We start from the raw sequence: 144,179 nt of genomic DNA, 5'->3' as shown, positions 1-144,179 counted from the left end.
TGGCATTTAAATCATATCATACATAAGCATATTATCCTACACATCATATCATCGCCACAAAGAATATTGTACTTTATAAATTGAACCTCGAAGCATGCGTAAACAAAACATGAGTTTTATGCATGCATACGTGAATATGCGCATTTCATAATACAAAGAAACTAAACCTCAATATACATAACTCTTACGTAGTTCGAGATTTGCACACACGATAAAAGTCATATGCATTTTTTACCACATGAATCGATATATCACCTTAGATATAATTATGTAAGGGTTGGTCAAAATCTCATTGACCATCCTACCGTACATCATACACATATATTTCTCAAGCAAACAAGACATATAAGTTCAAAACAATTTATAACATTCGCATGCATTCTTCCATACAAGAATAAATGAGTCCATCATATGACAAGACAATATATATAACATTCACATTATGCATCGAACACGACTTATACATATTCATATTAGTTATATATGCAACATGTATCAAATTCATATAAACACACAAAGCAACATAGTATGCGCAAACCAAAGTATGATGGCACACATTGCGTATATATTATATATTCATAAGTGCACGAGCATTCAAACTTACACACAGATGTACCTACAACAAATACACTCCATATTCTGCTAACTACAATCATGACAAGCATGATCTTCGAATTACAATCACAAGAGTCCTAGATATTCATAACTAAGTGAAGTGTGTAAGCATAACTTGTATTTGCAATTCATTTAAATATTCAGTGCAACAACATCATGCTTACACAATTAGTGCCTAAACATGCTCTCTACAAGTTCAGTTAAGGTATCTTACCTTAATAATGTGAAGAACAATGAATTGTAACTCAAAAAATCGAAGAGTTTTAAAGTTCGCAAAGACCGCTACCCAAGCAATACAACGAACCCTTCGTGTGTAATCGCAAATGTCAAAAATTCAAAAAATGTCAATTATAACAAGATTAGCCAAAATAGCAAATTACCCTATAAATCATTACGAAGAGCAAAATAACACACAAATACACTCTAATAATTTACAAACTCTATCAAAAATATATTTAAATATAATATATATAGTGATTTATAACCCAAAATAGTTCTATAAATGCAAATTATACCCTAATTGGCTTGAATGAACAAATGAATATGTAATAAATAAATAAATAAAATTCAAAAGGTAGAAATACATTTCTAATTTAAAGATAAAAAAATGAGTTCTTTATTTATTAATAATCCTTAAAAATTATGGGTTTTACAAAATGTTATATAATATTAGCTTCATAAAATTAAATTTTTGAAAAGGGTGTTTGACTTTTCAATTTTTCTTAAGTTCAAATGACCAATAATGCCCCAAAAAATAACCTTGTATATAAAATGTCATTATTTTAAAGGTATTTTATAAAATTAATTCCATCTAATTTTTTTGAGGAATTAAATCTATTTAATGTTAAATAAAACTAGTTTAATGTTAAATTAACATATATATATATATATATATATATATATATATATATATATATATATATATATATATATATATAAGAAGGGGATAGTCCACTTGCTAAATGGTTCACCTCTTATCCTCTCCTCCAAAAAGTGTATGTTAGATATGTTTTTGGTAAAACATATAAATAAACTCTTGAATCAAACTTCTTTTTATGTAGGCAAGATTTTACAACGATTCAAAGATAAATGGTTTTTAAAAAAATTTAAATTTTCTATGTTATAAAATCTTGTCTATACATCAAAAACTTTGATTCAAGAGTCTATCTATATAGAGAGGGAGAGAGAGAGAAAAAAGGGGGAAGGAGACTCTCCAACCAAAGGTACAAATCTTCTAAACCACTTTTGAAATTATATTTTAAAAGTGTTTTGGCAAAATATGACCATACATTTTATAATGGGCAATTTTAAAAATCATCCGTCTAAATTTTTTAAAGTTTTCTAGATCATAAAAATTCAATTTGTGCATCAAAAAAGTTTCAATAAGAGTTCGTTCTTAGTTTTTTTATTATATGATGATCACATCAATGGTGGAATTTACCAAAAAATGCTTTTAAATATGATTTTTAAAAGTGATTTGAATTCTTTGTACCTTCCTTTGGTTGGATGGTACCTTGTGTGTGTGCATGCACGTGCATGCGTGTGCAACACTTGCAGTACCATACATTTAATCTTTTAAAACTCTATAGAAAACACACTTTTTTAATATGAATCTGAAGCCTCAATGATGTTAGAAATGCACTTTTCATGTTAAAATAAATGTTTTTTAATTATTTTTGTTATAAAACACGCATAAGCAATTTTGGACAAAAAGCTTAAAAGTGCACTCAAATAAAGAAACCATTTTTTTTTTATGATCACCCCCACTTTCCCCACACACACACTACCACCACTTTCCAATCATCGACATAAAACCCTTGAGGTCCCCCCAACCCATCAAAAGGAGTACACCTAACTTGGACCTTAAGGCAAGAGTACGCCACTCATGGGTTTTGAACTTGTGACGTCCCATTCTATTTGCTTCAATTATTGCTTCTTTCTCCCTTACTCTTAAGCTTCTTAAATGTTTCATGCTTCATGTACTAAGTCATTCTGAAACATATGGTTCCTGCTTCTTCATGTATCGCTTCTCGCACTCATTTCTTACTCTAGTAACTATGCACATGACTTTAATGTCTCTTAAAAGACCAGCACAATATAAGTTGAGTGAATCATGATCGCATTAGTGCATAGCATGAAGAGTTTTGCAATGAAGGCAGCTTGGCCTTTGCTCACTAAAGGTCGCATGTCCAACCAAACCTAGTGCCTTTCATGAGGGTGAGTTGACACCCACTTGATCTGATTTAGTGGGATATTATGAGGGCTTTTCTGATGTCCAAATCAGATAAGAATCTGATAATAGTACCATTTGACATGTACCACAGGAAAATTAAGGATACAGTTGGTTAGTTTGGCTGTGATTTCCCTCCAAAGAGTCAAATTGAGATCCAAATCACATTACTTAAAGAGTATGGAGTTTGGGTCCTACTTTGGTCGTCATAAAAAAAAAACTCTTAATTCTATCAATTTACTGTGGCATGTGATGCGCGATGCGAATGGACCAGTTCTATTTACGGAGAAAGCGAAAAGCGAGCAAATCTACAAACTAGCCAGCTTGATTCTGCATCACCATGGTTATGATCATACCGGTCACCTTTGATTAGGGCTACTAAAGACGCAGAATGAGTTAAGCTTGGCCCGTTGAAGCTTTAGATGATTAAGGTTGAAATCAAGTCGGAGCTCATTATTATGAGCTGACGCGAGCTCCAGCCTGTAATTGTTGGATTTGGGTCCCCTCCATATGGAGGATCCGATCCAAGGAAGGTGAAGATACGCACTTCACCTTGCATTTTTTTTAGGCTTGAAAAGGAGCAAAATAACAAAAAGTGAGGGGCTAAAATTGAAAAAGTGAAAAAGAAAGAAAAAAAGAGAAAAGAGGGCACGATGGTATGATTGGAGAGTCCTTTTTTTGGGCTTTGCTCTTTGAAGAAAAGAGAGAAAAAAAAGAGAGGGAAGAGGGTTTCTTCCCCTTTTTTTGTGTAGGGCTTCCACAAGATTGTGAGAAAGATAGTGAGAGAGAAAGAAGAAAAGCTTTGGTTGGTGTTCTTCATCTTCTTTTTATCTCATTCTTGTTTTGTAAAGATTAGGGCAAGAGAAATAGGATTTTTGTTGTGGGAAGGTCATCACTATTGATTAGGTGATATTCTTTCACTTCCACCTCTTTTTTTGCTTTGATGTTTCACAATATTGTTTTAATTTCTCTTAAGTGAGCTCAGGTCATGATCGTCTGCTGATGACTTGTCCAGGCGCTGGACTCATTAAGATGCTTGCCTCTTGGCCGGTGTTAGTCCTTAGTCTTTAGTAAGGGTGTTAACGGCCAGGTTAAACCGGACTCGACCCATACCAAACCCTGTAGGGTCCAGGTATGGTGATAAATAGGGGTGGCAATCGGGTTGGGTTGGCGGGTCAGCATACCTCAACCCGAACCCGACCCGTTTATTAAACGGGTAACTCGACACGACCCGCCAACTCGTTTAATAAACGAGTTGGGTCGGGTAAACGGGTTGGCGGGTTGACCCGCCCGCCTAACCCATTTATTAAACAGGTCAGCCAAGTTGGCGGGTTGGCATACCCTTAACATGAACCCGACCCGTTTAATAAACGGGTTAGGCAAGTCAACCCGAACCCGCCTAAGAGGCGGGTTGGCGGGTCATGTCAGGTTTTGCCACCCCTAGTGATAAATAAGAAGACCCGGGTTCGGACCTGAAGGTCCGATTAATATATGGAGTCGGGTATAGTTTGTGAAATTTTGTACCAGGCCCGACCCGAGTTCCGATTAAGACGAACAATTTTTTAATGTAAAAATGATAAAAAATATTCATGTAGTTTTTTTCAGTCCCGGGTATGGTTTCTCTTATGCTGATCAGTTTGATTAGACCTGAGTCTTGACCCAATATACCATACTAGAAAATCAAGACTAGGTCTGGTTAACCAAACCCGATTTGACACCCTTAGTCTTTAGTGTCATTTAAGTGTTAGGTAGAGAGACCAAAAAATCCTTTGTAGCAGTTTGTGCCATTTCAGTTTTTTAGGTAGAGAGAAACTAAGAGGAGCTTAGAGCTGGCCTTATATATATTTGAACCACTCAAAGGCCTACCTAATAATAGCAATATCTGCAAATGAAAACCGTGATGATGATACCTTTTAAGCATGTATTATCGTCATCCTCAAGCCTTATCTCAACTGCATAAGGTCGTCCTTTCTTTTCTTTATTTTTATCTTGATAGGCAAGCTGGGGTTAGACAGACCTCTACCAGTTATACAACTATACCATTGGGTTTTGACCTCTCAACACAAGGTGACGTGCACTAGCTGCTCTTATCAGACAAGTGGTGTCATCTTTCCTTCCTTCTTCCCAACTCTTTAATCCAAACATAATGAGATTTTTTAAACATTATAAAAACAGCACATTTTGTTAAGTGGACCAGTTTAATTAGACCTTCAAGTTGAAGGATGTGTCTTTTGTTGCAAAGTTAAAAAGTAAACCACAGTGAGCAAATGGGGGCAAACTACACCCGTGGTTTTCCCTTGTTATTAAACAAATTGAGAATATCACGATATTTTGTTTTCTCAAAATCACAACTTCTTCACAATAGTTATTTTCTTATTATTATATTTAAAATAAAGATTTTTTTTCTTTTATATTTCAACGGACAAATAAAACTTTTGTCATTATTTTTAAGCTTCTCAACTAGGGATGGCAGTGGGGCGGGGCGGGGCGGGGGACAAGGTTTCCACCCCCGCCCCGCCTCAAAATTTTATCCTCCACCCCCGCCCCGCCTCCGCGGCGGGGATGGATTTTATCCTCCACCCCCGCCTTCATCCCCGTTTCATGTCCTCCACCCCCGCCCCGTCCCCGTCCCCGTCCCCGCCCCGTCCCCGCCCCGTCCCCGTCCCCGTCCCCGTCCCCGTCCCCGTCCCTGTCCCCGTCCCCGTCAAATTGCATCCCTACTTACAAATCATTCACGTTAATATTCCAGTTGATGATAAATGAATTCATCCACATGGAAAACAGTCAAGATAACGCATAACCTATAAACTTGCTACAGCTCTTTCCACGAAATTCATGGTATCAAACCAACACCAACAGAGAAATCAGGCCTTAGCTCTACAATAGCAGAAACTCAACAATACCGCCAAGGGTGACAAACCCAACTTGACTAGAAAAAAACATGTTGTTAGAGTTTTTTTGGGTATCTCAGTGAAATCAGGCCATTTTGTTCACAACAAATCTAAGAAAGTTTCAACCTTCATTTACTATTTTTTAGCTTTTAATTTTTGCAATGTGCCAAAACTCCACGCAGTCATGAAAAACAAGGCAATAAATGCACCCTTTCCCCCCACCCCCAGACCAAAGCATAAGTCTCACAAATATTCATTCAAGCAAGGGAAGGTGTTTGTAAACATAATGGATCATATGTTAAAAACCAATATAACCTGTAATACCACTATTAGTTCATAGCTACCTTATTTTAGCTCAATTATTCCATATAGCAACAGAGAAAACCCAACTTTTGATCAACATATCCATTTTTCTTCTGTAATTTGCAGATGCTCACAGTCACAGGTAACACTGCACTAAGTAGATTCAAATTATTTTTGAAGCTATTGTGACAAAAAAGGCGGAAAAACTTTGGGATTGAAGAGCTACAAACAGCATAGTGACGTGCCTGAGACTTTGTCAGACCTGCTAAAACCTACACATATAATTTGTAAAAACATTGAAATTTTGATGAAAAACTTCTAAGATCTTGTGAAAAATAAAGCTCAAAAGGCTATTTTCTGCTAGAGGTCATCACTATTCACCATATGACATGCCATATCTAGCATACCAATAGTATTGGGCACTTTAAAGTTAGAAAATAATCATGCCAACCCATGTCAAGAAGTGTTGGTGTCGGTGTCAGTATCAAACATGACTGAACACAAAAGTGTCGGACTTCTAGGCGTCTCCAAATAACATTTTGGTTCAGGATCCAAGAAATGGAACTTGGCCACAATATCTAGATAGCATTGGATTTACATTAACTTGGTTAATGTAGCAACATGCCCTTATCTCAATGGTACATAAATAATCAGCAGTCTTTCTTTAGCAACTGTTATAAGTAGTCAGCATATGTGAACCAAACACTTACATATCAAAGCTATTTTAGATTGGACAGAATAATCCTTGAAGATAAGTTCTAACAAGTGACCTACTTGGATTTTGTGAACTTTATCAACTATCATGGGCTATAGTAGCCAAAATTCTCTTTAATCAAGCATACAGCAGATAACCATTGAACGTCCAGCTTGGCCTACTAACGAGACTATATATCAAACTAAGGGCATCTCCTTACAAATTACATGCATGAACAGCTTAAGCATCAGCAAATCCACAGCTAGACCTATTAAGATGTTTCACTGAGATACCGCATAGGTCTGAGCACTCACCCTGGCAGAAGTAAAATTGTGTCATCTACAGGAACTTTCATGAATAAAGGCAACTCGTGTAAGTTTGTAACTCATTGAGCAGCAATCTTCCCTTTCCCCATCTTCAAGTCATTTCTTACAACCAAGACCTGTGGAATAGTCAAATGCACTATATCATTAGCTGCAATACAACATTAAGTGATTTTGTTGAACATCAAAGAATTACCATTAGCTCATTAAACTCTAAATATCATCAGCATTGATAGCATTTGTATCTTCTACTTCACTTTCCTATGAACCAAACAAAATAGATTTTGTTAACAAGTAATAGTAGCAGATAAAAGAAGTGAGTAAAAGAATAAAATTTACCACATCCATATCTTCTAAGAATGTGTAACATTGTGGATCCTTCGATGATGATGAACCTATAAATTAAAAATAATGCATTAGTTATACATTATAACATAAGCATTCACTAATTATAAAAAAATGAAATTTCATTACCTCGTGCTTCAGCCCACAACCAATTTTGAGAGCACATCAAAGCCTCTACTGTAGTTGGAAGGAGTTTACTACGATGTGGACTGATCACCCTTCCGCCTGTACTAAAAGCAGACTCTGAAGCAACTGAGGAGACAGGAATGGCAAATATATCCTTTGCAATCATTTGTAGAAGAGGATACTTGGGACCACTTGACTTCCAAAATGATAGTATATCAAAATCTGGAGTTCTTGGCATCATCCCATCTTCTAAGTAATGTTCAAATTCTGATCTCCCACATGCTTTTTCAATATCTTTAGATTGTATAAACTTATCAAAGTCAGAAAGATCATCAATTAGTGAACATTTGGATCCAATACTTGATTGAGGAGGAGGAGGAAAAAGTTCAGGTTCATTGGAGTTGTTTTCTTGTTTTTCATATTCACTAATCAACTCCACACAAAGATTCTTAATCCTCATAATTTCATTTAAAGCCTCATTGTCTCCATAAATCTTCTTGTAATAATATTCCAACATGCTCAACTTGTATCTTGGATCTAAAACAGTGGCCACTCCCATAATACCATGGATCACACTCCAATACTTATTAAATTTTTCTAGCATTCTAAGCGCCATGTTTTTCACAACATCTTTTGGATCATTTAGCCACTTAGTCATCTCAACTCTAATCCCACAAATAGTTGGAAAGTAGGCATTTGCTGTAGGATACTTTGTACCTGAAAATAATTCTGTTGCACGATGAAATAACTCTAATTTCTCACAATTGTCTTGTGCCACCTCCCAATCCTCTTCCGTCGGACAACGCTTGTAGTGGAGATCTCGATATGTCAAACGAGTAAAAACATCTTTATAAAGCAAAGCAGTTTGAAGCATGATAAAAGTTGAGTTCCATCGAGTTTTAACATCAAGAGCAAGTTTTTTGGTAATTGAAATATGCATTTGATGAGCAGACTCTTCAAATCTTTGTATTCTCATGGGAGATGATGTCCAATAAGCAACACTATCACGAATTCTTTCAATTCTTTCTCCAATCACATTCAAACCATCTTGGACAATCAAGTTGAGAATATGGGCACAACAACGCATATGAAACAACCGTCCATGTAATATTAATGAACCAAATGGAAGTTTATCCAATAAAATATCTACAACTGCATCATTAGTGGTGCAATTATCCATCGTCAAACTTATCAACTTTCTATCAAGGTTCCACTCAAACAAACAATCCATCAAACACTCAGCAAGAACTTCTTTGGTATGTCGATAAGGTACATATAAAAACCTGAACATAATTTAATAAGGCGATTAAATATTGATATTGCAAAAACATGTTAGTAAGAATTAAAAAAAAATGATTGACATTTGACAAGTACCTTATGATTCGACTTTGCAATCTCCAAGAATTATCAATGAAGTGTGCAGTGATAGCCATGTATCCCTTCTTTTGATTGGAAGATGTCCACATGTCTGTAGTGATGGCAATTCTACTCTTAGTTTTTTCCAACAATTTTATTGTCTTGTCTCGTTCCACATTATAAATTTTGTGAATATCTTTCTTTACAGTGTTTCGAGTAATCATTTTGAACAAGGGTTGAAGAGTATTAGAATATTTTGTAAACCCATAATGATCAACCATACTAAGAGGATATTCATGTAGAATAATCATCATAGCAAGATCCCTTCTTCCAGCATCTTGAACAAATTGCCAATTCTCTATTGTTTTTTCGGCATTCACTGTAGCATTGTTTGTAGCCAAAATATATTGCTTCATATTATTATGCTTAAGCCTAGGACAAATCTTAATATGATCATGCAAATGAGTAGTTCCAGCCTTGGCACCACCAGCAAGACATTTATGACAATGATTGCACTCTGACTTATCCTTTCCACCAATCTTTTTCCTAGTGAAATGTTTCCATACAACTGATTTATGCCTACTTGTCTGTTCAAGTGCAAATCTACCTGAATCAGTTGATTGATCTTCATTATCTTCCATTGAAACATGGTTGCTATCAACTGGTGTAACCAGAGCTTGAGACATACTATGTGAACTGGAAGGTTGAGAACTTAATTTATTGGTTAATGGTTCTTCCTCTTCCATATCAAATTACTGGCCACCAACTTATAGATCTACAAAACATTCACAAAAAAGAGACTATCAACAAATATTCAGACTGCTTATCAGATATGAACTTTAATTGATTTCTCCATAATTAAATTTTATACAGAAACAACTTGAACCAACCGAAACCAACCAAAATTGAAAATGGCTTGGATGTTAGCAGGTGCAATAAGCTTGAAACTTCGATGAAAAATATTTAATAAAGAGAAAGGCACGCTATCAAGTAGTAGAGTGACACATAATTATCATACAGTCCAAGCTGAATATTTAGTATATCCAAATATTTTCACTGTACTCCAAATAAAAGGAAAATATCATTATAAACTTACCACGATTTATAGCAATGTACAGATCCAGACAACCAGACTAGAAAATAAAAAACATGACCTTTAAGGACAAGCTATTACCAACCATGGATTAATCCTTACAACTTTAAATTAATCCCCAAGAAATGCAGTTGAAAAATGCAAAAGCATTCCAGTCAGGCTTGCATGATTATCATAGTACATTCAAGGTACAGGTCAACTTGAGCACATTTGATATCAAAGATGCATCTGGACTGGCCTAAGGGTTATGACCATGTCAAGGTGGACGATTTTGCATGTGGCAACAAAAAATAAAACAACCAAGTTTTAAGAACAAGGGAATCTTAGGGCTCGGACATTCTAGAAATAGCATTGAACCAGGTGTTTCGCAAACCAAATTATAGTTGCACTAGTAAGCATAATTGTAAGCTGCCCAGAAAATATTTCTAGCTGATTACTTTATATAATTTATCGTAATTTAATCAGGAAATATTGACAGAATGAATTTCTTGAAAAATTAGCTTGGATTCAATTGCTTTCATACATCTTCATTTAATCGAGTTAGATTTTTGTGGTCACTTGCATAAATCAGAAAATCGCCTCACATGGTGACTTATAGACTAACAAGAAGAATGGTATCCAAGCCATGAAGTAAAAGCATTAAGAAAAGGAAGCATCCTTCACGAAACCTAGGATTTTAAACTTAGGGTACATTTGGATGATAAAAAAAAAGTAAAAAAGTCACATTGTCACGGTTTTTGTCATTCCAACTATTTATGTACTACCAAATACCAACAAAAAGTTCCAGATTTTCATCAAATCTAGGGAGTGGTTACATGAAACCAAGTGTGCAAAATTTCCAAGATTCTTAACATTTCTACTAATAGAAGATTCAAAATTCCACATTTCTCAAATATCAGCTTTGGAAAATTCCTGTTTTTCTTTTTCTCGACAAGCTACCTTGCTTGCTCTCTACCATATTTTAACCCCTTTCAATTTGCAAAGTAACAAAGGCTAACGCTTGATCACCTATCCCACCCAGGCCAAGCAAGTAGTTACTCTTATCACCTGACCTACTCATGATCAAGCGGGCGCTATGCTCTAAACTATTCAAGCTAAAAGAGAACTTACGCTGCTCCGACGATGCAAGGCTACAGACGGGGAAAGGAAAAAGAAAAGAGGGAGGAGATGGTCGGCGACGGCCAACGGTGGTCGGCGACGGCCAATGGTGGTCGGCGACAGCCCGGCTCCAATGACAGTGCGGATGGGGATTGGGGAAGGGGAAGAGACGATGGCCCTGCTCGGCGGCTCCAGGGTTAGGATTAGGAAGTTAGGGTTAGTAAATAAAACAACTAAGAGTATAAGGGTTGGGGGCGGGGATGGGGCGGGGCCGGGACGGGGATGGGGCGGGGCGGGGCCGGGACGGGGATGGGCCGGGGCCGGGGCGGGGATGGGCCGGGGCGGGGATGGGGCGGGGATGGGGCGGGGCGGGGCGGGGCGGGGGAACGTGCACGTCCATCCCCGCCTCCACCCCCGGACGGGGATGGATTTTAACCTTCGTCCCCGCCTCCATCCCCGTTTCATACCCTCCATCCCCGGTCCAAACGGGGCGAGGCGGGGCGGGGCCCCGCTTTCCCCCGGTCCACTGCCATCCCTATTCTCAACCAACAAAAAACATTACATGTTATAACTATAATGGGACAAATGGTAAGCCCCACGAAATTTTAGGCTGTCAGGATAGTTGATCCTAAATACGACAAGCAAAAGCTACCCGACCATAGGAATGGCAGTGGACCTAGGGAAAACGGGGCCTCGCCCCGCCTGGCTCCGCCTCGCTCCGCCTCGCTCCGCCTCGCTCGGTTTAGACCAGGAATGGAGGACATGAGACGGGGATGGAGGTTAAAATCAAAACCCATGCAGGGATGAAAGTAGGGATGGACTTAGGCTTCCCTGTTTTGATCCCCACCTTACCCCACCCCGTCTCCAATCCTTCTTTAGGGATAACAATGGACCAAGGGAAAACTGGACCCCACCTCACCTCGCCCCGTTTAAACCAGAGATGAAAGACATGAAACAAGAATGAAGGCGGGGATGGAGGTTAAAACCAAAATCCATGGAGGATGGAAGGCAGGATTTTGCGACGGGAAGGGAATAGAGACCTTGTCCCCCTCCCCGGTCCACTGTCATCCCTACCTGACGAGGTATTTGATAATGAGGCAGTTTCTTATTTTAAAAAAAAACATGACATGTGACTGCACTCCTAAAACCGATACTACGGGTCAATATGTAAAAAAAAAAAAGATAAGGGCATAATTGTCATTTTCTTCGTACTCGAAAAAGCCGATAAAAGCATCGTATGTGACGAGAATATCGATAGGACAAGCAAAGACGTAAGGGTATTTTCGTTATAAAGAAAAATCGAGGGGTCTCAAGCGTCAGTGCGGGAGCATTTTACCCTAAAAACAAAATCTTCGTATCGACCTCGAAACTACAAAGGCATCATTAAGGCCTGCACCGATAAGTAGGGGTATTTCAGTCATTTGATGGAACCACGTGCGTCCACGTGGGTCCTCAAGTTACTGGGTCAACTCGCCTCGAGCGTCTTGGTCCTTCGCACTTGTAGTGCTGTCATTTACCAATCGATTTTTGACGCGTGGCGCACTATGGGTCAACAAAAAGACGGACGGAAGTAGGCATCACGTAAAGGGGTCGGGTTCGGTTCTGACGTGAGAGAATTACTGAATCAGAACTAACCGGATCTTGCTGAATCGGGGTCGAGTTGAATTCTGATCCGGATGGGGAAGAGCTAATACCGAATCCAAAGTCGAGTTCAAATTGAATTTGGAATTGGATGTAAATTTAAACCCGGTGAATATATAGTCCGGTCTTATTTTAAGCTTGTATTATAGACTAATGTGTTGAATTTGGATCATGGGGTCCAACCAGATCCAATCCATTTGCACCTTTATTATCGACATTGTCATCTAGCAATATTAGTGACTGGTTAAGACGCAGAGATGACCAAGTGCTGGTAGGCTTGTGTGGTTTGACTGAAACCAAATACATTTAATCAGATCCACTAGAGCAGAGAGCATCCTATTAACAATCTGATTCGGATTCGATATAAAGTTTTACATCCGAATCAGATTCTTACAAATAGTCCAAACCAATTGAATATAAAACATTTTAGTGATATCGGACGTCCAAATAAACTGATACATTCGAACGGAATCTGACCCATTCACATCCATAGAACCAAAAAAGTATATGGACCCTGTCTCTGGTTCAACATTTTATTGACATCGGACAAAAAACTTAAAAATTTGTCCATCAAGGACATCTAATCGAGATTTTTACCAGGTCTGCTTCTTGATATCCAAACCCAGACCCAGAACACCAGTCCTGGATAAGCCAGCTCTATTGAGGCCCCAATATCTGCTCATTAAAGTTGGAAGTGAGCCTGGACACAACAGGTTCAGCTCAGGTCCAGCCAGTCGATAGGACTACATACAAGGCCCACTAAACATAATAGGCTGGCAGCTTGGTCGGATGCCAACTCAAACCTGGACGGTGTGTGTTCGATCCAGACCCAAGTACCACCTCTGAAGACTGGACCAGGGCCCACCAAGTGGGTTGGATCCCAAAACAATTACAACTAGTTGAAACCAGATCCGGTCCCACAAAGTAGGCCAGACATGCTAATCAGGTTAGGTTTTGGTTTCAGTTAGTCCTAGACCAATAATGGGTACTTCTCACAGGTACCCGTTCCAAAACCCATTCACAAGCTAATTAGAAAAGAAAAACACCAAAAGACAGTTTGCTTAATCAGGACTAGCTGCGCTCGACCATGCTCCATTACAGAATTGGTAACGGTTGCCGACTCACCTGGATGTCAACGGGTCGGGTTTGGTTCAGACCCAGGTGGAACCAAACTTGGACCAGATTTTCAGGTATGGTATCAGGTCTGGACCAAGGTCTAATCGGGTTCCACTATAAGAAAAATCATACCTGGACCCGATAAGAACTACATGAACCAAACCCGGTAAAACCATATTTTTTATCATTTTTACATTGAACAATTGCGGGTCTTAATAAGAACTCGTGTCGGTCCGGGTCTGGTATAAAATTTCACAAACTATACCCAGGTCCATGTATTAATCGGACCTTCGGGTCTGGAACCAGGTCTTCTTATTTATCACCATACCCAGATCCTATAGAGTTTGGTTCGGGTCAGGTCTGGGTTAACCAAGCCCATTGACACCCCTACCAGTGGATAGCGAGCGGTTCAGATTTGGACCCACCTGAATGTGACCCGTGTGTGCCCCCGTTATTGTGGGACATTTTGTGTATAAGGCTGCTGGTAGGGCTGTCAACAGGTCAGGTATGATTGAATTCCATCTCGGATCGGATCAGATCAGATAGGATACAGGTTCAATCCCGATGAAACCGGTCGGAACAGATAATTGGGTCAGGCCAGCAGGATTTGAATAGTAGATGGACCCGTGTCTGGTCTGCAGAATTTCAAAACCAGATCATGACATGATCCAGGTTATGTTTAAGATCCAGAATAAGATCAGCCATTTCTAGAGCTTACATGGGGCTTGGACTTTACATTTTTACAGCTTATATATGGTTTCTTCTCCCAGTGGTACCCAAGTTTTAATTTTGGACTTTTCGTACTTTATTTATTTTTACATTATCAAAAAAAAATTAAAAGAAAAACCAATTCTAAATTCAATGTGAATCGTCCGATAATCAACGCGCCATTCAGGCTGAGTCGATTACATCTTTCACAATGGTGCCCGAGTCACCATTCATCCCGACCGGTTCATGCTCTTGACTTGGACCGAGACAAATTGAGTCCAACCACGATCTGGTCTTCTTCGATTCCGAGTCGGATTTTAGCGTGGGCCAAGGTCTTGCTTGTCCAGGCACCTGCACGGACATGTCTATTTCAGTAATTTCATTTCGCGCACCGTTGGAATTGTGGAGCATAATAAGGAATTACTCTCGGTCAAACAGTCAATTCGCCGTTCAAATAACGATGCTCTTAAACTAATCGCCCGTTAAGATATAATAATCGGAAAAAATAACGGAAAATCCATCGGGACTCGCGCGCTGCACGTGACGCCTGAAGGTCGGCGAACAATTGGGCCGAGGAATTCAATTCCTCTCCTCTCCTAATGACGATTGCCTCGTGAACCCCCCAGCGTCACACTGTCGTCCACGTGGAGCCAGCCAAGAGGAGGAAACCGCGTGTCCACACCACCTTTCGAAGAGGCAAAAAGGTCCCTTTCTTCTAGTGCACCACGTCAGTCGTCCACGTAAGCCCCGCTGATGAACCTAAGCAGATTTTTTTATATAATTATTCCATAAGAACTAAAATGCCCTCACCATTGAGACTATTTCCGAGATTCTCTAAGAATCGGATCCGACCAGTCCCGAGACGATTTACTAGTTCACCCAACTTGGTTCAGGCCAACTTTGGTTCAATTAATAAAATAAATTAAATTAAAAGACTGCAAGAAACATGGTATATTGGCGATTAAAATGTCGGGCAATATTTGTGACTATGGCTAGGGAAAGACCCGGCTTGGGCCGGCAGAGCCCTATGGGAGAAGGAAACGAGACGAGGGTCGGGACTCGTCCATGAATCCAAACGAATCGGTTGAAATCCGATTCGGTACGCTTGTTGTCTTTCGGTATTCTGCAGAATCTGCACACCAACAGGAGGGGAGGAGAACAATAGACAAAGAGAGGTGGGCCCTCCCTCATGGATAAGCTCGCCCGTGTCAAAAAGTTATTGGTAGACACTGCGGGACATGGGCCCAGTTGGCAACTACACACGCTAACTTAACGGAAGTGGGTCCCACTAACCTTTCATTCAATGCGGAGCGTCACGCTTCAAAACAAACTGGATTTGACAGACAATTTGTTGGGATCCGGACGTCCTTTCTTCGGCGTGTTTTTGGCCTTTTTGCTATTTCTTTTTTATGACCAAAATTGCCCCATGACTATAATGAAATGACAACAAAGAGGGGTTGACTCGCGCCAAAAACATATGATATACAAAAGGGTTGGGGGGCACAGAAGGGGCCCACATGCACTGATTGCAATGGTTGGGACTTTGGATGCGAAAAAGGCCGGATCTAGGTGGTACGAGAAGTGGATCCGGAATTGGTCCCATTATTTGCCGGATCAAGCCCCAAATACTAGATTTCTTAACAACTTCATGTGTGAATCAGATGGGTCTTGGATCAAAATGTGCTAATTGGACCTTATTCAGTAGTCACTGGTTACCACAAAAGTCCATCTGTGCAATAAGTCATTATTTAGTTTATTTCTGCATTTTCACAATGATTCGGGGAATCGGCCGATTCCGATTCTGAACCGAATCAGCTAATTTTTAACCATAACATTTTATTTTTTACTTTAAAATTTGGCTTTTTTCTTTATTTCCTTCCGTAACCGATGTGCAATCAAACAAAATCATGTAAATTTCATTGTAAAGGGGGTGTTTGGATTTCATTGAACTGGGGGGGGGGGGGGGAATTGAAATCCACTTTTACCAAAAAAGCTTTGTTTTTTTTTGTTGGGACAATTTCAATGGAATTTTATTATAAAATTTCCCAATTCCAAAAATCCAACCTCGCCATAGAGGCAAACAAGGGAAAGGCTTCTTTTGTGAAATGAAACCCATGGAAAAGCTGAATTCACAGCTCATCTTTCAATAACAGCAAGCACATAAGAAAATAGACCTTGACTGTGACTGGACCGAAGGTTGCTTTATAATTGGTGTGCACATGATTAGGCACTAGGCACAACCCAAAAGGGTCTCTCTTGGGTTGATGGCTTTACTATAAACTAGTGTTTTTTGACATTGTAGACCCAAAAAGGCAGTCATTACTATAATTCCATAGGCCTTTTACTTGACTGTAAATACTTTTTTAACCACATGTTTTGTTTACTTTATAAAGAAAAAGACCAAGGGTCTGCTTGACCTACACCAAGATCCAACGCTATTCAAACAAGTGGTTAGGGGTGTCAATGGGTCTGGCTTGACCTAGACCCGACCTGTTGACACCCTTAGTCATGATGAACAAAAATTTAAAATGGAAAAATAATGACAGCCAAATTCTCATGACAATTTGAAATCTTTTGTGTGTTTTTTTTTTTCGTGTTTTATCAAAAAAAGTATCAACAAAACTAAATTAGGTAAACAGGAACTAAAGATCTTTAGAAAACAAAATTAACCTTTTTTTTTTTCCTCGAGATATAGTTTATCTAAATGTATATATTGTGAATTTTCATTTAAATATAATGATATTATGATTACTTTGTCTGGTTAAAACAGTAATTAAAATGTATTTTTTGTGATATTTTTAAAAGAAAAACGCACATATTTGTCATTATGGCCATAGTATGCAACAATGTGATTTTTTAAAAATGACCATGACATGCCATGCAGATATTTGTTTCGATACTGCATTGAGCCCAACTGGTTCTTGAAATGGCCCACACACTAGCCTTATTGGGAGAGCACTCAGGTGAGTTCGGTTCTCAGGGTCCTTGGGTGTTATATCCAGACCAAATTCTATATAAAGTGCCAAAAGCACAAGTCAGACCCAGATCCATATCAGCATTAATTGGATCCAATTTGTCACATAAGAGGATCCACCTGATTATTTTATTTTATTTTTTATTTAGATTTAATTGTTATAGACTGGTTTGAGCAGTAAGTATTTTTTTAAGTTTCCCTTCCACCTTTTTATACTACTCCAATGAACTGATTGTTTGTATGTGTTGGTCTATGTTGTTGTTGTTATTATTATTTCAATAATATTTCAATAAACATGCATCTTTAAGCATTAAGATGTCAAGAAAATAGTTTTTATTGGTTAAAAACTAAAAAAAACTGTTGTCGTGCCCTATTATCAAAAAAACAAAAATTGAACTTTCGTGTCGCATGTCGGATTGCATCCAGATCTTTGTGATATAGGTGCCTCCACAAATACATAAAGCATAGGACCATAAACTATTGGCTAAACAAGTATGGTCCAATGTCCTATCCAAGATCCATTACAAAAGGGACATCAATTTTATTCCCCCTCCCTTCATCTTAACCCTTGGAGAACAAGATGAATGGTCTCACTAGAGGATCTATGCAAGATCCTGGGACAATTCCCCCTGCCGACACTTCCGAAGGTGTCGTATTCATGTAAATGGACCGCGTACACCGCCAAGGTACAGCTAGACCTGTACCCGATGAAGTTGATCTTTGAGATAGACGGCTCCAAAAATTAGTGAATTTCATGAAAATTTTCAAAAACTTCCCTACCGTGAAACAAACAGGAAATTCTAGATTTGTAGAAAGCAATTGACACTTTATCTAGCTTTAGTTACTAACCAAAATAAGGTTAGGCCTATAAAGATAGTACCTGGTTAGGATCCATATCTTCACTTGAGATATGGAACTAGGAAGTTGTCCTGTGAAAATTTATAGACGTTTTGTAACTCTTCTTGTGAATCTCTTCTGAATTCCACCAACTTCTCTTGAGTTGGTACGAGTGTCAGATTTGTTGTATCAGCTTATAATAGTTGGGGGACAAAACAAACAATAATGTCATGTTTTATTCCAAATTTCTTGCAAAGATTAAATACACTCTTGGTCTTGAATGGCTTAATATCCCACATTTCAATAGGGTGTTTTTTCATATGTTGACGTCTGCCCTTCTGCTTTGGTAAAAGAGATGACTTCCTTCTTAGACTTTGAAGCTAAATCCAAACTTCTAGTTTCTATGATGACTTTGCCTTGCACCTCAGGTTGCTGCAAAATCCTTGGCCACACGCTCCGTTCTGTGTTTTAGGCTACCCTTGTGAGAAAGGCACCCTGCCTTCAGGATACAACCACTGTGACTACTGCCCCATGTGCCACCCGTTGTTAAAAATGATTTGAATGTAAATCTTCTTTCATCCCCGACTGGGGGGAGGGTCACAATTCTGTAAATTTCTCCACCTCTCACCTACTGGATGCTCCATGTTGTGTAACAAACTCATAACGTGTTCCGTCATCACTGTGGTGAGTTCCTTAATCATTTGGTGATTGGTCTTGCACACTTCATCAAGCAGACTTTATATATATATATATATATATATATATATATATATATATATATATATATATATATATATATATATTAAGACACACACAGAGAAACCACCCTCAAGATTAGAGACCTAGTCGTGCTGGCTCTGCTTGCCGCTGTCCTGGCAAAATAAAACTCTTGTGGGCTTACCCCTTGTCCCCTAAGGAGTTGCCACGGTTCAGCTTGTGTAAGGGGTGACGCCCATGGGATTTGAACCTACACCGCCTGCCTAGCAGCTTAGGAGACATCCCACTAGGCCAATCAAACAGAGTTTGATTTCTGATTTTCCAATAAATGGGTATATAAAAGGTGATATCCCAGCACGGCTCTGTTGGATATTCTCTTTGAATTTTCTACCTGAACAGCGAAGCAGATCCTCCTTCACAGAAGTTCCCGAATTCCAGTCTCCCAAATAATCCAGTTACCGTCACCCACATCCGGGAACTAACTGGACATTAGAGGAAGAGGTGTGCATCAGTTTCCACATTCAGATTAATACAGTCGTACACCCCTCCATCCATGGGAGACAACCTGTTGACTACGGGTTCCTTCTGCAGTTTTTTTTTTCTTGGATCAAGGAAATCCATGGGTTATTAAAATGATTGCAGACTGTCCAAGCCAATTTTGGAATACAAGCTGACTTCATTTCCTCAAAGCTTTTAATATCAAGACCATCCTCTGTCTTAGGTTTACACGGATGCTTGTGGTTTTCATCATCATAATTTTTTTCATCTCCTTAACACAACTGAAGGAATCTTGAAGCAACCCATCCAACATAACGGAAAAAGTGGATAGGACTGACCTTATTAATATAATTCTTGCTGCCATTGACATAAGCTTTCCCTTCCAAGACTCCAATTTTACTTGGAACTTGGCAATCAACTTTCGAACGTCTTCTTTTTAAGGGATCATCTAAATAGTATTAGATTCAGCTCTATCCCTCATTAATGATATGGGAAAGCGGAATAGCCACTCACTGCTTCTCATTAATGCGGGAGAAGTTGAAGAGTCAAAACCCCTTTGGTTTCTACAATGAGTTTAGAAGGCTCACATTTAAAAGGTTCACATCTAGAAGGCTTTATGTCATCTATAAATAGGAGGGCAGAGTGCTGTGAGTAGGGTGGTAATGTGAAGAGAGAAAAAAAGTAAGAGAGAGAGAGTAGAGAGAAGAAGAAGAGGGAAGAAAGTTTGTCACCACGCATTGATTCTCAGAGAGAGGTGTTGGTTGTGGTGTGTGTTTTGACTCGGGTTGTGCACCCGAGAGGTAATCTTGTATCCCTCTCTTCATGTGATTCTTTTGTTGTTATTCTCTTTAGCTTTGGGCAAGTTATTAGACGTTGTACTTTTTTACATTGTACTCTTTACTCTTATTATAGTGGATTATTCTCTCTGTGCCCTATGGATGTAGGTCGTGTTGACCGAACCACGTAAACCCTTGTGTTATGATTTGATTGTGCATTTATTAGATCCTATATTGCTTTCGTGTGAATATTTTTGTTACTCTAATTACTCAACAAGTGGTAATAGAGCTAGTTCGTGAAAAGTCATGTCTTCTAAGTCAGCTCCAAGTTTGAGGTAAAGAAGTTTGATGGCAAATGAAACTTCTCTTTATGGCAAAGAAGGGTGAATGCTCTACTTGCACAACAAGAGTTGCACAAGGCTTTTGTCGGGAAGGCGAATAAGTCAGAGACCATGACCGATGATGAATGAGATGATCTTGACTTGAGAGCCGCTGGTGTGATTGAGTTTTGTCTATCAGATGAAGTCATGTGTAACGTGATGGAAGAGAGGACAACGACGGGATTGTGGTTGCGGCTAGAGAGCCTCTATATGACCAAAAATTTGTCCAACAAGTTATACCTCAAGAAACAACTTTATAGTCTTCGTATGAAGGAAGGTACTCTCATTCTTGATCATCTCAGTGTTAAATAAGATTATTGCTGGTCTGTTTAGTTTGGATGTTAAATTTGAAGATGAGAATAAAGCTTTGTTGTTACTAACCTCATTTTCATTGTCCTATGAATATCTTGTGACAACCATAATTTATGGAAAAGAAACATTGGATATGGAAGAGGTCACAGGTATGCTCATTTCAAATGAAATTAGGTGAGTTCATCCAAAGGCAGGGGCTGGTCAAAGAACAGAAAAAATGACCGCAGATATAGGAGCAAGTTCAGGTCAAGGAAGGACATCCCTTGCTACAATTGTGGAAAGAAATGACTTTCAAAATCAATGTAAAGATCCAAAGAAAAAAAAAAGTGAAAGAGACAAAATTGTCAGAAACCAAAGAAGATATCACAACCACAATTGAAGGTGAGCTTGTAATTCTGTCTACTACTAATAATTCATGTATCTGTGTGTGTCATGATACAGTTTGGGTCATAGACACATGAGCTTCGTACCATGCCACACCACAGATAGAGTATTTCAGTTATACAGGACCAGAAATTTTGGTGTTATCCGAATGAGAAACACATGAACATCAGAAATTATAGGGATTGAAGATATTCATCTTCAGACCAGTCTTGGGTACATGTTGGTGCTCAAGGATGTCAGACATGTTTCAGACTTGAGGTTGAATTTGCTTTCAGTATGAAAGCTTGATGAAGAGGCAGAAACAGTGTTTTTAGCCAAGGACAGTGGAAACTCAACAGCGGGTCATTGGTTCAGGTTAAAGGAAAGAGATGATGTACTATTTACAAGATGCAAGGTAAGGTATGCAAGGAACAGTTGAATACAGTTGAAGACTCTTCTATTGATTTGTGGTACAATCGATTAGGCCATATGAGTGAGAAGTGCTTACAAATTCTTGTTAAGGGGGAGAAACTTCCAAAGTTAAAAGGTACATATCTAAACCCGTGTGTTCATTGCTTAGCTGATCAGCAATATAGAGTATCTTTTGTTATAAATGTCTTTCATAAAAATCTTATATTCTAGAGCGCGTTTATATTGATGTTTGTGGTCCTTTGAGAACAAAATTTGTTAATGATTTTATTGATGTGAAAACTTTCAGTGGTGCACTTTATTTTGTTACTTTTATAGATGACTTCTCTAGGAAAGTTTGGGCATACCCTCTGAAAACCAAGGACCAGGTTCTTGATATATTCAAGCAATTTCATACTATGGTTGAGAGGGAAACAGGAAAACAACTGAAATGCATCATGTCTGATAATTGTAGCAAGTACACAGGTCCATTCCATGAATATTGTAAAATTCATGGAATTTGCTATGAGTTGACAGTTTCAGGTACCCCTCAGCACAATGCAGTTGCAGAAAGGATGAACCGTACAATTACAGAAAGAATCACGTGTATGCTTGCGCAGTCTAAGCTACCAAAGAAATTCTAGGTGAGGCTTTAAGGTCAACAGTTGATGTGATCAACTTGCCTCTTGCTCATGTCTTGGCAAATGATGTTGCAGATAGGGTGTGGTCAGGAAAGGATGTGTCTTATAAGCACCTGAGGGTATTTGGATGCAAGACATTTGCACATATCTCCAAGGAGGAGAGGTCCAAGCTTGATGATAAGATGAGGCAATGTATTTTTCTGGGATATGGTGATGCTGAATTCGACTACAAGCTATGGGATCCAGAGAAACAGAAGGTATTCAAATCCAAAGACGTATTCTTTGAAGATCAGACACTTGAAGATATCAAGAAAGAGGTTCCAATTTAGACTTCTGTAGGTGAATCTATCCACTTGGATCCAGTTACTTCTCCAATGACACAAGTTGAAGGAAGAGCAATGCAGGAAGATGATGCAGAGGCTGATATTGATTTACCTACAGGCCATGTTGAGCAGGAGGAAGTTAGAGAACAACCTCCTCCAGAACCCCAGCTGAAAAGATCTTTCAGAGAGTCACAACCTTCTAAAAGGTATTCTCCATATGAGTATGTGATGTTTACTGATGCAGGTGAACTAGAGAGTTACCAGGAAGCACAAGAGTGTGAGCAGAAAGAGCAGTAGCTAATAGCTATGCATGATGAGATGGATGCATTGCAGAAAAACCACACTTATGACTTGGTGAAACTACAAGAAGGCGAAAAGGCCTTGAAGAACAAGTGAATTTTCAGGTTGAAGACTCAAGAACAAAGTTCTCAACCAAAGTACAAAGTCAGATTGGTTGTGAAAGGCTTTGGTCAAAAGTAAGGTATTGACTTTGAAGAGATTTTCTCTCCTGTTGTTAAAATGTCTTCTATTCGTGTTGCTCTAGGTATTGTTGCTAGCCTAGACTTGGAGATTGAGCAGCTAGATGTGAAGACTGCTTTCCTCTATGGTGATTTGGAGGAGGAGATATACATGGAGCAAGAATAAGGCTTCAAAGTCAAAGTTAAAGAAAATCTTGTTTGCAGGTTAAAAAAGAGTTTGTATGGGCTGAAGCAAGCTCCAAGACAGTGGTACAATAAATTTGATTCATTTATAGCTGAAAATAGATACAATAGATCAGCTTCAGATCATTATGTCTACATAAAATGGTTTGGTGAGAATTTTGTTATTCTCTTGTTATATGTTGATGATATGTTTATCCTTAGAAAAGATATGTCTATAATTGACAAGCTAAAAAAGGAACTGAGTAAGACCTTTGCAATGAAGGACATGGGGTCAGCAAAAAAAATATTGGGCATGCAGATTTCTCGTGATAGAAAAACTAAGAAGATATGGTTATCATAGAAGAAGTACATCGAGAAGGTGTTAAACAGGTTCAGTATGAACAATGATAAGCCAGTTGATTCTCCTTTTGCAGGTCACTTTAAGCTAAACTCAGAGCAGAGTCAATCAAGTGACGAGAAGAAGGAGAAAATGAAGAAAGTTCCTTATGCTTCAGCAGTCGGAAGTTTGATGTACGCGATGGTATGTACGAAACCAGACATCGCATATGCAGTAGTTGTTGCTAGCAGATTTCTTGCAAATCTAGGAAAAGAGCATTGGGCAGTAGTAAAGTGGATCTTTAGATATCTCAGAGGGAGATCCAAAGTTTGTTTAAGCTTTGGGGGTGGACCGCCTGTATTGACATGTTACACAGATGCAGATATGGCTGGAGATATTGATACGAGGAAGTCTATATTGGGTTTTATACTCACTTTTGCAGGGGGGCTGTATCATGGCAGTCAAAATTACAAAGGTGTATTGCTTTGTCTACTACTGAAGCAGAGTACATTGCTCTTATACAAGCTTGTAAAGAGATGCTGTGGATGAAAAGATTCTTGAAGGAGTTGGGTTTAGGACAAGACAAGTACTTGGTATACTGCGACAGTCAGAGTGTCATTCATCTTGCCAAGAATTCGAGTTTTCACTCAAAGTCAAAGCATATAGATATCAGGTACCATTAGATCCGAGATGTGTTTAAGAAAAATTTGCTTCATCTTACAAAGATCTTCACAAATGATAATGGTGCAAATATACTGACAAATGCCTTATCGATGGAGAAACAAAATACATGTCGACAACTGGCCGGCATGGACTCAAGTTGATTAGATGTATTGGAGTACCCATTGGGCTGGAGAGGGAGATTATTGGGTCCAGCTCTATCCCTCATTAATGATATGGGGAAGTGGAATAGCCACCCACTACTTCTCATTAATGCAGGAGAAGTTGAAAGGTCAAAACCCCTTTGATTTCTGGAACGAGTCTAGAAGGCTCATATTTAAAAGGTTCACGTCTAGAAGGCTCTATGCCATCTAAAAGTAGGAGGGCAGAGTATTGTGAGTAGAGTGGTAATGTGAAGAGAGAAAAGAAGTAAGAAAGAGGGAGAGTGGAGAGAAGAAAAGAGGGAAGAAAGTTTTTCACCACGCATTGATCCTCAGAGAGAGGTGTTGGTTGTGGTGTGGGTTTTGACTCAGGTTGTGCACCCGAGAGGTAATCTTGAATCCCTCTCTTCCTGTGATTCTTTTGTTGTTATTCTCTTTAGCTTTGGGCAAGCTATTGTACATTGTACTATTTACTCTTATTATAGTGAATTATTCTCTTTGTGCTCCGTGGATGTAGGTCGTGTTGATCGAACCACGTAAACCCTTGTATTGTAATTTGATTGTGCCTTTATTAGATCCTATATTGCTTTCGTGCGAATATTTTTGTTATCTTCGTTACTCAACAAATAGAGGAAGACCCAAATAGTAAACAGTGAGATTCTTAGGTTGTCAGCCACTCCACTATCGAATTTGCTCAATTCTTTGCTAGGAAATGGTGAAGGGGGCGAAGATTGTCTATATCTTTTCTTACCAGCAGGCTAGACACTTTCTCAAATTTACCCAACACCTTGAGGAATCTTCTAATGGTGTCTTTGTAATCTCTTAAAAAAAATAAAGCATCATTGACAGAGAAACTGTGGTGTCATATAAACCCTCTAACACAAACTGACCTAGTATTTCCTTTGGCCTCCTCATAGAATAGTAGCTTAGATAGTCTTTCCATTATTAATAGAAAAAGATAGGGTGGCATCGGATCACCATATCTAATACCTCAGCTACTGGGAAAAAGCTTCCCAAGTTCCCCATTTATTGCCACAGCAAATAAGGGAGAGAACACACTTCATAACAATATCAATCCAAGTATTTGAAAACCCAAAACCATCTCTTGGATTCCTCAAAAAATTGTCAGTATACTCTATCGCAAGCTTTTCCAAGATCCGTCTTAAATATAATACCCTTCCTTTCTGCCGCCATCGAGTCCACCATCTCGCATAATGTTGTTTTGAATGTTCCTTCTGCATAACAATGGCCGCTGATTCTGACTTATGATTCTCTCCATCATCGTCATACTGTTATAATTTTGAGATTAAACACTTTTGAAAGAAAAATCTCATCCAAGCCAGAAGCACTATCTGGGTCTAGTTCAAAAACCGTTTGCTTTACTTCAGCTGCCGTAATTTCTAAATCCAACATCGCATTTTCGCCCTCTGTAACCCTAGGGCTAGGACTTCCTTCAATCTCTTCTCTTGATGTAACCTCCATATTGAATAGTTTTGCAAAGTAGTCCACAACTTCTGCCTTGATCTCCTCCTCCTTATTAATCACTGAACCATCTTCTTGAATCAAGTAAATATTTAACATTATTACTGTTATAAAAAACAAAAAAATGAGGAAGGAAAGCAATTCAGCTGATATTCAAGAAAATTTGTGAAAATCGATTCAGTTTGATTCTCACGACATTGACTTGCATATGAAACAGCCAATAATTATTAACATTATAAGACACAGAAAACGATTCAGGCAATTTTTAAGAAAATTGATGAAGTCATTTAATTCTAATCGGTCGATTCTGTTTCATACCAACACCACTAAGGCTCTGTTTGGGAACTAAAGATGGTATTTGATGAATATTTAATAAATACCACCTACCCCTGCAGGTGATTGGGAACCCCGTTTTGGGAAAAGAGGCTGCTGTTGAGAGTGGAGATTGGCCATTTTCAACTACATCCTCGCAAGAATGTGGTTGACAACTCCAGCCTCATCTCCCATTTTCTACTCCTCCATTCCCATCACATCTCCTCAAGAACACCAGCTCCGAAACATAGCCCAACTTACGGAGAGCGGATCCTGTAAAACGCTGAGTGAGATTATTTGCATCACGTCGTGCATCATCAATGGTGGATATTATCTTTAAGATCTTTTTTTTCTTTTTTTTGAAAGGCAAGCTGGGGTTAAGCAGACCACTACCAGTTATACAACTATACCATTGAGTTTTGAACCTGCAACCGTCCCAACACAAGGTGACGTTCACTAGCTGCTCCTACCAGACAAGCAGAGCCCTGTTGGTTATATTAAGATCCTTATTTGTAGGATAATGTTGAATATCCTTGGGGATATGTTTAATATTATGGGAGAGTGTGCGCAATGCATGTTAGCAGAAGGCATTTGTACAACTTCTTTCGAGTGGAAGTTAAACCTACAATCAAGATCATCACGTGCAAGGTCAAGATCATCACGTGCAAGGTACACGACTACCATTGCTTTTGAACCCGCAATGTCTCAACACAAAGTGACGTGCACTAGATGCAGCTACCAGACAAGCAGAGCCCCCGTTGGTATCCTTTTTTGTGATTCTTTTTTTTTTTAAAGCAAGCTGGGGGTTAGGCAGACCCCTACCAGATATCTCTTAACACTTGCCTTGGTCACACCAACTTTCACCAGATTCAAGAAAGAAACATTCTCAAAGAGAATCACAACAATGTTTCACTGAAGTTGTGAAGGCATTGTTTGTGATATGCAATCACAGGAAGCTAAGAAAATCCAAGAATCACACGGCGTTTCAAACATGCCCTAAGTTCACCCAACCACAGCTGGGTAAAGAAAACAACCAATCAGAGTGAAAACACTTTATGACTCTGTCGAGACATTATGCAGATAATCCCTGAGAATATTTTGGTAGATTGCAAAATATCATTACATCAAGTACAAGATATTCGAAATAAAAATTGAAGAGCTTATACTAACCTGTGATTTACATAAACTACAGATTTAATGCAGAACATAGGATAAAATACCTCTTTGATAGCTCACCAAGAGTTCACATGAGCACAACAAATGCATGAACACATTTGCTAAAAGTGTCACCAGATGCAGAAGGGAGCTGTTGAATACCACTAGGGGTGGGCATCAGGCCAGCCTGGCCAGGAGATGGCCCCGCCCATTTATTAGTGGGACGAGTTTTGGCCCGGTTCTTAACAGGCTCGGGATTGAAGAGCAGCCCATGACCCTGACCATTGGGCCAATGAACCAATGTTCAACAGGTTGGTCCAGCCCGGACCAAACCCGTAGGTTATTTTTTAATGAAGTTTATAAATTAATTCATATAATACCAAAAACAATGAATTAAATGAAAGAATAATGCATCCATCTAATTATCTATCCATTTCTCATATAATCAATGCAACAAATTAGTTAAATAGTAATAGTTACCAAGTTACTATGCAACCAAATGCTAAAAAATTTATTAGATAGGTGAGGCCCATCAAGTCGGCCCGGTAGGCCTGGAGTCGGCTCACAGGCTATGTATATAACAGGCCATGTTTCAGGGCCTAAAACCTTGAACCAAACCCGGCCCATTGTGGGCTGAGTCGGCTTGGCCCACAGGGCTGCCAGGCCCATGGCCCATATTGCCCAGCCCTAAATACCACAAAGATAACAACGGTCAACACTTAGGACTGATCAAAATACGTCACAGTACAGACATCATGCCTTAAAAAACATGTTTCTATAATCAAAACTATGTTCGCATACGCGCTTTATAAGCAACAATTGAGCTCTCCCGAGTACAAGTGTAATGAACTCTGGTCTTAGTTCAATAATGAGGGCAAATTTGAAAAAAGCACCTCAACATGGCCTGATTAGGAACATGAAACTGTGATACCCAGCATTTTATTATCAGGCCAGTATTATGCAAGGAGATCGGAATAAGCTACAAAACCTTGAACATACAAGGTGACTAGCACCTTTAAGAATTATACTTAAGCATGTGAACCAAAAGGTTCCAAGTCGTTTGATTGCATTTAAAGATCCAGAAGAAGTCTGCGAGGATCCTCCACAACATCCTTAATACGCCGCAAGAAAAAGACTGCCTCTCTTCCATCGATGAGGCGATGGTCATATGTTACAGCAATGTACATCATGGGCCTTGCAACAATGTTACCACCCACAACCATTGGACGATTTACAATGCTGTGCATTCCGAGTATAGCAGACTGCATGCAAAAGAAAACATGATCTAGCAACAGTAGGTTGAATGTCAAAGAAGAAAGAAAGATAATGGATGTAATGAAACAATAGTTAAATCTTGCAAATCATCACAAGCAATGCATCTCCTGTGCCACAGTATCCATACCTGTGGAGGATTGATTATGGGCGTACTTAGAAGGCTCCCATAAACACCACCATTTGATATCGTGAAAGTGCCACCAGCCATCTCATCAATTGAAATCGTGCCAGCATTGGCTTTTTTGGCAAGAGAACTAATTTCCTTTTCTATTTCAGCAAAATTCATTGTGTTGGCTTTACGAATAACAGGAACAACAAGACCCTGAAGGAAACATCAAAACCATCTCAGAAAAGCTTCACTTGAGTCACGATAAGGCAAATTTCCATCATGTTAAAAAGTTTAGATAAAAAAATTCCAAATGATGTGCTGAAAAAAATCTGTATGTGTCTACATGTACATCCACATATGCAATGCCATGTCTGCAGATAACACAATTATTATCGGGAGTTGTTTCAAATGACTGTAATCATCTTCATCAGGAGAGAGAGACACTACTTATCAACAACACCATGGTCGGACAACAGCGAGCAGTGCCTCTCTCTCAGCTGGTGTTCTGTTTTTTAAAGAGAGCGCACGAGAGAGAGAGAGAGAGAGGCTTTCTGTTGACAACAGAAGGTAGGAGGGGCTTGACTCGAGACATTCGGTGAAGAATTATAAGTTATGCATGCCTATGATGATTGCTCCACTGGTAAGTCACACACATAAATCTAATGATCATACATGAGTAAGATTATTGCATATCATATTGAATTGCATTGATAATTGTTTATTTACGTGAAAAAGAATGTCATTTCATGTACACCTATTTCTATGCAAATATGTTTTGTTATTGTAATCCTAGCGGGGTTGTTCTGGCCCCTTACTAAAACCATTTCAGGTACTGAATAGCTGAGACAAAGCGGTTGCAGGAAGCTGAGGCGACGTCACAGAGCCAATCATTTTCCTTTCTCGATAAGTGAGTTTTTTGATGAACTTTACCAATGGTTTTGTAATTACTCTATTATATGGAATGAAATTATTTTGATAAATGTTAACTACCTTAAATTCAATATTATGGTGATTGATCGTTATGTAACCCGCCCGAGGTTTTGACCAAAAGTTAAGAAAGTTTTTGCTTATGTTTTATAAAAAAAAGTTTTAAATTTTCGTATTTTTTGGGTTTAAAATCTTGGGGCATTACAATTGGTCACTCGTATTTTTTGCTACGGAGTATGTTCTTTCTCTATCGTGTCAAACCTCAACTGTACTTTATAGTAAGACGAATCAGTAAGTGGATAAGTTATTTGTTACTCTCTTTGCTATGTTCTATCAGTGGGTGTTGTTGTAGATATTGTTGCCTCCACGACAATCTCTTCAATCATTATTTTACAGTCAATAATTAAATAATTTTCTACAAAAACAAAATAGCATAAACTGATGATTGTATTTTGGATATAGGAAAAAACATGATGATCGTGAACATAACTCAAAAAATAAAAATAAAAAATGATTGTACTGTACGATGAAAATGATGTGTTTCCTAAAATGCCCCACAATTTACCAAATATATTGAATGGATAATATCACAGGTTCTCAATTTTTTCTTGTCGCTTTTATCCCTCGCAAGTGCAATTTTTTTTTCACACATCATGATGCTAAAATAATACACCCACGAAACTCGTCAACAAAATCACATCATTCCAAAAAATATTGCAAAATTCTAAACAATTTGTGAATCTTGTGATGAGTTTTGCGCGATCACCAGCGAAAATCATAAAACTTGCAAAAGTTCAATAATTGCGAAATTGTTGATGAGTATCGCATGAAGTATTGCAAAATTATAAAATATTTATTAAAGTTTGATATTGCAAAATCTCTTATTTGAATCGCACCTGTATTGCGAACTTACTTTTTCTTGCAAAATTTTGTCTCATATAAATGCGCATTTAGGTTTTTTTCCTGTTTGTATCTGGAAAGTGTGGTAACCCCAATCCTCCTGCCTCTAGAACCCCAACCCTTCCAGCCATTCTTATGAAAGTTGTTCGCTCCACCTCGTGCAAGGTTGCAGTATCCTTCTCCTCCACTTCTCCGATTAACTATTAAGGTGAGTTCCACATAATGTATCTATTGTTTTGTTGTTTTTCTTTTTCTTTACAACGTAGTTTTCTCTTCTTTTTGTTTGGTTATTTTGGTTGACTCATTATGTTTCGTTGTTGTCGATGTTACCCCTATATAAACATGTAATATTTGTCACCGGATTTAACGTTTAGGGTTTACGATCTTTAGGGATTTTTGCATGTAATATCTATTGTTTTGTTTTTTCTTTTTCTTTACAATATTCATGATCTTCTTTTTGATTGGTTGTTTGGATTTACGATATTTAGAAATTTTTGCATATAGTTACCTACAAAAGTTGGCACCAATATGCATCATAACATGTTTCCATCATAGAGTTTTGTCAACAATTTTTGCAACCTGTCCATTTCACTTTCTAGTTCATAGTTTCTTGAATGCATCAAACTCAGTTGTTCCTAAGAAAACTATGTTTGTCCATAATTTATGTTGTGGTTATGAGTTAAAAGCACTTGGTGTCAAATATTGCATGATTATATGATCTTTTCTTCAATCAATTCAGCATTTCTAAAGAACATAGAAGTCTTCAATTTACAAATCCACATGAAAAGGTTGAGCATGATTTTGTGATCTTTTTATTTTTAAATCATAGGTAGGTCGCGATGTCTAAACGTGGTGCAAGCAAAGAAGTCAACGACCAGTCACCTGACACAATTGTGGTGGCTAAGATTTTAGAGGACCAACCAAAATATAGTGAAGTGCTATTAGTTTCCAAAGAAACTTTTTTGGTCAGTGAAGTATATTACAAGTTTTTAGGTATATTTTTTCTTACCGTATATAGATTCTTTTAAAAATAACATGAGTGTATTTACCTATTTGATACAACACCTAGAATGATTCGTACTTAGACTTAGTCACATTGTTTTCATACCTATAGACCATAGTCACATATATCGAAGATATTTTCAAAAATAACACGATATTATCGTTGTATTTTCAGCAAACGATATTATAGGTAAAATAACGTGATATTTTTAAAATATAAGCAATTTGATAATATTGTGATATTATCACGAGAACATCATGATATTCTCGTGACAATATAGTGATACTATTAATTATTGTTATTGTTTTTATTTATTTTCTAAATCTTAAATGGGTTTCATTTTTACTTATTTATTTTATTATATATGTATCTTATCATCTAAACATGATATTTTCTTAATTTTTATTTTATTTTTTTATTTTTGTTATTTTTTTATTTTTTTAAGCCTCGAGATTTTCTTAAGATTTTTCACCCAACCCATTGTTAAAATGTAAAAAACACATATATAATAATAATATTATTATTATATATTTTTGTATTTATACTTTTTTATTTTTTTGTAATCTTTCTTTTTGTTTTTGGTATCTAGTTCTATTAGAACTAGATACATCTAGTTTGGTCAAGTTTCGGTTGGAACTTGACCAACTTTCTAGTTGTTGGTGTTAGATCTTGAGTTTTCACCAGACCTGATCTGCAGTAGGAGAAAAAGAGAAGAAACAAAGAAGGTAGAAGAAGAAGAAGACGCTAGGGTGTTTTATGGTTGCAAAAGGTTCACGTTTTCTTAATCATACGTGACCTGCTTCTTCATATTTATACATAGGTTACAAAACAATTTGGATATTGACATAATTGTCCTATAGCAAACATAATATTACAAGAATGACACAGCAGGCACGTCAATCACACAAGTCACAGTTTGGGTCTAGATCAAACCCAAACTAGTCCAGCCCATTTCATGACACTTAATAGCCTCCCTCAAGTTGTGTGTGGTCCTGCACCATGGACAACTTGTTCTTCAAGAACCAGAATCTATTTTTCATCAATCCCTTTGTAAATAAATCTATCACCTGGTCTTCCGTAGAGATAAAGTGAGGCTCAATCTCTTTATCTTCAACTTTTTGTCGAATGAAGTGTTGATCTATCTTAATATGTTTCATCTTACTGTGATAAATAGGATTAAAGGATATTTTGATGGCACTTGATTGTCATACAATAGGATAGATTTTGAGATCCGTTCCTCAAATTCATTCAACAAATGCCTTGTCCAAGTAGCTTCAGCAGTTGCAGCAGCCATTGATCGGTATTCAGCTTCAGTACTTTATCTAGCTATTGTTTTTTGTTTTCTACTGCTCCAGGATACTAAGTTTTCCCCAAGAAAGATGCAATACCCAGAAACCGACCTCCTTTCATCAGGATTTCCTGCCTAGTCCGCATCACTGTAGGCCGTGACGTCATGCATGTCTTCTCTTTTCCAACTTTTCTTATATACCAGTCCATCTCCAACCGTACCTTTTAAATACCTCAACACTCTCTTGACTGCATCCATATGTCCTGTTCGAGGATCATGCATGAACTATGACACTTGATTGATAGAGTAAACAATGTCAGGGCGAGTAAAAGTAAGATATTGAAGCATACCGACTACACTTCGATATCTTGTAGGATTTGGGTACAAATCTCCATCCTGAGAGCTGAGCTTTTGATGTAAGACACTTGGTGTAGGCAAAGGCTTGCAATCTTGCATGCCAAATTTCTTCAACAAATCCAATGTGTATTTATGTTGTGTCAATGTCAAGCAATCATCCTTCCTATCTACCTCGACTCCAAGAAAATATCACAAATCTCCTAAGTCTTTCATCTTAAATCTTTGACTTAAGAGTCTCTTTATTTCTTCAATATGGCTCATTGAGTTCCCTGTAACAATAATATCATCAACATATATCAACAACAGGGTGGTGATACTTTTGCCCTTGAAGAAGAACAATGAGTGGTCCAAGAGGGATCGACAGAACCCATGTTTTTGTATTTCCAGGGAGAAACTTTCAAACCACGAGCGTGAGGCCTACTTCAAACCATAGATGGCTCTTTTTAGACTGCATACATGTGTGCTTGGATCTCCCTCAGCATATCCAAGAGGTTGCTCCATGTAATCTTCTTCCTTCAAGTCTCCATGAAGGAATGCATTTTTGACATCCAACTGACTCAATGTCCATTTATACTTGACAACTAAAGACAATATAATTCTTATTGTTCCCATTTTTACCACGGGATTGAAAGTTTCATCATAATCCTAGCCATATTCCTGTGTAAACCCCTTCGCAACAAGTCTGACTTTATATCGTTCTATGGTGCCATCCGGTTTGTACTTAATTTTGTAAACCCACTTGGAATCAACAACATTTTTGTTAGGAGGTCTGGAAACAATTTCCCATGTCTGACATTCATGAAGTGATTCCACTTCTTCATTCATGGCCTTAATCCATTTGTTTGATTTCACGGCTTGATGAAACCCCACGGGTTCATCATACTTATCAACCTGAGATAAAAAGAATTGAAGATCCATAGAAAAATTATTGTAGCTGACCCACCTGTCAATAGGATGTTTGATTTTATTTGAACTCCTCATGTTTCCAACATGCATATAAGTATTTGATTCTATGTGAAAAATAGGAGGGGCGCCTTTTTCTCTTCGCGCGTAGACATTCACTTTAAATTTATCAATAGGATGAGATCGTAAGTCTACACATTCTTCAGCATATGAAGCCCCATCTGCCTGATCACCAAATTGAGGTAAGCACGCTTGGCCTGAGTCGATGTCATCCTGGTCAGCCGACTGTGTCTCCTAAGTACACTGAGATGAGCAATCACCATAAACACTTGCAAATAATTTTGTTTTCAGCCATGGATGATAAACTTCTTCTCTGGGAGTTATTTAACAGGTATTAAACAATGTATCTCCAAAATCATTCTCATCAAACACAACATTCCTGAAAATTTTAACACGCCTAGTCGTAGGATCATAGCACTAATACCCTTTATAATCATCTGCATATCCCACGAACCTACACTTGGAAGCCTTTGGTTGAAATTTATTTCTGAGAGAATCATCAATATGAACATAGCAAGTGCATCCAAATACACGCACAACATTACAATCAGGCTGAATGCCGAAAAGAGAAAGATACGGTGAACTATTCTGTAAAACTGTCACGGGCAAACGATTTATAATATAGTCTGCTGAATGGAATGCTTTTGTCCCATGAACCTACACTTGGAAGCCTTTGGTTGAAATTTATTTCTGAGAGAATCATCAATATGAATATAGCAAGTGCATCCAAATACACGCACAACATTATAATCAGGCTGAATGCCGAAAAGAGAAAGATATGGTGAACTATTCTGTAAAACTAATGGAAAGATTGCTGTCATGCATCATGCTCATGGCTGTTTCAACAATATGCCTATGCTTTTTCTCAGCAATCCCATTTTATTGTGGCGTATGTGGGCAAGACACTCTACGCTTTATTCCATTACTTTGGAGAAAATCAATAAAATCCTTCGATGTATACTCACCACCTCCATCACAATGAAGATGCAGAATATTGGTAGAGAAATGGTTTTGAATATAAGCATGAAAATTGTGAAATATGTGAAAAGTTTTAGACTTATACTTCATAAAGAATATCCAAGCATAACGAAAATAACTGTCAATAAAGATGAGATGATATCTACTGCCAAAAGGAGAACAAACGGGTGCAAGACCCCAAAATAAAGAATTTCAAAAGGTCTTGAAGCTCTTTTATTTATAGAATCAAAAGGAAGTACATGACTCTTACGTATTTGACAACTGGAGCACTTTTTATTATTTTCCTCAAGAGTTAAACTTGATTTAGAAATTAATTTTCTTGAAACAAGTTTCTCAAGAAAGGAATAATTGCAGTGACCAAGTCGGTTATTACATTTGGAAAGACTAAAAACAGACTCAGGACCTGACACAGATAACTCAGACTGAAAAGACTTAGACTTCAATGGTGGCTTCAAGACGAAACTTGTATGCGTAAATGGATCTTCCTTGAAGATGTACATATATTCTTGTCGCTCCCCTTCAGCGAATGTCTCCCTCGTGTGAAGATCCTTGACACGCACAAAACAGGGAGTAAATTCAACATAAGAATGTGCATCATCAACAAGTTAAGACACAAAAATAATGTTCTTTTTTATGTTAGGAGCATGAATAACGTTTGACAAATTCAGAGATGATTTTGACAAGGGAATGATTGCATCTCTAATGTGAGAAATATGATGGTGAGATCCATCTCCAGTGATAATACTATTTTTACCAAAGAAACCGAGCTTGAGAGCTTACCAACATCCCCCGTAACATGGGTCGTTGCTCCTGAGTCAACATACCATAATCCTTGATCATTCTGTTTCAAGTGCAGCCCAAACAATGCTGCCAGCAAAAGTTGTTTCACCTCCCCATCGGTTTTGGTAGCATTATCTTCCTTTTTGCTCTCAGTGTTTTGCAACTTTCTTTTATTTTGAGGATTAAACCAACAATTTGCTTTAATATGTCCATTTTTATTGCACAGGTAACACGTTGGAACAACTCTTTGATTTTGGTTCCTCGCATTGGAATTAAACGGCATATTGGGTGTGGGAAGCAAACCTGAACCTGCAAATCTGCCATGACCTCTTCCTCCTCTGAAGCTATTTCCTCCACGACCACGACCAAAAGAGAACCCAGGAGCTAAAACATCTTGGGAATCAAATTGAGCGCCAGAATCTTCAGCAATACCTTTCAACGACATTTCATATTATAGCAGTTTTGCCCAAATGTCCTCAAATGTGGGAAGCATGGGCAAGCACAACAATGATGTCACCAAGACATGATAATCTGGGCCCAAACCATTCAATGTATGTTGTACTTTATCCTTGTCCTACACTTCTCATCCAATAATGGCAAGTTGATCTGTAATGGTCTTCACCTTGTTCAAATATTCCATGATGGGTAGGTTGCCCTTTTTGAGAAGCTGGAATTCACGCTTGAGAAACAGAACTCTGGCCTCAGATATCTAAGAATATGTCTGCGTCAACTTGCTCCACAAATCCATCGTTGTGCAGTCATCGGGAATAGCAACTAGCACTTCCTAAGATAAGGTAGATGTGATGTGTGTGATTAATGCCTGATCTTTCTTCATCCAAGAGACATAATCCAAGTTTCAAACAAGTTTGGTAAATGCAGCTCATTGTGCGTCTGTTTCCTCTTTTGTGATGAACTCTGGTGGGGCCATTTAGTCTATGCATTCATGTCAATGCATGCTTTAACTTACATGTTCATGTTCATGTTCATGTTCATGTTCATGTTCATGTTCATGTTACATACATGTCATGCAATTACACATCTTAATCAGCATGTGAACATTCAAGTGAAGGTACATGTGCCAAGACATCAAATTAGTGTACGCATATGCATAGGATGCAGCCTTGCAACCATTACTTTGATTTCAGCTTCATGATGCTCCAGTTAGAAGGATGGAGAAATGGAAAAATATATTAGTTAAAAGAGGTCGGGTAGGCCTAAGAAGACTTGGATGGAGATGATAGGAAAGGATATGAATGCTTTGAACCTCACCGAGCACATGGCATTTGATAGAAATGATTGGAGGAGAAGGATTCATATGGAAGACCCAGAATGATTTTCTTTTTTGGTTCATATTGCCAACCCCAATTGTTTTGGGATGAAAGCGTAGTAGTTGTTGTTGTTGTTGTTGGGTCAAATGCAACAAAATGAAACACATTATGCTCTTGCACGCAAAGGGCTGAATATGAAGTAAAGAAATATGGAAATTACAAGCAGAGTCAAACCTTACACATGCTAATTAAATCTTTATTTATATGTACATTGAGCATACAGTCATGTTTAAAATGTGTTCCCAACACATTCATAATACACCCTTACTAAAATAGTAAAGACACACCACACACAAATAAAACCCCTTTGTTTTAAAACACGTTGTTACGACAATGAAGTCGTACATGATACTTCAAGTACAAGGTTTTGATGATAAGCAAGTGAAATCAACTGCATTTCAGCTAAGGCAATGAAGACATTGAAGAATTCGATAAAGAATCCTTGAAGACTAGTGTGCAAATGTTAAATTCATTAAAAGTCTTAGATTCTTGTAAGAGCCTTACTTAGAGTGCATATTTAGGTTGCATTTTACCTAAAAAGTCTTTAGAAAAACTTTTCTAAAAGAACCCCTCATGAAAATCTTTTTAAAAAACTCTTTTCTTAAATTTTCGTGTTTATTAGTCGACCAATAGACTCACCAGTCGACTAATCCTTTCACGCCATATTTTCTAAAAAGTCATTTTTGTCAAATTAGTTGACCAAAGGTTTTATCAGTCGACTGGACAGAATGTCTGTTTTCTGAAAAATTAGCAGCAGTCGACTAATGGTTTTATCAATCGACTGGACAGAACATGTGTTTTCTGAAAATTTAGCAGCAGTCGACTAATGGTTTTATCAGTCGATCGGACAGAATGTATGTTTTTCAGAAGATTTTAGCAGCAGTCGACTGAAAGGTTTTTCAGTCTACTGATGATATTATCAGTCGACTAATTTTATCTCTAGTCGACTAAGTTTCAAAAGTTCAGATTTTCAAACGGCTCGATTAACAGATCAGTCGACCGACGATAACTGTCAGTCTACTAATAACTAACTATTAGTCGACTAACTACTGTTCCAGTCGACTAATTTTGTCGTTTTTCCTGAAACTTCAAAAAGGCGTGTCTTTTCATTTTTCAAACGTTTTGATCGTTCAAAATGAACTGTTTTGGCACCCTTTCATACCCTCAACGTATGGAAACTTTCAACTATAAATATGAGTGCATTTTACACTCAAAAGCACTTCAATTCAATCAATTTGAATCAATTACTCTTTGTTTTTCACTCCTACTCATTCAAGTATTTGTTTTCTCACTCACATGATATTTTCACTTCAGTTTCTTCAAGAAAGGCCACCTTAGGCTTGAAAGTTCCATTAAGCTTTGGGCAAGCGGGTTTGATGTGACCCGACTCATAACAATGATGACAAACAATCATTTTTCTTCCTCCATTATGGTTTCCTTGTTTCCCAAAGTGAGGGGGTTTATAGGTTCTTATATTGCTGCCGGGTTTGGATACGACAAGCACTTCATCAACATGTTTACTCATGCCGAGCCTTGTCTCCTCTTGAGTGATTTCGGCAATGGCATCCTCAATTGGAGGAAAGATAGATCTATGGAGAAGTGAGGATCTCACTTGCTCAAATTCGGGACGTAGCCCAAAAAGAAATTGAAACAATCGTTCTTGTTCCATTTGTTTTTGTCTCAATTCAACATCTTTCATAGCAACCCATTTTGGCTCTAAAAGAGCCAATTCATTCCATAGTGGATTTAAGGCACTATAATAGTCTTGAATGCTAGAATCACCTTGTTTGGTGGTTCTAATCTTTTCTTGCAAAAAATATGTTCTTGCAAGATCCTTTTGGGTATACATACCCTTCATAAAGAGCCAAGCCTCATTGGCCCGACGAAATTTAGCTATATTAGCACATACTTTGAGTTCAACATTGTTCATAAACCACGCAAGGATTTTTGCGTGATTGCTTTCTCAATCTTCCACTTCTTTTTTATGATTTTCAATGGCCTTGAAAATCATAAAAAAGAGTCTTTTCTTGACCTCCTTCGTTATTTGTGAGCATAAGTTTAGGTTCCGGAACGGTACCCATGACAAAACCCCAAAGTTTCTTTCCTTTGAGGTTGTTTTCTATTGCCGATGCCCACATCATGTAATTTTTTCCATTGAGCTTGAAGGATAGGTCGATCTTTGCCTCCATGATGTTTCCAAGAAGTGAGAAGAGAAGAGATACACAAAATATGAAATATACGTACCACACTTTTCTTTCAAGAACCGAGTGGCTCTGATACCATGTAATGAGATATTGCGGAAATATAAAGAGTGCTTATAAGCACTTGCAGCAATGAATAAAAGAGACAATATCACAAGTCCACTAAGGGACAATACAAATACAAGCCTTCAAGAAGGCAACAATATAAAAAGCCTCTTATTGAAAGGAGAGAGAGCTCTCAAGCATACATACATACAAGGGGTTCACCCCTATTTATACAAGAGGGAGTGAAAGGAAAAGGAAGGCCAAGGGCCTCAAAAGGAGAGCCCAAAAGAGGGCTCCCATGGAGTCGTTGGGAGCCCCCAACGGTCACATTTGTGACCGTTGGGGGCTCCAACGACTCTATGGTTGGAGCCCCTTTTGGTTCCTAAAAAATGCAAAAAATGAAAAAGAAAAAAATAAAAAAGAAATTACATTTTAACAAAAAAATAAAAACAATTGTTTTCTAAAACAACTATGTGAAATTACAAAAATACCCCTATCGGTATTGATGTAATATATATATATATGGAGTACATTTTAACAGTTTCTTCTACGCAAATATTTTGGCTCAACAGATCCACAGTTTTATGAACATAAACTTTTGAAGTCAAGCAAAACTTAGACAAGGATTAATATACAACATTTTTTTATTATAAATCCCATTGCCCCTTCAAGATCCAACCCTAAAAGTCAGATCTGAAGTAGATAAAGCAGATCCTAAGCCTCATCACTATGGTTGGTGAACTTGTTTGTGTCTCATTTAAGCTAGAATCATGATATGCATGGGCTGATCCAATCATCTTTAGGTTTTGGCAAACCTGATTTGAGCTGAGGAACCAAAACCATTTAAATCCACTCTAATCTTGCCTTAATCAATCCCTAAGTAGGATTAGTCCAAAACTTAGATCCATTCAAAAGGCAGGTCGATTCTTGGGAATGAAAATTTAGGACCTGAACCTGTTCTCTTTGCTCTCAAAGCCTGCATTTTGCATAAGACACTACGTAACCTGCATAGGCACAGAATGAAAAACCGTGACCTTGACTAAGTTAATATCTATAATCATCATTATCAATGCTAGGATAATAGTTTTTGTGCAGATTATCTTATAACATAAAAGTTGGAAAGTTGTCAAGGAACAGTAGCTTATGCGAACATTTGAGAACCTTTTCAGAAAGCATCCAATGGTGGTTTTCCCCCACATGTCAAAGCCAGAGAAGTTGACGACACATGACCGTATCACTCACTGCTACTAAAAGAAGATTATATCACTGGAACCAGAACCATGTGGAAATTATCTTAAAATTTTACAGAGCTCATAATTTCATTTTCAAACAGTAGGTTGGACCAAGCAGGCCCTAAGCACTAGTCATCTCAAAAGAGGGTGATAAGGTAATCCCTTCTGTAAATCAATAGTCACTTCCTCAAAGAGCTGCAGATCAGAATCACACAAGCATACAACCAGAAACAGGTGTTATATTGATAAACCTTAGGATTACCAGACAGTAAGCAAAGATGTAATTTCAAGCATAAATATGCGGTAACAGGTGTTATATTGACAAACCTTGGGAGTACCAACAGCAATACTTATATCAATGTCATCACGATAAATAATATCTTCACCATCAATGACAGCATTAATTATTGGCTGATGCTGGAGTCCGCTCACAACAGCCTGAAAGAAGATTGGAATAAACATGATACAAATAAACAACAGAAATCTAGGACTACCCCATGAATAATTAAAAAGTTATTTTCAAAATAAATTGGAAACACATACCTGCACAAATCCTGACATGAATCCCAGTTTAACACCATGCTTTTCTAGGAATGCATCTTTATATTCAGAACGGAGTTTCATCAGATTTGTCCTTCATCATTAGAAACCAAAGAATAACCATATTCATTGATACAGAAAAAATTCACATGGACAGAAGAGTCTGACTACAAGATATTGTGTAGAATTAGGTGCAATATCTAACACATCCTATATATCCCTTATAAAAAAAGATTGAGCTAGCTAGGACTAACCAAAACAAACAGTAACTAAATGAATATACTCCGGTCTTGAAAACCACAACAGTTATGAACAAAGGTCAACCCAACATCCTCTTTCAAAGCAAAGGTCTAGAAAGAGTTTCTGTTTTCAGCATGTAGCCCTCATCTTCTTCTTCTTTTAGAAATCTGTCAATCTCACAACTACAGCAGCTCCTTTTGAGATAACTAGCTGTTGCTTATATAAAGGGGTTTAAACCCCATATGTTGTAAGGCTTTTGCTTAAAAGCTTTTAGTGAATACAAATCTTATTTTTTATGTTTGTTATATGCCCTTAAGTGGGTGATTAGTGTGGATTTGTGATTGTGTAATTGACCCATTAGTGGTCATTGTGATTGTGTATGTTCATAAGTGACATCTTTGTATTTCATTACATGGTATCAGAGTCTTGGTGCTCTATTGATAGTTTTGAGGTATTCCAGAAACTCGTGGGAGATCGAGAAGATCAGATAGAGCTTCGGGAAGCATGCCCATAGCGTCACTTGAAGATTGATGCTCATGTAGCTTACACTAATTTTTTAGAAGAGTTAGTCATAACAAATTTGTGGAGCATTGCCAAACCATGTACCTTCTACTCTTCTTGGTTTTATATCCTCTTTTTTTTCTCTTCTCTCTTAAATGGCCAACAAGTGGTGACGGTGGTCTCCATTAAATTTGATGGAAATAACTATAATTTATGGGTCACCGCCATTAAAAGGATCATAATCGAAAAAGGCTTGTGGGAATATGTTGTTGGTTCCTCGATGGAACCGCAACCTATTCTCGCAAAGACTCTTAGCGAAAAGGATGAAACTACCAAAGAAAAGGACCTTAAAGGAGAAGAGAAAGAAAATGCTCTTAAATTATAAGAAAGCCATGAAAGAATGGGAGATTGGACATGCAAAGGTCATTTCCTTATTTATGGGAAGCATGAGTGAGAACACATGTGAGACTATATAAGAATTTGAAAGACCCAAGGAAGCTTGGCTCTTTATTAAACAAACTTATACTCAAAGTGATGTCACGTATAGATGGGAGTTGCAAAACAAAATTCACACTTGCAAGAAAGGAGAAAAGAATGTAAGAGAGTACTATGGGACTCTCAAAAAGTTGTGGAATCAAATGGAAAAAATGGAACCTATTTGGGAAACCCCAAAAGATGCCCAACAAAGAAATAAACAAACTGTGAATGAACAATTTTTTCAATTTATGAGAAGTCTACTACTCGAATTTGAACAAATGAGAGTAACATCCTTCATAGAAAGCAAGAAGAACTTTCACCTATTCATAAAGTTTTAGCTCAAGTTGCATAAAAGAAACAAGGTTAAAAACTCAAACCGATTCTGAGTCCAAGGATAATGTTCTAATCGTTTCAAGACCGGGTGCTAATTCTCATACATATAAGCCCTCCACACTTCTACAAAAATAACCATTTTGGAAAACCTCGGTCTTATGAAAGAAAAGAAGATGGAAAGAAAAAACTTATTTGTTACAATTGCGGAGAACCGAGACAAATCAAACCATATTGTCCAGAATTTAAAGCTAAAGATGAAAAGAAAATCGCTTTGGTTGGTGCTTCCCAAGTTGACAAGGAAAGTTCAAGTAAATCCATAGGGAATATGTCAATTATTGAAAGAAGGAAACCCTAATCGACAGTGAGAGAAGAGAAGAGAGGGAGAGAGAGATTCCAGATGAAGGAGGGTTCATTCGATCGTGACTGCCCTCTCATTCTATTTAAAATAAAGTGTAAAACATTAGGGTACGAAAATAGCCTTTTTACAAAATGTTAATTTACAATACATGAACTGGATCTGGACCCGATCCATTACATAAATGGATCGGGTCAGACATACACAATGAAGTTAATAATGTCTTCTTTTCAGCCTTCCTCAAGTTGTGCATGGTGTTGGACCATGAACAACTTGTTCTTCAAAAACCAAAATCTATCCTTTGTTAACCCTTTAGTGAGGATATCAGCAACTTGTTCTTTAGTTGACACATACATGGGCTCAATCTCTTTGTCTTCAACCTTTTTCCTAATAAAATGTTGATCTATTTCAATGTGCTTTGCTCGACTATGGTGAATGGGATTGAATGACATGTTGATGGCACTTTGATTGTCACACAGCAACAGTGACCGAGCAATCGGCTCTCCCATTTCAGTCAGAAGATGTCTTATCCATGTACCCTCGGCCGTGGCAGTGGCCATCGATCTATATTCAGCCTCAGTGCTTGATCTAGCAACCGTCTTTTGTTTTCTACTGCTCCAAGATACCAAGTTTGGCCCAATGAAGCTGCACTAACTGGATACTGATCGTCGTTCGTCTGGATCCCCCGCCCAATCAGCATCAGCATAAGTAACAATCTCATGGCCCCCGCCTGGATCTAATTCTTCCTTGCCTTTGTATACCAGCCCATCACCCACTGTACCCTTTAGGTAGCGAAGTATACGTTTGACTGCCTCCATATGTGACACACGAGGTTCATGCATAAACTGGGATACCTGATTAACCGAATATATTATGTCAGGTCTAGTAAAAGTCAGGTATTGCAACATGCCAACTAAACTGCGATACTTAGTGGGATCTCCATATATATCCCCTTCTTGCGAACTCAATTTCTGATGAATGACACTTGGAGTTGTTAACGGCTTACAATCTGTCATGTCTGCTCTGCCGAGAATGTCCAGCGTATATTTGTGTTGAGTAAGGGTAAGTGTATCATTCTTGTTATCAACTTCTACCCCAAGAAAATATCGCAGCTCTCCCAAATCTTTCATCTTAAATCTCTGATTTAATAACTTCTTCACCTGCTCAATGTGGCTTTTACAATTCCCTGTGATGATGATATCATCTACATATATCAACAGAAGAGTAGTAACTCCTTGTTCATTGTGAATGAATAATGAGTGATCTAGAAGAGATCTAGAAAAGTCATGCCGTTGTATTTCTAGAGAAAAACTGTTGAACCAGGAACGAGAAGCTTGTTTCAAACCATAGAGTGCTCTCTTTAACTTGCATACATATTTTTTGGCGTCTCGTTCTGCATACCCAGTGGGTTGTTCCATGTAGACCTCTTCTTTTAAATCCCCGTGCAGAAAAGCATTTTTTACATCCAGCTGGCTCAATGTCCATCCATGTTTAATGGCTAGACTCAACACAATACAAATAGTCCCCATCTTAACAACAGGACTAAAAGTTTCATCAAAGTCTTGGCCTTCCTCTTGTGTGAATCCCTTGGCTACAAGTCGAGCCTTGTACCTTTCGATGCTCCCATCTGGTTTATATTTTATCTTGTACACCCATTTTGACCCAACGACATTTCTGTTCAGTGGTCTAGGCACAATCTCCCATGTGCCACATTCATGTAAGGCCTCCATTTCTTCATTCATTGCTTCTACCCATCTTCTAGAGCTCGCAGCTTGATAAAACATAAGAGGCTCATCCTCTTTACTTATGGATGTCAAGAATAACTGAAAATCCATTGAAAAATTTTTATAACTTACCTACTTGTCAAGCGGATGTCGAATCCGTGAAGATCTTCTGATATCTATTTGCTGCGAAACGGATGATCCAGATGGATCCGTGTTCGTACAAGGAATGAATGAGGGCTCTTTCTCTCGCCGAGTGTACACAATTCCCTTATACCTTGTTGGCTCCAAGTCATATGTGACAGTTTCCTTCGTTTGAGTCTCATTGGCTGAATCCTCATGTGGCTCATTCTGACTGCAATTTTCTGGACAATCTACTGTACCGTTGGAGAAGAGTTTTGAATTTAACCATGGGTAGTATACCTCAATGCTGGAGCTTGAGTTATCAGTATCCACCATAGTTGAATTAGTATCCTGATCAGCAAAGTTCATTTCATCGAAAATAACATTCCCTGATATTTTGACACACTTACTCAGGGGATCATAACACTTGTACCCTTTGTAATCTTCTGCATATCCTATAAACCTGCATTTCAAAGCCTTATCTTGGAACTTGTGCCTGAGTGAGCTATCAATGTGCACATAACAAACAGACTCAAACATACGTAATTCATGATAATCAGGTTGTATGCCAAAAAGCGAGAAGTATGGTGACTTATTTTCTAAGATATTCATGGGCAAGCGATTTATCACATGAACTGTGGAGTGGAAAGCCTCAGTCCATAATGATATAGGGAGATTGCTCCCTTGCATCATGCTCATCGCAGTCTCAACAATATGTCGATGCTTCCTCTCAGCAATCCCATTTTGTTGAAGTGTATGAGGGCAAGACACTCTTCTCTTTATCCCATTATGTTGAAGAAAATTAACAAAATCACTCGAGGAGAATTCACCTCCTCCATCACACTGGAAATTAAGAATGTTGGTAGAGAAATGATTTTGAACAAAAGAGTGAAATTTCTGGAACAATCCAAAAACTTCTGATTTGTGCTTCATAAAGAATATCCAAGTGTAACGTGAGTAACTATCAATGAAAATAAGATAGTATTTACTGCCAGAAAAAGAAGTAATTGGAGCAGGACCCCAGACATCTGAACAAATGACCTCAAATGGCCTTGAAGCTCTTTTATTAATGGAAGCAAAAGGTAAAACATGACTCTTACATAGATGACAGCTAGAACATTTTGTATCAACGACTTCTGAACTCAGACTGGACTTAGGAATAAGATTATTCATGACAAGTTTTTCAATGAAATGACGACCACAATGGCCAAGACGACTATGCCAAAGTCTTGGCTTATTACTTTCAGAAACAGTAAATATAAAATCAGAATCAAAGACTTGACGTTGGTGAGGCTTCAAGGATGAATAGTTGGAATGAATGAAGGAAGGATCTTCTTGGAAGATGTACATTTTGCCCCATCATTGTCCTTCAGCGAATATCCTCCTCGTGCGAAGATCCTTGACATAAACAGAAGAGGGAGTAAATTCGACTGAAGCATTAGCATCATCAACAAGTTTTGAGACAGAAACAATGTTCTTTTGAATATTAGGAGCATGGATGACACTTGGAAGTTTAAGAGAGGATTTTGACATGTGTATAATGGCATTTCCAGTATGTGAGATGGCATGATGGGATCCATCTCCTGTGACTATGCTATTCTTTCCAACATAAGGTGTAAGAGTCAAGAGCTTACCTACATCACCTGTAACATGAGTAGCTGCTTCGGAGTCGACATACCAAATTCCTTTGTCATTTTGCTTCATATTTAATCCTGCCAAGGCTGCCAACAGTAACTCTTTTACTTCTCCATCCTTTTTAGTCTCTGCTTGTGGAGCTTTCCCTTTGTTTTGGGGATTAAACCAACAATTCGCTTTAATGTGCCCTTTCTTGTTGCATAGGAAGCAGGTGGGAATGGGTCGTTGTCCCTGGACATTGGGTGTTGGAAGAATGCCACGACCTCCATAGTTATTTCTCCCTTGGCCTCCTTTTCCTCGAAAAGAACTTCCTCTACCTCGACCATAACTCATTCCCATAGCCAGCACATCTTGTGTTCCGGAATTCCCATGAGAGGTTTCAGAGGAACCTTTCAGATTCATCTCATATTGCAATAATTTTGCACGAAGATCTTCAAACTTTGGAAGTTCTAATAGACATAGTAAGGTTGTCGTCATAACATGATAGTCTGGCCCCAATCCACTCAAGGTTTGTTGTACTTTATCTTTTTCACTGACAAGACACCCAACAACCGCCAACTGATCTGTGATGTCTTTCATTTTATTCAGGTATTCCATAATAGACATGGAATCTTTCTTCAGCATTTGAAATTCTCGCTTAAGAAACATAATTCTTGCCTCAGAAATTTGTGAATATGTTTGAACTAACGTATCCCACAGTTTCTTTGCCGAACAATCATCAGGAAGAGCAATAAGGACCTCCTGTGAAAGAGTTGAAGTGATGTATGCCACTAGCGATTGATCTCTCTTCATCCAAGCAACATATTCTGGATTCTTGTGAAGAACAACAGATTGTTCTCCTTTATCGTCCGCCTTTTCTTGCGAAAGGAATTCTGGAGGCGGTGGGACCGATCCATCCAAGTGACCAGAGAGGTCCTGACTTTTTATAAACGGAATAATCTGTCTTTTCCAGGTTAAGAAATTGTAGTTATTCAATTTTTCAGAAACTAGTTGACCAAGAAAACTTGAGGACAGACATGATTGACCGTGAGTAAATTCCATTTGATGAATATGCTTGAACTGACACTTAGGTAAAAAAAACATATGAGGAAAGACAGATGGCTACTAGCAGGCAGTTCTCTTTAGAATCAACAAAAAATACAAAGCAGTAGAAAAAGAAATCACAGATTGATAGTGATTAGCAGGTAGCAAGGAAACACATATTCAATGCAGGGAAAAACAGCAGGAAAAACAGCAGGAAGGAAATCACAGATCAAGAGAGGCAGATTAACAATGATTAGCAGGTCACAGGGAAAAACACAGATTAAATGTAGGAAAAACAACAAGAAAACAGCAGGAATTAAACCACGGATCGAAAGAGGATCGAATTTTCACAAAGGAAAGGGGAAACCTGATTTTATTAGACACAGATTTTGTTGGTAGAAACACACTGATGAAAGAATCACAGATTGATGCTGTGATTCTTTGAGATTCACGGCTGATTTTGTTGGTAGAAACACACTGATGAAAGAATCACAGATTGATGTTGTGATTCTTTGAGATTCACGGCTGATAAATCTGGGCTTTCTTCACACAGATTCCAGAATCACGCAGATTCATGGTTGGGTATTCACGGCTGGGTATTTGATTCACACAGATTCACGGCTGATGAATCTGGGCTTTCTTCAAGATTCACGGCTGATAAATCCACTCTGCTGACGCTGATGGGCTCACGCTGGGATTTGCTCACACAGATTCACGGCTGATGAATCTGGGCTTTCTTCACACAGATTCACGGCTCACGCAGATCCACGCTGGGCTTTCTTCACGCAGACTCACGCAGATCCACGCTGGGCTTTCTTCACGCAGATCCACGCCTGGCTCTGATACCATGAAAGAAGGAAACCCTAATCGACAGTAAGAGAAGAGAAGAGAGGGAGAGAGAGATTCCAGATGAAGGAGGGTTCAGTCGATCGTGACTGCCCTCTCATTCTATTTAAAATAAAGTGTAAAACATTAGGGTACGAAAATACCCTTTTTACAAAATGTTAATTTACAATACATGAACTGGATCTGGACCTGATCCATTACATAAATGGATTGGGTCAGACATACACAATGAAGTTAATAATGCCTTCTTTTCAATTATCTCAATTGATGGAAGCCTTACAACCTCTCCTCAAAGGTTCCTCCACAACTGGTGCCACCGTCTCCACTTCATCACCACCTGGTATGACGCCTTGGCTCTTAGATTTTGGTGTTTCATTTCATATGACTTATAATAGTTTCATGCTTACCGACCGTAGTATCGATTCAAATAGGAAGAATGTTTTTGCTGTGGATGAAACCTCTCTTGATGTTAAAGGAATTGAAATTTTTGAAAAATCTTCAAATTTTTGTATTCCAAAAATAAGAATTATTCCACAACTTAATTTAAACTTACTTTCGGTTTCTCAAATCACCGATCAAAGTTCTCATTCACATCTGACCAATGCTTAATACAGGATCTTCAGTCAGGAAAGCAGATTAGGGAAGGTCATAGAGAAGGAGATTTCTACAATATGGATTGGTTAATTATTCAAAAGAAACCATCTTGTCTCAATGTACAATAATTGGATTTGATTTTGTAGCATCAAAGACTAGGACATCCTAGTATTACTAAACGGTCAAATGGATCTCATTTGAGAAATTTTCGTAGTGAAAAAATTCAATGTACTGATTGTATACTTGCAAAGATGAAATTCATTCCTTATCAAGATATGGTATTTTTTGCTTCTAAACAACTTGAATTAATACATTATGATGTTTGGGGCCCGGCTCCAGTAAACTCTAAAGGTGGATACATATATTATGTTATCTTTGTGGATGACTTTTTTCGTTATACATGGATTTACTTTCTTAGGCACAAAATGAAGAATTTGAAAACTTCAAAAAAAATCACAAATTAGCTACAAATCTATTCAAAACAAACATATCCATCTTTCGTTCTGATTTAGGGAGAGAATACATGTCAAACGATTTCAAAAGTTATTTAGAATCCAATAGAATCTTACACCAAAGGTCTTGTGCAAACATACCCCAACAAAATGAATTAGCCGAACGAAAACATATGCATATAATAGAAACTACGAGGACTCTGTTCATCTCCAAAGGTGTTCCAAAACATTTTTTGGCTGAGGCAGCTCTTACTGCAGTGTACCATATAAATCGGATTTCATTGTCAAAACTTCAAAATGTAACTCCATACGAAAGACTTTGAAGTTTCTCCAGATTATTTTAGACTAAGAACCTTGGAATGTAAGTGTTTTGTGTTGACAAACAAAAATGACAAGTTATCTCCAAGAGACATCCCCTGTGTATTTTTTGGGTATGGTGGGAGTCAAAAGGGATTTCGATGCTATGATCTTGAACATGATAAATTATATGTTTCAAGAAATATTACCTTTTTAAAAAAGAAAAGTTTTTTTGATAAAAATGTGCCTAAAAGAGAAGGTGAATATATATACTTAGAGTTGGATTCTAAGAATGATAGTGATTTGGTATCATAAGGGAATTAAATTGATGATAATCAAATACATACTCAGTGTAGTGGACGTTAGGTTCATTCTCAAATTATTCAATATAAAAGAAGACAAGAGAGCTATCATCCAATCTCATACAATCAAACTAAAGACTATCCAGAATGAAAAAATGTCATGGGTGAAGAAATAAGAGCATTAGAAAAATCTAAAACTTGAGAATAACTAACTTACCACCTGGGAAGAAATCAATAGGATGTAGATGGGTCTTACTTATAGGAATATGAGATAGATTATGATGAGACCCTTGCCCCCGTTGCGAAAATGACTATTGTTAGAACACTTATAGTTGTGACTGCTTTTAGGAAACAGCCCATCTATCAAATAGATGTCCAAAATGCCTTCCTTAATGGAGAATTAAAAGGAAGTATATATAGATTCACCACCTGGGTACGATATTATGAAAGGAAAAAATTGTCATCTTAAAAAGGCCGTGTATGGTCTCAAACAAGCATCAAAGGCCAGGTATGATCGCTTTAGTTTTGTTATGACTAGTCTTGGATATTTTTCATGATATACTGACACTGCTTTATTTATTAAGAAATTTGTTGTAGGCATTGTAATTCTGCTCCTCTATCTTGATGACATGATCATAACAAGAGGAGATAAACAAGGAGTAAATCATATTAAACATGTACTTAAACAAAATTTTGAAATAATTGATTTAGGCTTTCTCAAATTTTGTTCTCAAGATTGAAGTTGCTTATTCTCCTCGAGAATATGTACTATCTCAATCTAAATTTATTGTTAAGATTAGTGACAGGTCTGAGCTTGACTAACGAAAAGAGAGTAAATACACCCGAAGTTATCAACTCAAGATGAAGATTGATAATGGAACTCGATTAGATGATCTCACACCATATCGACAGATGATTGGTGCCTTGACATAATTCACCATCACCAGACCAGACATCTTTCATGTAGTTCACACAGCTAGTCAATTTAAGTACTCTCCTACCTCAGTTCATATGAGTGTTGTTAGATATTTAAGAAATTCTATTAATAGAGGATTGTTAGTCTTCTCCCTCCCCTATTGAATTAGTTGTAATTGCATATTCTGACTCTGATTAGGGTGGAGATCCCAATGATAGGCACTTAATCATTGGCTTATGTGTTTTTGTAGGAGACTCACTGATGTCCTAAAAATGCAAAAACCAACAAAAGGTGTCTCTGTCATCCACAGAAACCGAGTATCGAGCTATGTCCACCACAACATCAGCAATTATTTGGTTGAGGAGCTTGCTGACAGATATGGGAGTATCATCAACCATACCATTCAGGTTATGTTGTGACAACAAAAGTACCATATACATTGCTGGAAATCATATATTTCATGAACGCACTAAGCACATCGAGATGGACTGTCATCTATGTCATACGAACTCTTCTAACAGGGCACCGCACCTGCACCCAGGCGGGTGCAACACTTGGACACAACTTCATTTGTGTTAGGTGAAGTCAACCACATTGAGGTCCATTTCTATCTAAAAGTAGATTCAGTTAACCCTAATCAAGTCCATTTTTATCTATATTATATATATAAATACATAAATACACACAAATACACAGTTAACTTAAAACTGTTAAAATTTATATATATATATATATATATATATATATATACACCCCGCACCCCCAGACCCAAGTTTTTTTAAAGTGCCGCATCGCCGCATCCGCACCCATACTCGCACCTATGTGACATAGACTGTCATTATGTTAGAGAAGAATTTTTTAAGAAGACGATTTCACTATCACATGTCATGTCCGAATATCAGCTTGCAGACTTCTTCACTAAAGCCCTTCTTTCGACTAGATTTCATTTCTTGTTAGGCAAACTTTCGATGATCATACCATAAGTTTGAGGGGGAGTGTTAATGTATATACAGTTTAAGGGGTATTTTAGTTATTGTAAATATTGCATACATGAGCTATGTCTTTTAGACAATGCATATCCTTAAGATACTTTCATGCATCAATAGCAAAATCAAATTTTGCCAAACTTGAGCACTTCTTGATGTCAACACTATTGATGAGCCATCCAATGATCTTGAAATGACCCCTCCTCCATTCTTTTCATCTTCTTTTATATTTGGCAACAACTTTAGACATTTCTTTTCCTTGAAGCGCTACTTCCTTGCCATTTTCGATCTTGGTAAACATAAGCTTAGGTTCTCTTTCGGTGCCATCAACCAAACCCCATAGACCCTTTTTCTATATTTTGTGTTTTACTATGGATGACCACATCACATAGTTTGTATCATTGAGTCTCACGGGAATGAAAATGACAACTTTTCGATCATCCTCCAATTTTACAAAGAAGAAATAGAGAGAAAAAAGAAAGAAAGAAGATAGAATGAAAGTAAATTATTCTTTGGATACCACGAGCCGACGATCCGCCCTCGCACGTCCACACAAAAAAGTTCCTTAACCGATGGCTCTGATACCATATAATGAGACAAACAAAATCTCAAAAGAGTGCCACAAAGGCTACAATGAGATACTAATACAATAGTGGTTACTTATGGACCAAAATAACTCTCACAATGGAGATACACACCAACATAGCTTTAACGGGCTATTAAACGTTGGCACTTGTGTACAAACTGACTTCCTAGAGCTTAGTTTGGTTGGAGCAGGACCATAAATTAGTCCTGACGACATTCACTTCCTTTAAAAAAATTATGTATTTTCGGTAGCGAATTTGAGGTCGTTACACCAAGCAAAAAAAGGTAAAGAAGGCCTAGGGGCCAAGGGAAAAGGCAAAGAAGGAGAGAGAGACATCCCTTAGACGAGACGAATTAAGGAGTGAGAGAGAGGAACTTTCAAGTTCAATTCCAATTTCATATCATTTGCTTACAAGATAGATGCCATATATATATAGGCTTTAACAAAAGCATTAAACCATAATGCAAATAACAAGAAATATTAATAATAGTGCAAACTTCTAAGAGCTCCTTAGATAGAACTTACTAGGGCTTTAGGTAACACCCAAAACCCTCGTAAAGCTCCTTATACGTCCATCTAGGGCATTCAACAGGGGAGGTCAACCTCCCTTGGAGAGGCCCACCTGGCTGGCTGGCCCTTGGGGTCTTTTTTGGATCTGGTCTCTTCAAGGTTGATCCACTTTGCTCCATGCTTCGATCCATCCAAGGCTTAGTCGGGTTGGATATTTTCTTGCTCTGCTCCATTCAACGCCAAGTTGGATACGGGTGCCATTGGATTTGTATCATTTAGTGTCATGAAACCAATCATTGCCTTAACCATCAGCTGGTCAATTTTATTGCAGCAAGATCTTATGGTACATCAACGAGCTGATTTACTTGATTGAATCGATCCCAAAAACTAGGGTTGGCCATCTGATCGGTCCAGCCCGACATTGTACATCTTTTATATTTTTATTTTTTCATTTTTTTTGTTTTTGTAAATCCTAGAATAGGATTGGGCCTAATGGTCATTTGACCATAGAACCGTTGGGGAGACCCCAACGACTCACTTGGTTCCCCTATGTACATAAAGGGGTTCAAACCCCATATGTTGTAAGGCTTTTGCTTAAAAGCTTTAGGTGAATACAAATCCTATTTTTTATGTTTGTTGTATGCCCTTAAGTGTGGGTGATTCGTGTGGATTTGTGATTGTGTAATTGACCCATTAGTGGTCATTGTGATTGTGTATGTCCATAAGTGACATCTTTGTATTTCATTATACAGAGTTGCATCAAATTTGTCCATCATTGGAAACCCTGGAATAACTATATTTATGTGAAACAGAAGAAATTGATATGAATAGAAGAGTTACTAGAGATTGTGTAGAATCATGTGCAATGTCTTGCATATCCTATATGCATACGGTTTGTGTTAGTGATGGCCTAGAAGACAGCATAAAATGGCATTTTCCTCTGTAAATTAAATTTGACACATGAAAAGCTGGGGCAGAGGATGCTAATGCTAGCTTCTAAAATCCTGGTCAATATGCACATTCCATCCACGACACTGGGTACATGCTCCTACAAATTCAGGAATGGTTTCAAGCCTCGGAAGGCAACTTATATCCATCAGGTTAAGCAACTTCACCCATTTGCAGAGGATCATTAACGGCTCCATTACATGGCAGATGAAGTGGTATCTTGCCAAACAAGACACCCACTGTCACAATATTCGTGCTCATGCATTGCCAAGAACACATGAAAAATAATACGGTGGCATAACAGATATTTTGAGACAGAAATCTGAATATTAACATGAACCAAGGTACCTACATGTCAACTTCATTGAATGTGGTCAGCATCGCATAAGTGTTCTGAGAATCTTTCAAGCGGGTTGCAACTCTTTTCCTTAATCTTGTCATGGGAACCTGCAAGTTTGCAACCATTGTGAGTTAAGAATCCAGCCCAACTATAGACAAATAAACATCTTTTCCACAGATCCTACAAGAATATTCAATATTTTCCATAAGAACAGCCATTTTGAAGGAATTAATACTTACTCTTCTTTCTCTCTCCTTGGGAGGAAGCTGAGGTTCAGTAGGTAAGCCTTTAGACAGTGGTGGGGAAGGTGCCGAAGACTTGTGCTCAGTAACTGCCTCCAAGGGCTTTTTTTTGTCTACTGTCTGCTCCTCTGCAGAAGGGGGTGGCAAAGGAGCATCTTGGGCAGACTTCTCTGTCTTTGTTGGAGCATCCGACTCAGCAGCACCAGATTTTGAAATGATAGCAATCTTCGTTCCAGGAACAACAGTATCACCTTCCTTAGCTACAAACTGCAATGAGTTACATGTCAATAGATTTTTCGGAAGAAATAAATGTGATTAGGTACCAGAGTACATTCAAGCAAGTACTATATATCCAATTTGCTGATTAACATGTCATGTGATAAATACTTACCCTCTGGATGATCCCAGCTTCAGGACTAGCAACATCAATAGTAACCTGGAAGTAGACAAGTATCTATGTTTTAGAAACAATACTTACTTTCAACAATTATCTTCAAATCCAATTGGCAAATGATAAAATACCTTATCTGTCTCAATTTGAGCTATTGCCTCGTCAACCGCAACCTTATCACCAGGTTCTGATCCAGATGGATGAAAAACAAATAGTATAGACAAGCTATTGAAAGAGTACCAGATTTTTTATCAAAGAAACATACAGGATCAAAAAATACTATTTGTATTACATACTCTTCAGAAATGTGGCCAGAGTTCCATCTGTAATAGATTCACCCATAAAAGGGACTACCGCATCAACTGAGTCACCTTCATTTTGAAATTTTTGGTAAATGATTATTTAGTTAGATGCATGAAATGGAAGAAAATAAGACAACTTATGACAATATTACACCTGATTCTGAGGCAAATGATCTGCTCCATATGGTGTATGAAGAGTCGCTCCCAAGTAGCATACCAATTTCACTGCACATTCCACGTAACAGCATAAGAAAAATATAACAATAAAAGCCCAAAGAGAAACTACAAGAAACTAAATTGGAAAAGAAGAAAGTCAAAAAATTAGCAGGAAAAGAGATATATATAGAGAGAGAGACACTTTTGTGCTAACCTTGTACACTTTGTACCAACTGGGCTTCCTGAGACAAGTTTAGAAGAATAGAACAACAATCAGCTTCTACAAACAGCAGTAAAGATGACCCACCATTAATCAAAACAGAAACTTATGAATAATTTACCTGACAAACGATGGCAACAAAAATTTCTGACATGCTCATATCCCCTTAAGAGAAGCAATTTCTGCCCATAATTTTCAAGAATTTAGATCAGTGAAATATGAGAAACAAAAGTTTGCAGTCCAGATTGTCTGTTTTGTCTCTCTAACAAGCTCACAACAACATAAGCACCAAGAAAGACGAGGCAAAACTTGTCCATTCTCATAAAGTTGAATAAAAGTTGACATCAAAACAGCAGTATTATCACGATAAATTGAAGACTTCTTTTTTTGGATAAAGAATGCTGGGGTGTGATGCCCCTGGGTCATTGAAAAAACATTAGTTGCACAATTCACAATATGATACCATACATTCAGGGTTTCTGTCTGGAGGTTATCCTTCCAGAGTACAATGTTGTCTTGACTAACAAGAATGAGTTGCAAGTGTTCTTGTGTTCTGTCTTCATCATGAAAGACAAATTTTATGTTCTACCCAAAATTAAACGGGCTGGCATCTCTCTCTCAAGAATGAAACTTCATACCATGTTATCACCAAAATCCACCTCCATACACAACTTCTTTATTCTGGTCAAAGATCTACTTAGAGATCACCTCATTATAAAACATGAGCTTGTGTCCAACGTTTTAACAAGGAACTCACTATATTGCCTAAGACAACCAATAAATTGGTCCCTCAACTTTTTGAGATAAACTTGTTGAAATTCCGATAACGTCATATTTTCCTATACCAACCAGTTGTCAAAATTATACAATACTAAATTTAAAAAATGCTGTGGAAAATACAGCTAATTCAATAAGAAAATGATACCATATGACTAACTTTGGTCATAACCCAATAAGATTAAACATGTGCTCCTAAAGGCACCCACTTACTAGCAGAAATTTGCCTCTTAACTACAGGAATAAAACCCTTGCAATTTAAAATAAAAATTAAGACACAGAAAAAGAAGCCCCAACTCTCTCTCTCTCTCTCTCTCTCTCTCTCTCTCTCTCTCTCTCTCTCTCTCTCTCTCTCTCTCTCTCTCTCTCTCTCTCTCTCTCTCTCTCTCACACACACACACACACACACACAGATGTAGTGTTCTGGCCAGTAGAATGTTGTCAACGGGCAGGTGTTTCTCTGGCAGGCCATAAACTCTCAAACAATGTCCCATCCTCTCTCGCCCTTTTTTTTACCAAAATGGCTTCCATGGCATCTCTGACTAATCACTATGCTCAAAATTGGTCAAATTCTACATCACATACGTAAAAACTTCAGCAAAAAATATGAAAATTTTCTACTTTGGTCTTGTTATTTCTAAAACACAAAAAGAATTTGTTGATTATTTGATTCCTTTCATTTCTTTGGATGAGTATTAGTTCAGAACTTCAGATAGAAATGACTCTCCTTTCATTTCTTTGCATGAATATTTAATTCAGACAAAAATGATCTCTCTGTGGACAAAAATTTAACTCAATTAGTTAGTCACTACATATCAACATTACGAGGTTGAAGATGGGAACCATCTATCAGGAAATGCTCTTTCCTCCGATCAATTTTTCATTTTGCTTCATTAGATAATGCACATCTTATTCAAGGACTTGGTTACTAACCCAATTGAGCATCCAAAGTCCAAACCAACCTTTGACAACCAGACAACTTTAATTGAGTGAATGTGCAATGACATATTCCAACAAAGATTCACATGCTTTGCATCTTTCCTTCCAAATGATTCTTCAAGAGTCTTGGTTTCTTCAAACCATAGTCACTTGTATTGTTAAAGGTAATTTCTCGGCGAGGGTATTTCTCGGAGAGATTTTCAAAAGTTGATAAGTCTCGAGAATATCTCATGTGTTTAAAAAATTAAAAAAATATAAATAACAACAAAAAAGCTAAGAAAATAATAAGTTTTGCATTATTTTTCTTCCAAAAATATAAAGAAACATATTTAAAAGGTTTTAAAATATAAAAGAAACAAAAAAATAGGAAATGTGAACTTAAAATAAATAAAAAAAGAGTTTTTCCCAAAAATATAGTGATAATATCACAATATTTTGTCTTTTGATGGTATTTTGAAAATATCGCGAGATATTACCTTTAATATCGGTATTTATCACAATATTTTCAAAATATCCCCGATATCGATGACAGTGCTTCAAACTATAGCCACCGCAAGTGGTAAATAGCATCTACAGATCACATGACTGTTGTATTGATTGCCATCAATTACTATCTAACTCAATATGCCATTTACACTTGCATGAATGTTTGTATTCAACCATCTCTCGTGAATAAGCATTATCACAATGTGGTTTCTTGTGCTTCAAGTACTTTGACAGATGAATCCACAAGGACTACAAGGCTTCCATGATGTTCTGGAAAAATCAATGAACAGAAAGGAAATGATAACAAGGGAAATCAGCTGTACCTCTTTTGAAGAACCAAAAAAACTCTTCTGTAGCATAGATTGTTCAGGAGAAATCCTATGCAAGAACTGCCCATTGGTCTGCAAGAAGCATCAAGGACTAAAACGCACGCACACACAATCCATATTCTTTCGGCAGGCAACAATACAGAGAGAGAGAGTGAGAGAGTGTGTGTGTTCACTGTTTTCCTTATGATTGATCAATACCCATCACCAGAATGGACCGCATGGCAAAAAATACAACCATGAGAAACAATGAATCCTATTCTTCTAATCTTATCAAAGAAGATGAAGGAAGTTATTACCAAGGTAGAAACAGCAACAGAGGATCTACCACGGCCAACTTTTTGTATCACAGCCCACATCATTTTTTTCTTCTTTTGAAATCCCCTGCCAGATAGAGCATAAAGAGTAAACCTCAATGAAGGCCATTGATTTGGACATCTAATAGATATTTCAACTAAAATGCTACCTCTTTTGAGTACCAAAGTTAGCAATAAGCATAGAACAGAGAACGTCTAAGTTCCTTTATTCAAGGAACACCCATTTGCATAAGCAGCTTCCAGATGCCAATAAACCACTGAACTGATTTTACTTGTCATACATTTTAGATTTTACCGAGAAAACATCATCATCATCATCATGAATCCCTATCCCAACTATATGGGATCAGCTTTAGGAGTCCTGTTTCACTATTCTTCCTATGTACAGCTACAACCTCAGTCATTTACAGAGACATGAACACAAAACTAGGAAAACAACGACCATGAGCAACTACAATAAACAATCCACAATCTGACCTATCAGAAAAAAATCATGGTTCAATCAACAAAGTAAACAAAACGATTGATCGAACTCCCAAAGAAAAATCTAACAACGTGTGACATATGAAATACATAAAATGAAGCGTAGGATAATTTAATATCATGGTCATCGTTTGCAAGATAATAAACACAATTTACGTGCTCAATTAAGTTTTTTCTTTTGTTTATGGTCCAACCTACATACCAAATATCACAATCTCAAAGAAATAACAAAGTAAATGCGCAAATTCCCTCCAAATGGGAAACCAAGGAGGAGTAGAAAGGTATAGATACGAAACAATCGCAACAAATTCGAGCAAAAATCCTCATGATAGGGCCGAACGTAAGCATCTAAAACCCTAACTCTAGGAAATTATTTCTCTGATTCAGCCATAACCATTCAATCAAACAACCAAATGTTCGACCTAATTAGATCGAAACTAATAAGGAGAATCGGGAATCCAAACACGAAAGTGATGAGGACAAAGAACGATAAACCCAAAAAAATCAGCAAAAGTTGAGGGGGGAAAAGAAAAAATCAAACGAGAGCTAATCGGAAAATTCACCTGGAAGAAGACACGATCGACGGAGAAGGTTTGAAAGAACGGCCGAAGGGGATGGAAGAGAGAGAGAGAAATGGAACTTGGAAGTAGGGGTATCAACGGGTCAGTTATGACCCGGTCCAGACCCGTATCGGATCCCTTAGAGTTGGGGTCACGATTTGGTATCAGAAGAAGGGGTTCGATTGACTATCCAGTTCGGACCTGTGAGATGCGATTAGCATATGGACTCGGATATGGTTTATGAATTTTCATACCAAGCCTGGTTTCGGCCTGAGTTCATATTAAGATCCGTAGTTTTCGATTTAAAAAAAAACAAAATTATTTTACCGGGTTGGACCAGGTCTGATTTTGTAATCTTTATCGGAGTAGGGTTTTTTTTCTATGAAAGGTCAGATCGGAGCTGGGCCTTGACTCGGTACCAAAACCTCCTAATCATATCCAGGTTAAAACCTATCCATTTACGATGGAAGTCCGATTCATTGACAGCCCTAGTTTGAAGCCATCGGGTTTACCCTCTCTCTGTGGGTCCTGATCCGACCCGATCCTGTGAGAACCTTTAAACCCTTTTTATTAGTTAATTTTTTACATAATTACTAGACTAATGATGCGCTGGTACACTGCACCAAGGACCATGAGATTTGATTCCTTTAGATGATGTGGTTAGGAATATCTCTTTATGGATATTGGGCCATCACATACATCCAATAATCTCTTAGAACAGAACCTAAAAAAAAAAAGTAATTGTAGGGAGTCTAATGAACTGATGATGCAATATTAGTGTAGGCCAAGCACATCATGTTTGGAGGACTAATTAAACCGCATCAAACAAAATAATTTTCTCATTTTTTTTGCAAAAGCTTGCTTCTTCATTTTTAAAACCCTTTTGTATGATCCAGTATTATCACATTTCATTTTGTGTACAAATTCAGCCTTCATGGATTTCTTCAGGTCCATGTCTCATGACATTAACATTCTGATCTTTTAAAGGACTGTAAAGTGTTCAAAGTTGTAGCTCTAGATAAGAATGAATAGAAAAAATAAAACTAATAAAGCTGACCTCATCTAGTTGGGATAAAGCGACGACGATGATGTTCTGAACCAAGTATGGTTCGAACTGCATTTGATCCACTTGGACAACACTTGAAAGCCATTTGTTTTTGCCACTTTTTTCGAGTGTATTTGATCCACTTGCGTGAAACATGAAGGGAGTTTTAACGGGTTATTAAAAAGAAGTGAGAAACCATGATCACCACTTTTTGTCACCATCTATTGCCACTACTAGTACTCCCTTGTATCGTTGGATGAGAGAGAGATTGTCCCGTGTACACATTTTAATAAAAGAAGACCCGATGTTACCCCAATCTTCGGTTAATAGTTAAGCATCAGTATTAAAGATGGAAAGAGAACCCTTACAACCTTATCAAGAACACGACCGTGCCACATTATGACCCAGAAACATTTTGGGCTACAAAATCAGAAAGTAGATTGATCTCACAAGAGTATGGTAAACAATCATGTATTTCAAGTTTTATCAATTTGATGCTGATAACTTACATTGTGAAGAAAATCCAGCAGCTTGCTGGAAAGATGGGGAGCAAGTGTTGACATTGCAGATGCCCATAATCAACAGTGCACAGCATCTCCCACATCTACTTCAGTGCAAATGATGACAGGCCATGAGATTAAGATAATCATTTGCCTCTTCTACTCCTTTCCCTGGCCTTATCCCCTGCACTATCGTGATCGTCCCTGTCCCTGTTTCCACTCTTGTCATGGTCATGATGAGACTTTTCCTTGTCACGATGTCGATCACGCTCTCTATCCACATCATTTTCATGTTCCTTTTCCCGACCTCTACTAGAAGATTTACGATGGGGACTCAGACTTCTACTTCGGCTGTGGCTACGGTGCCGCTTCCTTGAAGACTCACGAGCATCATCACGTCGCTCCTTCCTTTCTAAAGAAGTCCTCTCTGCAATAATATAACAAGTAAACATCTTTAAATGTTGACAGAAAATGTTTTACAATGCACGCACACATGCACACACAGAGAAACACACCTACACCGCCTCTCCTTCCTTTCTAAAGAAGTCCTCTCTACAATAATATAAACAGTAACATCTTTAAATGTTGATGGAAAATGTTTACAATGCACGCACATGCACATACAAAGAAACACACTTACATTATCAACAAACTACACTGAATGAGCTGGCAAAGAAGATAACCAGATGAGCATTTCTTTGAGAGTGACTATCTAAAGTCAGGGCTAAGATGCTAAAGTCGTGTTTTAACCAAGGTGGCTCGGGTTCATTCCGCTACAAACCTCCTTGTGGGGGCAAAAGAGAAAATTATAATCTTATCCACAGTAGTAATAAACAAAGCAGAAAAGAAGAATATTATGCACCTAAAATTCCAATATAAGCTCTTCTACGCACAAAAGTATAAATGCACAATAATGCTAAATTGTGACAGAATTTCCAAGTAGCTAAATAGCAGCATCAGTATCCACCTTTTCACAATAGGAAAAGGAGGAAGAAAAACCTAGAGCTCCATCACACAGTGCATGGTTTTTGCTTACAATAAAGTATCAATAAAGCATTTGATAACGTATGTTCTTTTTAATGCCATCCACCTAATTGAAAGCAATGAATCTCTTGCATACCCGAAGAACGAGATGAGTGCTGACTGTTCCCTCCAACATCTTCATTTGGATACAACAGCTCAAGTTCAGACTGCAGTCGTCTCCTGTACGCCGCCACTTTCTTCTCAATTTCATCAGCATTCTTACTACCACGCTCTTCAAGAGATTCACGATATTCCAGAACAGCAACCTCCAGCCGTCTTAATTTTTGCCTGAAACAGAGGAAGGAAGATGCTTTTAAAATTTCTTTCATTTTGTTTATTTTCTGTGTTAAAATGTGAAGGTCGAGAATTTAAAAAAAATGAAATTTGCAAAATCAGTGAATGACAATAAACATGTCTAAATCACAAAAAGTACACCATGTCATCATCACCTATGCTCTTCACTCATCCCACTCTCTGAATATGCAGAGCGACTAGTCTCAATAGTTGCACTCATGTCATTTGCCTCATTGGGAATGTTGCTGACATCTTCACTACCTGAAGATGAGTAGCTTAATCCAAGACCTCCACCACCCTTTTTATCTTCATCATCACTGCCTATATCCTCTCTAGCCCATTTAGAGGCAGGCAACACTGGCTCAGATCTGCCTTTCTTCTTAGTAAATGGTTTTACTTCTGGCTCAGGAATAGCAATGGTATCACCTAGAGTAACAGCTGATGTTTTATTGTTTGATCTCGTTTCATCTCCATAGTTGGGCCATCCAGCCGAGTGAATTGCCCCAGTTTCAGGTTTTGACTCCCGGCGAGCGCCCCAGCTATCATCATCCCTTGAATGCTTACTGGAAGATGAAAAGCTTTGTCCAAATCTAATGTCATCATCACGTTCATAAACCCTCTGTTTTTCTGCTTCCTCTAGACTAAGTAATCGTGCAACCATCATTTCTCTACCACCACAAAGAGATAATCCATTATGTCTACAGCGTCGTTCCAGCTCAGCAAGAGGGAGGTTCAGTAGCTCCTTCATTGCTGCTCCCTTTCCCATTGCTAAGGCAGCATCTTGGTTAGCTTTACTTCCCTCAGCCGTATCCTCATTCATACCTTTGTGCTGCTCAACCTCAGGGGCATCTCCACATATCGAATGGAATGGGATGACTCCAGAATTTCCAGGCCGAAGAAAAGTAGCTCGAAGTCCATTTATATACGAGTCAGAAAAGAGAAACCAGTCGGACCAAACCTGAAGAACCTTCAGAACTCGCTCCTGAAATCATCAAGGATTAAAAGAAATTATTATAATAAATTAAACTTGAAAACAAAATACATGTGGATAGCAACAAAACAACGCACTTTGAGGGCTTCAGCCGTGATCCTCCCAGTGATGCTGCGGTATAGGTCATTAAAACTCTCCATTATGTCAGGCAATGTTGCCTCAAATTTTGTGCGATATGCAGATGCATTTCTAACAGGTGCACTGCTATTATGCAAGACATCAGAGACAAGCATAAGCCTGGCAACTTTGGTTGGTATAGGAGTTTCTTTGAGTGTCAAAGACTCCGCCAGAACCTCAACCACCTGTATCAAATACAAAATTTCATTGACAAATAACAAGTATTTTTATACAAATATAGAATTAGAAACAAAGTTGATCATTCAAAATGTTTAGGTTATTCAACTGTCTGATTGTAATAAGTAAATCAGGACCTGCCAACTTCACAACAGAAGGTGGTTAAAATCAGCAAAAGTACCTCTCCAGCTGCATCAGCATTATCCAGAGAAAAACCCATTGCTTCTTTTATCTGATTTCTCTCCAATGTCAGAGCACGCAACATATCCTCAAATGCATCCCTCTGTGGATCTGTCAATGCACGTTCTATTTCTACCCTCTAAACAGAAAAGGAAGGAAATTAACCAAGAAAGGCATATCTCATATCACCTTTTTTTCCAGTACAACTGTTTTCCATAATATCATGATACACCTTAGAAAACACCATATAGTTAAAACCCCTGACACTTACCCGACTCTTCCCAGCTGCATAGGTGGCTGTTGAATCCTTTTCATGCTCTGGACTTCTGCTAGGTGGAAGAGATGGTGGGATCCATCTAAATAAAAGCAAAATAACAAATTACTGCATCATATTAGCAAAGACAGGAAAAACTTGCCACCATGTACCAAGCATCGATTTAGGTCTACACCTCTATTCTTTTGACCACGTAATGATACAAGAAAACAATCAAAAGCTACTGTTTGAGCCTATGTAACACGGACTCTTCTAACAGGGCACCGCACCCGCGTGCAACACTTGGACACAGCTTCCTTTGTGTTAGGTGAAGTCAACCACACTGAGGTCCATTTTTATCCAAAAGTATATTCAGTTAACCCTAATCAAGTCCATTTTTATCTATATTATATATATAAATACATAAATGCACACACATACACGTAATGCTAACTTAAAACTGTTAATATATATATATATATACTCCCCGCACCCAAGTTTTTTTAAAGTGCCGCATCCGCACCCGCACCTATGTGACATAGGTTTGAGCAAAACAAAGCACACAAAACCATTTAAATGCCTTCAAATGCAAATGGGAACCAGCACGTGTTTTACCGCCCACTTCCTGTGATCATGATGAAAGGTTCTGTTCTCCACCGTTGGAGGGTATCTCCCTGAATAACCAATAGGCAACTATAAGCAGAACATCTTCTCCACATCATGAAATCATGCCAAAACTCAGAAACCATCAATAAAGCTTTTTGACAATTAATCGTGATTAACAAGTGAAGGAAAGAACAAAATTGTATGCAAAATCTTTCTGAACCAGATTAAAGTTTATTCTTTGAAAAGAAATCATTGTACTCACTTGAGCAAATGAATAGAGCCTCCACACATAGTATGTGTGCTCCTTCGTTCCAAGTTCAAATAAGAAATTAAACACTGGATTACCCCGACCTCTCTCCATGACAGCTTGCTCAAAAGCACATCCATCATCAAGAACATACATGGCCATAGTATCAATGACATGACGAAGGTGATCATCTTCAGGTGTATGAACCATAATGTCGGGAACATTTGGAGTAAGCACCTAAAAATCAAAAAACCAAAATGCATTTTTATGACAGGACATACAAGTCCAAGATAAACCCAAAAAAAGTAACCAAAATTGTTAGATAATTTGTATATTGTCACTGCAAGCATGATAAAACATTGTTTCAACAAATTATCAGAGCAGACTTTGCAGTACAACAGTGTGACAGAAGTATCTCAAACTGAAAAATCGCTTGAATACCACTCCTGAGTTAGGCTTTTCACAAGAAAAAACTATGACAATCCAACAATCTAAACCTTTACAGTACACATCTAGCAAAGTTCTGCTATCAACTTCAAGTATTAGCATGGATAAAATTTGACAATTCGCTATTTAAAGGCTTCAAATATATTGATAAGAGATAATGAAGTATGACTCAAGGTTTACAGATCCTCTGTTTTTTCACACTGCACCCAAAATTATCAATTAAGCCAACTTGAGCTGCTTATGCAGCCGAGGGTGGAGCTAGATCACCTTTCACACGGCGTCATCACCTTGCAGAGAGGAACTTAATGGTACATAAGACGTGACCATATGCATAAAAACAGCTCCAATACACAAAAAAGGATTTTTTGCTGAACAGTACCCTAGCTGATGTTAAAATGTAAAACTGTATATATATATATATATATATATATATATATATATATATATATATATATATATATATATATTCTTTTCTGTAACTTTTTTTCTTTATTTTTATTTTGTCTTTATGTCATCTAGTTCAGTTTGAACTAGCATGACAGTTGCTAGTCAAGTCCTGTCCAGACTTGACTAGCAATAGAGCTGTTGGACACAGTCCAACGGCTCTATTTAGAGCTGTTGGACTGTGTCCAACAGCTCTATTAAGTCCTCTTTCAGCTGTGTATACAAAGGGGTGCAGCCCCTCTTGTATTTTAATTATAATGCTTCCTAAGCAATTGGTTTTTCATATCAATGAAGAATACCTTTTTATTTTTATTTTTATTTTTATTTTATTTTATTTCCAGTTATACCCTTTTTAAGGGTTATGCTTTAGTGTCATTCTTGACACTTTCCCTTGAGAATCTAAGCTCGTGTTTCGAAGATCCCTATTTCATTTCATGGCATCAGAGCCGCGGAAGTACTAGATCTTGAGGAAAATCTGCCTCGGTTTCCGTGCCCGTTTGCAAAAGCGTTCACCACTTGAAGAGAAGTGTTTTATCACTTCATTGGGAAAGATTTCACCTCTTGTTGTATTGTATTTTCTTCTTTCTTTTTCATTTCTCTTCTTGTTTCTCTTCTATCCCTTTTTCTTCTCTCCTTGTAATCAATGGATGACAATGATAAAGTCATTATCATGCCTATGAAACTAAACGATACGAACTATGTAACATGGGCTTCAATCATGAAGCACCATGTATGGGGGAAAAGGCCTATGGGGGATTGTGGATGGTTCTGATTCGGAACTCAAGCTATCTCTTACTAAAAAGGAGGGAGATAAAGAGGTCCCTCTATCGAAAGAAGAGAAAACCAATGCTCTTGCCTCATACGAGAAGAAATGGAAATAATGAAGAATATTTCATGCGAAGATAATGTCATGGCTTATCAATAGCGTTGACATTAAAAAATGCTCAAGTCTTGCAAAATTTGATCATGCTGATAAGGCATGGGAATACCTTAAGAATATGTATTCCCCTAAAGATATTGCACATGTGTGCAACCTCCAAGAAAAAGTTTGAATGATGACACAAGGAGACAAAACTATTCGTGAATATTACAATGGGTTGTCCGAACTTTGGGAAGAACTTTCTCTTTTAGAACCAAAGTGGCATTGTGCTGAAGACATCGAGCTTCGTCAGAAACAACTCGATGATGAACATTTTTACCAGTTTATCACTGGATTAAGGCCGGAATTTGAAACCACTAAATCAGCCCTCCTTCACTGGGGAAAAATTCCTTCTATTGTTGAAACTATTGAAGAGTTAACAATGGAAGAAAATCGCCTCTGGAAAGGTTCTTCAAAAATTGAAGATGATTTTGTTTTAATCGTGTCTACACCAGGGAATCATGTTCGATCATATAGGCTTCCTCACTTTAACCGACAAAATGGTGAATATGATAAGAAGAAAGTTATTTGTCATCACTGTCATGAACCGGGAAACTATAGGCTACAATGTCCCAAACTTAAGGAGCTGAGAGAAAAAAGAACTGCAATTGCTGGATCGGAGCCTAAAGATCAGGATGCACCAGTTTCCTTGGCCCAACTAATGGAGATTCTTCAGCCTCTCATCAAAGGTGTCTCTTCCTCATCTGAAGCTTCAACCGGCGCAGCAGCCTCATCTTTTTTCGATTCAGGTAAAATTTCTTGGCTCCTTGACTCTGGTGCATCTTTTCATATGATCCCAAATAATCAAAGTCTATCCAAATGTGTTAAAAATAAAACAAGTGTGTCAAAGGTTTTTACTGTTGATGGGACTTCTCTTGAAATAGAAGGAATAGGAAATTTTGAAAAAAATTATAAAACAAAGAAATTTTCTATTCCAAAAATTAGACATGTTCCCAAATTAAATTTAAATCTTTTATCTGTATCTCAAATTTCTGATTATGGGTGTAATATTTTTTTTCTTCTCATGGTTGTTGGGTACAGGATCGTCAGTCAGGCAAGCTGATTGGGGAAGGCCATAGAGAAGGAGGACTCTATTACATGAATTTTTTGGAAATGCCAAAGAAAGTTTTTTGTTATAATATTCAGAAAATAAAGTTGAAACTTTGGCATAAGAGACTTGGTCACCCACATATAGCCAAAATCCAACATTTTCCAAATCTAGGAAAATTTTGTAACTCTGAATCATTTGATTGTAAAGATTGTATTCTTGGCAAAATGAAAAGATTATCATTTCTGAACAAAGCATTTTTCTCTTCAAGACCACTTGAATTAATACACTCGGATGTTTGGGGTCCTGCACCAGTAATTTGTACAGGAGAATTTGTTTACTATGTTATTTTTGTCGATGATTTCTCCTGACATACGTTGATTTACTTTCTCAAACATAAGTCTGAAGTATTTCCATACTTTCAAACTTTTCATAATATGGTTAAAAACAAGTTTCAAAATAATATTGCTATTTTTTGCACAGATTCAAGGGGAGAGTTTTTATCTACAGATTTTCAAAATTATCTTAAGTTGCATGGCATCACACATCAAAGATCTTGTCCTTATACACCTCAACAAAATGGACTAGCGAAACGAAAACATCGTCATATTATAGAAACCACTAGGACTTTATTAATAGAAAATCAAGTCCCGAAAGACTTTTGGGCAGAAGCTACCTTAACTGTCACCTATCGTATTAATAGGATGCCATCTTCTTCGTTACAAAATATCACTCCCATTGAAAAACTTATGAACATTTCTCCAGACTACTCTAGACTAAGAATATTTGGGTGCAAATGTTTCATATTTACTGACAAAAATGATAAACTTTCCCCTCGTGCGATTCCCTGTGCCTTTTTAGGATATGCTGAAAATCAGAAAGGTTATAGATGTTTTGACTTCAAAAATAATAGACTATATGTGTCTAGAAATGTTTCCTTTCTTGAAAAGGAGAGCTTCTTTGATTTTAGAAAATTAATGATGATGATCAAAGAATTATTGATCTTAATCAGAATGTTGAAAATGAAGAAGTTCATAGGGATACTAGTATTCAATATTTCAGGCAACAAGAGTCTAATCCTCCATGTGCACTTGAAAAATATTCTAACATTCCAACTAGACAATCATTCCGAGTCTCGAGGCCTCCAGAAAAGTTTGTATCATACGAGTCATTCTCACCCACATATAGGGCAGTTATTGCATTAATTCACTCATATGAAGAACCGTCCACATATTTTCAAGCAAAAAATGATATTAAATGGATAGAAGCCATGAAAGCTTAATTAGATGCACTTGAAAAGGCTTCTACATGGACTATTCAAGATCTTCTTCTAGGAAAGAAAACTATAAGATGTCGATGGGTTTATAAAATTAAAACCAAGAGTGATGGTACTCTTGAAAGATATAAAGCCCGATTAGTAGCCAAAGGTTATGTCTAAGAATATGGGATTGATTATGAAGAAACCTTTGCTCTGGTGGCTCGTATGACAATTGTCTGAACCTTAATTGCCTTAGCTTCTATCAAAAAATGGTCTATTTTTCAAATGAATGTCAAAAATATCTTTTTAAATGGAAATTTAGTTGAAAAAGTATACATGGAACCCCCTTCTGGTGTATAAGTATTCCTAAGGGTAAAGTCCTTCGCTTAGAAAAAAGTTCTTTATGGACTTAAACAAGCACTGAAAGCTTGGTATGATAGGTTTGATCATGTTATGATTGATATTGGTTTTCAATTCTGTTTAACTGACACTGCTTTGTTTATTAAGAATTCTGATGCAGGGATCATTGTGCTTCTTCTCTATGTGGAAGATATGATCATCACCGGAAGCGATAAACAGGGAGTTGAAACGATCAAAACACTTCTTAAATCTCATTTTAAAATGACTGATTTAGGCTTGTTGAGATATCTTTTAGGCATTTAAGTTGCTTATTCTCCTAGAGTATATTTATTATCTCAGACTAAATTTACTTTTGATATTAGTTCCAGGTCTGGCATTACTGATGATAAGAAAGTCGACACTCCAGAAGTTGTTAATGTTAAAATAAAGATTGATGATGGAGAACTTCTTGCAGACCCTACTCCTTACATACAGCTTGTCGGGGCACTTTCCTATCTATCCATTACCAGACCAGATATAGCATATGTTGTTCACACAGCAAGTCAATTTCAACATGCTTCTATTTGTGTTCATATGAGAGCAGTCATGCGTATTATCAGATACATCAAGTCCTCTCTTTCCAGAGGACTTTTCTTATCTTCCTCCTCTTCTCTTGATTTAATTGCATATACTGATGCTGATTGGGGAGGTGATCCCAATAACAGACACTCAACCACTGGTTTTTGTGTTTTTTTAGGGGAATCATTGATCTTGTGGAGGTGTAAAAAGTAGCAAAAGGTATCTCTCTCATCCACTGAAGCTGAATACAGAGCCATGGCAACCACGACCATGGAAGTAGTTTGGCTTCGACGACTGCTTGCTGACATTGCAGCTGAAGCAACAAAGGTTTCACAAATGTGTTGTGACAACAAAATTGCGATCTACATTACCAGTAACAGAACATTCCACGAACGCACCAAACACATCGAAATGGTTTGTCACTACGTTAGAGAAATATCTACACGAGATCATTGATCTACCATATGTCACTTCAGAATATCAATTAGCAGACTTCTTTACAAAGCCTCTCGCTGCTCCCCGATTTCACTTTCTCTTAGGCAAACTTTCGCTCATTGTACCGTAAGTTTGAGGGGGAGTGTTAAAATGTAAAACTGTGCATATACATATATATATATAATAATATATTATTATATATATAAATATATTTTTTATTTCTTTTTTTTCTGTAACTTTTTTTCTTTATTTTTATTTTGTCTTTATGTCATCTAGTTCAGTTTGAACTAGCATGACAGTTGCTAGTCAAGTCCTGTCCAGACTTGACTATCAATAGAGTTGTTCTGAAGTTACATATGAAAGATCAATGACTTCTTTCAGATATGCTTCACGGACATAGTGAGAGTCCATCTCAATGTGTTTGGTACGCTCATGGAATGTGTGATTTTTGACAATATAAATTGCACTCTTGTTATCACAGCAAAGCTTGGTGGGTCGTTCTACATTAATCCCCATATCTTCTACTAGTTGATAAATCCACACAATTTCCATGGTAGTTGTTGCCATGACTCAATATTCAGCTTCGGTAGAAGATAATGACACTTTCTGTTGCTTTTTACATCTTCATGATATCAACGAGTCTTCTAAAAACATACAAAAACCAGTAGTGGAGTGACGGTTATTTGGGTCACCTCCCCAATCAGAGTCAGTATAAGCAATTAATTTCAATTCAGAATAAGAGGATAAAAACACTCCCTTATTTAGTGTACCCTTTATGTATCTGATAATCCGCAAAATGGCACTCATGTGAACCGATGTTGGTGCATGTTGAAATTGACTTACAGTATGAACTGCATGAGAAATATCCGGTCTAGTAATACTCAGATACATCAATGATCCCACAAGTTGCCTGCAAGGAGTGGGATCGAAGAGAGAAATGCCATCATCAATTTTCATTTTGGCTCCTACTATAGCAAGAGTTTCACAAACTTTATCATCAGTAATACCCGACCTGTCAAGAATCTCAGAGGCAAGCTTAGTTTGAGATAAAAAATATCTTCTATGAGAGTATATCACTTCAATACCCAGAAAATAGGTTAGAAATCCGAAATCAAACATTTCGAATTTATCCTTTAAAATTGATTTTATGCTTTTAACTTCTTTAGTATCACTTTCAGTTATTAGCATATCATCCACGTACAAAAGCAGAATGACTATCCCTGCATTAGTTTTTCTAACAAATAGAGCAGTATCAGTGAAACAGGATGAAAAACCATTTTCTAACATTACAGAATTAAATCTATCATACCAAGCCTTAGGGGCTTGTTTTAAACCATACAGTGATTTTCAAAGACGAAACATTTTTCCTTTGGGAGTCTTCATTCCTGGTGGGACATCCATGTATACTTCTTCATTTAGATCACCATTTAAAAAGGCGTTTTTAACATCCATTTGATAGATGTTCCATTTGTTAATTGAGGCAACAGTGATGAGGCATCTAACAGTGTTCATTCGGGCCACATGGGCAAATGTTTCTTCATAGTCAACTAGCCGAGCTTTATATCCCTTCGCAACTAACCGAGCTTTATATCTCTCAAGAGATCTGTCTCTCTTAGTTTTTACCTTAAATACCCATCTACACTATATTGTTTTTTTACCCTTGGGAAGATCTTGAAATTCTCAAGTTTTCGCCCTTTTGAGAGTCGTAAATTCACATTCCATTGCTTTTAGCCATTTATCATTCTTTTTTACTTCTTCGAAGTTTCTGAGTTCTACATATGAGTGAATGGCGCTAAGACAAGCTCTATGTTTAGGTGTAAAGAAATCATATGAGATGAACCTAGAAGGCACTTTTCTATTTCTCTCAGTTCTTCGTAGGTTTTCTTCATTTATTAAAGTGGGGCCAGTAGGTTCACTGTATTTTTCAATTACACTTCTAAAATGGTCATTGTCTCTATGAGTATATGTTATAGGATTTCTCGATGCCCCTTCATCACTATGTTGGAAGATAGGTGGGTGGGAGGACATATTTTCTTCATCTTCTTTATCATTAGCATCATTATGAGTGAGTTCATCATCACTATCATCATTTTGTGCTAACAACTCAAATACAAAGGAGTAATCCATGTTTTCTTTATAAGGTTCCCTTCTCTCAAAACCGTTAATATTTTCCAGAAAACTCACATTTCTAGAAACATATAACTTATCATTCTTGATATCATAACACCGAAACCCTTTTTGGGTTTCAGAATATCCAAGAAAGGTACATTCAATAGCTTTTGGTAAAAGTTTGTCGTTCTTATCAGTAAGAACAAAACATTTGCAACCGAAATTTCTCAGTCGACTATAGTCGTGTTCTTTGGTATACAATATTTCAAAAGGTGAGATATTGTTCAAATTTTTAGAAGGTAGCTAATTTATGAGATAGACAGACGCTAAGGCAGCTTCGGCCGAAAAACCTTTTGGGATGTTTTGAGAAACAAGTAATGTTCGAGTTGTCTATATTATGTGTCTATGTTTTCTTTCGGCTAATCAATTTTGTTGAGGGGTTTTCGGACAAGATCTTAGGTGAAGAATACCATGACTTTCAAGATAATTTTTTAATTCACTTGAAAGGTAGTCTCCACCAAAGTCAGTTCTAAAAAATTTTAGGTTTCCATTAAATTGATTTTTAATCATCATATGGTAGGTTTTAAAAGTCAAAAAAACTTCATATTTGTGCTTAAGAAAAAATATCCAACAATATCTCGTGTAGTCGTCAACAAAAATGACATAATATGCAAAAACCCCTTTGATAAAACAAGTGTCGGCCCTCATACATCTGAATGGACAATTTCAAAAGGTCTTGTTGTAAACATAGATCTTTGACAAAAGGGTAATTTTTTCATTTTCCCAAGAATACAATTGTTAAGTGAAATCACTTTACATAGATTTTTAACAAAAGGTAAATGGAAAATTTTTACAACATTTGGATGTCCAAGTCTCTTGTGTCATACATTAATATCCTTTTGTTGGACAACATTACAAAACAGATTCTTTGGAATTTGAAGGGAATCGGCATAGTATAAATCGCATTTCCTAGAGCCTTCCCCAATCAACCTCTTGGATTGGCGATCCTGTATCCAACATTTGTTAGAAGAAAATTTTATATCACACCCATGATCCGAGAGTTGTGAAATGGAAAGCAAATTTAAATTTAATTTGGGTATAAATCTAATTTTTTGAATAAAGAACCCTTGTTTTTCAAAATTTTCAATTCCTTTTACTTCAAGAGGTGTTTCATCCGTTGTTGAAACAAAGGATGGAAGAAGACTGTTTGAGTATTCGGAAAAAGAACTAATACTTGGAGACATGTGAAATGAAGCACCCGAATCTAAAAGCCACGAGGTCTTACTGGGAGGAGAAGAGGTTGACATAGCGGCTCCGAAAATAGCTCCCTTGATAAGAGGTTGAATTGCATCCACAATTTGTTGTAGTGAGAGGGCTCTATTTGAAGATGATGAGCACTCTCCTTTTGAGGTTGGGATGTGGTAGTCATAGCTAGCAACTTATTCCACTTTGGGCAAATCGACTTGATGTGCCCTGGTTCCTTACAAAAGTGGCACACAAGCCCTCTTTCCACCTTGACCACTTGAACTTTGGTTTTGATTCTTGAAGTGGGGAGGCTTGCAGGTCCTTAAGTTGCTCCCGGTCTTGATACAGCATTAACACCTTCATTTTCTTCATTATTGGAAGGTGTTGCTAGAACACTTGGGTTATTCTTACTTATACCCATACGAGTCTCTTCCCCCACTTAGTTTAGTAATAACATCTTCAATAGAGGGCGAAGTGAAAGCAGATAGAAGAGAAGACCGAATTTGTTCGAATTCGAGTCTCAGCCTATTCAAGAAATGAAAAAAACGATCTTCCTCTAATTGTTTATACCTAAGCTCAATAGCCTCTCCGCTCCATTTGGGGTCAAACATGGCAAGCTCATCCCAAATGGAAGACAACTCCGCGAAATACTCTTTAATAGTCATTTCATTTTGTTGAAGGGTCAAGGCCTTTTTTTGAAGGTAATATTTGTGAGACAAATCCCTTGAAGTGTATATTTTTCCAAAGTATTGTCACGCTTGAGAGGCTTTCTTGAACTTTATAATGTTGGCATTAATTCTTGTCTCAACATATGAAAAAATCCATGAGAATTTTAAAGTTCCTCATCTCTCATTCTTCATGCTTCTTGCTATAGTCTTCAAGTGCCTTAGCTCTTTCTTCTTCTTCAAGGATCTCTATTTCTCCTCTCTCCATCAAAGTGATTTTAGGCTCCGGTTTCGGAATTGAGCCTTGGACATAGCCATTTTCCTTTAATATAAGTCTCCATGTTTCCGGCTCATACATGATAATTGGAACCATTAAGTTTGAAACCGAGCGAGAAATGGGAGTCTTTTTCACCCATTAGAGAGGAGAAATAAGAGGAAAAGTAATGTATCACAAGAGCGTTTTAGATTTTTCTTGATAGAAGAGGCCTCCAAAATATTGGTTGAATAAGCGAATCCACTCCAATCGCCAAAAAATTGAGGGCACATTTTTCGAGACACCAAAAAATTGTGAGAGTCCACTCGATCTTCTTTCTCCAACCTTGCTTTGATACCATGTGAAAGTATCTTCAACAAGATACTATGATCAAGAGCCAATGTTCTTGATGAAAGATAATTGCACACATGCACACTAAGAACACTTGTGCACAAAAGCACAATCCAATCAATCTCACAAATGCACTTAAAGAAAAGAATAAAAACTTTATTGAACACTTGGGCTTTGACCCAAAGCCATGAGAAATACAAGAGGAGAACCCCTATTTATAACAACCAAAAAGGAGCCTTGGAGGGGCTCTACTCATAGACGTTGGAGCCCCTCCAACGGTCACAAATGTGACCGTTGGAGGGGCCCAACGTCTATTTGAGTGGGACCCCCAAGGTACCTTTTGGTGCAAAAAGGTAAAGAATAAAAGGAAAAGAAAAAAGAAGAGGTTACATGTGCACCAACTCTATTTTCAATTCTCCTTCGTCAAATCATCTAGCTACCAAAAACCCAAAACGGGGGAAACAAACTCCATCTACTTTGTCTTGACTTTGTAAAAATGTAATTTTTAAGTCACAACAATGCTTCATCTAAGGCACAAGGCATGACTTAAGCAGGTGTTTCAGGTGGGTTAGAAAAAGAAGAGGTTAAATGTAAGAACTTATGTCACCTAGACGCACATACAGTATTGTTGTCAGACATGGGTATGAAGTGTCGGACACACCAAACTTTGAAAAATTAGATACAGCGATACAAATATAATAAATAAATAAATAAAGTTTTATATATAGGGTTTACTTTTGGTACTAATGAAGCTATGAAATTATTGAGCAGAAAATCATAGGTGCAAGCTGTATAGTTGTGTTTAGCATGGTTTGTTTCCTTAGGCCAGAACATGGAATGTGCTTTTTCAATATATGATTTATTGAGTCATTAAGTGGGCCATTGATTTCTGAAGCTCTTAAAAACAACCCGCTAACATGTCACAATCACATGATTGAAAACCCATTTCCCACTAAAACAAACCTTATAGATCACATCCATAGGGTCTAATCTACAAAAAATATCTAAAAAATATGAAAAGAAGGTGATTTCTACTCAATAATTGCATACCTTCATTAATACCATGTATTTACCCACAAGGGCTCAACCAAAGGCAGGCAGGGGCCCAGGGCCCCCACAAGAAATAAAAATAAAAAAATTTGAGCTCATATGGCTCCCAAGAATTTAAAAAAAAAAATAGAAAAGCTATATGGCCCCCCACCAAGAATTTATTGTGTGCAGAAAAAGTGACTAATTATAAGGTTGACTCTGGTTTCAAGGTAATTGTCTCAAGTACAAACAATATCATGCCTCCACAAAACATGTCTTCTAATTCTTATAGAGTTTCACTATCTAAGACTAGTGTCGAGGAGGATATTGGCTAATTTTTCAGCTCAGGTTAGACACAGCTCCGACCTGCATTCATTTACTCAATTCTGACTCAGCCAGAATAGTTATGAAAGCAACCCAGGTTTCGTTGTATATTATTAGGAATTTAGGATCTGAAATATGGACCAGATCCAGTTTGAAACAGGCCAGAGTTCTGACCATTTTGTATCCCTACCTAGAAGTCACTTGTATCTTGCACGTGTTTGACCCATCTTACTAGATCTAGTGTTACCAAGTCCAGATTGATGAAGACCTGAATCCATTATCCTAATATCTAGGCCAGATCCATAGTCCAATCCACATGTAATGTGAATGCAAATCCAACTTTTAAAGGTGGTCAGAATTGGCCGACTTGGCACAATTGTTCTACCTAGCATGGTAAAAGTAATTATGATCATATCTAGGTCCAGCGTATGTGTGCGAGTTGATTTGCTTGGGTGCAATAGTACTAGGCTTATTTAGTAGAACAACCCAACTTGGAAGAGAACAGGTAAATGTTTAATCATCCAGGTGTGCTTAATTGCATAATTAAGCAAATGACTCCGGACTAAATTATGATTACCGTCCTGTCTAGCTTAATTGCCAAAAGCCTAATTCTGGGTTTCAGCCCAACAATATTAGTGAAATGCTTGACTTGGTCAAAAATTTATGCCGTTCTAGTCAATGGGTTAGATAACAATTGGTGTCACAAACATCACTCAGATTGTGAAACATTTTGTGAGATTTTCATAGGCGGTGAAAATGCTAAAATTATCCTACAATTTACATATGTGTGTGTGTGTGTGTGGCCAGTCCCTGTTTACCCATATATATATATATATATATATATATATATATATATATATATATATATAAGAAAGATGATTACAGACAGGAAAAGAGGGAACAGAAAAAGATGTGACAAGAAAAAAAGAGGAAATTGGGCAATTCTCAATCAGAGGATTGACCTACCCTTTGTCATGGCACTAAGTGATGCATGAGAGTTACGTTGAGACATAAACCAAGGTAACAGAACAATGTGTGATAATATAATTTAAGAAATATGTAAATAAGAAAATCCCTTGAAATTAAGATGGAAAATGCTAAACTCCAGAAACTAAAACTCAAAAATCTATTTTATGCTAGAAGTCATTGTTGCTCATTATATAATCAAAAGTTATGACAAGAAGTTTTGGTGATACGATCCACAGCACTTCGCACAACCGACTTGGCACCAGGGTAGCATTGGTGCATGTGGCGCCAACAGGCCTTAGGCCCTTTATTTCTGGCTTTTTGGTCTTTTGGCTTTTTGCTTTTTGGTTTGGATTAATTTATGCTTGATCCGAGGCCCAACTTGTGGTGACCCGGAACCCTAATAAGGGTATGAAAGACATTTTAGATTATACTTGTGAAAGACACACAACACCATTATTTTAAAATATATAACAATTTTTCAAAAAGGAACAAAATAAAGTTCAATAATAAATACAAACATGATTTGACATTTATAATCATGACTTGTTCAAATAAAGCATCCAAATGCCAACAATTCATGCTCAAGCATACAAGATCATATACATGTATAACAAATAAAGAAGTTTTGAAAAACTAAAATTCAAACATGATTTCATAAGAACATGCATATATGTAATTTCACAAAATCAAACAAATAAACCTTATAAGATATTTAATAAAACAAGTCCAACGATAATTTAAAACATTTAAATTTTCTTTTCAATGATAAGAAAAATGAGGGTTTCCTCATGCATAATGCACGAGATAGATAACATAAGAAACACTTAAAGATATAAGATACATACTGGGTAAAGATTTCTCTTGAATCCAAGTCACACAACAATCATGAATCCTTCACGAAGCACGAACTCAAACCAAAGAATCTCAAGACCCAAAAGAGGCAAAATGCCAAAAAGAATTTCTTGGCGCTGATACCATGTAATGAAATGAGTGAAAGATAAATACAAGCCAACTAAAGGCATTCAAAAGCACAATGCAATCTGCACAACCATAGGTCTACTTGGGACAACACAAGAGCACAAAGGCACAACACAAACACTAAATGCATACAAGACATCAAAGAACTAAATAGAACTCAAAACATAAAAAATATTCATCTTATTGAGCATAAATGCTTAAGAGAAGCATTGGAAAATGAAAGAAGATAAAAGCCCCTATTTATACACATACAAGAGAGAGGGAGACCTCAATAAAGTTGTTGGACTGTTCCAACAGCTATATTTGGTATTTGATCAAATAGTCCCTATAAAAACAGAAAAGGACAAAATGAAAATAATAAAGTAAAAAAGTACTAATGTGCTCCCGATGAGCACAACCTATTACAAAAACTGAAATGACCAAAATACCCTTGATGGGTATTTACCTATTACATCATTATAAATAAAAATATATATACACAACTTAACACTTCTTTTCCTCTCCTCCTCCTCCTCCTCCTTCTTCTTCTTCTTCTTCTTCTTCTTCTTCTTCTTCTTCCACCTCTTTTCCTCCCATGTTCTTCTTTTCCTCCCCTTCTTCTTCCTATTTTTCTCATCTCCTTCTTTGTTTCCTTTTCTTCCTCTTCTTCTTTTCCTCCCGCCTCCCCTCTTCTCCTTCTTTTCCTCCCCCGTCTTTCTTCTATTTTTTTGGCTGAACGGGAGTTCATTTTTTTCTGTATTTTTCTTTTGACTTTATGGCGTGTGATGATTTTTTATGAAGCATGATTTTCTTCTCCTGGCATATGATTTTTTATTTTATTTTATTAAGCATGATTTTTTTTCTGATTTTATGATTCTACCAAAGCATGTTATGTGTTTTTTTTCTGATTTTATGAAGCATTAGTTGCTTAGCTAAATCAAAGCATGTTTGCTTAATTTTATGTTGGATACATGTTTGTTGTTAGTTTTAGCACTTTATTTTAAGAATTTCGATTATTTTTAAATTATTTGGCATTTGTTGATAGTTGTTTTCTTTGATTATTCAATTGTTTTCAATATTTGGGCAGGTTTTGTAATGTTCTGTGTTCGTCTTGTTTTTTTTTGGTTTGTTGCTTATTGTTGATTGATTTTATGTTGCATACATATTTATTACTAATTTTGGCAGTTCATTTGCATCTTTTTTTAATTAAGGCACCGACCAGTCCACATAGTCCTGCCTAATCTCTAACTAGGATTTTTAGGGGTCGACCGACTAGGCACTGCCTAGCACTTTTAACTATATAGTGTGCAATGATACATTGTTGAGATTCACATGGGATTCCAGTTGTGGGCCCATAAGCCCCCTAACACAATAGAGGTCCTAGCCAAGGGGCTCTCAAAATATTGTAGTGCAACCCATTGCCCCACTTGAGTACGGTGATCATGAGTCGGTTTCCCCCGAGATCCAAGATGTGCTAGATAGATTCTCTAATGTGTTTAGAGAGCCAAGTTGCCACCATGATTTCAAGACCACCATATAACCTTGGTGTCGGGAAGCGAACCAGCTAGTGTGAGGCCCTACCAATATGCACATGGACAAAAGGCAGAGATTGAAAAACTTGTGGGAGAGATGTTGCAGAGTGGCATCATTCGCCCAAACACCAGCCCCTTCTTCTCACCAGTGCACCTTGTGAGGAAGGACGGTTCACGGCGATTTTGCATTGACTGCCTAGCACTCAATAAGATTATGGTCAACCACAAGCACCCCATATCAATGATCGATGAATTGCTCGATGAGCTCTATGGACCATTATTTTCATCAAGCTAGACCTATGTGCCGGATATCATCAAATCCTGAAGACGAAAAGGGATGTGGAAAAGATGGCCTTTAGAACCCACGACGGCCACTACGAGTTCCTTGTCATGCCCTTTGGCTTGACCAACATTCCCACAAAATTCCAACGCCTCATGAATGATCTCTTCTACTAGGTACTTCATAAGTTTGGTCATGTTTTCTTTGATAATATTTTAGTGTATTCCAAGTGTCTTGATGATCATGTTGGGCATGTTTCTTATGTACTTGGGATGGTTAGGGGCCATAAATTGTATGCTAAGAGGTCGAAATATAACTTTTGACAGCATCATGTATCGTATTTTTCGGCCCATAAGGGGTTTTTTGGGTTTTACGAGGTACGATAGGAGGTTCATACGGTTATATGGTTGCATTGTTACCCGCTTCAACCCCATGCTCAAGAAGGGGTCGTTCACTTCGACCCCTCAAGCCGAACAAGCATTTGAAGACCTCAAGTGGGCCATGAGTGAAGCACACATCCTTGCCTTGTCAGATTTCTCCAAGGAATTTGTGTTTGGCCAAGAAGCCCACCTGATTGCCTTTCTAAGCAAGGTCCTTTTGAACACAAAGAAGGGCCCATTTACTTACGGCAATGAGATGATGGCCATAGTGCATGCCATTGAAAAGTGGAGACCCTACGTCTTGGGGCGCCACTTCGTAGTTAAGATGGATCATCAAAGTCTCAACTATTTGCTTGAGCAACAGATTTTCACTCTAACACAGCAAAAGTAGCTTGCCCAACTCAAATACAAGAAGGGCAAAGAGAACGTGGTGTATGATGCGTTCTCAAGGTGCAATGAAGAAGATGTGCAACTTTTCACTATTGTTTGTTGTTGCTTCCAATGTAATAAGTTGAGCATGTAACAAACAAAAGGAAAATAGTGAAATTAGTGAGGTGAAAAGGGACCCTAACCGACATGTGGTACAAGGAGACTGTTCTCTACAAGGGTCGTGTGTGGGTGTTTCGTGATTTCGGGTTGATACCAGAGTTGTTGAGGGAGTTTCAGAACTCCCCCATGGCTCGGCCATATGGGAATGTCCAAGACCTACTTGAGGGACAAGTCCCAATTTTATTAAAGAGGCATAAAACATGATGTGAATGAGTACGTGCAAAGGTACCTAGGTGTGCCACAACAACAAGTATGAGGCCACCAAGCCTCCCAAACACCTTATCCCCCTTGCCCATTCCGAAGAGGACGTGGGTTGACATCTCCATAGACTTTGTGGAGGCTCTTACCAACTATTTCATCAGATTGCCAAAAACATGAATGGTGAAGTCGATAGGGGAGGATTTTATGGAGAATGTGCCATAGTTTGTGATAAAGATCCGACCTTCATTAGCACCATAGTTTGTGATAATGATTCTGGATTTCACTCTCATAGGAATTCGTATGTGATATAATTCGGCGAACAATCCCCAAATGGATGGACAAACAGAAGTCACCAACCATTCAATGGAAACCTACCTCCGATGCTACATGAGTTGAACGCCCCAAAAAGTGGAGCAAGTACTTGGCGTCGGCCCACTATCTCTATGGATGTCTCCCTATGAGGCTCTCTTTGGGCAGCCACCCCCGAGTTGGGTCATATATATGCATGGAAGATCCACTATTTATGAGGTTGACAAGAAATTGTGCACGAGAAATGAGGTGATGCATCTCTTCAAGAGGAACCCCGCCAAGGCCCAACAATGAATGGAGCAAATATACAACAAGGGTTGAAGCGATCAAGAGTTCCAAACTGGGGAGTGGGTGCTCCTTAAGAGGTTGCCCAAGGGGCAAAAATCACTATTCAGGCAACCTTACTCCAAGTTGTTGGCTAAGTTATACGGTCTCTACCAAGTTGAAGAGAGACTTGGGAAATCGGCCTACCAGCTCAAGTTGCCCCCCACCGGTTTAGTGCATTCGGTCTTCCGTGTTAGCCGATTGAAGTCCTTCTGTGGCGATCCTCCCACGTTGGAAGTGAAAGCCCCAAGTGAGAAAGCACACCAACCCCTTAAGGTGCTCAAGATAAAGAGAATGAAGAGAGTCGAACGCAAATGGAGGAAGTACCTCATCGAGTGGGACCAAGGCAGACCCGAGGCAGCTATATGGGTTTGGGAAGATACATTGAGGAAGAAGTACCCACACTTCACCCCTTATGGACAAGAGGCTGGGAAGTGTGGTGGAGTTGATATGACCCACAACACTTTGCACAGCCACGCGGGTGGCATTGGCGCATGTGGCGCTAACGGGCCTTAGGCCCTTTCTTTCTGGCTTTTTGCTTTTCAATTTTGATTAATTTATGCTTGAACTGAGGCCTGACTTGTGGTGACCCAAATACAATAAGGGTGAGAAGTCTATATAAGCTTACTTAGGGAACCTTAATAAGGGTATGAAAGACGTTTTATGAGTATTAGCTTTCATCTTGCTTTTAGATACAGCTTCTTCCTCCCTTCTGCTCTTTCTCAAATTGCCACATCCTCCCCAGGGTGCTCCTTGGGTGACGCCTAGGGCTGGAGCATGCTAGGGGAATTGGTAAGCCTTCTGGAGCTCTGTCTTGGGCATAAAGCATACCAGCAGCATGTCCCCTTTGCGCAGTTGCAGCCCTCTCTAGCGTTGGGTGACATGGATCGGCCATTGCAATGCCAGATCTGCCTTCCCCCACCTTTTCTCACTTTTGTGATGGTACGGTTGGGCCATCTCTCGGTGGATGTCACGCAAGAAATACCAAATGAGACCCAGCATCAACCGTTCACGCAAGTACCAGTCTAATCTTGACATAGAGAGAATGGGTTGCACCAGTCGATGTCAGCCACAGCTGAACACAGATACAACAAAAAGATGGTCAGTGCAGATCGACTGAAAGTTGGGCAGGTTTACACAACCTTTTCTTCTCATATTATGACATTATAATTGTCACAATGTTTCAGAAAAGGAGAGAAAAGGGGGAAGTAGTTTCCTATTTTTAAGAAGAGAGAGAGAGAGAGGGGTGGGTAGTCTCTCTTGTTTAGGTGGAGTTTCTTCCACACTATGACATTATATTTCAAACATATATGCCAATATTGAAGACAAATGGACAAACATTGTAAATTTTCAATGTCATGTGTGCAACATTGCAATGCTTAGGCACTTAGGCACATCTAAATGTGTTTCATGAGTATTACTAATATCTATAGTGCAATAAAAAACTTCAACAACAGAGTTATATGTCGAAATGCAATGGCCTTACTATTTATTTATAATAGTTACATATAGTATGCCTGGTCTGAATCAGGGTTCCCTTAACCAAGCCACTACCTGTGAGTCGTCAGCTCATTTTTCAACAAGCATGAGGTCAGAGACCAAATTATCCTCCCACAGATTGGGACATGTTCTATTTCATTCCCCGATGGGGGTTCTTTCCACCTCTCCCTCACAGTACTACTTTGCTATTGATCACCCAGGAGTATTTAGCCTTGCAAGGTGGTCCTTGCTGATTCACATGGGACACCATGTGCCCCATGCTACTCGGGTCAGAGCATAAGCCAATGATGCATTCAGCTACTGCACTCTCGCAAAACAACTTTGAAAGAATTGATGGATTGAAGAGTTGGATGCACAACAACATAAGCAATAATAGAACCAAGTAACAAGCTGGGGGTAAGTAGTCTCCCATATTTAGGTGGGATTCCTTCTATACTATGACATTGCACTTCAAATATGTAGGTAGCCCAAGTATTTTCACCTAGAAAGAACTTTCAACATATACAATATGTAAAGAAAAGATATTTGACATGCTAATATTGAAGCCATGGACCAATATTGCAATATCATGTGCACAACATTGCAATCCTAGGTACATCTAAATGCATGTCTGTCATGAATATTGTTTAATATCTGTAATGCAATAAAAAAATCCAATAACAGGATGAAATAAAAATGAAGAGTTCAGGCAAACATAGAAATGTCGTCATGAAAACTACTTGAGAAGCATTGATGATTAAATAGTTGGATCCGCAACAACAAACATAAGGCATACTAAATTTAAGTAACAAGCTGGAAGTGTCTCTTTCGTGTCTATGATTGCATGCATAAAACATAAACAAGAAACTTCATTTTCAAACTTGAATCTGTTGTGCAACCACGTGTCCACAAGAAATGGATACTATACTTAAGCTCCCTGTTTATAACCAAAACACTGATTTCACCTCCTTTTTATACGCAATGTTTCAATTTAAGAAATAGTTTCATAGTTCCTGATTTCCCCTCCTTTGTATACACGATGTTTCAATTTAAGAAATAGTTTCACAGTTCCTGATGGGTAACAAACATGTTTGAAATGTTTCATGTCCAAAATTGGACAGGAATACGAGAAAAGTACTGTTAAATCCTCCAGAAACATTTGCAGTTGGAGACAGTATTCAACTGGACTCGGTATAGAAATGTATATGGTATACCACAAAAATGCATGATAACATTCGGCTAAATCCAACGCAACAGCTCCAACATTTAATTGAGAAAAGGAATGTCATCATACCAACTCCGAGTTTTGGTTTGTCACAGAAGCAACAGCAGGACCTTCAGGACCTGACAATATCACAGTGGCACCCTGCCAAAGTTTGTACTATGTAAGGTTCCATAAAAGAAGAAAGGAATCTTAGCTATTTTTGTCCTTGTTAGGGAAGGCAATCACAGATAAGAAAGGAAAAGAGGAAATTTTTCATTGCAATGGTACTAAAGCTTCACCAACCTCTTTGCTTCTGATAGCCATGTGCCCTGGTGGAGGAGCAGGAAGTGCTTGTGCTGGCAATGACACGGATTTTCCCCACCCTATCTTTAATTCATACTCATAAACCACTACACCTGGTACAGAAAAAAAGTATTAAAAACATATAAGTACATACTTGGTAGGCATAATTCATCGACAGCAAACATGAAAGAATTACAAAAATAAGCTGCTATAATGTTGCAAAAGTTGCACAACATGCACCAGAGGGACAGAAACTCACAAAACCAAAACAACAGAACACATCTTCAGCACTATATATTGCAAAAGTTGTATCTCATGCACTGAACAGACTGAAATTCACAAAACCGAAACATATACAAGACAGAAAACATATGACCAAAAAAAATGGTACATGAAAAACTACTATCCTCACTTTAATAACTTTTTCCAAGAAATTGAAATGTACATGTATACCAACACTTCTCAGGGAACTAGCATTAACAGACACAAGCTCAACCCACATGCACATATGCAACATGAATCAGAAGATTGACATTAACAGCATGAACAGATAAAGCATAAAATGCATTCAGCACTGCAAAGACATCTGTGAAATTAAGAATATGGTCAGGGGTGTATTGACAGATTACAATGAGGGAACAGATATATTTCAGGAATATTGCCTTAAAACCAAGTAAAATTTTAAATACGCAAAAAGGAACATAAACATGAGGCCAATACTTGAAAAAACTAGGAACTTTTGGTACCTTGCATCTCATCTTTGGCAGCCTGGCCATCAGCTCTGTTCATGAAAGCAACAAAGCCACAGTTTCGCTGACGTCTCTTCTCTTCCTCTGTTCGAGGCCACATTATCTTGACACTAGCAATAGGGCCAAACCTACCAAATGTCCGTAGAAGAAAATTCTCATCCACCTAAGGTGATACAGGACAATACAATGTGATTAGAGAAGGAAAACATGAAATTTCCCTGCAATTCTTTTAAGGTAACCCCCTGAAATGAAAGAGTACTCAGTTACCTTGGGTGAAAGATTACCAACATATAGATTTGTTGTTTGTGGATCCCCATCATCAAAAGAGCCAGGAAACTTCCCAGTAGGATCAAATTCATCAGGTAGTTCATCAAAGCGGCTAATTGGCTGCCAATTCAGCAGAGTTGGTATGTTGCAATGTCATGGATCTTTCAAAAATGAATAAACAATGACATGACCATCTTTTGTTTTAAAAAAACATGAAAAATAAAAGGCATTATAAACCAACGTGACAAATATCGTCTACCAGTTTTTCTCGACAAGGGAGAATACTGAGACTGAAAAAAAGAGTTATTCTAAGGGAAAATAGGGAAAATATCTATACAAATTAAACAAAAAATAAAGAATATATACAAAAAAATGGAAAATATGATAGTATTCATGTTTTGAGAGAGAGAGACGACTTATTGATAACAAAATAGGCGTGATTGAAGGCTCTATAATTGCATTTATTGCATACTTTAACTAAAATTTACTGAGGATTTCACTTGACTTGAAATTTTTGCATCTTTATACGGCTTTATAAGTCTATCACTCTTCTTTTGATACATCCATTATTATTTGTTTGGCCTTATCGAGGTGAGTTGTATGCACTTCTACTGTGGAACCAGAGTTAGTTGTTGAGGTGAGTTATGAGTGCACCTTTGTCTTCTTGTCAGTATAGATTGTCAAATAATTTGGCTCTAACTGACGGTCGATTGACCTCTGGTTCTATGAGTGTGTTGTACCATTCTTTTGTTTCTTGTGTACCTCAATGTTGCGGAGCCAGATTTAGCCGTTGAGGTGAGTTATGTGTGAACCTTAAGTCATCTTATTTATGAGTGTCGTGTTGAAACTTATCTTGAGATTGATTGATAGTTGATTGGTCTCTGGATCTATGTTACTTTTGTTGAAACAGAGATGTTTATTGGGGTGAGTTATGTGCACCCCGATTTTTTGTCAGTTTAGATTGTCAGTGTTTGGCTTTAACTGACGGTTATTTGATCTATGGTTTTGTGAGTGAGTTGTATCACTCAATTGCTTACTTGGCCTTTATTCTTTATTGGATGATCGTATCGATTTTTGTTAAGTGATGGCTCTACTGTTATTGATTGTGACCATTTTGGTTCTTATTGATTAAATCTCATATTATTGCAAAAGTTATTGCTTTTATTTGTATATATAAATTCTATGTCACACAGATTCTTCTAAAAGGGCACCGCACCTGCATCACACCCGTACCCAGGCGGGTGTGACACTTGGACACAGCTTCCTTTGTATTAGGTGAAGTCAACCACACTGAGGTCCATTTCTATCCAAAAGTAGATTCAGTTAACCCTAATCAAGTCCATTTTAATCTATATTATATATATATATACATAAATGCACACACATACACATAGTGTCAACTTAAAACTGTTAAAAATTATATATATATATATACCCTCCCCGCACCCAAGTTTTTTTAAAGTGCCGCATCATCACATCCGCACCCGTACCCGCACCTATGTGACATAGTATACATTATATATATGTATTTATCATTGTAATAGGTAAATAGCCTACATCTTTTATTCTTATTGTAATAGATGCTATCCATTAGGGACAATTTTGTATTTTTTCCTTTATTTTTACCCTTTTTATGTTGTGTAGGGCTCTATGGTCCCAACGGTTGCTCCCAATGACTCCTATGGGAGCTCCCAATGGCCTTATGTCTTGTTCCTTTTGTATATAAAGGGATTAGTTCTCAGTAATGTTAATGCTTCTCTTAAGCATTCATGCTTAATAAGATGAATATTTTTTTACATTCTTGTGTCCTCTCTTTAGTTATTTGAAGTCTTGAATACACTTGGACTTGTGTATGTGCATGTGCACTTTATGTTTAGGATCTTGTAAGCCCTTAGAGGCCCTCTGTATTTTCCGCATATTTCATTACAGTCCTGCCCTATTATAAAGAAAGGTGCTCCCTACCTTTTCAATGAGCATTTTTGAAGAAGCTTTATGCATTTAACTCAACATTATAAAGGAGGGTATAGTTTTGAAAAATTTACCCCATAGATTTCTTATATTCAAAATGCAAGATGATTTTATTTCATGGTTTTTAGAAGATCCATGATACATTAATGTAAATTAGATGAAAGCGATGTCTAGAATATATCACAATTTAAGTGATTTATTTCCTGGCTGTAGAACTTTTTATGTTATTTTCTCATAGATTCAAATACTGCCAATAATTGTGTCTATGATGACAATTTCTGACACACTTTCAGCTTCAGAAGGGCAAAAGCAATCAACTGTACACGTTGTACAAATAAATACTAAACCATGTGCACACACACGCATTATATATATGTAGATAATGACAAAAACTGCATTTCTAAAAAAGATTTCTTTCTTATGCAAACAAAAATCTGAAGAGATATACAGCCATCAAATAAGATCTCTTATGATTCATGAATAAAAACGAAATAAACCAATCCCCGTTTAATCTAATAGGGAATAAAGCCATTATAAATGGCAACTAGGACACAGGAAGGAAACATATGATAAAAAAATATATACAGCATGTGTAACTAGGGCTACATAATGAACCGAGCTGTTCATGAAAAGCCTGGTTGAGCTTGGCAATACTTGGTTAAGCTCAGTTTGTTTAATGAATAAGCCAAGCTCAACTGAAGATTGCTTAGTTATAAGAGCTGAGCTTGAGCTTCAGCCAAGAGAGGTGGAGGGTTTGAATGGTGCCCCCTTTTCATTTCAAAATGCTTTAAAACATATATTGTTTTAACTAAAATATTGCAGCTCGAGCTCGACTCAATCTGAGCTTGAAGAATGCAGTTCAAGCTCAGGTCAAGCTCAATCCAAGCCTAAATACAGCTCATGGCAAACAAACCAAGCTTTGAACAGCCCAGTATCAGCTCAAATCCGGCAATATGCAGCTCTACACGTGACACTAGAATTGTACTGATAAGTACTGAGGCAATATAGCTGCTTACAGCAGAGCTGTCATTTTGACGTCCTTCACGCTCTTGATTACGTTTCTCTCTCATCTCTTGCTCCATCTTCAACTCTTCCATAAAATTATCTATGTTCCTCAATTTTCCCCTCTCTTTCTCCCTTGGTTTCTCTTCTTTCTGCAGAAAAAGATACATCTATAAAAAACTATAAAAAAAAAAGATCTAGAGGAGAAGAACTTAGTTTAAAAGTTGGACAAAGATCATTCTTCATTGAATTTTATAGCTTTTTTGTTAGATTGATTGGTGAATGCACAATTTATTAGTGAGTAATCAATTATAAGTTCTGCTTTTCTAGTAATTCTAGTAACAGCCACGGTTCTTTAATTGAAGATTCTGAACATACAGAATAACATCTTTGTCAAAACACAGAAAATACAGCGTTATTTTGTTTGAATATCAAAAAAGAAAGCTTTATTGAAGTTAGCAGCATGTTTGTCAGACCTAAAGAAATGTGAAAAAGCAAAACAACCATGAGGTACTAGAGTGAGGGAAGTCTATTCCCACTTACAATTGGTAAAGAACATAATCCTGGATATAAGAACAATGTCGCATCTCCTTTGTGTCTGTTAATAGAGAGCTAAGCAATGTTTTCAGGAGTCCATCAAGATCTGACAGTCTCACCCTTTCAAACCAAGTTGTGGAGGCTACAAATGATGGATGACACTTGTTTCCGCGTGATGAAACCATCATAACTATAAGCTACCTGAACTGGCTATTCAAGAAGGATATCCTCCTTGGGCTATAGTTTCTTAAGGAATGAAAAACAGAGAGTACGTGGGAGACCAATTCAGTACTTTCAAAACAAAGTCCAAAACCTGAAGTGGATGTCTCCTTGTTCTAGAACATACATGTTTGCCAGTTTATGAAATGTTACCATTGCAGTAAAACAGAGAAGCCCTTAACCAAAGGGGAAAGGAAGAAGCTCATAAAAAGTTCGGAATAATTTTTTTGTTCCACCAACAGAAGCCTTAAAATAAGAAAGGCGTCTTGAATCAACACGTTGAGATTATTCTATATAGATGCATCAACATCGAAACAAGTTTAGGAACTAGTTATGGAGATGCAACCAACTAGTCAATTAGATTACAGTCCTAAAACCCTACTTGTTTGGTGTTTATATCAGACAACAAATAGATAGGAATCTACATCAGGCCCAGCCAAGACTCATAAGACTTGACCTGGTGATTTTGGATGATTCAAACTTGATAAAAGCCAGTCTAGTAATTGCAGGCCAGGTCCAGGCCTGAAGGTTATCAGGTTTAGTCATGATATTCGTATGAGGCCTGCCCACTTGACCTGCTAGGCAGGACAATCAGGCAAACTGGGGTCAGAACCCAGTCCAACGCACTTGAATACAATTCACATATATTATTGTATTTTCTGAATTCATACTGGGTTACTGTCAGTGGCCACTAGCTCAACATGACCTGACCAGATAATTAGCCAGACAGGTGGAGGATCAGTTCTCATCTAGTCCAATGCACCCCTAATAAAAAAAAGCCCTAGGCCCTGCCCATCCATCGAGCCAAGCCAGTCATGTGTCAGACTATCCAACCCAGTGACCACCTGTCATAGATGATTCCAAGTGGTGTATATTGCTTGCAAATGATATAGAACTAAATAAGTGGACAAGACGAGATGAAACTTAAAATTATGAAGGAAAACCCTATGCCTAAAGACCTTAAGAACTCCATGATGCAACTTCAATGCTTATGAGAATATGAAGAATGTCATGATTAAAATAGACCTTGTAGAGCCACAATATAATTAAAGAAGCAAGGAATCATCTTTACATGTGGTCAGGTTAGAAAGTATCAAAATGGGATCAAGTTAGATGTTTTCAAGTAATGAAAGAGATGTGGTTGACGGGCACTTTTTCTAAGCATGAAATTTTTTTAACATATATAAAAAAGGCATCTACACCCGCAACACACCTCAGGTCATTAAAAAATCAAAGGTATAACACGGCTACAATTTTGCTTATAATTGTCCATCATCAGTCTTTAAGTAGCAATATAGATATTGCAGTGTATGAGCTCTTCTACAAATCAAGATAATATGATTGAGAAAACCACAAGTCAAAAGGCAGAAAAAAGCCCTTGATATGTAGTATGAAACATGGTCATTCATCCACTGGATAAAGACGATCCAAAGACCTAAATAGTCAGAAATTAAGAGTACAAACTGTAAAAAATTGAGAGCTTCCAACAAAGTCCACCAAATCACCAAAGTGGACACACAAAAGAGCCACAACAAGGTTCACCAAGTCATCGAAGTGAACACACAAAGAGCCACAAATAGGCTCACTCACAAACCCACAAAAGGGGCACGCACAAGAGGCTCATAAAATATATAAAAAATAATGTTTTATTAATGTCAAACACATGCAAGAAGCATACCTTGAGAGAGGGGGTTCACCCTTATTTATATACATGGGAGTCTCATATTTAGAGCCGTTGGATAAGCCCCAACGTCCCTATTTGACTAGTCAACATTAAGTTGACTAGTTCAAATAGAACCAAAAAAGAAAAAGAATGTAACTAAAAACTAGCCTATAGTTACATTAATATATATATATATATATATATATATGTATATATAGAATACATATGTATATATATATATATGTACATAATACATATACATATGTATCTACATATATATGCATATATACAATTTAACACAAACCACTAAAAAAATGACAAGGAAATAGAGCACACAGTTAGAGGCATGTAAAGGAGGATGTCTGGACTGTTAAAAAAAGGACAAAGTAAGAAATTAACATATTAGAGGAAGTAAGGGGGAACCTAGTAAAAAACAAAGATCAAGTAACACCATTTAAGTGAGTTGTGTTTCAACCCTTGTTTGTCATTGGATGTGTATGGCACACGGAAACAAACTCAGTGTTCGATGCAGTAGAACACCTTTCTTGTCAGCTAAAAACAGTGTCAACTTATCATCAATACAAAATACCTAGTAACTAAGAAAAAAAAATCTCATCAAAAGAAAAACAAAAGGTTAAATCTACAATAAGATGCATCATTTATGTACTTCATTAAAACCAAAGTAATTAAATTAGATAATCATTTGTGTCGTCCAAATATCAAAAGATTTACAGAACGACATCATTTGCATATGCAAGTGGATTTGTTCACAACCTTATTAAAAATGAAACCATGTCATCTAGGTACAGGTGCAGGTATGAGGTACACCACATGTACAAAAGGTACAACGTGAGTACAAAGGTATGGCTATAATATTATATTATACATATACATATGTACACATAAATTTATATGGATTAAAAAAATGTACAATTACACTATAATAACAAAATCTTCTACATATGAGGTTATAAACTGCCAGTCAACGATATATGATTAACTAACAATCACCAAGCTGACCCTTACCCAAGAGTACCCAGTACTAGTACCAAGGGCGACATGACATAGCCTGGGTAAGGGGAGTCTGTTATGGAAAAAAAGAAATGCCTTTGCAGGGTTATCTAACTTAACAAAAGGTTCGTCATAGCAGTGTATTAATTTTCTTATGTGCCCTTACACAAAGCTTCACAATTACTAAGATATTTCCATCCAAGGGACGATACATGCACAGGTCAGACAAGACTAAATAAAAAAACAGATCAACACAACGACAGACCTTCTTCTCTGATTCTTTTCCTTTACTGAGTGAATCAGCCAAACCAACTGGCACAAAAGAAGGTACATATCTGCAAAAATAGAATGAAAACAAGGGGAAAAGTGACACTGAATGATGAGCTTCAAATAGAAAGAAAGGACCATTTTTTTATACAGAAATACTTTGCTTTCAACTATTGTAAAAATAGTAAAACACGAGAAAGATATTCATTATTGCAATTTGGTAATCAAACAATCCAATGGAAGAGAAAAAACACTGCACAGTTCAAACAAAATACTATTGGAGATAAAAACACAGCATAGATGAACAAATTATAATGTGATCAAACTCTCAATTGGTAAGGAAAAGCAAGCTATACTTTCCATTTTTGACACTTCTAATGGAAAATATGAATAACTTACCACTTTTCTTTTGGAAGGGAAGCATAACCTTCATTGGAGAAAAAACACAAGTGTCCAAGGGCAAACAGTGTCAGGAATACTAAGAAACAAGATAAACAAATTTGTACATACAACAACAACTACGCCTTCATCCCAAAACAATTGGGGTCAGCGATATGAACCAAAAAAGAAATTCATTTTGGGTCTTCCACATGAATCCTATTCCTCCAATCATTTCTATCCAATGCCATGTCCTCGGTGAGGTTCAAAGCATTCATATCCTTTCCTATCATCTCCATCCAAGTCTTCCTAGGCCTACCCCAACCTCTTTTAACTAATATATTTTCCCATTTCGCCAACCTTCTAACAGGAGCATCATTAGGCCTTCGCCGAATATGTCCAAACCACCGTAAACGATTCTCTCGCATCTTATTTTCAATGGGTGCAACACCTACCTTCTTACGTATCTCCTCGTTCCGAATCTTATCTTTTATACATCTCAGAAAATAATAGGATCTGAGACCAAATAAGAATTATCCTTCAAGGATAGATCGTCAATGTCCAGAATCCCAGATCCAGCATGTCCCTTCCAAAGCTGGGCCACAAGCTCAGACTAACTGCTGTACAAATTCCAGAATCCAAATTGGGCATTGTTAGCTCACTTCTTAAAACAATAGTCTTTTGGGATCAATCCATTTATGCAATACTCTATAGACTAATTAATATCCAGATAAGGAAAAACCCCTAAAAAAGGGGATATGATCAACTATTGCATGGATGACTTTCCTCTCTATATGAGCACCTAAGTTCATAGAAGCACGATATCATACTAGAAGTTCTACACAAGCTAAAAGGCTTTAACAGTCATAATGTATTTAAAAAGAAAATGGTCAAAATTTGAAAGTTTAAATGGTTAAAAAGTTGCCAAATATCATGATATTTTTTATTTATCACATTTTAAAGGTTTTCTCCAACAATAGAATAAGTAAAGTATCGCAATAAATTGAAAATACACTTAACATATATTTATTTCGTAATATTATCACAATATTTTCAAAAAAATCATTAATTTTTCAGTGTTTAGAAGTCAAAAGATTTATATGAGATGTTTGAGAAAACCACTTACTTTTAAGTTCTTGCAAGAACTATGGGTTGAAACAAATCTAAATTCATAGGGAAAATATAGGCAACTGTTGATAGTTTGACGCAGTAATAGCAAAAAAGCATAGATGTCAGTGTTACCTGATTAATATAACCCTACAGATGCGTACAACATGTTCTCTTTATTATGATCACTCTTAAGATCAAGGTGTTTTCATATAAAAACATGATCTTTTAATCGTCCATTGAGGGCCCTTGTTATTTTATGAACTTAAGAAAACCGACTTACACATCATAATCGGATAACCAAACATGGTTTTTAACTTTTTCCTAAATAAACCATGCAAATCAAATCTGCTGGGCTTGATCCACAAAACATCCAGAACAAGTTCAAAAACTAGTGGTTTCTACCAGGTACTACAGCAGTAACGAAAGTAGACAACATTTTTCCAAAATCACCTTTTTCTTTCTTTCTTTCTTTTTTTTTTTTTTTTTTTGTGGGGGGGGGGGGGGGGGGGTATCCCAAAATAATATCTTGTGATGACACGAACAAATTCCAATCCCAGGACCATATTTCGTCTAGATCCAAACCTGTCATGCAATACAAAATCCAGATTGACCTAGATCCAACTCAAAGCATTCAAGATTGGTTTAAAGGTCCAAATCCAAGCATGTTTAGGCAGTACCTGTGGTTTGACTCATTTACTTTGATCTAGGTTCAACCAAGAGCAGAGCATCGGTTTAAACCAGAGTTACCGAAAACGCCTATACAGTAGGGGAAGCGCGCTTCCCCGATACGTGTTTCGGAAGCGCGAAATGTCGCGCTTCCGAAACATGTGTGAAAGCATCCCTTTTTTTGGGAAGCGTGTTTCCCTTTTATGGGAAACACGCTTCCCTCTTTTTTCATTTTTTTTCTCATTTTTTAATTTTTTTCTTCTTCTTTTTCGCTTCCCCCTCGCTTCCTAGGTCGCTTCCGAAACGGTTCGTGATTCACTTCTAAGTCGTCCCACGCTTCCCGTTTCCTAAATTTTTGAAAGTGCCTCGCCTCCCGCTCCCGCTTCCCATATCGCTTCCAGCTCCCGCTTCCTCGACTGGCAACCATGGTTTAAACCATAGTCATAAATATGGTTATTGGGATATTTTCAAAAAATAAGTTCTCAAGAAAATTTTGGTAAGTAAAAAAAATAAAAACATGACACATTTGAGAGAGAGTATAGGCCAATAAAACACATATTTGAGAGAGAAATATATTACCTTGGATGGGACAGGAAAAAGCGAAAGAGGTGTGCCATGGGCATGAGGTGTAACATTATTGACATGTGAATAGTATCATAACAATCAGGGTGTGAAGGAAGTCCCTAACACACGTTATAAAAATGAGAGCCTCCCCTTTATCTCGTGTAAAAAGTGTCTCCCCCACATGCACAGGCGGCAGAGAGAGAGAGGTAAAAGTGGAAAAAAAAGTTGACTGTTTGGTGTATATTTTCCACGAGTTTTTAAAGGAACCCCCTAGTGGAAAAATGTGACAGTTTCATTTTTTCAGTTTTTTTACACATCTGACACTCCAGATGTGATCTACATAAAGGATTGAAAAATCAACGGCCTACAATGTACCAAATTTTCAAACCTCAAAAAAACATGTTTTTATATCCAAAAACTATGTTTCAAGTGTTGATTTCAACTATTTTGACCATGTTGAACACATCAATGAGGTCAGATTTGGTCAAAACAACCTCCCCCTATGAGTTCTAACTTGGGGTCCCTTACCCATGGGGTAGCAAATGTTATCCCAATTCAAAAGATTGTTGATATTTGTAACTATGGTTTAAACAACAAACAGAATCCAACAACTGATAGGGGGGGGGGGGGGGGGGGGGGGGATCTGGACCAACTAAACCAAGCATCAATGAAAACCCCAAAGACTTCTCAAACCCTTCTATAAGCAAGTTGGAACCCATGATCCATAGAGATAAAGTAGAGAAGAAAAACCAAAAATGAGGTACAAAATAACCTTGCATAAAGTATAAAGTTATAAACATACTATGAGGAAGACAAGAAATTCATATGCATAAATGGAAGTGCTACCAACTTGCAGCATGATATTTCAATCAAATCATGACCTAGAAATAGATTGAGAGCAACTCCTTGCCTATTCTTTCGAAGTTACCAACCAGCCACCACATTGACCGAAATAATGGACATTGTGCTAATACAAATATAGACTGTCCATAACTTGTTTGAATCCATGCTTTAGAATCTCCAACTATGACCATCCTTCGAGTATTGTACAAAGGGAGCAGAGTTTAAAGATATCATCCACGCAAATATTCTCGTCCTCAGGTTCAATCTAGGCACCTAAATAGCTTCCCTTGAAAAGGGTTTACCAGTAGTTCCAGACTTCCAACTAAGATGGGTATAAGGGATATACCAACAGTTCAAGCTAACATGGGCACAAGGGTTGTACCAACAGTTCAAGCTGAGGTAGTGAATTTATTGCAAAACCAATCAAAATTCATGATCAATAGAATAATAACTCACCCTCCGTGCTAAGATGGTATAAGGATGTATCAGCAGCTCAAGCTAAGATAAGCATAAGGGTTATACCAACAGTTCAAGCTGAGATAGGTAAAGTGAATTTATTGCAAAACCAATCAAAGTACATGGCCAAGGCCAACTAATAGAATAATAACTCACCCTCCATCATCAAGTAACTGATCCCCAGTGATTGACATTAATTCCACCATTTAGACAATTCTGGATCCATGAGATCCGTCCTACGATTTACATGCCAAAACCCATTTACCAGCCAACAATCAGCTACTGTGCAAGATACTTGAAGGAGCTGAATATGACACCCTTAGGACCAAAGCTGCAAGGGATATAATGGGCATGAATCACCCCATAAATCTATTTCTTCTTCAACAATCAAACATCATCCAAACTCTGTCCTTATATTTTGCCAAAATACAAAAAAAAAGGTCGACCTCCATTTATTGCTAAAACACCAGTTATCTGACACCCAATCTATACCACACCACAAGTAACCTTGAACAAAAGCAACCACCACCATCATGTTATTAGGGCTTCATTAACCAAGTCATCTGGCTAATACACAGGCTCCCATCAAGACCACACTGTTAAAATGCAAACTGTAATATATATATATATATATATAATATTTTCTTTTATTATTTTCCTTTCTTTATTTTTCACCTTTTGGAATCTAGTTCATTTTGAACTAGATTAATAAACTAGTCGAGTTCCTAGTTGAAACTTGACTACATCGGCTATAATTAGAACCGCTGGACGGGGGGTCCAACGACTCTACGGGAGAGCTCAAGCTCAAAATGAGCTCTCCCGCTTCTTTTCCATTCATTATAAATAGGGGGATCCCCTTCAACAAATGTATCAATGCTTCTTAAGCATTTTTGTTATGAATAAAGATTTATTTATTTTATTTGTGTTCTTCCATTTATACCCTTTTATGGGTTTTGTTTGAAGTGTCTTTAATAGACATTCTTTTGAGAGATTTGTATGCTTTGTGGAAAGACCACAATTTCGTTACATGGTATCAAAGTCGTGGAGATCCTAGATCTTGAAGAACTTTCACCTTGTTTTCTGTGCCTCACTTACAAAAGGTGTTTCATCACCTTGTTCGTAGCTCAAGAAGATTCATTTGAAGAGAGGAGTCTATGAAGAAACTTTTGCTACAAAAATTTATATTCATCCTCTCTCTTATACTCTTTTCTCTTTCTCTTCTCTCGTCTACTCCTTTCTCATCCTTGTAAAAGATGGATGACAATGATAAGATCACCATCATACCCATGAAGCTAAATAATATTAATTATGTAATGTGGGCTTCAATTATGAAGCACCACATTTGGCGAAAAGGGTTATGGGGTATAGTGGATGGTTCCGATTCGAAACCTAAACTATCTCTCACTAAGATGGAGGGTGATAAAGAACTTCCTCTAACGAAAGGAGAGAAGAACAAGGCTTTAGCCACTTATGAAAAGAAATGGAAAGAGCGAAGGATAGGGCATGCAAAAATTATGTCATGGCAAATTAATAGCGTAGACATTAAAAAATGCTCTAGTCTTGCTAAGTTCGAGCATGCCGATAAGGTTTGGGAATACCTTAAAAATATGTATTTCCTTAAAGATATTGCACATGTTTGCAATTTACAAGACAAAGTTCAGACAATGACTCAAAAAGATAAAACCATTCGACAATATTTCAATGAGTTGTCCAAACTTTGGGAAGAATTGGCTCTTCTTGAACCCAAATGGCATTGTGCCGAAGATATCGAGTTTCGCCAAGCAACTCAATATGAAACATTTCTATCTATTCGTGAATGGTTTGAGGTCGGAGTTTGAATCCACCAACTCGACCCTTTTACACCGTGAAAAAATTCCTTCTATAGTTGATATTATCGAAAAACTCACTATGAAGGAAAATAGACTTAGAAAAAAGACTCCAAAAGTTAAGGATGACTCTGTTCTAACTGTGTCTAGACCAGACTTACCGGAAGCGCCGCTACTATAGGGGAAGTGTGTTTCCCTGATACGCGCTTTGGAAGCGCGAAACGCGATACTTCCAAAATGCACGGGGAAGCGCAGGCTTATGACATGAAGCATGACCCCGTTTAAAGGGGTACGCGTACCCCATTAAAGGGGTAGGCATTATTCATTTTACCATTTTACCCTTTTTTTAAAGAGATTTTTTTCATTAAGGGTAAAATGGGAAATTTCAAAAAGTCATGAAATAAAAACATGAAAGAGAGGCTTAGGGTTTTTTTTCACACCTCTTTCGAGCCTCTCTTCCTCCCTCTCTCGCTCAGCCGATTTAGCAACCTTCGCCAGCAACCTCCGATGTCCGGCGACCTCTACCGACCGGCGATGACTACTATATTAAGGTACATTTTTTATTTTGTTTTAATCGAAGAAAACCAATTTTTTTGGTCATCTACCAATCATCCCAGTGTCTGCCACTGATTAAGGCAACCATCTACAGAAAATCAATTGAGACCTTTTCTTGAAAACAAGGTGCTACATAAAACACGACAATATCAAGATGGATAAAATCTGGAAAAAAAATGAAGCTCAATAATGAAGGATTTTGTTCTGCTGAAGAGATCTTCATTAACAACCCTCTCATTTCACCACTCAGGATTCACTGAGTACTCTCTACATGATCGTGTTACCGATAAAAAATGACACCAAAATGAACCTGATGTCGTTAATGGGTTGAAGTAGAAACCAGATCCACAAAATATCTCCTAATCTTTTGCATTAACGGCAATATCAAAATGCTTGTTATTAGCTGCTTATGAACTTCCAAAAGGAAGAGATCTCCTAATCTTAACTCGGTGGTGTTGATTGGGGACTCGGGTGGGCAAGTCCAACTTGCTCTCAAGGTTCACCAGGAATGAGTTTATCTTGGACCCCAAGTCCACAATTGGTGTGGAGTTTGCAACCCGGAGTCTGAATGTTGATGGGAAGGTCATCAAGGTTCGGATTTGGGACACTGCTAGTCAAGAGAGGTGCATGTTCTTTACTATCTTCTCTTTTTACGACCTTCACTCCTTATTGTTATTGGTTATGTTGGTGGTGTCATTTTCTTGCTTTCTGAAGGTGGGGCTTTTCATGAATACGATAGAATGTGCTCCCAAGCTAAAAAATTTCAAGCGGGTATGCTGTATTTGGGCTTTTCTGTGTGTTTTCTGGTATGGGGTTTGGGGTTTAGTGAGGCCTATTGTGGGGTTTCAGTGTGCCACCTCTTTCTTATTGCTTGGGTTTGTTAGAAATATGATAGGTTCTTGCTTGAGTTTAGACATAAATTTGTTGGTTATTGAGATGGGACATTTTATTCTTCTCGTTTATTTGTTTTTGTTTGTTGGAGATCTGCTACAATATGAAGGGATCTATTGGATTTTAGAAATATAAACTGGCATGTTTGGTTGGTGTTTTTTATTAAGTTTTTTTTTGTTGCTAATTTAACTAAATGGTGGAATCTAATGGGGTTTATGGGTGGATTTGTTCATTCTAGGCTTTTTACAAATTTTATTTTTGGGGATTTGAACTTTGATTTTTATTTTTTACTGATTTTTCTATAGTAAGATAGTTGTTTGTGGGAACCTGAAAGCTTGACATTCTTGGTGTATAAAGCTCTGTTTGAGATCCTTGGCATGTTCACCATTTTCCAACAATAAGAAAAGCTGGTCTTGCTTTCTCAAGGGGTTTAGTCAATGACTTTCGATTACATATTTTATGAGTTAGAGGTTGTTGGTGCATCGAACATTCAAGTGTGGTTCTTTATTGCTTCAGGATAATGAACTCCTTTCGAGGACTTGCTTTTTTAATTTTGTCCTTGATCCATTCTTGTCACTTAGATTTCCTACAAAGGGATTTGAGATAGTGTTTTCTTTCACTATATCATTGATCGGTTTTGTTTAACTATTTTTAAAGAGTCACATGTTGGTTGTGGTTCTAGGGATCTGGTAATGGCAGCTTGAGCGGGCTTTAGGGTTTTGTTTGTTGATTATCAACCTTGAGTGACTTGATGGTGATCTTTGTGTGTGAGTTTAGTGAAACTGGTTTAAGAGTAGCTTCTTCTATTTATTTTTAATTTTGAACATGTGCATGTGTGAGTTTAGAACTTTATAGCTTAAAAATTTAACTATATCTCTATGTAATCTTTGAGTTTATTGATTTCTCAATTTCTATGTTGCAGAGATCACAAGATTTATAATAATCAAGTCATTTGATTCTTTTATTGAAAAAAGAACGTTTTTTAATCAAATTTATTAGTTTTCTTAATGCATTATTTAGTGCTTGCATGCATTTGTTAAATGGTTGCAACAGGAATGTGAATTATGATCTTCTCTTGATGTATTATTTTTTAAATGTTTGAAAGTTGCAAATGATGCATTTGTTAGATAATTGCAACTTATATTATTTATTGTCTTAGATACATGTTTTATTTTGTCAATGATGACATAAATCTTATTTTTTGATAAAATAAATATATATTACATTTTCACTTCCCTTTCAATTTTTATTCACTTCCCTTTCGCTTCTCATTCGAATCCTATGTCGCTTCCTTCTTCGCTTCTTAGGTCGCTTCCGGTTTGCTTCCGAGACGCTTCTTAAGTCGCTTTCGAGACGCTTCCCGGTTCGCTCCTAAGTTGTCCCGCGCTTCCCGCTTCCTAAAATTTTAAAAGTGCCTTGCTTCCCACTTTTGCTTCCCACTTCCGCTTCCCATATCGCTTCCTCGACTGGCAACTCTGGTCTAGACCAGGAAATCATACACGTTGTTGAGATAAGTCGACTAATTAATGTTTTATCCATGCTTAAGGGTACTTCTGATATTTTAGTAATATTAAGGGACCTAAATGTAATTATTCCTTTTTGGTTAATCTCTATTTAAACAAGAGATTAGCCCTAAATGAAAATATTGATTTCCTCTCTCTCTCTCTCAAATCAACATGGTATCAGAGTTGTACGTTCTTGGGAACGTGTGAAGGTGGATCATGTGATTGCGTGAAGGCAGATCGCGTGTAGAAGATCGAGCGTGAAGGTGATTGCGTGAAGGCAGAACCGTGAAGGTTGATCGCATGTAGAAGATCGGGTAAGTCTTTTCCTTTTGGTACAGATCTGATAACAGATCTATAGCATGACAAATGTCATGACTCAGATTTGTAATCAGATCTACAAGTCGTGGTGACTCCATGGGTTCCCAATCTGGTGAGTGGTATGGATGTTGCGCAGATGTCGTGAAGCAGACGTTGAACTTAAGGGTTTCGTTGGCAACGTGAAGCAAATATTTTCTTTTGTTAGATCTGATACAGATCTCAAAGTTTATTGGCAGCGTGAAGCAGACGCTGTTATCTGTGTTTATGCTTTGGTGGAATGACAGTGTGGAGCATACTCATCGTAAGTTTTTTCGTTGGCAGCGTGAAACAGACGTTGTTATCTGGGTTTATGTTTTGGTGGAGTGAGCGCGTGGAGCAGACACTGGTATCATATTTTTTTTGTTGATTGGCAGCATGAAGTAAATGTTTTTTTCAGTGTGGTCCTGCATAGTGTGGAGTTTTTTTCTGGACGTCGTGGTGGAGACAGATTACTGTCATCGATTTGCTTATTGTGATGCAGTAATAGCTATTGAGTTTCTTTTGTTTGGTAACAGTTGTTAAAGTTCTTTTTTTGGACGTCGTGGTGGAGACAGATAACTGCCATCGATTTGCTTATTGTGTTGCAGTAATAGTTGTTGAGTTTCTTTTGTTTGGTAAGAGTTGTTAAAGTTTTTTTACTATGGGTGACGCTTCAAAATATGATTACAAAAATAAGGCTATTGGAGAATACAAAGCCTTTGCCAATCCTTTCTCGTATGGTTCTTCAGTTAAATTAAATGAAACAAACTATGCAAGGTGGTTCAGGATGTTTATGATGTCGGTGTCTGGACATCGTAGGAAGCATATTCTACTGGAATCTGAGCCAACTGACAAAACTGAAAAATATAATACTTGGGAAGAATGTCATGGATCATGAATAGCATTGAACTTCATATTGCAGATGGCCTTATTTATTATAACACAGCTAAACAAATGTGGGATAATCTTCGAGATACATATTCTCAAGAGACGAATGTGAGCCGCATTCTCCAAGTTGAACAGGAGATATATAACCTTCAGCAGGGTGATCAGACCTTGGCCCAGTATTATGCTTTTGTTAAGGCTGCCTTTGAGAAACTTAATGCTCACAGACCTTTGTGTTGCTTAAAACAAAAGGATCATCAAGAGCAGACTACAGTTGCTCGGTTCCTCACAGGCCTATCATCAAAGTTCACTGTAGCTAAAGTCCAAATGTTGACCGGGTCTGATGTTCCTACTCTTGCTGATGCATATAATCAAGGTTGTTAAATATGATGAGGCGAAGCGAGGCGTTGAGCCTGCGCTTCGCCTCTGAGGCGTACGCCTCTCACAACATGAGACTCTCAAGTATCCGTGGTATTATCTAAAATATCATAAAAACATGTGGCATCACACTCAACGCCTCGCACTAGTGAAACATTTCATCATTATTATGGTGAACATGGCTGCTTCTAACCCAGAAATCCCAGATTTGGGTTAGAAACTTTTTATATTTACTTTAAACGCATCACAGCAACGCCTTAGTACCTTGAGCGTGCGCCTCGCCTCTAAGGCGCACGCTTCAGGTACTGAGGCCTACGCCTCTCACAATACTGCATATAATCGATTGAGCAGACTAGCCATCTCGCTTTCACAATCTCAACCTGCATCTCAGTCATCTGCTTTAGTTGTCCCATCGAGTTATGGACGAGGAAATACTTCTAATGTCAAAGGGAGAGGTCATGGAAGAGTTATGGGAGGGAGAGGTAAACTGCAATGTACCTATTGTGGAAAATCTGGACATTTAGAAGATCGTTGCTGGGATAAACATGGACGACCTGCATTTCCTCCATTGAAGTCAAACGTTCCAAAAGCTAATACTACAAAACTAGAGGTGGAGCATGAATCTAATTCCCCTAGTGAGCCTGTCAGTCTTAGCCGTGCAGAATATGAGGAGTTGATCTCTAATCATCCTTCAAGTTCGTCTTCTCCTGTAGAAGGTGTGGCCTACTCTACCGGAGACCATCTTTCTTCTGATGATAGTAAATCTGAAAAGTCTTGAGAGTTTTCACATAGATGTCTAGAAGCACCAAAGGCTATTACTGCACATTGGGGAGTCTCTTTAGTCAGTCAGGGAAATGTCTCTATAACTTCTTCCTTGCAATTGAAAAATGTTCTTCATGCTCCTTTATTTCCTCAAAGTTTACTCTCAGTGAGTTGCCTTACAAAAGATCTAAATTGTAGGGTGATATTTGATCATGTGTGCTGTCATTTTCAGGATTTGCTGACGGGGAAGAAGATGGAGGCTATGAAGAAAATTGAGTCTACTATCTACATCATCCTGTGGAGAACGTTTATGCTGCGGTTGATTCTTCCTCAAGTCCTGTTCAGTGGCATCGTCGTCTCGGTCATCCTTCATTGTCAAAGCTTCGTCGTGTCATTCCTCAAATTCCGTCTACATCATTCAAGTGTGAAGCATGTCAGTTGGGCAAGCATCATCGAAGTTCGTTTCCTTCTAGTCAGAGTCAGTCCAGTCATAAGGTCTTTGAACTTCTTCATGCAGATGTATGGGGTCCTAGTAAGATTCCTACCAAGACCCAATGTCGTTATTACCTTGTTATTGTCAATGATTTTTCTAAGTTGTCTTGGGTATTTTTGATAAAAGAAAGATCTGAAGTTCCTAATATTCTAAAATCTTTGGTCACTGAAATAAAAACCCAGTTTGAGTCAGTTGTCAAGATTATTCGCACTGATAATGCTCTTGAGTTTAAAACCACTGCAGTATTGCAACTTTATCGGGATCATGGAATTCAACATCAAACCTTCTGTGCCTATACTTCTCAACAAAATGGGGTGGCTAAACGAAAACACAGGCATCTCCTTGATGTAGCCCGCACCCTTATGATTCAATCTAATGTTCCTGCTTCATATTGGGGTGATGTAGTTACCACTGCCTGCTATTTGATCAACCGCATGCCTTCATCATCTGTGGAAGACCAAATTCCTTTACAAATCTTATATCCGAGTGCACCTCTTTTCCCTCTTTCACCCAAGGTATTTGGGTGCAGTTGCTTTGTGCACAGACTTGGTCTTGACCGTAATAAGTTAGAATCTCAAGCCACCAAGTGTATATTTATAGGCTATCCAAAAAACCAAAAGGGGTATCGATGTTATGACCAAATCTCTCGTCGGGAGTATGTCAGTGCCGATGTATCTTTTTTGGAGTCCCTTCCATACTATTCTAGTACTGGTACTTGGCTGCAAGGTGATCAAGGTGGCTCTTTTCCACTTCCCATTCCTCCTTTTCCTTTGGAAACGGTGCCTTTAGTATCGAATCCAACTACTCCTACCTCACGATTCCACAATCCTTCATTGGTGTATGTGCGTAGAGCTCCAACTCCTCTGGTGCCTCCATCCACTTCTTCTCCTGAGGTAAGTACTCCTGAGAGCAATGACATTCATGTTGATGATAACAGGCCAATCGCTCTACGAAAGAGGACACGACAATGTACATTATACCCTATATCTAAGTTTGTGTCTGAAGCTAGACTCGAAATCAGATGAAAGCTTTTATTTCAGCCTTAACTGCTGAAACTATTCCTATGAGTCATCAAAAGGCAGTTCTCGAGAGCCGATGGAAGCAGGCTATGCAAGAGGAAATGGATGTTTTACTGTCTCAACAAACATGGGACCTCGTTGACCATCCAGAGGATGTGCACATTGTTGGATGTAAATGGGTATATACCATCAAGTACAAGTCAGATGGCTCAATTGAAAGGTATAAGGCCAGGTTAGTGGCAAAAGGCTATACTCAAACATATGGTGTTGATTTCTTCGAGACATTTTCTCCTGTAGCACGAATGGGCATCATTCGTCTTGTTCTTTCTGTAGTTGTTCACTGTGGATGGCGTTTGTGTCAGCTAGATGTGAAAAATGCATTTTTATATGGAGATCTGTCCGAGACAGTCTACATGCAGCAACCTCCTGCGTTCGAGGTTGAGGGAGAGTGTCAGAAGGTGTGTAGATTAAGAAATGTGATATATGGTCTAAAGCAGAGTCCTCAGGCATGGTTTCAAAAGTTGTTTTAGGTGATATCAAAGTTTGGTTTTAATAGATCTTCGGTGTTAATAGATCAGCGTCAGATCACACATTATTCATTAAGAAAACTAACTCAGGTATAGTTGTTATCGTGGTATATGTGAATGACATCATTCTCACAGGAGATAACATGAATGATATTGCAGCTACAAAGGCTCATCTTCAAAAACATTTTGTCACAAAAGACCTTGGTTCCCTCAGATATTTTCTAGGAATAAAAGTAGCCAGAGGCAGTGAGGGTGTGGTTTTGTCACAACGGAAGTATGTTCTTGATTTACTAAAAGAGACAGGAATGTTGGGAGCCATACTCGCAAATATTCCCATGGACAACAAAGTTCATTTGTTTGATGAGGGGTCAAAACCTGTTGATAGCAAACGCTACCGCTCATTGATAGGAAAGTTACTATATGTGACACTGGAACGCTATAATGATGATACTCAGGTACTTAAAATCCTCTCCTGGAAAGGGGTTGTTATTCAAGAAAACAGACACTCTGGAGGTAGTTGCTTATTCTGATGTTGATTATGCTGGGTCTGTAGAGGATAGGAAATCTACCTCAGGATTCTGTGTATTTGTGGGAGGTAACTTAATCTCTTGGAGAAGCAAGAAGCAAACTGTTGTTGTTAGGTCAAGTGCGGAATCAGAATATAGAGCAATGGCCCAAATCGCAGCTGAATTAATGTGGGTTCAAACAATACTGACTGATCTTCAAGTGAAGGTTTTATCTCTTATGGTAATGATGTGTGATAACAAGGCAGCTACATATATAGCTACTAATCTGGTATTTCATGAGAGGACAAAACATATTGAAGTTGACTATTATTACATGTTCTCTACTAAGCATGTAATCTCTGAGGATCAAGTTGCAGATATTTTTACAAAGCCTCTTGCCAGACCCAATTTCTCAAAATGTTGCGGCAAACTGAGCATGATTGATATCCATGCTCCAGCTTGAGGGGGAATGTTGAGATAAGTCGACTAATTAATGTTTTATCCATGCTTAAGGGTACTTCTGATATTTTAGTAATATTAAGGGACCTAAATGTAATTATTCCTTGAGATTAGCCCTAAATGAAAATATTGATTTCTTCTCTCTCTCTCTCTCTCTCTCTCTCAAATCAACACACGCACTTACATGCCGCCTAATTTTGGTAGACAGAATGGTGACCATGATAAAAGAAGAGTCATTTGTCACCATTGTTATGAACTGGGACACTATAGGCCTCAATGTCCCAAGAGAAGAAAAAAGAATTGCATTCGTTGAATCTGAATCAAAACATCAAGATGCACATGTGTCGATGGCTCAATTGATGAACATCCTTCAACCTCTTCTCAAAGGGGCATCCTCCTCAACTAAATCCTCAACTGGAGTGGTTGTTGCATCTTTTTCTTATCCAGGTAATTTTTCTTGGCTTTTAAATTTTTGTGTTTCTTTTCACGTGACCTTGAATGTCAATAACCTATCCGAATGTCTTCAAAATAACACAAGTATGTCAAAGGTTTTTACAGTTGATGGTACATCTCTTAAAATAAAATGAGTAGGATGTTCTGAAATTTTTCAAAACTGCCAAAAAAAAATTATCCCAGAAGTTAGATATATTCCTACACTAAATATGAATCTTTTACTTGTCTCTCAAATATCTGACAATGGGTGTAATATCTCATTCTCTTCTCATGGTTGTTGGGCACAGGATCGCCGGTCAGAAAGTTGATTGAGGAAGGCCATAGAGAAGGAGGACTCTATTCAATGGACTTTTTAGAATTACCTAAGAATGCATTTTGCTATAATGTTCATAAAGTAGAATTACATTTATGGCACAAAAGACTTGGCCATCCTCACGTCTAAAATTCACCATTTTTCAAGTTTGGAAAAATTTTGTAATTCTGAAAATTTTTCATGTAAAGACTGCATTCTTGGCAAAATAAAAAGATTATTGTTTCATAGTAGAACTTTTGTTTCTTCTAGACCACTTGAGTTAATACATTTGAATGTTTGGGATCTTGCACGAGTCATCTCTAAAAATGGGTATGCATATTATGTCATTTTTGTTGATGACTTTTCTAAACATACTATCTCAATTTACATAGCATTACACATCAAAGATCGTGTCCACACACTCCACAATAGAATGGCCTAGCCGAACGTAAACATCAATACATTATGGAAACTACTAGGACCTTGATAATTGCAAACCAAGTTCCAAAAGGGTTTTGGGTCGAAGCTGCCCTAACTGCTATCTATCTCATTAATCGAATGTCATCTTCCTCATTAAAGAATATAACTCCAATTGAAAAGTTTGTCAATTTATCTCCCGATTATTCTAGACTAAGAGTCTTTGGATGCAAATGTTTTGTTTTCACCAACAAAAATGACAAACTCTCTCCTTGTGCAATTTCATATGCCTTTTTAGGATATGCCGATAATAAAAAAGGTTATAGGTGTTTTGATTTTCAAAATGAAAAATTGTATGAGCCAAGAAATGTATCTTTTCTAAAAAAATAAAGCTTTTTCGAATTCGAAAAACCCAAGAAAGTCACTGAATATTCATTTCTAATTTATCTAACTTCAAAATCCAATGAATTGGATCTTGAATGTGACTTTGACAATGATCAAAGTCCTATTGACATTGAAGATTATGTCGATAATAGAGAACAAACTCATAGAAATGTTAGTCTACAATATTCAAGACATAGAGAACAAAATCTTTCATGTCTATTAGAAAAGTATTTCAAAGTTTCACCCAGAAAAACGTCTAAAATTTCTAGACCTCCTGTAAATTTATGTCTTACTAATTTTTTCCACCTACATATAGGGCAGTCATTGCATTAATACAGTCATATATTGAACCATCATCCTATTCTCAAACCAAAAAACATATACAATGGATAGAAGCCATGAAAACATAACTAGATGCATTGGAAAAGGCTAACACTTAGACTATCCAAGATGTTCTTCTAGATAAAAAACATATAGGTTGTCGATAGGTTTACAAAGTCAAAACCAAAAGTAATGGAACTCTGAAAAGGTATAAGGCTCGTCTAGTGGCAAAAGGATATGCCCAAGAATATGTCATCGATTATGAAGAGACCGTTGCTCATGTGGCTGGTATGACCAACAACAAACAACAACAACAACAACTACGCCTTCATCCCAAAACAATTGGGGTCAGCGATATGAACCAAAAAAGAAATTCATTTTGGGTCTTCCACATGAATCCTTTTCCTCCAATCATTTCTATCCAACGCCATGTCCTCGGTGAGGTTCAAAGCATTCATATCCTTTCCTATCATCTCCATCCAAGTCTTCCTAGGCCTACCCCGACCTCTTTTAACTAATATATTTTCCCATTTCTCCAACCTTCTAACTGGAGCATCATTAGGCCTTCGCCGAATATGTCCAAACCACCGTAAACGATTCTCTCGCATCTTATTTTCAATGGGCGCAACACCTACCTTCTTACGTATCTCTTCGTTCCGAATCTTATCTTTTATTGTATTTCCACACATCCATCTAAGCATCCGCATCTCAGCTACACTCATTTTTTGAATATGATGTCTCTTGGCAGCCCAACATTCCGTACCATATAGTAAAGCGGGTCTAATAGTCGTCCTATAAAACTTTCCCTTCAACCGCAATGGTATGACCACGGTAAGAATTTTAATAGCTTTGGCCTCTATTAGAAAATGACCTATATTTCAAATGGATGTCAAAAATGTCTTTTTAAATGGGAATCTAATTGAAGAAGTATACATGAAAGCCCCGCCTGATATTAGTATCACTAAGGGTAAAGCTCTTTATGGTCTCAAACAAGCACCAAAAGCCTGGTATGATAGATTTAGTCATGTTATGGTTGATATTGATTTTCAATCTTGTTTGACTGACATTGTTTTGTTTATTAAGAAATCTGATACAGGCATCATTATCCTTCCTTCTCTGTATAGATGATATGATCATCACCGGAGGCGACAAACAGGGAGTTGCAAATATCAAAACTCTTCATAAAATTGATTTCGAAATGACTGATATAGCACACGTTGTTTACACAGCTAGCCAGTTTCAGCATGCTCTCACTTATGTTCATATAAGAGCGATTTTGCGTATTATTAGATACTTAAAGTCCTCTCTTTCACGAGAACTCTTCTTGTCTGCTTCATCATTATTAGATTTAATTGCTTATATTGATGCTGACCGGGGAGGTGATCCAATAATAAGCACTCAACCACTGGTTTTTGTATTTTCTTAAGTGAATCCCTCGTTTCGTGAAGGTGCAAAAAGCAGCAGAAGGTCTCTATTTCCTCTACCGAAGTTTAATATAGTCATAACAACCACTACAATAAAAGTTATTTAGCTCAGACGACTACTCGTTGACATGGGAGCTGAAGCATCAAAAGCTTCAAGAATATGCTGTGACAACAAGAGTGTGATCTATATTGCAAGCAACCGGACATTTCATGAGCGCACCATACATATTGAGAAGGAATGTCACTATTTCAGAGAAGAATATTTCCATAAAATCATTGATTTGCCATACCTTATGTGAAAATATCAATTACCAGACTTCTTCACCAAGCCTCCCGTTGCTCTTAGATTTCACTTTCTCTTAGACAAACTTCGCTCATTGTATCATAAGTTGGAGTGCGAGTGTTAAATTGAAAAATATAATATAATATATATATATATATATATATATTGTTATATATATATAATATTTTCTTTTATTATTTTCCTTTCTTTATTTTTCACTTTTTAGTATCTAGTTCATTTTGAACTGGATTAATAAACTAGTACATCGGCTATAATTAGAGCGGTTCGAATGGGGTCCAATGACTCTATGGGAGAGCTCAAAATGAGCTCTCCCTCTTCTTTTCCATTCATTATAAATAGGGGGATCCCCTTCAACAAATGTATCAATGCTTCTTAAGCATTTTTGTTATGAATAAAGATTTATTTATTTTATTTGTGTTCTTTGGTTTATACCCTTTTATGGGTTTTGTTTGAAGTGTCTTTAATAGACATTCTTTTGAGAGATTTGTGTGCTTTGTGGAAGACCACCATTTTGTTACACACACCTGGTACCAAAATTCCAAGTGCAGGTCCTTGTCACCCTCGCCGCCCTACCAAGTGAAAGAAGCTGCAATCTTCTCAATTCTTTTTTCATCCTTCTAACATTATATAAAGCAAGGACATAAATGATGGAGTGTTAGTCCGCATATGCCTTACTACACATTTCCTACCAAAATTGAAACTTTCGCTACATATTTGTTCCAAATTCATTTTTTCCCACTATTTCATATTCCAGCACCACTTTTGCTGACTCCACTAATGGTTCCACCTCTTAACTCATGCCTCAAAATTTTGAGCTGCCTTCTTCCCCATTCTTTGATGTTTACTTGTAACGCTTCAAGGTTAGAGGCATGGCTCTATAAAAAATTATTCTGAATCAAGACGATCCAATCATGCTCTAGCATCCATCTACTCTAACTTTCATTACAAGCCTTAAGTTTGTCAAGACTCTATGAGAAGAGAGCTTATACAATTTTCAACCATATCTATTAAACATGGCAAGCTAGTAGAGTGAAACTTTCTTATCCTCTATCTCATCAACTTATGTTTACTAATACCCATAACAATGCTAAAATATACAAAGATCATGCTTCTTATATTCCTTGTTAAAAGCAATATTCACATACTTGAGGTGGTCATACGTAATTTAGAACAATTATGTATGCCTACATGTAATATTACTAATCACCTATTTAAATAGGTGATTAGGGTTAATGAAACGGGAGCTCTCTCTCTCTCTCTCTCTCTCTCTCTCTCTCTCTCTCTCTCTCTCTCTCTCTCTCTCTCTCTCTCTCTTCTTTTCTTCTCTTTTCTTTTCTTTTCTTTTCTTTTCTTTTCTTTTCTTTTCTTCATGTTAGGTTCTCCAATCTGGTAACGTCAACATGGTATCAGAGTAGGTCTCCCTTCTGGGATGACATTGCTACTGTTGTTGCTCGTGGATGCTGCTGGTCGTGAAGGGTGAAGAAGAAGTGGGTAATCGGCTCGGAAAAAAAAATCTGATCATGGATCGTAATCAGGTTGTTGGTTGTGTAAGGTGAAGAAGAAGTGGGAGATCGTGGATCGTGATCAGGTTCCTGCTTAGTGGAATGGGGCCTTGGCTGCTTAACGTGATCAAGTTGCTGCCAGTCGTGAAGGGTGAAGTAGACGTGGGTGTCGCTGATCATCGTGATCGGCTCATGGATTAAAAAAAAGGTATTTCTTTTCAGGGGCCTTGGCTGCTTAACGTGATCAAGCTGCTGCCAGTCGTGAATGGTGAAGTAGAAGGTGGTGTCGCTGATCATCGTGATCTGCTCGTGGATTATTAAAAAAAAATGTATTTTTTTCCAGATTGTGTATGATCATTGTGACGCATAACGAGAAGCACGCAGATCTGAAGACTGTGATTGGATCTGAATGGCGTTATCTTGATATTGTGTTTATCGTTGTTGAATGTCTGCGATAAGATCATTACCGTTGAAATTAAATGGTAAGGATCTCAGCCTCGAAGTTGGTAGTCTGGTAGTCTTGCTGAACATTCCAGTCGTGAAGTTGATAGTCTCTCCTTAAAAAAATTTATTTATTCTGTGGTTATGGAGATGATCTGATCGCTATTCTGATCTAGAAGCAAACTGAGCAGGAGTCTCTTTGTTGAGCAGCAATATCTGGGTTGTTTTTGTCTAGCTGTTCTTAGTAAGCAAGTTTTTTTATTATTATCATGGCTTAGTCACATGCTCAAGATAATGACCAAAAAGCAGAGGTAGTCGATGAATATAAAGCCTTTGCGAATCCATTTTCGTATGGATCTTCAGTTAAGCTAGATGATACTAATTATGCACAGTGTTCTCGCACCTTCATGATGTCAGTTTCTGGTCATCGAAAAAAACATGTTCTCTTGGAATTGGAGCCTACTGAAAGAACCGACAAATATGTCACTTGGGATGAAGACAATGACATTGTGATGTCATGGATAATGAATAGTGTACAACCTCATATAGCTGATGGCCTGATTTATTATACCTCAGCTAAACAAATGTGGGATAATCTTTGTGATACGTATTCTCATGAAACCAATGTGAGTCGTATTCTACAAGTTGAGCAGGAAATTTACCAGTTGCAGCAAGGAGAACAGACTTTGGCCCAATACTATGCATCTGTTAAATATGCCTTTGAGAGGCTAAATGCACACAGACCCTTATGTTGCACTAAACAGAAGACCCATCAGGAGCAGACTATGGTTGCCCGGTTCCTTACTGGGTTATCATCTGATTTTTCTGTTGCCAAAGTTCAAATGCTAACCGGGTCTGATGTTCCTACTCTTGCAGAAGCCTACAATCGTCTGAGTAGGCTTGCAATCACTCTTCCTCAGACCCAATCAAAATCACAGGCATCAGCTCTAGCTATCCCCTCAGATCGTAGAAGAGGTACTTTCTTGAATTTTCGAGGTAGAGGTCGCGGTCGCAGTATAGGAGAAAGAGGAAGGCTTCAATGTATATATTGTGGTAAACTCGGACATCCTGAAGATAGGTGTTGGGATAAGACTGGTTGACCTCCTATTCCATCGCCCAAACCAGATGTGTCCAAGGCTCAAGTTGCTAAACTCGATGCAGAGACTACCACTACATCCTCCAGCGATCCAGTTATCCTCAATCGTGCAAAGTATGATGAATTGTTGTCTCACCGGCTTCCTAGTTCAAGTGCTCCTATGCTTGTTGTTGATGTTGCATGCTCTACAAGTTATGGCCCAAGTTATCAAGGTAGTAGATGAATAATAGATTCAGGTACCTCTAGACACCTATGTGGGACTCCCTATAATTTTTCGAAGTTACATCCTATTACTGAACCTCCCAATGTTATACTTGCGGATGGGAGATATGTTCCTATTATAGGCCAAAGAAACATCTCTATATCTCCCACACTTCAATTGACTAATGTCCTTTATGCTCCTTCATTTCCTCAGAATTTACTGTCTGTCAGTCGTATTGCTAGGGAGCATAACTGTAGGGTGATATTTGATCATGTGTTTTGTATTTTTCAGGACTTGCTGACGAGGAAGAGAATTGGTGGAGGCCATGAGGAAGGTGGTGTCTATTATCTACATCAGCCAGTTGGATCTAATGAATTATGTGTCTGAGCCATCTTCCAGTTCCTATCAGTGGCATCTCCGTCTTGGTCATGTTCCTTTGCCAAAGCTTCGTAGACTTATTCCTCAGATTTCTCCGTCTGACTCATTCCAGTGTGACGCATGTCAATTGGGCAAACATCACAGAAGCTCCTTTCCATCTAGTCACAGTCCATCGAGTCAAGGATTGTTTAAGATTTTGCATGTTGATGTATGGGGACCTAGTAGAGTTCCTAGTAGATCTCAGTGTCGTTATTACTTAGTTATTGTTGATGATTTTTCTAGATTGTCATGGGTTTTCTTAATAAAAGAAATGTCAGAGGTTGCCTCCATTCTTATGTCTTTTGTCATTGAAATAAAGACTCAATTTCATTCTCTTGTCAAGATTATCCGTACTGATAATGTTCTTGAGTTCAAGTCAAATGAATTGTTATAATTCTATCAAAATCGTGGCATCCGCCCCCAAACCACGTGTGCTCATACATCCCAGCAAAATGGAGTTGCTGAGAAGAAACATAGACATCTTCTTGATGTAGCTCGCACCCTTATGTTGCAATCAAATATGCCACCTTCATATTGGGGGGATGCCATTCTCACTTCTTGCTATCTTATTAATCGTATGCCTTCCTCATCATTGGATTGTTTAAGATTTTGCATGTTGATGTATGGGGACCTAGTAGAGTTCCTAGTAGATCTCAGTGTCGTTATTACTTAGTTATTGTTGATGATTTTTCTAGATTGTCATGGGTTTTCTTAATAAAAGAAATGTCAGAGGTTGCCTCCATTCTTATGTCTTTTGTCATTGAAATAAAGACTCAATTTCATTCTCTTGTCAAGATTATCCGTACTGATAATGTTCTTGAGTTCAAGTCAAATGAATTGTTATAATTCTATCAAAATCGTGGCATCCGCCCCCAAACCACGTGTGCTCATACATCCCAGCAAAATGGAGTTGCTGAGAAGAAACATAGACATCTTCTTGATGTAGCTCGCACCCTTATGTTGCAATCAAATATGCCACCTTCATATTGGGGGGATGCCATTCTCACTTCTTGCTATCTTATTAATCGTATGCCTTCCTCATCATTGGAAGAGCAAATTCCTTTTCAAATTCTATATCCTAATGCTCCGCTTTTCCCGATTTCTCCCAAGGTGTTTGGATGTGTCTCCTTTGTTCATAAACTTGGACCTAACCGTGATAAATTATCTGCCCAAGCCATCAAGTGTGTCTTCATTGGATATCCAAAGAATCAAAAAGGATACCGGTGTTATGATCCCATCTCCCGTCGAGAGTATGTTAGTGCTGATGTATCCTTCTTTGAATCTATTCCTTATTTCTCTACTACTGCATCCAGACTACATGTTGAACAAGGTGATGTCATGCCTCTTCCGGTTCCTCCCGTTCCCTTGGAGTCGTTTTCACCGACAGAGAATAAGGGAGTTCTCACCCATTCTCAGACTCTCATATCTGCCCGGTATCATAATCCTCCGTTGGTGTATACTCGCAGATCACCACCTGAATCAGATCCTACATCACTGCCTTCTTCAGAAGTAAGTTCGTCTGAAAATATTGAGATGTCTAATGTTGAGGATGACAAACCTATAGCCCTCAGGAAAGGTACAAGACAATGCACCTTACATCCTATTTCCAAGTTTGTTATTGAAGCAAGGCTTGGGGTCCACATGAAGAATTTTATCTCTGCTTTATCTGCCACATCTGTTCCACTTAATCATCCTCAGGCGTTGTTAGACCCTAAGTGGAAGCAAGCAATGTAGGTTGAGATGGATGCCTTGCTCTCATGCGACACATGAGACTTGGTTGTTCCACCTATTGATGCAGATATCGTCGGATGTAAGTGGGTCTACACTATTAAGTATAACTCGGATGGCTCTATTGAAAGATACAAAGCCCGATTGGTGGCAAAATGGTATACTCAAACATATGGAGTTGACTTTTTTGAGACTTTTTCCCCAGTCGCCCGCCTTGGGACTATTTGTTTGGTCATATCTGTCGTTGTTCATTGTAGGTGGAGTTTATGTCAGTTAGATGTGAAAAACATCTTCATGTATGGGGATCTGTCTGAAACTGTGTACATGCAGCAACCTCCCGAGTTTGAGGTTCAGGGGGAGTGTAGCAAGGTGTGCAAACTAAAGAAGGCCATATATGGCCTAAAACAGAGCCCCCGTGCATGGTTTCAGAAGTTATTTGAAATTATGTCTGCATTTGGCTTTAACAGGTCTGCATCAGATCATTCCTTGTTTATCAAGAAAACCTTCGTTGGTATTGTGGTTATGGTTGTGTATGTGGATGATATTATTCTTACAGAGAGCAGTGAAAAGGACATCTCAGACACTAAAATTCATCTTCAAAAGCACTTTGTCACAAAAGATCTCGGTCCTCTTAGATACTTCTTGGGCATAGAGGTGGCTAGAAACAGTGAGGGGTTAGTTTTATCACAGAGAAAGTATGTACTTGACCTACTGCAGGAATTAGGGATGTTAGGTGCCAAACCAGCCAATATACCAATGGATCCTAAACTTCATATGTACGATTAACAAGCAGAACCAATTGACAATAGGAGTTTTAGATCCCTGGTTGGTAAACTTTTATATGTTACTGTAACAATGTGAGATATCTCCTTGGCTGTGAGCAAAATAAGCCAATTCATGGACAGACCAACCCGAGTGCACTGGCAGGCTGCTATGATGATTCTCAGGTATTTGAAATCCTCTCCTGAAAAGGAATTGCTATATAAACAAAGCTCCAACCTTGATATACTTGCGTACTCAGATGCAGATTATGCAGAGGTCATTGATGATAGAAAGTCCACCACATGGTTCTGTGTGTTCGTAGGAGGAAACTTAATTACTTGGAGAAGTAAAAAACCCTGAATCAGAAATGAATATATTAGAAAATGTTTAGCAGTATCAATAAGTGAAAAAATTATAGAATGTTGTTTAAGATGGTTTTGACATGTGAAAAGACCTACCATTGTGCCAACAAGAAAGGTGAAGAGGAAGCAAGTTGAAAGAATTAGGAAAAGAGGAAGACCATTAAAGACTTGGAGGAAGGCAGTGAGAGGGGACATGAAAAACTATAAGGTGACAGAGGTTGTAGCTCTGGACAGGAAGGAATGGAGAAACAGTAGTCATAAAACTGACCCCATGTCGAAATAAGACTTGATGATGATGATGATGATATGCAAAGCATATATGTGCCTTTCACTGTGCATATGCAAGTTGCTTGTGTATGTATGTGCATGAGCAATCTCGTGGGTGTATGTCTTAAGCCTTCTTCACCAAATATTGATTCTAAATTGAATTGAATTGCCTAGTATAAGCAAAATAGAATGCTTTTACTCCATGGACACAACGAAATCATTTTTTCCTTATTTTTTTCAATACCTTGTTTGGTAACGGGCATGAAAGAATCCATATGAAACATAATCAGGAGCTAGAGAGTGCAAATATTCATCTTACCAAAAGCCTTTCTGCCTCTTCACGCTTTCCTTTCATACGAAGCTGCAATACTTTAGCTGCCAACTGATTTGCACTCATTGATTGGTTTCTACTTGAACTATTTTCTTCATTCTCATTAGTATTGGCAGAAATAAACTGGGATCCACCATGTTCATTTTCAGCAATATTTGTAGGTGAAGAGATAGAGATGTCCTCAACATCCTTTTGCTTCTGAAGATTGAATGATTGCAGGAAGCTACCATCATTAGTGAATTTGTTTAATCCAGAGGCTGCAGAGGCAATGAGTTCAGCATGCCCCTCTGATCTATCCACATCTTTTCTTTTCCTCCAGGAGAGAGAATCATGTGCTTTTGGTTCTTTCATATCTGGATTACGGACAGAAATGCCTTTTAGATAATCACGCTTCACAACTCATCACATGTCCCCTAATGGGCACAACTTTGACCGAATCTTTTATATATATATATATATATAGCTGAGTCCCCGTGTCCAAAATTTTTGAAATTGCGCTGCACCCGTGTCGCACCCGCACCCATGTGACATAGATCCTCATAAACTTTTTACATTGACTTACAATGTATATGTCTTTTACATGGTCACATTGCTAATAGATAGAACTATATTATATTTCATCATCAACAAAAGTGCCCAATCAAATATTTTTAACATTTAAAATTCTTAAAAAAGCTATGAATGTTTTATAATATAAAATATTTTTTTATAGACACGATACTAACTTATGTTGAACCATCATAGATATTTTGAACTCAATGCAAAAAAAAAATGTGATATATCCATTACACAATATAAATGTGATGCTCAATATACCACTTAAGCTGAATATATTGTATATTTATGAAAAAATTGAAAAGACGTGAATGCTTTGTAATAATGGGTCACGGGTCAGGGGATCCAGACCCATTACCATGCTATTTCATTAATGGCATGTGTGTATCTTATTTATATTGTAATAGGGGTATTTTAGTACACTAAAATTTGTATTAGTGAATACATATAAATGAATAAGAGTAGCCGCCGATCCGCTGTGAAGGAATCAGGTTCTCTTTGCCGCTCCTCTCTCTGTTCCTCACCCTTCACGCGTGGTAGAGCTAGGGTTTTGCAAATCTAACATGGTATCAGAGTCACGCTAGAGCTGGATCTTGGGGAAAAAAAAGAGGTTGCAAGGATTGCAGACGGGTTGTGTGCTGGACACATTCTTATTATTATGAAACATGGATCCATTTTCTACCCAGTTTGGTCTTTCTTTAAGCTTTCTTAGTCAACTCATGTCTGAAAAATTAAACAATTCCAATTTCTTGACTTGGAAGAGGCAAATCATTCCTTTCATTAGGAGTCAGGATCTTTCTGGACATCTAGATGGATCTGTACCAGTTTCTCCAAAGTTCATATCACGAGAAGAAAGGGACAGTAAAGGAGCATCTACCACAGTATATGTTAGAAATCTTGAATTTGTAGCTTGGATGAAAAGAGATCAGGCGCTAGTTGCTTATATTACATCTACGTTGTCACAAGAGGTGTTTGTGGCCATTCCAGACGACTGTACTGCCATGCAACGTTGGGACAGACCATGGTTGCCAGTTGAGGAAGCGGGAGCGGGAAGCGAGGCACTTTCAAAATTTTAGGAAGCGTGGGACCACTTAGGACCGATTCGGGAAGTGTCTCGGAAGCGACCTAGGAAGCGTCTCGGAAGCGACCTAGGAAGCGTCTCGGAAGCGAGGGGGAAGCGGAAAAAATAAAAATAAAAAATACAAAATACAAAAAAATTGAAAAAAACAGGGGAAGCGAGGGGGAAGCGTGATGGGAAGCGCGCTTCCCATTAAAGGGAAGCGCGTCCCCCATTAAAGGGAAGCGCGCTTCCCAAAAAAGGGGGACGCTTCACCCCACGCTTCGGAAGCGCGACGTTTCGTGCTTCCGAAGCGCGCTTCGGGGAAGTGCGCTTCCCCTTTTAGCTAGGCGCTTCCGGTAACCCTGGGACAGACTAGTTCAGACATATCCACAGGTTTCTCAGGCCAGGATTGTGTTTCTTAAAAGAGAATTTCAAATGTTAAGAAAGGATTCCATGACTATCATGGAATACTTGAACAAACTGAAGATTATCACAGATCAGCTAGCAGTTGTTGGGTGTGCAATGACTAATAAAGACTTAGTACAACAAACTCTGAGCAAATTGGGACCTGACTATCATATGATTGTTACTTATTATGTTTAACTGAGATGCCCAAATTTGAAGACCTGCGTGCAAAATTACTCCAATATGAGATGAACTTGAAGGGATTTTTTGAAGAATCATCTATGCATACAGGGACGCAAGATGTTTTTGCTACAGGGGTAACTTATGGACGAGGACGAGGAAGTTATGATATTAAGGGAAAGGGAGGACAAGGAAGAAGTGGAAAAGGAGGTCGTGGACTATTGCCTACACCCAACATATACCCCAACCCACAGCGACAAAAGTCAATTCCTACTTGTTTTTTATGTAATAAAAAGGGGCACATCAAAGCTAATTGCTGGTTCAATCCTCTGAATAAAGAAAAATCAACAAAGACTGAAGCAAAGAGAGGAACAGATAGTACAAGGGCCAGCGGAGAGGTAAAGGAGTTATTGTTATCAGCTTTAGCAGGATTGAATCTGAAGCAGAATGAACAAGGTACTTGGTACGTGGACTCTGGGGCAGACTCACATTACGGGTGATATTGGTAAGCTCCTAAACCTTGTTCCTTACATTGGAAGAAATAGTATAGTTACTGGGGATGGATCTCACCATTCTATCTCTCACAATGGAAACTCCGTTATACCTATGTCAAAGTCCTCTCTCAATCTTTCGAAAGTTCTTTATGCTCCTAACATCAAAAAAAAAACATTGTTTCTGTTTCTAAGTTTGTTGATGATATCAATGCCTAAGTTGAATTTACTCCCTCTTTTGTTCTTGTCAAGGATCTCTGCACGAGGGAGACGTTCGCTAAAGGAAAATGACAAGGCAATATGTATGTTTTCCAAGAAGACCCTTCGGCTCGTGTTCGTCCTGTTGACCCAAACTTGAAGCTCTCCTCATCATCATCCTTTGTGGTTCTTGCATGTGTCTTCAGTGTCCATGAATCAAATAAGCCAAATCTTTGGCATGGTCGTTTAGGTCATTGCAGTAGTAGCTTTATTGAGAAGCTTGTTTCAAATAACCTCATCCCCAAGTCAAGTTTAGGAATAAATGTCAATGACAACAAATGTTCTAGTTGTCTCTTATGTAAAAGTCATGTTTTACCTTTTCATTCTATCAATAAAAGAGCTTCAAGACCTTTTGACATTATTTGTTCTGATGTTTGGGGGTCTGCCACAGTTGCTTTTATATCTGGAACTAGATATTATCTTATATTTGTTGACAATTATTCTCGTTATACTTGGATTTTCTTCATGAAACACAAATATGAGACTTTCAAGCTGTTCCAAAATTTCCACTCCTTTGTCAAGAATCAATTTTCTGAAAACATTCTTTGTTTCCAATGTGACGGAGGAGGTGAATTCTCTTCAATTGACTTTACTAATTTTCTTCAAAGTAATAGGATAAGGAGAAGGGTGTCTTGCCCTCACACACCTCAGCAAAATGGGATTGCTAAAAGAAAGCATCGTCATATTGTAGAGAGTGCAATGAGTATGATGCATGATAGTAATCTTCCGATTACTTTATGGACAGAAGCTTTTCATTCTGCAGTCCATGTGATAAATCGATTGCCCATGACTATTTTGGAGAACAAGTATCTGTACTTTTCTCTATTTGAAGTTCATCCAAACTACCATGATTTGCGCGTGTTTGGCTGTTTATGTTATGTTCACATTGATAGTTCAATGAGACATAAGTTTCAGGACAAGGCCTTGAAGTGCAAGTTTGTGGGATATGCAGATGACTATAAAGGATACAGGTGTTATGACCCCATGAGCAAGCGCATCAAAATATTAAGAAATGTTATCTTTGATGAATTGAGTTTTGATTGTCGATGCATTAGTCCTTCAGAATCAAGTTCCAGAGTTGAGGTGTATTATCCTTGGTTGAATTCCGAACTTTTCACCGGCAGTAGTGATGTTTGTCCTTCAAATTGTACTCAAAAGGATAAGGAATTTATGCCTGCTGATGAGATGATTGCACAAAAGAGTACAGAGTCATCCTTGGACCCCAAGAGGTATAAAGGTCTTGTTTACACCCGACGAGGAAGAGAGGCGCCCACTATTGTTAATCAAAAAATGGATACATCCTCTACATCCACTTCTACTTTTGATGTTAGAAGATCCACTCGTTCTCGTCATCCGATAGAAAGATGGGTCAGTTATGAAAATTTCTCATTGGATTTTCAACTTTTTCTAACAGCTTTGAGCAAGGAATATGAACCCACAACATTTTCTCAAGCGTCAAATTCTAGAAGGTGGATTGAAGCAATGAATGAAGAAATGAAAGCTCTACATGAATGTGGTACGTGGGAAGTTGTACCGAGACCACCCGACAGAAATGTAGTTGGGTCGAAATGGGTGTACAAGATAAAGTACAAACCGGATGAAACTATAGAACGGTACAAGGCGAGGCTTGTAGCCAAAGGGTTTACACAAGAGCAAGGACAGGATTATGACGAAACCTTTAGTCCAATGGTGAAAATGGGGACAATCAGAGTTATACTTTCTTTAGCTATTGAACATCAATGGACTATTAGTCAACTTGATGTAAAAAATGTCTTTCTCCATGAAAATTTAGAGGAAGTGTACATGGAGCAACCCACTGGTTATGCAGAAGGCAATCCTACAAAATATGTATGCAGATTAAAAAGGGCGATATACGGATTGAAGCAGGCATCCCGTTCTTGGTTTGATAGTTTCTCTCTTGAAATACAAAAATATGGTTTTAGGAGATCTCTCATGGACCATTCCTTGTTTATATTTAAGAACCAAAACATAGTTACTCTGTTGTTGATATATATGGATGATATTATCAATACAGGTAACTCCAATGAGCATATTGAGAAAGTCAAACATCTCTTGAATAAAAGATCCAAAATGAAGGACCTTGGTAAACTACGGTACTTCCTTGCAGTTGAAGTTGACAATACTTTTGAAGAAATGACTTTCACTCAACGTAAGAATACTATTGATGTCCTCAATAAGGTAGGTATGAAAGATTGCAAGCCCTTGGGAACTCCTAGTGTTCTTCACAGAAACTCAGTTGTCAAGATGGAGATCCATATGAGAATCCCACACAATATTGCAGCATAGTGGGCATGTTACAATATCTCACCTTCACTTGACCTGATATTGTTTACTTTGTAAATCAGGTATCTCAGTTTATGCATGCGCCATGCGAGGGGCATATGGAAGCAGTTAAACGAATACTTCGGTACTTGAAAGGAACTGTTGGGGATGGTCTTTTGTATAAGAGAAAGACAAATCAGCAAAATGCACATAAGATTACTGTCTATACTGATGCAGACTGGGCGGGAGACCCAGATGAACGTAGATTCGTATCCGGTTATTAAGTGTTTGTTGGGATGAATTTAGTTTCCTGGAGCAGTAAGAAACAAAAAGTTATTGCTAGATCAAGTACAGAAACTGAATATAGGTCAATGGCAGCCGCTACTACTGAAGCTATATGGATTAGGCACTTAATGACAGAAGTGGGAGAGTCAATCTCTCGATCTATTCTTTTATGTGACAACCAAAGTGCTATCAATATGTCATTTAATCCCATTTATCACAACATATTGAAATAGATCAGCATTTTTGAGACAAAAAGTAGAAGAGAAGGAGATTGAGCCCGAATTTGTACGAACTACAGATCAAGTGGCTGATATATTTACAAAATGATTGACAAAAGACAAATTCTGGATGTTGAAAGGCAAGTTGTTCATGGTTCAGTACCATGCACAACTTGAGGGAGGGTGAAAAGACGTGCATGCTTTGTAATAATGGGTCACGGGTCAGGGGATCCAGACCCATTACCATGCTATTTCATTAATGGCATGTGTGTATTTTATTTACATTGTAATAGGGGCATTTTAGTACCCTAAAATTTGTGTTAGTGAATACATATAAATGAATAAGAGTAGTCGTTGATCCTCTGTGAAGGAATCGGGTTCTCTCTCTCTCTCTCTCTCTCTCTCTCTCTCTCTCTCTCTCTCTCTCTCTCTCTCTCTCTCTCTCTCTCTCTCTCTCTTTCTCTCTCTCTCTCTCTCTTTGTTCCTCACCCTTCACGCGTGGTAGAGCTAGGGTTTTGCAAATCTAACAAAAATTTTCACACAAAAAATGATAAATAGGCATATGTAGTCAAATAAGAAACAATTTTTTGTTCCTACCTCCCCTTTTTTAAGATGGGAAGAATTAAATGTTGTCTGGTCCACATGATGTGCAACAGGCAATGGTTCTATGAGATGGAGGTGAGGTCCTCCTTTTCATAACTTGTGAGAAGGCCTTCCCTCCACATTCTGCTTGATATGAGGCTATTTCCATATCAATGAATGCTAGAATTTATGCCTCTGGCCACCTCTTTCTCTTTTTCTATCCAATCCAAAGTACCATTTATCTCGCTCACTCACTCATATATATGTTTATGTTTTTTATTTTTTGACTTGCCAATATTTTCCCAATTTTTTCCTAGAAAACTTACTTTTTGAAAACACCTCCAGATATTCCTTTGTTGAGATGACATTTAGCTATGTGTTGAACATTTCACTTAGTTGTATGTTCCATGTCGACAAGGCACAACACTGGCCACAACATAGGACACACCACAACACTTCATAGACAAAATCAAACATGTGCCAAACATGGTCAACACCGCATCCTTAATTTTATTTATTTCATTTTATGATCTTCATTGTTTATTTCATATTTACTTGTGCCCAATTTCTTTTAAAATTTTCATTTATTACACTATGTTGCAATCTTCAACCTAGTCTTATTATTATAATGGTTTACAATTTTTGTTCAAGAATTTTCATTTAATATGATATTCATGCTTTATTATTTTACACACGCATATAAATAATATGTGCCTTGACCCCGTGCCCTAGTCTTACAAAACTTTTGTGTTGTACAAAACTTGTCCATGTCGTACTCAATACCCGCATCCGTGTCCATGCAGGTAATAACAAGCAATCGCTTTCATTTCATTTATTGGCTATTCAAAATTTCAAACTTTAACATTGCTTAGTATCTTATAATTTTTACACCATCACCAAAAGTACTACTTTAAATTTTAAATAGTCATAATGACAGCTAAAATGGATCCTTCATCTGTATGTCATAGTCATAAAGTCAACATTCAACCAACTTCTTACTTTTTCATACACAATCAGAATATATTGTCTTAGCCTAATTCAGTTAATTTAAACATGCTAACATCTTGATGGGGCAAAATACAGGCTGTGATATTGCACATTCCAAAGTTCAGAATAAGCAGAACCTACCAGTAAACAAAGCAAATTACAGTACAATAGAGTTCATTAAAAGTAAAAATGTCAATGAGCATCAAAATTGATAACATAAAATACACAAACATAAGAATCCAAAACAGCTGCAAAACATCTCATTTTGTTGATTTCAAACAGTTCCAATGGAGATGACAATCCAAATTGGCACCCAGTTATTCTTTTGTAGATGAGACCATTCCAGCCTCTTAATTGTTTTTCTCCGCCAACCAACACTAACATGATACATGATAAAGGTTTACACACAGCCGTATTTATAGCAACATGAGAAATAAGTAACAAAGAAACACTGAACTGTGATACAATATTAATGATGATAAACTGCTCCATCTTAAACACGGACTCAGGGCAAACACCAAGATTCCATCCTCAAACAAATTAAGCATATTTGTTTACCTAGTTCCCTTCTTTGGAACAGATACCCCATCTTTGGAATTCCCACCTGCGATTGTTGAATGAATAGAAGGCCCATGCTCTCATTAATGTGTAATAACAAATTGACAAAACCGCAGACATTTGCATCCAAAAGAATTTGCAGGAAACATGAATTATGAAACTTGAAACCAAAAACAGGAAGAACAGTAGGACAAAAAATATAAAAGAAGATACAAACCTTCATTATCCAACTTTGACCGCTCATTCGGATTAATGGTTCCTCCTCTCACAAAAGTCTTCTCACCAGGCGTATTCCCCCCTCGAAATGACTCGACGAACTCCTCATACAAGCGAGCAGTTTCATCCTCCGCTCTCTGAAATTATCAATATGAAAAGAAAACAATCAAAATGCAATTAATGCAACCAGAAAGAAAATAAAAGCAAGAAACCTTCATGCGAATTTCTAAAATCTAAACACAAAACACCACGACACAACAGGAGAAAGGTAGTTGAAAGATGACAACCACAATATCAAAATAGTACCTTTTTCTTCGCCTCTTCCTCCTCTCTGTGCTTCTGAAAAGGGGTCTTCTTTCGAGTAACTGAGAACGATGTCATTTTTGTCCTATTCTACAAAACCCACATCATAGAAGCCATGAATACAGCAAAATCATGAATATTTGATCCTCAAAATCCACCAAAAATGAAACTCCATGAGCTAAAATTCAACAAACAAAACACAGGATGCACATTTCTAAGATATGAAATCAGCATTATGATCAACTTCTCAATAGGAAACGAGAACTCAAACGATACCTGAAAAAAAAAAACCGAACTCTAGATCTATAGAACACAAAAGGACAATGCAAGATTGAAGGCTAAACAAAGAGGGGTATTGAAATAATAACAAGAAGAATGTGCACTACTTGAAAGGAGGAGGCATCTTGTTCTTCGAGTATACAGAAAGCAGAAAAGTAGAGGACAAGAGGAAGAGATGAATAAAAATTCCACCATCAAATAATTCAAAAATGGAAAATCTAGAGCATTGACCTTACTTCTCTTTTCTGTTTTTTTTTTCTTTTTCTTCCATTTTTACATACAGTGTTATTTGAGTTCTACAGTAGTGTTTTCTGTGTGGAAGATATGAGCAGACCAATTTGTTCAATCCATCATATCAAACCTCATCTTGTTAGCAATTCGACTTCTTGTGGTACTTTATAAGACCAGATGCTCCTCTTTTCATAAGGATACGGATTTTCTTAGATGTACAACTGATCTCATGCATTGCCCATTTACTCTAGCTGTGAAGTCAAATACATTTAAACTATTTAATCTTGAGGCCACGGCTAGATTCAAAGTACCCATGCCAGCCCACAAGGGATACTGAGGCATTTCATTAGATCCAGCTAGATGCAGAGCACGTTGTATAGCCAATTCAAATGCATGCAGAACCACTTTTGTTAGATATTGTCAATGCATAGGGAATCATTCAGTTATTTAGTTTTTAGATTAACTACAATCTCTTGCACGTGCAGTAGAATCACCAAAAGAGAGGAAAAGGAGAACAAAAGAGAAAATTAATTGCTATGTTTCAGTTCGCCTTCAAGGTTAGGAAAAGAGAAGTTTTACGAATTAATTGCAATGAGAAAAATCACAACTAGGTGCCAAAGACATACTCTTTCTCAATTTTTTGCACTGAACTGTCTTGAGGAATTTGTTTACTCAGTCCTCTTTCCCCCTCCCACCTTCGCCCTCCAAATGGAAATGAGATCACTCTTTCAGACAAGAAAGACACACAACCCTCTCTTTGTCACCATTCCCACTTAGTTCTCAGCTTCAAATGCTCAATTAGAAAATCGGCTGTCAGATCTAGAATTTGGTAGACATATTGGTGTAGGCAAAAAAAACGTAATAACACTAAATCTCTGCTAATGCACTGAGTTGCTCAATTTCCTCTCACCTTGCTAAGTTTTGCAAAAAACTCAACATGAGGCCATTCTGTCCAACAGTCTCATGCCTTGCAGTTCTACTGCATCTTATTAACTTTGTACTAACAAAAAATTAGAACCCATTGCCCTGTTGACTAATGCTGCCAAGGGGTTGGATTAGGATCAAATTGGATAAACCTAATCCAACCATACTTATGGCAGTTGCGTTTGGATTTGGGTTTTGGTTCAGGTCCATGTCTCCTTGGATCACAACTTCACATATGGGCCAGCACCATATCCAACTATATTCTTTGTTTTATCCTAGATCTGTTACATCAGTAAAATATGTTATAGGTTGACCAAAGCATAATATGTGCAAATATGCTAACTTAGTTATTTACACTTTTAACATCTCTAACACTTGTAAGTTATTGTAAGTTTGTAACAGTTATTCGGCAAACCCAAGCTCAACCATTTCCTTTTCATTCTTTTTGTGGCAATATATACAGTAAAAAATACCTGATATGAAAAAGATGATTGAACTGGGTATCCGATTCCAACCAGCTGTTTTTCTATGCCACCCAAATCCAAACTGTATCCCATCAGATTTGAGTAGCTCCCGCCCAAATCCATCACCATTTTGTCCAGCTCACCTGTCCCCTTCCCAAATCTGACGTCAAATCTGGGTCAAATAAGGTACCCAATACCAGATCCAACCTGCTGACACACCTATTGGCAGCACTGGTCTAGTGGCCTCTATACTAGCATTGATTGACATACTCCAAGATAACTTTGACAAAAGGAAAAATTTTAAAAGAGTGAAAGAAAACTTGAGTGCCAAAAGCATATAAGTTCATCCATGAATCAAGGCAGATCTTATATGCAAGGCAGGCTTAGAATAACCAAAAAGACCCATTGGAAAAACTTAAAATTAAACATCAACTAACCAAAATGAATGCTGCATAGACAAGACTACAAGTGGGTGGAGCGTTATTATGGAACAAAAGGGGAAAAATAACACCAACAAGAGCAACAAAGATTGTTCATCCAGTTGTCTTGTTCTTATTTTTGCTCGAGTCAAAAACCAACTTCACACATACGGCTCACATAATGCTTTCAGACAACCAAAATAACATCAGCATGGTTGGTGGCCACAAAATCAAATCCTACTGCATCTTTTGGAATAAAGTCCAAAGAAAATGAAATTAGACTTGGGATTCATAAAAACCAGTGTATCAGATCTTCAAAAAGAAAAAGAGGAAAAAAGACCATATGAGTTTAAGAAACTAATAATGAACATTGCCTGAAATAAGCATTTCATATTTCCTAGTGTGAACCAGGTAAAATGAAAGAGTGCAAAAGAAGAAAAAAGAGTAGGAAAAGAAAACTATTTCGGGTGCCAAAACTCAAATAAGTGACAGCAGGCAATCTCAAAATGACAAGAAAAAACACCGATTTGGTCAAAATTTGACAGGTGCAATACCGTTCATGCAAATACTTGAAATTATAGGACTGGTGCACATAAAAAAACCATCCGAAACACAAAAATTCTGATATAAGAGTGATAAAATACTCAGTAGACCAATTTCAGATGCCAAATTCCATAGAAAGGTAAGAATAGAGACAGAGACACAGAAGAAGCGGTCTGTCACCAAATTACATTAAATTAACGGACACAAAGTGCACCAAGATCGATTCTAATTTGCGCATCAAGCCACAATCACCGAAACCCATGAAAACCATCAAGTACGAACCACTTCAAGTAACCAAGACAATGCACACAGTACATCACGCGTTGACAACATCACAAATCCAATGCGCCACACGTAAAAAGCAACAGACAATCCCTAAATTTCACGAAACATAGGCATTTTAACCACAACATCAACCGCACGGATTTTTAAGAAAGGCCGATTCCAACTGATTGAACGATCACAGAAACCATGTGTCAAAAGATTTCAACCAAATCATGCGTACTATTTGGCTGGGACCGATAAAACGAATGGGGGTGAAGTAGGAGAAGCAGAAAAAACAACGATGAGACGGGAGATCCATAATAAAGAGAGAGAGAGAGTAAGGGTTTCCTTGGCAGGATGCCAGGAGTAAGCATCAAAACAGAGAGAGAGAGAGAGAGAGACGCACCTCTAAGGGCAGAACGTCGACGCCTGACGTCAATCCCGAAGGAGCAAAGAAGGGAAAAGATAGACGAAGGAGCGATTCTCCGAAGGGAACGAGAGAGAGAGGGAGAGAGACGCTCGTGTGGGTGGGGGAAAGGGTTTTATGAGAAATTGGAAAATTCCCACTCGCGCTCGTAAGGAATTATAGATTCTATGATTTCTTGAAATCCCAACCCAACAGTAGGGCTGTGATGTGCTTGGACAAAATACCATGTATCTATAAAAACTAAACATATGAATAATATAAAATTATTGCAAAAACTATGTTTTATCATGTTAATAACAGATTAAAATCCTGTTAAAAGCATGTAGTTTTCCAAAATGTTGTGCTAATTTTAATATAATACTAGCTGTTTTTTTATATTTACACTGAGAAACCAACCCAGGATCGGAGACCTAGCTGTGCTGGCTCACCTTACCTACTTACAATCAGACTAAAACTCTGTGAGCTTACACATTGTCCCCTCAGCCGTCTCGCTTCTGCTTGGGCAAGAGATGAAGCTCATGAAATTTGAACCTAGATTACCCACCTAGCGGCCTAGGCCCCAGCCCACTACACCAAACCCCTTTGGGGCACATAATACTAACCATTAGAAATATTTTATTAAAATCATGATTTTTTCAAAATAATGGTGATGTTTGTGATGTGATGGGAGCATGAAAATTATGCAACTAGTTTTGTAGGCTTGGGTAACTCAAATTTGAGCATGAGAAAATAAAGCAAGAGGTTCTTTAGGGGGTGGAGAGTGGGACCCACGGAGTTTTATACCACCAGTACAGCGACGGTTGATACAGTAGGCTGATATCAACGAAGCCAGGTCTATACTTAAGAGTGCAGTTTATCCGTGTAATAAATAAAAATAAGAAATTCATTTTAAGAAAACATTTTTTTGTTATAATCAACGTGAACCAAGCTTTCGTATTTACCTTTTTTTGTATTTGAGTATCAAGCCAATGCGTCACACACTATAACGCAACAGCCAAACCCTAAATTTCACCAAACGTAGGCATTTTAACCACAACATCAACCGCATAAATTTTTAAGGGAGGCCCATTCCAACTGATTGAACGATCACAGAGACCCTTTTTTTTTCATCTGACACCTCTTTTTCTCGTATATGACCATAGTGAGACTCAATTGGTAATCATATTAAGCTTGGATTTATTTGTTTAGGATAAGGTTGATAATGAACTGAGCAACTCGTGGCTTGACTTGGTTCAGCTCATGTGAAACTCGTTGGGGCTGGTTAAAATGGGGGCACAAGCTTCTTTTCAATAACTTGTGTAGTAAAAGCGAGCTGATCATGAATAATCAGTTTTGTCTCATTTAACTCGTATAAGCTCATCAAATTATATAGAGAGAGAGAGATATGCAAACATGCTAAATGAAATATGTCAAATGAAACATGCTAAATTAGTTTTTTTGGGATCTTTGTTTTTTTACCATGCAAATGTGATCTACTTGCTTGATTTATATGGTTCAGCTATATTGGATTGTTTGTTCTTGGACATGAGCAGGGTTTTTTAAGGTTTAAAAAATCAATGGTATAAAATCTTTGTAAAATTTTGAAACTCTAAGTAGCATTTTCATCAAAAAATCATGATCCAAGTGATGATTTCTAGTAAATTGACCATGCCAAATACATCTATGAGAAAGGGTGGATGCAGGGGGCGAGGCGCCCCTCTTAAAGTCTTGAAAGAATTTATTATTTTACTATAAAATTTATATTGCCCTTTTTATATTTTAGTTTTGTATTTTATTTTATTATAAAAAGAATTTGCACCCCCCCTTTAAGTAAAAGGATGGATCCGCCACTGTCTATGGATCAGATTTGTGGGAAAAAAAAACGAAGACATGAAAACCTATTTAGCATGGTTTCAAATTCATCAAAAAATATATATATATATATATATATATATATATATATATATATATATATATATAATTTTTTATTTATTTATATTTGGTTCTATTAAAGGCACGTAACTATTGAGTATAATTCACCTTCTTCTCGTATTTTTTACCTTTTTTGCTGATTGAACCTTATGGATGTTGTCTACGCGGTTTATTTAGTAGAAAAGGAGTTTTGAATTAGGTGGTGGTGACATGTTAGCTGGTTTTTGAATGGCTTAAAAAATCAATGGCCTACAATGCACTATATATATATAGTGATTAAAACGTGTTAAATGAGTTTTTTGGGTAATTTGTTGTCTTTTTGGCAATTCTAACTCCATGGATGTATTCATCACGGTAGATTTATTAGGAATCAATGCTCAAATCATGCTTTTTAATTAAAAAAATATTTGCAGCCTTAAAATTTTACAAAGTGTTTAGGTTGTTGGTTTTTTAAACTTTATAAAAAGCATGCCCATGCATCATAATTGAATCCTCTAATAGTTGATCCTTATAAAATCAAGTTTGTAGATCACATCTACTGTCAAGATTTACAAATATAGAAATTATTAAAAATGCACCTAAAGTTTAGGCATTAAGAAAAAATGCACCTAAGTTTTGAATTTTTTTAAAAAGACACCTAAATTTTTGCACTTTAACCCAAAACAAACTTTCAGCCATTTATCCTTGGTTATCTCTAACCCATAACCTGTTAAGAGAGTTAATTTACTCATTAACCCTTCAAAGACTCCTTTCATCTAGTTTAGGTGTGTTTTTAAAACATGAAATTGAGGGTAAAATAGTAATTTTATGTGACATTTAACAACAACCTTAACGGGAGGCCTTTTTAATTAACCATGATATTTTTAAGTTCATTTTTTTAAAAAATTCCAAAACTTAGGTGTTATTTTTATTGATGCCCAAACCTTAGGTATCTTTTTAAAAATTTATCTTAAAAACAAATTGAAAAAAGCCCATAAAACTTTTTTTTTTAAAGGCAAACTGGGGTTAGGCGGACCCCTATCAAAACAACAGCTGCCCTATGTGGCAAAGGGATTCGATCCTCGGCCTTCTCAGCTTGACACACGACCCCACTTACCACTTGGGATACCACCTTGATAGTAAAAGCCCATAAAACCTATTTAGCATGTCTTCTTCTTCAAAACAACTTTATCTTATAAATCATCCTAAGCATCTTTAAAGGGTCAAAGATTAGGTGTTTGCTTAATCCGAACTCATCATCATTATCACCATCATCAATAAGTCTTATCCCAACTAGTTGGGGTCAGCTTTTCCAGTCCTATTCCTCCATTCCTATCTATTTAGACTTACAACTTTGGTCACCTTCCAATCACCTCTATCTGCCTCCTTTCAAGTCATGGTCTTCATCTTTTCTTCGTTTCTTCTACTTGTACCATGTCAACCTGTCTCACTAAGTCATGAGATGTCTTCCTGCAACATGTTCAAACCATCTTAAATAATATTCATTGTCTAATCCAAATTCATAGACGTATTATTTATCGCCCAATAAAAAACATGCAATGTAATAGGAATTTTTTCTGTTTTGATGCATATTTAAAGGTATTGCACTGGAACTTGGAGATATAAATCAAGGTTTCTTACTGAATAAATCCGATCCATTAAGCAAAAATCACGTGCAACTGTGTTTTCAATAAGTGTTTAGGATGGTTTTGAAAATAAACAGTTTGGGAGCTACTCATCTTACTCATCTCTCTCTCTATATATATAATATGTATGTTTAAAAAACAACACAATCAATTTATTGGGTAACAATTCAGGGGTTTCATTGTTTACAAAGTGCATTTAATGTATTTTAAATATATCGTACAAAATGGACATGCAGAAGTACTTAGTCTTAGCTTTGATGTCATGGTTGTAACTGAGCATTTGTTCCCTTCGTTGAACATGCCGAAGAACAATCGTTCCCTTCGTTGGTAAGTTTCTTGCATGGCGATATTTTGGTTGTCTGTGTTAACAAGACCGGACATGCCGATGTGATTATTGGCATGTACAAATATTATTTTATTATTTTTATTAATTTCCATCCATTTTAATAAAGTATATTTGAATACTAAAATGAAACACTTTTTACTAATTACAATTAAAAAATGTGTTTAGATTTATTGTTTAAAAAAAATTAATTTGTACTTCAAACTTGAGTCACTTGTTGAACCTTATCCATATATTTGGGAGAATGGTGTATGTTCGCCCCAAATGATTCATTGAATCCCACGTCTGTGTTTGGGGGTCCCAAAAAGCACCACGTATATAAGCACATGGGGCTCGTATTCCCATGTATGTTGACATCACTCAACATTTGAGTCTGGTGCGGTTGCAATGACTTAAGTACCTTTTCTTGCTATTCTTGCCATAAAACGATGGTTTGAGAAAATGACAAAAAATGTCCTTCATTAAAAAACGAAAAACAAACGGTTCAAAAAAAGGACAAACATGTCTTTCATCCAGAAAGTTGAGGATGATGTTGACTCTTCAAAGTCTACACAGCGAAACGAACCTTAGCCGATGATCCGATGGTGATCCGGCGAAACGAATCTATGCCATCAAAAATGTTTGTTTGAACTTTTCATCATCATCTTCTTCTTCTTCCTTCTCCGTAAAACACTGTAAAACCCTCTCTCTCTCTCTCTCTAGAGAAGAAATCAAGAGAAACAAAGAGTTTTTCCTAGAGAAGGCCATGAACATCAGCCCTCTCACTCTCTCTCCCTTTTCTTTCTACTTATGTGCACATCTAGCAGACGATCCTACATTGCTCCATCAAACATCGACTGACCTGCACACTGACTGTAGCATCATTCAACTTGATGACTTGTGGAGCCTGATTCATAGTTTTTGCCCTTACAGGAGGTAGTTTGGGGGCACCTTTCAGCGTGGGTAGCATCATTCAACTTGATGAGTTGTGGAGCCTGATTTAGAGTTTTTGCCCTTACAGGAGGGAGGTTTGGGGGCTCTCCTCCGGCGCGCAGCGATTTGTAGTATTGTCAGGCCTTCCTACAACGATTTGTAGTGTTTTGGGGCCTCCAACGAGCCCCACAATGATTTATAATGTTATATAGCCATCCAACAGCAATTTGTAGTATTGTCAGGCTTTCCTACAGCGATTTATAGTGTTTTTGGGTCTCCAACGAGCCCTATAGCGATTTGTAGTATTTTCGGGTCTCCAACAAGCCTCACAGCGATTTATATTGTTATCCGGCCTTTTAACAACGATTTGTAGTGTCTTTCTCAAATCACTATAGCGATTTGTAGTGTTTTTGGGTATTCAACAAGTCCCACAGCAATTTATAGTATTGTCTGGTCTTTTAACAACAATTTGTAGTATTATCGGGCCTTCCTACAACGATTTGTAGTGTTTTCGGTTCTCTAACGAGTCTCACAGCGATTTATAGTGTTATTCGGTCCTCCAACAGCGATTTATATTATCTTCCGCAAATCACTATAGCGATTTGTAGTGTTTTGGGGTCTTCATCGAGCCTCACAGCGATTTATAGTATTGTTGGATCTCACTATAGTGATTTGTAGTATCTTCCGCAAATCATTATAGCGATGGGGCTTGTTGGAGACCCGAAAACACTACAAATCGTTGTAGAAAGACCCGACAATACTACAAATCGTTGTTGGAAGGCCGAATAACACTATAAATCGGTGTGGGGCTCGTTAGAGACCCTAAAACACTATAAATCGCTGTAGGAAGGCCCAACAATACTATAAATTATTGTTGGAAGACCGGACAACACTATAAATCGTTGTGGGGTTTGTTGGAGACCGGACAACACTACAAATTGCTCTAGGTAGACCCGACAATACTACAAATCGTTGTTGGAAGGTCGAATAACACTATAAATCGTTGTGGGGCTCGTTGGAGACCCGAAAACACTACAAATCGTTGTAGCAGAGTCATTAAAAAAATTGTGGCAAAGAAACAAAAAAAGAAAAATAGAAAAATCGTGGGAAGGGGTGTTACGAAAACTTGAGAAAGAAACAACTGAAAGAAACATGAGCCCCACTATTAAACAAAACGCTTTATTGCTCTTTTTTGATAGTTATAAGAGGGAAAGAAAATAAAAAATTTATACAAAGCCCTAAAAAATTTTGGTCTGGGGAGCGTTGCTCCCCGAGCCCCCCCCCTCCCTGGACCCCCGCTCGCTGACCGCGCCGAGGGGGAGCCCCCAGACCCCTCTTCTGTAAGGGCAAAAACTCTAAATCAGGCTTTACAACTCATTAAGTTGAATGATGCTACATACGCTGGAAGGAGCCCTCAGACTCCCCGTCTGTAAGGGTAAAAACTCTGAATCAGGCTCCACAACTCTTCAAGTTGAATGATGCTACCCACGCTGGGAGGAGCCCCCAGACCCCTCTCCTGTAAGGGTAAAAACTCTGAATCAGGATCTACAACTCATTTAGTTGAATGATGCTACCCACGCTGGGAGGAACCCCCAAACCCTCCTTCTGTAAGGGTAAAAACTTTGAATCAGGCTCCACAACAGTCAATGTGCAGGTCAGTCGGTGCTTGATGGAGCAATGTAGGATCTTTTGTTGGATGTGCACAAAAGCAGAAAGAGAAGGGACAGAGAGAGTGAGAGGGTTGATGTTCATGGCCTCCTCCAGGGGAGATTTCTTTATCGGATAATCCTGCAGTGCAGAGACTGGGTCTTAAATAATCATCTTCGGGGCACTTAAGTCTTTACAACCACTCATTTTCTAGAATCGCCATTTTTTTTTGCACCAATGGAGAAGAGGGTACTTAAGTCTTTGCAATCGCATCAAACTCCATCGCTAATTAATGATGACAAACATGGGGATACGAGATGCACATGCATAAATGCGTGGTGCTTTTTGCGACCCCCGAGCATGAGATGCGGGGGGGGGGGGCATATAACCTGCTTCGATATATTTTGTTTATTGGCAAACCAAAATAGACGGCGGAAACTTTTAAGGCAGTCGAAATCGAGTGAGTTATGTTAACTTGGTCAAACACATGAGGTACTAGATGGATCTAGCGTGGTTTCACCTAGGTTCAATCCAAAGCCATCTTCATCAAATGTGGTGTTTGGTTGGAGTAAGGTGATTTTGGTTGGCATACACAGACCCCGTGATTGCTTCTTCTTCTTTTTTTTCAATGTGCAAGTTGGGTTTAGACAGACCCTGCCGAGTTATACAACAAGATATATGGCCGTAGGTATCCAAGATTGACATCCTAACATTTGCAAGCGCCTCTGACCAGAAGCAGTCTTTTTATATATGGATATTTTATTGCAAATCCAAACCTGCATCAGGAAAAAGCGGTCACTGTTTGAAACGTGGGACAAAACTGTCCATGTGAGATCACTTTGTCCCACAACATCATTTTTGAAGGAACATATCAATCATATGTGACTAGCACATTCTAGACCCAATGTTGCCCGGATGTCCCGGTGGCATTTGTCCAGCATGTCTAAGTTCTAACACACCCCCAAGGGCTTCATTGGTGGCAGTCTGCACTAGGTTTGGCTAGGTTCGCACCATCCTCGTCGTAGCCGATGACAATTGGGTTTTCCCAACTTTGTTATATCATTGAATTTTATATATGTCCTTGTTTTCTTGAGATTTTCCCCTCAAGAAAAAATTACAATTTATCATACAATTTTCCTAAGGAAATCTCAGTACTAATATTCATGACATTCGTGAAAATCATTTTGTTTCATCCTCCTGCCTTCACCACATCTACCTGTTACCATAAACATCAGAATTCATAAACCAAATTTAGGTATGAAAAATGTAGGAACTCAGCCTTATGTTCACATCAAGTCTCAAAGGATAAGTTCATTAAAGGAGACAAGAGTAAATTATGAACATTGTGATTTTCACATGATACTCAAATTTATGCCTAGCACTAGAACCATGAGTTGTCTGCAAGTAAAGATGGAAAATGTAGGCCACAAGAATTGGGTCCTTGAACCAACTTCGAGGTTCTTAAATTCAGAAGGTTCAGTTCTCACATTTTGGACAACTTAAGAGGTTTTGGCCATGCTAATTCACCTAGTCTGACCTTAGGTTGTCATCTTAAGATTGTAGACAAGTCAAATATAGGTGCCCCAACCAAAACTGATCAACCAAATATGTATAACTAGATTCAGGTCGAAGTTTGAGCTAAATTGAACACCTTGCGAGACTGCCTTGTCCCCCACAACATCCTTTTTTAACGGTTGTATCAGTGGCATGCGAATGTCCGGTTCTGGACCGAACGCCTCCCATTTGTACAGCATGTCAAACACATCACAATTGTTTCATTGGGTAACCTGCACTAGCGTTTATTGGTTTCACACCATACTGGTCGCGGCCAATGAGGATCAAGTATTCCTATGTCGTAGCCAAAAAAATCTATTTTAAAAATATTGCAATTCAATAAATATTCTCAAAGATGACACGATACTCAAAAATCATAATAGATCATGACTTTATCATGATATTGACACTGTGTCTTAAGCACTTTTATAACATTGTATATTTCTTATATCATTAAATTTTATGTATGTCATTGTTTTCTTAAGATTCTCCCCTCAAAACATTTATTTTAATTTATTATGCATTTTTTTAGGAAAATATCTGTACTAATATTCATAATATTGGTGCAAAGCATTTTGGTTCAACTTCCTGGCTTCACCACATCTACTTGTCACTGTAAACATTAGAATTCATAAACCAAAATTTAGGCATGAAATTTTGTTTATAAAAAAAAAATAAGATATGAAAAGTTTAGGAATATCAAATATTCACGTGAAGCCTTAAAAGATGAGTTCACAAAAGGATGCAAGAGTTAATGAATATGGAGATTTTCACATGATGCCCAAATTTATGCCTAGCAGTGGAATCAGGGGTTGCCTACAAGTAAGGATGAGAAATGTTGATCACAAGGTTTGGGTCCATGAGCCAAATCGAAAGTCCTTAAACTCAGAAGGTCCAGTCCTTGCCTTTTCGACATAATACTAGGTTTGAACCAAGCTGATCACCTAGTCTCACCTTAGGCTGTCTTCTTAGAATTGTAGACAAGTCAAATATAGGTGTCGTGCATCCCAACCAATATCACAAGATTTAGGTCAAAGTTCGAGCTAAATCGATCACCACCAAATGAAAGATTATCATGACAGAATTATGGGTGCATTGGGTTTGGTCTTATCAAACACAATTCTAAATCAAAAAAAGATCGTATTGTACTATACATTTTTAAAATTTGCCGATGTCCAAATTTGCAAATGTATGGCTTTAAATTGATCATCTTAACCTTTGCAAAGCAGACCTCCTGAAGTTTAAGAAATATATTAGTATGCGCTTCGGGTTTCACACCCTCTTACTAAAAGGTAGTTTCACATAATTTTGTGTGTGTGAACCTCACAAAGTTAGTATAACTATATTTGTGAACTTCTTGTAACTCAAACATACTGAAACTTTACAACAATAACAACAACTACGCCTTCATCCCAAAACAATTGGGGTCGACGATATGAACCAAAAAACAAAATCATTATGGGTCTTCCACATGAATCCTTCTCCTCCAACAATTTCTATCCAATGCCATGTCCTCGGTGAGGTTGAAAGCATTCATATCCTTTCCTATCATCTCCATCCAAGTCTTCCTAGGCCTACCCTGACCTCTTTTAACTAATATATTTTTTCATTTCTCCATCCTTCTAACTGGAGCATCATTAGGCCTTTGTCGAATATGTCCAAACCACCGTAAATGATTTTCTCTCATATTATTTTCAATGGGTGCAACACCTACCTTCTTATGTATCTCCTCGTTCTGAATCTTATCTTTTATTGTATTTCCACACATCCATCTAAGCATACGCATCTCAGCTACACTCATTTTTTGAATATGATGTCTCTTGGCAGCCCAACATTTAGTACCATATAGTAAAGCGGGCCTAATAGTCGTCCTATAAAACTTTTCCTTCAACCGCAATGGCATTCTACGATCGCACAACACTCCAATTGCACTTTTTCATTTCATCCACCCAACCTTTATCCTATGATTTACATCTCCATCAATTTCTCCATGCTTTTGAATAATAGATCCCAAATATTTGAAACAGTCATCCACCGGTATTTCTTGCTCACCAAGCTTCACTACACTCCCATCACTACTTTGTTGCTTACTAAACTGACATTCCATATATTTTGTCTTACTCAACTTAAAACCTCTTGCCTCCAATGTTTGTCTCCATAATTCTAACTTAGCATTAACCCCAACTCTAGACTCATCAATCAAAACAATATCATCAACAACAAACATACCAAAACTTTGCAAATATAATATTAAATTCACATATATTGTACAAAGTTCACATGAATATATATTTGAACTTCCAGTAACGAAAATATGTAGAAACTTTATAAATATTTCACTAAATTCCCATATATAGTTCAAAGTTCACATAACTATATATGTGAACTTCTTGTTTGAAACATCACAAACAAACTTTGTATATATAGTATGAAGTTTGCTAAGAAACGTGTGAATTTCAATTAAGCAACTCAAGTAGATACGCAAATAAGGGGTGATATGTCCAAATGTTTGGAATGTGAATTTTCTTACATTCGCATGCTTGTTGAATCATATATAAAGTCATTTATTTATTTTTGTTTTCTTGTTTGTTTATAGAATAATCCTAACCCTTATTCTTGTAGAACCTTGAGCGATTTGTTTTCTCCTTGTAACGATTCTCATAAAATTACGGTAATTTCAATGGGTTTTTTTGTTGCATTCCGACGTGGCTTTGATATCCTTCGCATTGACTTCCCAAGTTAGTTCTAGAGATGAGCATTTAATTAATAGCCTCATGCATATTTGTATTTGGTTATTGTTGTGAATGTCTTTTGTATGTTTTCTTGTATTGTATTTAATATTTGTGATCGAATTTGCCGTTTAAGGTTTACTATGTTTAGTGTGTAATGTGTTCCTTAGGCCCCCTTTTCGTTAAGTCTCGTTAGGCCCCTTTAAAAATCATTGTTTTAAGTATATTTGTTCATGTCTAACACTGTAGATGTGATTTATAGGTTTTGTTTAGTGGGAACCGGTGTTTGGATCGCCGAAATTTGACCTATATACAGGTTTCTTCAGTGATTCAAAATCAATGGCTATGAAGGCACCAGTTTTTCTCGACTTATAAAAATATGGGTTTTCATCAAAAAAACATGATCCAAGAGTATATTCCCACTAAATCGAGCATGCTAAACACATCTAATGGTTCAGATCTATCGTAAAACACTTAAAACCTATGGGGCAGAATGAGAAATGGGGCTTAATATGTTTAGTTTTATTAGGGTTTATATATATATATATATATATACATATATATTATAGAATATTTAGGTTTGTTTGTTTATCCTTTAGTTAATATTCAGTATTTTTGTGTTGATGTAATGGGGCTAGGGTTTACTATGCACAAGCATTGAATAGGGGTTTTCAAAGTGATTGTTGTAGGTAGTTATGTTAATTGAATGTATGAACTGTATATGAATGATCTTTTTTTGCATGCTACTTTAATTACATGAATGATATGTTGTGTGGTCTGAAAGGGTTAAAGTACACTATCATCTCATTGATTACCATAATTAGAGTTCTACAATGGTGTCCAAAAATATTAGCTTTAAGTAATTTATAACTTTGATATCTTGTAAAATCAGATATGCAAAAAAGTTATTGACCTACAGTATAGTTATTCTTCAAACGTAGAAAGCCAACAAATATGGATAGAAGTCTTGGATGATACTAATGTAGACTTGATGTTATGTAATAGTAATATTTACTTAATTAACAACAAGTTGAACAAGAAGTTGTTTGCGAATGGAATAATGAAGATTATTTGGGGAATGTCCATCTATCTCAGGTACCATCGATTGAACTCAGTCATTTGACAAATATTCAAGGATCTCAAACAATGAACAATATTGATGTCCCAAACATTAAGCTCAGGCATGCAGATGGAATGCAATTAGTTAAACCAATTAGAGATATAGATTTTTGATATGCAAGCAATAAACAACTTTCATAAACAATTGATGTTGAAACACGTGGGTAAATCAATGCATGTGATATTGATCACAGTAATGTGGATGATATTTTGCTTTCCAAGGCTAATGATAATGCTAGGTAAAAGTTGTTAGACTTTGTAATTTATGTTTGAAATATAAGTGTGAAGATGAATGTTATATTTTTAATTTTAATCTTAAAAGTTGAAAATGTAGAAAGATTGTATGCTTGAAAGCAAAGAAAGTGATATATACGATGAATTTTGATTTAGTTTGTACAATAAAACAATCAATTAGTGGTAGCAGTGATGATGTAGACAATGGAGAATATAATGATATTGATGATAAAATGATAGGAGAGGACCAAGACACATATGGCATTAGACAAATAATAACCATTGAAAGCATTGCACAAATGACAATTGGGAAGTTAAACCCTTGGTATGGTTGTATAAGTTATATGAGTATTTACTGGGTAGTAGAATTATTTTATATTTTTACACTAATGGGACGTGGTTAAACAGGTTCTCGTTCAATAGATTTTTGTAAAATGAAGAGCAATTGAAAATCATTCAAGTGGAATCATCTCAGTTATATGTCCATTTGTGTAACAAAAAACTTAATAATTATGAATATTTCTTATAATGCTCCAAAAATTTAACCCATATTTTTTTTAAAACACAAAGTTATAACGAAAACCCATGTTGATTAGAGTTAAACATCTTTTGCGCATTACATGTGATGCTAAACTAACCATGATCATTTTATAAGATAATTCATTCAAAATAAATATTTATATTGTCTTAAACTTCAACAAAACGAATCAAAACCAAAATTTTGTATGACCCCAAAAAGTGTGGTTTATGATTCCATCCTCAACAAACCTGCAACTACTTAGCATTGATCATTCCTTAATATGAAATTAATTGGGATAAATCATGTCAGAACTCATTATGAGTCTCAGTAGAAAACACAACAATTATACATGCATACACAATATTTAGAAAACATACCATGATACACACACTTCTTGAAATCATATCATCAAGATAATACATGTCAAACATACACAATGTATGAACTAACATGGTAATTTAATAAAAACAATTTACAATAATTCAAATGCAAAATAAATTAATTGGATAGTTATTATGTTTCTCTATTTACCAACCATGTGGTTACTCATAGGGTAGTACCAAAAATCAAGACGAGGTCATTCGGGGTTTATTATGCCATATAATTTTAATATCCGAACGTTTGGCTAAAACCGAATCCAATGGGGTCGGTCAGTGACCAAGCGATCTATCCCCAAAGGCTTAACCAAAATGAGATGCATCTCGAAGTCTCTGCAAAAGACATAGAGCTACGAATAGTAATCCCGACCCCCTAACTCCAAGGACTGGAGACTGGGTGAGGCACAAAGTCCATCACAATAGTAATTTTCCCTCAGCGTTTGTGTCATCTACTTTCTCCAAGGTAGCATGTATCATTCCATACCCTTTTACCACACTAAGGCAAGATCTGATAATGTCATACCCATCTCCCTCACCAAGGCAAGGATCTTAAGTTCAAGAAAGTGATACACAGAATCTCCAAAACTCAAGCTAATGGTATACCCCTCCCACATCAAGGTAAACCAAATATTTGATACACAAAATCTCCAAAATTAAGGGAAAACACTCAAAATCCCAGGAGAAGCAATATACAAAATCTCCCTTGTTTAGTTATATTTGTGTAGATTGATTTATTTAGGGTGTAGAACATCGCATTCTCGGGTGATACACAACCCCCAACCCAGCCATGGGTTACATGTGCATGCATAATATATAACTTACAACACCCTCACAATTGAAATTATACCCACATTCATCTAGTGCACATATGACACAATAACGATTACTTGTGGACAACACCCGTACAAGCATAATGATCATAAAGGCAGTTGTAACATCCCATGGTATAACAAAATGTCAAATATAAATGGTTCCAGTCATACCATATTGTCTTCATCAGATCTGAGTGTCAAACATAGCAATAACGCAACTGTTTATGCATAATTCATTACATGTTCTGATACAAATTCCTTTTCATACTACTGCAAACATGTGCATCTTATTATGAAACGAGTCCTTACTTGATCACAAAGTATTCACAAATGCATTTCAATTAAAAACATGTTCTCAAAGTGATTTCATTCAATCTCGAGCTTAATTGCTCTTACCCGAAGCAAAATAGCATAAAAATATCAAAATAGAGCTCAAAGGTCCACTCTTCTAGGAGGAAGGGTCGACTCCCAAGGTGCATAAAGCAAATTAGGGCCTCGAGGGTCGACTCTTAATTATCAAGGGTCAACTCTTTATTTTTAAGAGTTGTCTCTTGGTTATAATGGGTCGACTCTCTAGTAAAAAGGTCAACTCTTCTGGGTTCAAAACAACCTGAAACATTTAAGGGTTGACTCATGTGTATTCTACAACATAAGTATACTCCTGTGCACATGTACACAATAATGTTTCTTAACAAAGCATATTCATATTCATGGCTGAATATGCTTTT

At 37.5% G+C, this 144,179-nt stretch overlaps 2 protein-coding genes across 5 annotated transcripts; both read right to left on the bottom strand.

The window, feature by feature from the left end:
- Nucleotides 1–28,276: 28,276 nt before the first annotated feature.
- LOC149848215 (dihydrolipoyllysine-residue succinyltransferase component of 2-oxoglutarate dehydrogenase complex 2, mitochondrial-like) lies at nt 28,277–59,876 on the bottom strand. The gene is made up of 15 exons (XM_089984334.1): nt 59,830–59,876; nt 58,766–58,850; nt 58,464–58,541; nt 56,060–56,120; nt 55,933–55,960; nt 55,717–55,787; nt 55,557–55,631; nt 55,392–55,447; nt 55,261–55,305; nt 54,867–55,136; nt 54,640–54,734; nt 41,446–41,536; nt 41,230–41,340; nt 28,919–29,113; nt 28,277–28,778 (listed from the first exon to the last, which is right to left on the bottom strand). The coding sequence occupies exons 2-15, from the start codon at nt 58,826–58,828 to the stop codon at nt 28,587–28,589; spliced, it is 1,431 nt and encodes a 476-aa protein (XP_089840460.1). The 5' UTR covers nt 58,829–58,850; nt 59,830–59,876; the 3' UTR covers nt 28,277–28,586.
- A 1,306-nt stretch (nt 59,877–61,182) lies between these two features.
- Nucleotides 61,183–129,798, bottom strand: LOC149848214 (protein RRC1-like). 4 transcript variants are annotated; one of them, XR_016427020.1, is made up of 19 exons: nt 129,648–129,798; nt 126,121–126,207; nt 125,816–125,951; nt 125,599–125,644; nt 92,873–92,942; nt 89,192–89,329; nt 86,208–86,327; nt 85,938–86,103; nt 85,192–85,304; nt 84,979–85,050; nt 65,275–65,496; nt 65,022–65,080; nt 64,425–64,509; nt 64,155–64,292; nt 63,757–63,981; nt 62,844–63,670; nt 62,492–62,682; nt 62,012–62,155; nt 61,898–61,923 (listed from the first exon to the last, which is right to left on the bottom strand). XR_016427020.1 is itself a non-coding variant. In XM_089984044.1 (18 exons), exons 2-18 carry the CDS (start codon nt 126,193–126,195, stop codon nt 61,518–61,520), a joined length of 2,964 nt encoding a protein of 987 aa, XP_089840170.1. In that variant the 5' UTR covers nt 126,196–126,207; nt 129,648–129,798; the 3' UTR covers nt 61,183–61,517. The 4 variants fall into 4 exon arrangements, 3 of the variants coding, with proteins under 3 accessions (XP_089840170.1, XP_089840246.1, XP_089840355.1); XM_089984044.1 differs by lacking the exons at nt 61,898–61,923; nt 62,012–62,155 and adding an exon at nt 61,183–61,798; XM_089984120.1 differs by lacking the exons at nt 61,898–61,923; nt 62,012–62,155 and adding an exon at nt 61,183–61,798 and having other exon boundaries at nt 126,121–126,202.
- Nucleotides 129,799–144,179: the final 14,381 nt, after the last annotated feature.

The sequence above is a fragment of the Nuphar pumila genome, chromosome 1, assembly GCF_984573655.1.
Source record: "Nuphar pumila chromosome 1, dmNupPumi1.hap1.1, whole genome shotgun sequence".
NCBI lineage: Eukaryota > Viridiplantae > Streptophyta > Magnoliopsida > Nymphaeales > Nymphaeaceae > Nuphar > Nuphar pumila.
Note: the sequence above shows the minus strand (reverse complement) of the source record. Positions and strands in the feature narration are given on the sequence as shown.

Bases quoted from the DNA above. Each gene is read 5' to 3' on its own strand.
- LOC149848215 (XM_089984334.1), bottom strand. From the start codon at position 58,828: ATGATGTGGGCTGTGATACAAAAAGTTGGCCGTGGTAGATCCTCTGTT. The intron at 56,121-58,463 runs GTACAGCTGATT...AATTATGGGCAG, and splicing joins TTTTTGGTTCTTCAAAAGAG to AAATTGCTTCTCTTAAGGGG. The intron at 55,788-55,932 runs GTTAGCACAAAA...TGGAATGTGCAG, and splicing joins GTTGGTACAAAGTGTACAAG to TGAAATTGGTATGCTACTTG.
- LOC149848214 (XM_089984044.1), bottom strand. From the start codon at position 126,195: ATGACATCGTTCTCAGTTACTCGAAAGAAGACCCCTTTTCAGAAGCAC. The intron at 125,645-125,815 runs GTTTGTATCTTC...CAACAATCGCAG, and splicing joins GTCAAAGTTGGATAATGAAG to GTGGGAATTCCAAAGATGGG. The intron at 63,671-63,756 runs GTGCGTTGTTTT...TGATGATTTCAG, and splicing joins TCACGGCTGAAGCCCTCAAA to GAGCGAGTTCTGAAGGTTCT.